General features: G+C 50.9%; 8 protein-coding genes across 10 annotated transcripts in view; 4 read left to right on the top strand and 4 right to left on the bottom strand.

Moving 5' to 3' along the window:
• Positions 1-7,093, bottom strand: part of JDP2 (Jun dimerization protein 2) — a 15,146-nt gene extending 8,053 nt beyond the window's left edge. The window contains exon 1 of the mRNA XM_082762461.1: positions 6,882-7,093. The gene's annotated coding sequence lies outside the window, so the exon portion shown is untranslated. The remainder of the gene's footprint in view (positions 1-6,881) is intronic.
• Positions 7,094-40,792: 33,699 nt separating this feature from the next.
• On the bottom strand, positions 40,793-43,514 carry FOS (Fos proto-oncogene, AP-1 transcription factor subunit). The gene is made up of 4 exons (XM_082762561.1): positions 43,231-43,514; positions 42,556-42,807; positions 42,311-42,418; positions 40,793-42,175 (listed from the first exon to the last, which is right to left on the bottom strand). Exons 1-4 carry the CDS (start codon positions 43,369-43,371, stop codon positions 41,567-41,569), a joined length of 1,110 nt encoding a protein of 369 aa, XP_082618687.1. The 5' UTR covers positions 43,372-43,514; the 3' UTR covers positions 40,793-41,566.
• A 15,646-nt stretch (positions 43,515-59,160) lies between these two features.
• TMED10 (transmembrane p24 trafficking protein 10) lies at positions 59,161-73,799 on the top strand. The gene is made up of 5 exons (XM_082760912.1): positions 59,161-59,463; positions 62,534-62,654; positions 67,150-67,223; positions 70,999-71,125; positions 71,570-73,799. Exons 1-5 carry the CDS (start codon positions 59,206-59,208, stop codon positions 71,689-71,691), a joined length of 702 nt encoding a protein of 233 aa, XP_082617038.1. The 5' UTR covers positions 59,161-59,205; the 3' UTR covers positions 71,692-73,799.
• Positions 73,800-78,055: 4,256 nt separating this feature from the next.
• Positions 78,056-102,274, top strand: NEK9 (NIMA related kinase 9). Of its 2 annotated transcripts, XM_082761923.1 has the most exons (23): positions 78,056-78,308; positions 78,472-78,501; positions 79,067-79,244; positions 82,115-82,170; positions 83,030-83,100; positions 84,891-84,996; positions 87,660-87,791; positions 88,743-88,853; positions 89,432-89,496; positions 90,427-90,477; positions 91,585-91,777; positions 92,992-93,136; positions 93,716-93,916; positions 94,253-94,299; positions 95,157-95,312; positions 95,693-95,801; positions 96,399-96,560; positions 96,951-97,121; positions 97,355-97,414; positions 97,968-98,158; positions 98,383-98,547; positions 99,191-99,403; positions 99,789-102,274. In XM_082761923.1, exons 1-23 carry the CDS (start codon positions 78,120-78,122, stop codon positions 99,909-99,911), a joined length of 2,925 nt encoding a protein of 974 aa, XP_082618049.1. In that variant the 5' UTR covers positions 78,056-78,119; the 3' UTR covers positions 99,912-102,274. The 2 variants fall into 2 exon arrangements, with proteins under 2 accessions (XP_082618049.1, XP_082618050.1); XM_082761924.1 differs by lacking the exon at positions 78,472-78,501.
• Positions 102,275-103,532: 1,258 nt separating this feature from the next.
• Positions 103,533-107,808, bottom strand: ZC2HC1C (zinc finger C2HC-type containing 1C). Its single transcript, XM_082761925.1, has 2 exons — positions 106,641-107,808; positions 103,533-106,121 (listed from the first exon to the last, which is right to left on the bottom strand). The coding sequence occupies exons 1-2, from the start codon at positions 107,685-107,687 to the stop codon at positions 105,855-105,857; spliced, it is 1,314 nt and encodes a 437-aa protein (XP_082618051.1). The 5' UTR covers positions 107,688-107,808; the 3' UTR covers positions 103,533-105,854.
• Positions 107,780-108,793, top strand: ACYP1 (acylphosphatase 1). Its single transcript, XM_082761927.1, has 2 exons — positions 107,780-107,977; positions 108,132-108,793. The coding sequence occupies exons 1-2, from the start codon at positions 107,894-107,896 to the stop codon at positions 108,345-108,347; spliced, it is 300 nt and encodes a 99-aa protein (XP_082618053.1). The 5' UTR covers positions 107,780-107,893; the 3' UTR covers positions 108,348-108,793.
• Positions 108,794-109,013: 220 nt separating this feature from the next.
• MLH3 (mutL homolog 3) lies at positions 109,014-128,416 on the top strand. 2 transcript variants are annotated; one of them, XM_082761921.1, is made up of 13 exons: positions 109,014-109,080; positions 109,504-112,847; positions 116,006-116,104; positions 116,776-116,846; positions 117,769-117,873; positions 119,843-119,915; positions 120,565-120,636; positions 121,693-121,801; positions 124,827-124,986; positions 126,282-126,305; positions 126,491-126,569; positions 127,513-127,664; positions 128,281-128,416. In XM_082761921.1, exons 2-13 carry the CDS (start codon positions 109,553-109,555, stop codon positions 128,365-128,367), a joined length of 4,326 nt encoding a protein of 1,441 aa, XP_082618047.1. In that variant the 5' UTR covers positions 109,014-109,080; positions 109,504-109,552; the 3' UTR covers positions 128,368-128,416. The 2 variants fall into 2 exon arrangements, with proteins under 2 accessions (XP_082618047.1, XP_082618048.1); XM_082761922.1 differs by lacking the exons at positions 109,014-109,080; positions 116,006-116,104 and having other exon boundaries at positions 109,144-112,847.
• Positions 128,417-129,767: 1,351 nt separating this feature from the next.
• Positions 129,768-134,255, bottom strand: EIF2B2 (eukaryotic translation initiation factor 2B subunit beta; the record flags this gene model as incomplete). The annotated part of the gene is made up of 8 exons (XM_082761926.1): positions 134,078-134,255; positions 133,833-133,953; positions 133,252-133,400; positions 132,422-132,585; positions 132,152-132,247; positions 131,330-131,467; positions 130,679-130,745; positions 129,768-129,925 (listed from the first exon to the last, which is right to left on the bottom strand). The coding sequence occupies exons 1-8, from the start codon at positions 134,241-134,243 to the stop codon at positions 129,768-129,770; spliced, it is 1,059 nt and encodes a 352-aa protein (XP_082618052.1). The 5' UTR covers positions 134,244-134,255.
• Positions 134,256-137,596: the final 3,341 nt, after the last annotated feature.

Here is a 137,596-nt window from a genome sequence, read left to right as displayed (position 1 = left end):
ATCTTTGGTCTAGTGGCTTTATGTGCCTTGAAGGAGCCTGAGTGAAGGAGCTGGCCCAGTACCTGTTTTGCTGCCTGAGCAACTTATCCTGAACCCAGTTACTGCATTGGCAAAGCCCACAACACACGTGCATCAGCTTAAATTAATTCTAAAGCTGTTCAAACCAAAGCACAAGGAGGCACCCGGCAGAACATGAGCCTGCACATTAGGATGAGCTGAGAACTAGGCGAGAAGGAAGGCTCCTCCAAATGAGGTCCAGCACAGGGGTCAGGAAGCTGAGGAGCACACCAAGAACTGCCAAGAGTCAAGCTGTGTTAGACCTTGGAGAGGAATGTAAACCATTTCCAGCAGAGCTGTAACCGCAAAAACGAGGGAATGAGGAGAGATGCCACCCCCCTCAGAGCAGGGTGCAGTGAGCATTAATCCGGCCCAGGCCCTGAAGCACCACAGCCGCAGGCACCATCGCTGCTGATCGCAGGGACTCTCACGTCCAACTACTTCTGTTCCCAGGTACCCAAGTCCCAAATACTTTCACCTACTTCCCTGCATAACACTACAGGTAAGAAGTTGTACTTCGATCACGTTAAAAATGCCAAAAGATGTAATTTTATTGAATATTTGGCCTTATTCCTGAGGCTGTTACTCTGGAAGACACCAACATGCCTGCCTAGAGCTCCAGCATATTTCTATCACATTTGCATGTTAGGACAGAAATAACTTTGAGGTGCAAGATCTGAATTTGACCTTTAAGTTGCAGCTTTTCAATAGCCAGATCTTGCTGGAAGTGGTGAATACAGCTGGTGCATTGCCAGTTCGTAATTCCTTCCTGGATTTTCCCTTGCAGTGTTTGTTATTTCTAGGGAACGTGAACCAGCTCACCTCTGATTCCTTCACTTTCTAACACTGTGCTTTAGCTGGGACTCTTATTAGATTTGTTCTTTTCATAACTGGTTGTTAACACAAACTTTTTTTTTCTCCTCAGTGCCAGGCGGTCTTTCAATGGCTCCTTACATGAGCTGAAAGAAGTTGCATCCTCAGTAAAACCTAGCTTTCTGGTGTCCTACTGCACAACCACACAATTCCTGCATTGTATCAGCTATGCTTCTTCACATAACGCAGCCAACAGCAAAGCAAAGCAGCGAGGGGAAAGATAATGTGTAGTCTTCCATCTGACACTGGTATCTGCATGACGCCAGCTGCTCCAGTTTACATTCCCTGTAGCTGTGCGTTCTGCACTGATGCTATTCATCATTTTGTGCCACAACATCTCAAGATGCTCCACAGTGAATTATGAGACAGAGGAGGCTTTCTTAAAACTTCAGCTCAGCGATGCACAGCTTGTGTCATTCAATGTTCTCCGTAGCAACTAACCTTACAGCAAAAATCTGGTCAACACGTGATTTCATGGGTCAAAACTCAGTTTGTACTTCTTCAGCTTTGCTCCTACCCTCCCCTTGTTCTGGGTAAGTGCTGGAACACACGACTTGACCTTTTGCCAAAATGTCTGTAAACCCTCCTAATTATTGCAGTCCCTTTTGCATCCTCGCTCTGGAACTGCAGGTCTCAGACCTGCAGTCTGCTGGCAAGCTCAGTTATTTTATCTGCAGCCTCATCTCCAAAAAGCTGACAACAATACAGCTTCCTTTTCTCACCTTTTTGCTGCATTTTTCACAGCAGTGACGAGTGGTTCTGTCCTTTGTCCCCCAACCACGTCTTTATGGTCAACGGTCTGTGACACTGGCTCACTTAATGTTTTATTAAAGGCAGTACGGAGCACTCCTTGTTTTTCTCCTGTTTCTGGGGTCTGTTCTTTTCAGGAGCCAGCTGCCCAGTGGGAAGAAGCTTTACCGAGCTGTTACTGACCCACACATTTGCTCAGCTTCACTGTCCCTGCATATGCTTCTGTTCTTTTTCTTACACTTTAAGTCTTTATTTCCTTGTGGTTTTGTTGTTGTTTTGTTTTCCATACTGACTTCTGTTGCTTTTTCTGGGGACTCTGAGTTTGTTGTTTGTTGTTTTTTTTTTTTTTCCTTTTTCTGAGGTAGCTGATGTTTGCGCAGCAGTTACTGCATAAATCTAACGTGCGTAGGCATAATCCACGTAGCCCAGGGTCCCTGGGGGCTTGTATTCTGGTTGCTAGCCTACATTCATGCCCCTCCTGCCACCTCTTCAGTGCTATTCTTACCCACAGCCTAAAACCAGCAGAGGAATGCCTACCTGTGCTGAAGTCACACATTCATTTCCCTGTGCAGAAGCTGACTTTGTCTGTATCTGCTACTCCCCCGGGAGCATCCTGTGCATCCTCACCTAGCCAAGCGCATGGTTTGCTTCTTTATAAGCCAGATGCAGTTGCTGCTTTGTCAACAGCACCATCCTACAGCGAAGACCAAAGCAGCTTTCTGACAGACACCCGTCACTTCACCTTAAATTGCCATTGCTGCCTTATCTGTGCTGTCAGCTTCCTTGGTGAGAGTGGGAGCTGTTTACAACCTTATTTTCAGTTTCTGGTTATAGTGCTGGCTATAAATCACGGTCTCTTCCAGCACAAGCTCTACCACACGCTCTGACATCTGCAGTGGTTGACCCCAGCACCCTGCCCATGCTCAGAGAGCCAGGCTGGCACCTACTGCCAGCCGGGGGGGATTGCCACTGTAAATATCAGCCTCTTCCTCTTTTTTCCAGGCTAACAAGCAGTGCCATAAGGCAGTCTGTCCCAGCAGCCCTTCTCCACGCTGCCAGCAGAACCAAGGCCCTGCCTGCCTGTTGTTCTGCCACGCCAGGCCCGACCTGGGTGCCTGCCATTACTTGCCAGCTGCCATGCGTCGGAGCGCTGCCAAAGCCTGCAACCTCCCGTACCAGCTATCTTTGATCTCTTCATCAGTACGTTAGCACTTAGCATACTGCTGCCATTTGTTCGTGCAGTCCTGGAGCCCTGGGCTCTAAGTCAGCCCTTCATCTGTTCACGGCCAACAAGCGAGAATTCTGCTCTGGAGATCAGAAGTAACGCTGCCATCCATGAGAAGCAAATTGCGGTCCCTTGGAATTTACTATGGCTTTACCATCCTTTTTTTTTTTTTTTTACTTTTGCTTTTAGCTCCTGGCTATCAAGTTTGCTCAGTCTGTATGCTCTACACCGCATCTTTCCAGTTCCTTCTCATTGGCAGAAGGATGATTTATATGAAAGCCCTTTCCTGACATGCCCGACTTCTCATGCCTCAAGAATGTAACTTTCTAAACAAAGACAGGGCAATTGGCTATCACTTGTTTTCTGAAGCACGGAGCCACTTGCTTTTTCCCCATCTGGACTTTCTGGCTGGGGGGCTGCAGGGGCTTGAGGGCCAGTGGAGCCCACAAACACTTTTCCATATCAAGGTTCAGTTCAGCACCCCGTGAGCGCCGCATTAACGCTACCACGCTGACGGCACAAAGCCACACCTCATATGCCCAGTGCCAAAAGTACCTGAACATGCAATTACCTTTTTTTTTTTCCCTGTTTTCTAGAATGTGATATGCTCCCACTCCCAGGCAGCAGCCACCAGCTCTGAACACCAGATGCACCTCGTTGGAAGGAGCTCCTTACAGCAGGTCACCCTGTAACCTAACTTCTTCTGCTCTGCATTTTTAAAAGCAGTTACTTCCAGTGCCAAAGGCCACACCGATCCATATCAAAGTTATTTGCCAACCATCAAAACACAGCAACAGCCAAGCCCTTTGGTTCTAACCTGTCCTTCAGACACCCGTGCAGCAGCGCTGGCAAACATGGACTTTAACAGGCGCTGTGCGTTTATTCATTCATCTGCTGAGCCCGTGGGTGCACAGCCCAGCACCCGCGGTGCACTGAGGCGCTGCAGTGACACCCACTGGGATTAAACTCTGCAAGGCCCCCCTTCAGCAAGGAGGTAGGACTGCTTAGTGAGTGCTACAAGGCATTTGGGGAGGTTGCTCCCTGTCTAAAGACCAGTTTAAGGTCTCACAGCGTGGCTTACCAGGTGTGCCGAGCTGCAGCGTGCCACCTCTGTATGGCAGACACCACGGGGCCTCACTACTGCCACTGCACTTCCATCCCAAGAGGTTTGCAGCCAGCTCCTGCAACCCAGGGCAAAGAAGAACCCTTCCCACAGACACCCCCAGCTGCTCCTTCTCTCCTCCTGTTCCTTCTCTCCCACGGGCAACGTGGTGGACAAAGAGCTGCAGGGTCTGCGAGCACCCTTCCGTGTAGTGTCCCAGCCCGGATCCCTGAGCTCCACCAAGCGGGCCATCATGCTGAAGAGAGGAAGGAGCTCTGGAGGAGGAGATCCTCAGGAGATGGAAATCTAGACTGTTTTCTTGAGTGGGAGCAGCCTGGCTCAGCCCTGGATGTCTGGTTTCACACAGATGGCAGAAGAACGCCTGAATTGCTCACAGGGAGAAGGCTGCGAGGAGCATTCTGAGAGCAGGAACACGGAGAGCCCTGCTGCCTCCCTCCTCTCCTCCACCAGGGAGGCACCCAGCTCCTGACACTGCACCCAAGGGGCAGCCCAGAGCTGGCAGCCTCACCAGGGCACGCGTGAAGCCCCCACATACCTGCCTGTCTGCTGCTTTGGCTTCTTATTCCCATTACGAGAAGGCAAGAAACCAGTCCTCAACTTTAGCAATAACCCCCTCTTTGCCATCAGCAAAGCAGTCAGCTCAATCCTCCTCCTTCCTCCAGCATTTTCCTCCGTACCTTGGCAGGGCAGCAGAAAGCTCCAGTTGAGCACCACGCTACCCCTAGCACTGCAATGCAGCACCTTCAAGCAACCTGTACCAGCAGGGGTTCGCACAGCACCCAGCACAGCCAAGGCTCCTCGCAGCTACTGCATTAGGAGGTTGCCATTAATTATGGCTTTGGCATGGAGCGTGGCAGACATTTAATAACGCGGCACCGCTCCACGGACAGCAGCACACAACAGGGAGGTAGAAGAGACCTTGTTCCTACCCACAGCAGTTCAGATGGACGTGGGGAGGAGGGAGTGTGCCGATCTGAGCTAGGCTGCAGCTCAGGCACTGAGGTTAACGACTGACTTCTTGAAATCCCCCAGGACCTTCCACAGCCGCATGTGGTCAGGGCTGGAATCTTCTTCAAGAAGACAGCCCTCCCCTGGCACAGAGCTCCAACCTCAGGGGCAAGGGTGGCCTCAGAGATGAGAGGCCCCCCTACAAACTCCTCAGAATTGTGCCCTGAATGCCAGGGTCATCCACAGAGACCTCTAAGCCATATAAAGACCAGCTCTGGCTGGCTTGCAGCAGCCCCGCTCGGCTGAGAGGCCCATACAGGCCTTTGGCTCCCAGGCTGCATGCTAAATAGCCTGCAGGGTTTGGACTGATGCTCTGGGCAGTCCATGCAATGGAGAAACCCACGCAAGCAGCCAAAGGCAGATGGCAGCAGGCTTGCTGTGCCTGCTCCTTGCCACATGGGCACCGCAGGACACGTACAGGCTGCCACACACCACGGCTTGGTCCTGGGGGAGCTGGGGCCAGGTCAATGAGGCACAGCCCACTGCAGCACAAAGAGCTTCTGGGCAGCTTCAGGCTCTCAAGATGCTGCGTGCTGCCCGCTACCTGGCCCAGGTGGAGCAGACAAAGTTGGCAACACCAGCATGGGGAAGGAGAGCACCCGGTGGATGCTTGGCGCTGCCTGCTCTCCAACAGCCCAGCTGGGCACGCTGCTGAGGTGGAGGGGATATCTCCTCCTCCTCAGCCAGGGTCACAGCCGAGACCTTGGCACCCTGTAAGGAGGGACGTGCTCAGCTGTAAGCAGGAGGGAGCAGCAGCCGCAGCGGGCAGAGGGAGCAGCAACCTGCCATGAGCTCCTGGCCGCCCCGGGAAATCGCAGAGACCCGAGGAGCACGGCAGCCAGTCGCTGCCTGACACAAGGACAGCTTGGATGGCAGCTCCAGCACCCACCCACTCGTCCCCCAGATGGGCAGTTTTTTTTCTTCCCTTTTTGAATCACCAGGAGTCATACCGAGGATGTGAACTCCAACCATTGGCATTCCCAGATGTCCCCGTGAAAGCAGTAACCACCAGATTCCCCGCGCGGACTCTGGCAACGGCCTCCAGATCGAGTTTTTCCTGCGAGTTCTCCTGAAACCAGCTAAAAAATCCTGCTCCGAGCTGCTGAAGCATTTGTTTCTGCCGAGCTCTCGGAGTCCAAACACACGCGCACACACACACAGTTTGGCAGTGGTTGTGTTCCAGGGCTGGTAATACAAGCCATGAAGGAGGCTGCCAAGACAAGCAACAGAACGAGCCAGGCCCCGTTTCATTGGCCACCATACGCTGCATATGGCCCTGGAAGCAGCCAGCGCAGTGTTCTCACCCTCCTTGAAGGCATAGGAGACCCTGTGTTTTCAAATACACCTCCACAGGGCCTTCATTAAAGGAAAATGGAAACATAATGTGGCTCTTGCTCTCCTGCTAGTTCTCCCTTTCCCCCAATTTGCTCCCAACCCTATTTCCCTACCACGGAAAAAAAAGCAAAGCAAAGTGCCTCCCGGAGCAACCCGTGCAGAAGAACACAACTTCCACTCAGCCCCACGCCCGGCTGCCCCAGCGGGCTCGGGACGGGGCGGCGGGGATCCCGGGGGGTCCCGGGGGGTCCCCTCTCTTTCCGAGCACCCCAGGACCCCGCACCGCGAGCGGGGCTCCCCGCAGCCCCCCAGCCGCACACCCCACGGGCAGGTGGAGCTCGGCTCCTCCCCGCACCCCCAAAAAGGAGCGGGGGGCTCCGATCCGCGCCCGGGGGCCCCATCCCCGCGCCCCGAGCGCCCCGAGCGCCCCGCGGCCACCCCGGCATCCGCTCCCCGGTCTCCCCCCGGCCACCCCCGCTTCCCTCCCGGCTCCGCCGTGCCCGCACCCACCGTGCACGGGGAGCGGGCCGCCGGGATGCCCGCGGGGCCCGGCAGCGGGCTGCGGGTTCAGCCCCGCCGCCGCCGCCCGGCTCGGCTCGGCTCGGCTCGGCTCCGCCGCCCCCGGTCGCTGTCGCTGTCGGTGCCGGTGCCGGTGCCGGTCCCCGCCGGGCCGCCCCGGCCGCCCCCCGCCGCCCCGGTGCGCGCCTCCCGCGGGCTGTGGCGGGCGGCGGGGTGGGTTGCATCAGCCCCGGTTATATAGCGGCCCCTGGGCTGCGGGGAGGGGTCGGGAATGCGGAACCGGCCGGGCTGCCAGCGCCACACGTCAGGGAGGGAGGGCGGGCGAGCGAACGGGGCCGCGGGGCGGGGAGCGCCGAGATGGGGTGGCACCGGCACCGGCACCGGCACCGGCACCGGGAGCGGTACCGGCACCCGCACCCCCCCGGCACCACGCAGCGCCCGGCCCGGGAGGTGAAGGACGGCACGGGCGGCTCTGGCAGCCCCCCACCGGCCTCTCCCCGCTCCCAGAGGTGAAGCCGGGGGGTGGCGGCCCTCCGGTCACCGGCCCCTCACCGGGGGGAGAGGAAGCAGAAGGGTTTGGGGAGCCCCTGCCCAGCTGCTTCGGGCTCCCTCCCGGCTTGGCACTGGGATACCCCCAGGGGACGTTGCCCCCCGAGGCACCTCCCCGGCCTCGTGCCCTAGCACTGAGGTGGCAGGTGATGAGTGCGGGCTTCCTGCGAACTGATTTGCATGGATTTGAATCGTTTCCTTCCTCTTTAACACCGGCCCTTTCTCCCACCTGCCGAAGTGCTGTGGGAGGGCAGCTCCGCAGGGCCGCGCAGGACCTGCCGCAGGTACTGGATGTGCTGCTGCTGCCAAAGCAGCTCCGCTCCGGGACAAAACCCCTTCCCTCTGGGAAGGAGAAACAGGGCAGCAGCTGGGGAAGCTGCCCCGCTGAGCCACACGAGTCCGTGCACAAGTCCCTGTCCTTCCCACCACCCACCCCAGCCCGTTTTCCTCCCCCCGTTGCTTCTTTTCAGCATCCACAAAGTTGATTTCTTTTCACCCCCAGCGGTGCATGCTGCTCATCACCCACCAACCGTGCAGCCCCGCTCTTCCCACCGCTGTCTGAGCAGGAGCAGGGCACCGGAGCCACCCCCTTCCACACGGGATGCTCCTTGCCCAAGCTGTCCTACAGGACACAGCCTGGATCTGCAGGACACTGCACGCCTGTCTTCCTTCCCGCTCTCCTCATGCTCGTAGCCTTTTATCTTTCTGTTTCCAGAGAGGCCGAACACTTTCTGCACACCTTTGCATCCAACCCCAACGTTTCATTAATCTTGGCACCTCATCCCAGGGGGAAGGGCGACGTGCACGCAGGAATGTATTTTTCCCATACGCATTCCTTCCCCTTCCTATATCAGATAGGACAGATTTTTGCAGTGCCTTGAGCTGGAAGGAGCCCGCTGTGGTTGACAAACAATATCTCGCCAGCAATTCACACGCAGCTGCCTTCAGGGCAGACCACAGCAGCTCCCCTGCAACTGCTGCATCCCGAGGGGAAGGAGAGGGAAAAGCACGGGGATTTCAGAGGAGGCTGATGGCCTGGCTGGGCCACCCAGGGCAGCACAGTTCCTCCTGCTCCTGGGGATGGTGAGAAAGTGCCATCTTCCCTCCTCAGTTTGGGGCTGGGAGACAGCTCTGCCCATTCTTTCTTCCACACGTTTTCCCACCCTGATTTTTTCATTTTCCTAGCGGGCAGAGCTGAGACATCTCCCTGCAGCACAGATATGTACGACCCCAGCCTCGTGTGCTGACCTCCTCATTGCTCCTCTTTCCCCAAAGCCAGCCCCAATTCCCTGACTCCCCTCTGCAGGTCCCGGTGACAGCTGAGCCTCCGTCACGATGACAGTCTGAGTTATTCCTGTGATTTCTTACTCTTAACTATTTAAGGGCTAGTTCCAGGGAAGCATCCTTGTCCAGGACAGTGCTTACACACACACTTCGAGGGACAGACTTGCATCATTCTTTCTCGAGTTGGGAACTCTCGTCTCACAGGGGAATTTTCCTCGTTCTTGCAGCCACTTGTGCTTGAACTGTTCTTTTCCCAAAGTGGGTTTTGCCTCATGTAAACACAAAACATGTTTACTTTTCAGATACGGTTTCACTTGGGCTAGAAAAGGCATAGGAATTCATTGAGAATTTGTGGCTTCAGTGGGTAAAAGTGAACAGCAAAGTCTCCAGCAAACAGACTGCTTGCCGAAGGATGCCGAGCGCTCGGGTAAACACGGCCGTCCTACCCGGGCTGGTCAGTCTTGCCACTGCTGTGGAAACATGTGCTGACAAAGACAAATTAACCAAGCGGGAATGGCAGCATCTGCAACAGAGACAGGAGAGGCTTTGGGGAAAAAAAAAAAAAAAAAAAAAAAAAAAGCACAAGTTCCACTGCACGAAGTATAAAAAGCTGTCAAGCACATCGCCGCTTGGAAGGCGGCTCTCTCCTCACACCGAAGGGGCGATGTGCGCGTTTCTGTTCAAAATAAAGTGTGCAGAAGGTGAAGGCTCATGGATGTGGAAACACAGCCCAGCAGCACAACACGGGGGCCAAAAAGTTATCAGGAACAGAGCGAACTCTAGAGCACAGCAGAGCTGCACCAGCACAGGGGGGGGTTGCAGAGGAGTCGCAAAGCACAGTTTTACATGCTTGGTGTTAATTTTTACACACTAACCTCCCGCGTGTAAAATTCCCTTGTCATGGTCTCTCCTCGGACAGGCTCCTTGCTCCCGCACTGGCCCTCTGACATGTGCTACATGAAGCGGTGCTTTTCATCCATCACCCATCTCCTAAATCACCCAGATCCTCGTAAACTTGCTTCCCGTGCTCCCAGCTCCTTGCTTTGCCTTCAGCGTTAGGCTCATCTGCTAGCCTGATGGACAGCACCACAAACCATCTGCTGAACGATGGTCCTGGGACGTCCTACAGCCTTTTCTGGCTGCCCTTCAGCCACCTCTGGCTGCGCATTGCAGCCACAATTCATTTGAAGCTCTTCCCTTCACCCAACCCTATTAATGTCTAATCTGATTATTATTTTTTTTTAATTTTATTTTTTAAAGTTACTCCCAGTCACTTTGCAGAATGGGGCCGGGGATCAGAAGGACGACTCACACAAGCAGTAGGAGCGAGAGGACGGCGTGCTGTCCCCAGGTCACCACTGGGAACTTTTTGGGGAAAGTGGCCGAGTCTGGGCTGGAGACGGTCAGTGCTGAGCCCACGGGGGTCAGACAGTGCCCTGAGGGACACGGACTAACAGGCTGATTGATCCCCAAGCTGCTTGTTTATAAAAACAGGGCTGATTAGATACCAGGGCTGGCAAATGTTGTCTAAGAGCCTGCCTCTGGCAGGGCTGGATCCTTCAGTTAAATAATCTTTGTTGGACAGTTGTGGAATAACCTCTCCAGAGAGGAATTTCCTTCTTATCTTTGTCAGCTAGGCATTGGCTTAGACTTTGAAGTATATAGCCTCTCCTAAAAAAGTTATAGTCCCATCCAACTCATATCCTATTACCATTTATCTTCTTTGTAAACTCAAACGCTGTGTTTCTTGCAACCTCTGCTCACATGGAAGCGTTTCCATCCTCCTAATGGCTTTCGTTATCTGCCTGCATCTCCCCCATTTTTCCCAGCATGGGTGATGAGAAGCATACAGAGAATTATCCCAATGAAGGTGCATCCCAGGCTCCCCGAGTGGCTCTGCAGTCACATCTGGATTGGTTTCCATCCGACTATAAAACCGTCCCTGCATGGTTCCCAGGCATGAGCTGCTCCAAGCCTTCGGGGCCTCGGGCTTCTCCTCCTTTGAAGTATTCCAGCAGTGCCCGCACAGATCACCTCGTGGCCACTTAGCCTTGTCAAGAAGCTCCTTTGAAGGACCCTGCTCACACCCCATTTTAAAATCCGTGCTCTGCTGCACTTCCTACAGCAGGAAACGCTGCATAACTTCTGGCAACACCGGGAGCACCACTCTCCTTCGCGGAGGGAAGCGAGCTGCAGATTTCCCTTGCTGTGCAGCAGGGCAGGTGGGTGTGCCGAGGGGACACGCAGACCCTAAATGACCGATGTACCTGGCACTGAAACACGTCCTGTGTCTGCAATTCCTTGGCTCACCCTGCCCTCCCCTATTTCTGTGCACAGCTGCTGGTCCCCATCAGTCACTCTGTTCCTGAGGCGCTGGTGCCCGATCCCGGGGACTGCTGATTTCCAACACACCAGCAGTTCCTTTTATAATTTCTACTGCCCGAGGGTGCCTCATCTGCACCCTGAACTGCACTATTACGGGGGTTGTGTTTTTTTCTTGTGGGTATAGGAATGATTTAGCGTTCCTGCAGTGTCCTTACTTCCCTTAGCTGCTCTACTTTCCTCCCTGTTCCCAGACAGTCTGTCAGACCTCTCCCAGGCTTCTCACTTCCAACAGACTTACATAAGATCCTATATATTTTTTTTTTTTTCTGGGTCTTTATGCTTCACGGTCTCTCCATACCCACCAAACTCCCATCCTGCATCTTCCCTGCTGCAGTCTGTGCTCCCGCTGGCTGCTCTGGGCTCGGATGTTCGTTTTCTGAAGGATGTCTCTTTGCCTTGAATAACCTCTCCTGCCTCGCATCCTAGGCAGATGGGGGGTTCCTTGCCTTCCTCGGGAGATTGCTGTCTGCTGCAGTAGCGTTATTAATAAAAGGACCAATGGAAAACCTCTCCCGGGTATTTCCCCCAAACTCCTTCTTTGCACAAGGCCCTCTGTCCTCCTTCCCCACTGCATTCCTTCCCCATGCCTTCCTCACCCCGCTCCCCTGCACGCTTTGCCTTCTGGCTTTCCTGGCTTCCTCCGTCCCTCCCCCCCGAGCTCCCTCCTTCTCTCTCTGCCTCCCTTCTTCCCTCCCTTCCTTGGCTCGGGCTCGAGGTCCCTGCCCATAGCGACTGAGGGAAAAACAACAACACAACACTGGGGAGGCCGGGGCACGGGATTCCTTCCCAGAAAGCTCCGAAACCAGGGAAAAGAGGGAAAGCAAACAGTGAGACCGGGAAGAGGGCTGAAGGGTATTTGGAGGGGGAGGGATGAGCTGGTATCTCAGGGAAACGTGGTGGGGTCTGAGAAAAACACAACGCAGCGGGGGCAGCCCTGCTGTCTGGGCAGGGAGCGGTGTCGGGGAGCCCAGCTCCCGCAGAAAGAGCCCCAGCACACAGCTGGCCAAAGGACAGAGATAGATGGGGAGGGAAGGAAAAGCGGGGACCTGCTCTAGGCAGCGGAGGAGCCAATGCCCTGGGCCGCCAACAGAGGAGGTCTCTGCGGCAGCAGGAGGGCCAGTTTCCCCAGGAAAACCAGGTGGGGGATTTGCCGTGTGAAGGAAGCATTTGGAGGGTTAATACCCCACAGGAGGGCCCTGGGGAATCCACTGTAAATAGGTGTGGTTTGCGCTGCAGCTCCAAGAGGCATTTTCTCTCTGTACCAGTCTGGACAGGTGAGAAATCGGAAGAAGTTGGAGCCTGTGCTTCCCGCTAGCACAAAGCAGGGCTGTTAGCACAGGTCTCGCTGTTTGTTTGCACACTCGCAGCCCGGCTGCTTAACGCCCTGGCACCCGGTGCCAGGAACCTCTGGCAGTCAGCATGGTGGTCCCCCAGGTACAAGCACCTGCCTGTTAATGGAAAGCCACAGATTAATGGAGCAGCACAAGGAGCCTTAGTCAGCTGCCCGCTGCAGACAGGATAAATTCAGCGATAAGCAGAAGAGGCAGATGCAGCGCGCACAGGAAAGGCAGCCCGCTCCCTTCCCCTCCTGCCAGCTGTATCTCATGGACCTGCACACCCCGACACCCCCTTCCCAGCACTGCTCTCAGCCCTCCTTCCTCGCCCCATCACTCACAGCCGCCCTCCCCAGGGCCCTGCCTTGCCCTCGCCATGCCACATCTCCTCCCCAAACCACAGGACCTCTGTTCCTTTCCACAGGTCAGCCTCCTCGCTTGCCCTGGCTCTGCAGCTCGCCTGCTTCTAGGCAAGGATAACCAAGAAGCAAAGTTTTCAGTAGTCTCAGCTCAGTTTTCCATTTCTAATTCAGAACATTTGAACCTTGAGGGCAATTTCCTCATCTCCAAATGAATTTTAAACCTAAGTGGCCCCCAGAAAGGTAAGACTGGGAAAGATGTGAGATCACTGAACCCAGCCACAAGGTCTAACGCCATCACTTACTTAATCCTCGTCATAAACTAACCAGGCTCAGTCTTGAAACCAATTTGGGTTTTGCTCTCGCTGTTCCCACTAGAGAGCTTCTCAGGGATCGTACTGCTATGAAAGGAAGAAACATTCTGCTAATCTCCAGCCTAAATTTACTCATTCCCACTTGCTCTGGCAATGAAAGACAGCACCCGGGCAGCAAAGTGCTGGGTAGGACATAAGCCTCAGAGCAGAATTCAAACAAATCAGGCTGAATCACAAAGAGTAAAGGCAAAGAATGGAAACAGAACTGTTTGCAAAGCAATTAATCTCAGCCTTGGATGCATTCATTTCCCCAGCCATTTCAGATCCCCTGGGCTCCTCAGCCCTACAGAGTCCCCACAACTCTGCTTCCCCAAGTGCTTATTAGATCCATGACCCCACTGTGCTCCAGTACCAACACTTCTCCTGAAAACTGCTTCCAGGAAGACACATTTGCATGAAGGCATATCCCCCACCCGGCTCCCCGAGTCCTACCTCGCATAGCCAGCACCAAACTGCAGCTGAGCTTCAGCCCAGGAGGGCTGCAGGTGAGGAAACGCAGTGTCTGCAGGGAGTACACGGGTACGTTGTCTGAAGTGCAACATATGAAATAACAAAATGAGCTTGCAGAGAGTTGAAAGCTGAAGAAGAGATACTACAAAGTCCTGAGAAACAGAAACTGCAGGTGCCAAACTTTCTTTCTGTGCTTCACTCATGGACACCACTGAAGTCAGCAAGAAAAGTTGTTTATTTTAGGGTTTTAATTGAGTTCCGCTTACAAGAAGCCAAAATGATGATGCTAGACCCAAAGGCATGTCACATCCCAGCAGAAGCACGGCTCCCCAGTTTACATTGGTAGCTATAGCTGGGCCACGGACACTTGTGCTGAATCACATATTCCTGTCATCCAACTGCAGACGAGGACAGTGGGAAATAAGACAGAGGAGATGGGGGAAACCATCTGCTCCTCCTGCGGGATTGCGCTGCAAATCTGTAGGCTCTGTTTGGGATAAAACAGCACTTATTTCCAAGGCAACAAATTGCAGTGTCATAAACAGCAGAGGTCCAGGAGATGCCTGCAGGTTGGGAGCTAAGAGAAGGAACATCGCTCACGGAGGCACAGGCGGAGAGACCGAAGACGAGGCAGGCCCCTGTGCTGCTGAGCAGAGCACTCAATTTGCCAGTGCCACCGTTCAAGACCTTTTCCCTGCTTCTCCCACTTACAAGGCATCTACAGGGACACAAAGCACATATTCTGTTGTGCCTGTACATGGTAAATGCTCAAAGCCAAGCAGAGGCCCACAGAGCTGGCCCTGAGAGCCTGACGTGAAGAAAACGGAGCTGGAAAGGTAAGACTAAGGCCCAGAGAGGCATGAGGTAAGTCAAATGTGTTGCGTTGTCGTGACTCGCTGTAGGACTGCCCAGTGTGGCAAGTCCCAGACTGCCAGAGGACAAGAAGACAAAGTGCAGCTGGACCTTGAAGGTGGGTAACAGCTGGAGGCAAAAAACTGCAGCACAAAGGGAAGCCTTCGTTAGGGAAGGAATGAGGCTGAGCAGGAGGAACAGGAGTGCTAGGCATAAGTGACACTGATTTAGGTAACCCGCTGAGTGCTCGAGAGAGAATGAACGCCCTGCAGAGGAGCACAAACGATTCAGGAGAAAGAGATAAAGGGCTATTTGCTGGGGAGGGAGGATGTCTTCTCCTTGCGGAACTGGAGAAGCACACAAAATTCACTTCGTGGCACTAACGTGTGGGTACAATAAAGACAGGGGAAGTCAGCGGGTGAGGAGAGGGAAGCCAAAGCAGGAAGGGGAAGTAGGAGTGAGGCTCCAATAACAGACAGTAGAAGCTGTAATCACAGGAAACATGAGCTGCATGGATTTTGACAGCTTAGGTGTCTGTTTAAAATGTAGACTTGGGATCCAAAAAATTTAGTAAATTGGTTTCTACCTCCACCTGTAAAACAGGGATCCCCTAAATGCCAGGGGGCTTGAAGACCAGTGTTCACCTCTCACACAGCACCAGTGCCGCAGCTCCTGGGATGCTCACCCCATGCCTTCCAGCACTCCTGGGACTCTCAACACAGGCATGCCCAGAGGGGCTGTGAGTTGTGCTCCTACAGGGCAGAGAGCAGACTGTCGGAATGGGCATGGGAGGAGTTCCCAGATGTGCCAGAGTGTGACGGAGAAAGGCAAGGGGCAAAGGCTCCAGAGCTGACCTGCCAAGACTGTAAAAACAAAGAATAAGCTGAAGAAATGGGAAAATGAGAGAGGAAAGTGCAGGGCTTGCTGCTGGCCATGGAGGAGGGAAGAGAGCTGGCCAGGGAGAAGGTGGAACTTTACTGCAGGCTTCTCTGAGAGAGGCACTGGTAGCAGAGTGAGAACAGCTAATGAGTTACAGGAGAGACCCTGAGGCAGAATTGGGATGGGGCGAACAAAAGATCCCAGTGTGAGCATTGACTGGGGCAACCTACGGCTCCCCGATGAGCCTGACAGTGGAACAAGGGGCAGAGAGAAGCAGAGTGGCATCCCTCGAGACCCTTCAGTGATCCGCGTGCTCCGGAGCCAAGGGGCTGCCAGTAGGGCCTGCATGAGCCAGCGCTGCTGTACGAGCTGGACTGGATGTTCCAGGAACTGAAGGAAACCACAAAACGCCTTTGTGACATGGACGAAGCGTGCACGGAGCAGCCTAGTGCACACAAATGTCCCGGCTTGTTCCAGCCGACTGGCATCAACCAGTTCCCCCAAAGCCTGTGCCACGTAAAGCTGGGTTCTCCAGTGCCACAAATACACGAGGGATCACGAAGCCAGGCTGAGCCCATCATCTTTCAGCCCAAAGGATGAAGCAGCCCCTTGCAGGCTTGTCCCCTGAGAGACGTGGTACCTCCATTTTACAGCGGGACAGGTTTCTGCCCTTCCTCTCACTGCTCAGCTCTGCGCAAGCACCTTCCTCTTCCATGAACTCCGTGACTCCATCGGGGCTTCCTAGTACCAGGCACTGTAAAAAAGGAAGTCTTCCTTTTGTGCACAGTCAGCCTCATGTCACTGCTGCTTGGATTTGTATTCCAGCAGCCCTGAGGAAATCCAGCCTGGGATGGGGCTGGCTGCTGTACAGCGGGGTAACACAGCCCCGAGAGCACAAAGCTTGCCCTCAGGTGTGTGAGGGGTTAAGTCCACCAAGAGAACGCTTCTGCTGCTTAAGCCAAAATGACTCTTTTTCTTCTCTCTTTTTTATATATATATATATTTTTTTTTTGTCGAGGAGTTCATGAAAAGGGAAAAAAAAAAAAAGCTATTTGTTTTGCCCCTGCTGGAGCCATGAAGGGAGCTCTGCAGCGCGGACAGTGCAGGCACTGTGGCATCGCAGCAGTGAGGGAGCTGAACCGGGAGCCGCGAGGTGAAGGTCCCTGTTTAACAGCTTTCCGTTTGTTTACCGAAAAAATATTGTTCCATCATAAAAATTCCCAAAATAGTTCGCGTCTTGACAGACTGACTGGCAGCTGCCCAGCTCTGCAGGATCCTGCTAAATGAAAGGAAATAAAAAAGGAGCTAATCTGGTACCCATGGCCCAGTGCTTGCAGCTCGGGAACCTGCAGGGAGTCGGGGCTCAGCTGCCCCAAGAGGTGCAGGGTAGGGAGGAGAGCCCCGAGGCCGAGGGGCCAGCTCTACGGATGGCAAAAGCTTTTCCGTGGGTGCTGCGCAGGCTGATGAGGAAGCCAGTGCTTGCCTCGCCATAAATGGCCAGCTTCTGCTTTATTTTTAAACCAGATTTTTTTTTTTCCCCTCCACCCAGCTCTGTAAGGCTTTACCTTGACAAGGCAGGCTGCCCCACGCTGGTGGCTCCTCGGTCTGTAATTCCTGAGAGCTGTCAATGGCTCCTTTAGGAGAGCTGTGCATACAGGCCTCATCCTGCACCACTGCAAGCCCTGCCTGGCTAATAATGTATGGCTTGTTGCTCAGAAGGTCTTAGGATGACAATCTATGGGTGCTGCGGATTGTGGTGATCTTACCAGGCAGAACTGGGAAAGTGTCAAAGAGTTCATGGCACCCAACTCAAGGAGAGCTGTCCCCTAGGAAGAGCAAAAAGCCACCTCGAAGCCCTGCGGCCCACCGCAGCGACCCAAGGACCGTGCACGCCGTGAGTCACTGCGCAGAGGCTCGGCGAGCCCAGATGAGGTCATGCAGAAACAGCAGCCTCTGTGGAAAGAACCTCTCCCCGCCAGATCACAGATGTCTCCCCAGCTGCAGGGCTAACTTCTCCACGGCCCTCATGGTGCTCAGGGCAGGTCTGCATTAGGGAGGGGCGAGGGGAAGCTTGCACTCTGGATCGATCCCAGCCTCAGCCCCATGGGACTCTCCCTTCATCCTTTGGATGTTTTGGGACTGGGTCCCCAAAGCAGGGGGATGCTGGAGGGACGCCCCTTCCCCTGTGCCTGCCCCGGGCAGAGACCCACACAGCCAGGCTGGTTGGTGCTATAGGATCAGGGTGGACGTGTGGGGATGTGGTGGTTCCTCTTCCGGAGGCAAGGTCGGTTTGGTGTCCCATTAAGGGACATTCCTGAGCAGTGTCACACCAGCTCAGCAGCTGGCCGTGGGAGATGTCTTGGTGTGGGTGCGCCCAGGACTACCCACACTTGCTTATTTTAGGGGGTCTATCACAAAAGGGAGGTGTGCTGCAGCACCGCTGGGGCTCGCTGGGTTGGGACGGCTGCTCAGCTCTCAGCCAGCTCATCCACAAGCAACAAGCAAAGAAGTGACAGGGGACACTGCCAATGGTTTTCAGCTGGCTGTGGCTCCTTTCACAATGTATCTGGAGTGAGTGCTGCTGGCTGGGGCTCTTCCACCCATCTGTAACACCTGGGAGGAAAGCTGACCGCTAATTTTCCAGTGGATGTACACTGCCACTGCAGGCTGGCCCTGTCCCATGTCAACCCACCCTTCTTTGCACTTGTTACTGTGGTCTGTGACCCATTTCCTTGTACCGAGCTGTCTAACGGAGCCATGTGGGTCCCTCACCCAAGGAAAACCAACCCAAGCGCACTTGGCACTACTTCTGTCTTTCCAGCCTTAAGGACACGGGGAGCTGAACCCTCCTGGCCACCCCATCCAGCCCAGCACCAGCTCTTTGCTCTTTCTCCCCCGTGCTCAGCTCTCCCAGGCTATGCATAGCAGTTTGACCGGTGCATGCCAGGAGCATGCTGGGGGTCTGGTTGCTGTGTGAGGGCAGGGTGACCAGCGGAAAAAAAATCCCTTATTCGGGATCCCTGTAGACGATGATCTTCCTCATCTGGCTGTTGAAGTGTGTACTCAGACAAACCTGCCCCAGGACAAACAGTGACTTCAGCCACCAGCCCCTTTCCTTGCCTGCCTTCCTCATACCTCACTTCTACGTGGTCAAGTGCCCTTTGGTTTGACATTTCCACGAGGTGGGTTCCTGTAGGGCAGGGCTGGGAACTCCTCTCCCCCAGCCCTCCCGGAGCTGGCTGGGGGCAGAGGCTGCAGCCTGTAGGGCAGCTGCCCCTCCGTCCTGCCCCGCTGCCCTCCCAGGCCCTGACTCACCCGTTTCCTCTAACACTGGCGGGGCAGGTGATGTGCAGGGCTGCCTCAGCTCTCCCAGCACCCTCACTGTCACATTTTCCCCCTTATCTTATGACTACCAGTTCGGAGATAATCATCAACAGACCAAGTGGTCAAGGGCACAAGCGGAGGGTGTTCCCCTTTCACATTTTAACCCTCCAGGACTGGCACTGCAGCCCACGCTAAACGAAACCAAGGTTTCAGGTTTGCAAAGAAGACAAAATGCTGCCACCTTGCTCCAGCGTTACCAAATTAAACCAAGACTTCATCACTGACCAAGCCAAAGCCCCGAAATACTGAAGAGCCCTGGCCTTAACCCCATCTTTCTGAATGGTGTATAAATAGGACGTTGTTACTAGTCTCTTTCCAAGAAGCTAGCCACAGGGGAGCCCTCATTCTTGGCCCTGTAATTTGGTGTCTGGGGATCACTTGGGACCACAGATCCAGCTGCTCATCTCACTGACAGCTCTGCCTGCTTTGCAATCAGGGCTCCCTTTGGCCAGGGCATTTAGGGTCTTGGCCACACCTCAGAGGAAGCGCTTCTCACATACTCCTGGATCTGACTGTCCACTCGAGTCCCAACTCCAGCCCCTGGCTCATGTCACAGAGCAACTCCTCCAAAACATAAATTTGCTTTTCTGCTTTCTCTGCTGGGAAATCTTTTCCCTCCAAACAGCATGAGAGTGACATAAAGCTGTGCAGGGGTCCCTGGGATCCCACTGCCACCAAATAAAGCACAAACTGATTGTTTCTGTACCACACTCCTCCTCCTCTTAATTAATTAATTAATTAAAATTATTATTTAAAAAAATCAGAGAAGGGGCCTGGGAATTGCATTTACCCCTGATCCAAAGTATTGAGTGAAGAAAAGCCTAAATACAAGCTTTATGGCTCAAGGCAGTCATCAGAACTGCGAGGCACGCGCTGCCAGCATCAGACCCTGCATTTGGTTATTACCAGGTTGAATCTAGCTCTTTATCAAGACTCATTCTGCATTATTTGTTATCATTACATGGCAAGGAATTAGATTTGTCATTACTTATGGCCATTCCCATCCTGCCAGCGATGGGACCCCCACCCCCTCCCTGGGGAGACGCAGCTCACTTCTAGGAAGCACTTTCCTGTCTAAATTTTCTCCTTTGTTAATGCAATCTCCATCTCCTCACAGATGTTTGGAGTCAACAATCCTTCCCCCACCTTAGTCATCTTTTGGCTAAACTGGCTAGCATTATGCTCCATCTATCTTCCCAGTCTGTCAACAGCTCCAACTACCTCAAATTCAGCTCACAATGTTTGGGGAGCTGTTTGGAGGAAGGCTCGCTCTCTCCTCCTTGGAGAGGAAAATTGCACAGGTCTATCCTGCAGCCATCACACGACAAAGACTCCCTCCCTAGCTTGCTCCCCGCTGCCGTCCTCTGGGCTGCACTCCAGAAAGCAGCAGAAGGTGCAGGGAAATCAGTTCTACCTCTTAGCTTTCTGGTTCCTTAGGAGCAGCACTTTGCTTGCTACCAAAGCAAGCTTAAACGAGTCATCACAGCCCTGTTCAGCCAGTCTGCCAACAAGTGTCCCTGCTGGAGTAGGTGAGTCCGGGACACTAGGTTTTATGAAAGCCTCAGGGAAGGGTTGTTATCTGCCTTACCCTTTGCTTAAATTGCACGTGAAGCAGGCTCTTCATGAGCAGGACGGCAGGAGCCCCACACTGATCCCATCCACCACAGGTGGAAGGGGAAGAGCAGCCCATGCTACTGAGAAGCCCATGTTACCATGCTGGAGAGGAGGGAAAGCAAGAAGAATGTGCACTGGCCATGGGCAAGTGGCTAAAAGAGAAAGCTCTGCCTGCCAAAGCAGCTTACCAGGCCCTGCTTTCACTTCTCTCAGCGTGACACAACAGCCCCGTTAGCCTGCAGGTCTTGCTACACGAAACGATAGAGGGAAATATCTCACAGACGTTCTCCTCATTTTGGTTTGAGAGCAGCCACAGAGATAATTGCTCGTTGAGGCAGTCTCTGCTTGACATCATTCTTCATGCTCCTTGGGCTATGCAGGACATCGCTCGCTTGATTCACATGAACTGGCTCCAGCCACAAGCTCCTCCTTCCCACCCTCCCAGTGATCCTGTGAGCGGGTGGGTCACGCTAAAAAAGCAGATTTGAGAGCAGCAAAGCATTCCCTGCGTGGTTTCACTCCCCACCTCCAGAAAGAGAGGCTTTCTGAAGCGGGAGGGCTGTGCTGTGCAGACAAAACGTTCAGAGGAAGCCTCGCAGTCAAGCAGGGCTTGGTGCAGGACTTGTACCTGGCTCAGACAGCGGCCAGGGGCTATGCAGGACCACAGGGGACATGGTGAGCTGCAGAGAGGTAGCACGGGAGGGCTCCTGCAGAATTCACCTCTCGGTGATGTTCCTGCAGAACTTCACCTCTGTGGCAGCGAGGAAAGCTCCACTGCTTGTTTACCTCTTCTGGGAGTAGATTAAGCAGAACTGCAGGACGCTATGCGGAGTTCAGCATGCAGGGAGACAGTACAGAAGAGGCGTTGCTCTCACACCCTCCGTCCTCAGCACTCCCTGCCACATGTGGCAGAGAGATGGCAGCAGCAAGGAGAAAAGAGAAAGAGCCGTGTCTCTTTTGATGCCTGGTCATGAATGAAGGCCATTTCCAAGCAGTGTGGTATGTATGGGAAGAAGGAGCGTTAATTCCTCTCCTTACAGATTTGGAAAGGACTTGTGAATGTTTCCTTTCCTGCACTCTGCCGCTAACAGTTCTGCAGGGTGATATCATCGGGGCCTTTTCCAAACTCAGACCGTCTCAGACATTACAACACCAGGTTTTGGCTGCCTGTGCATATCACCAGCTACACCCACTCCAGCCCCCTCCCTGCAACACCCCCGAGGGACCAGCGAACCTCCCCCTGCCAGACTCTGAGCTCTGCTCAGCATCTCGGCAGCCACGGGCTGCTCAGACACCATCCCCACACACTGTACCTACACCTCCTCAACTGCTCGGCTAAAAAATAGGCCCTGGCTCCTCCAAAGAGCCTAACGCTCTGAGCACCATTGTTTTTAAGGCTGAAAGAGCATGTGGCTCATGGTGCTAGGTACTGGGATGCCAACGAGAGGATCTGGAATAGAAGAGAGGAAAAAAAAAGAAGAGTGGTGCCTCTGAAGAGCTTCTCCAAGCAAAGGTGTATTTCCATGGTGCTGTAGATGATGCACTGGGGAAATCAGCAGCACCAAGATGAGAACTTGCTCTTGAAGAAGCCACTCTCATGCCAGAGGAAGGCCAGCTGCTCTCCAGTCCCCAGAAGTCTTGCGCTCGTGTTCTGCATTCCTGCAAGTTCACCTCTGCTGCGAGCTGCAGCGGGGGAGAGGTGAAGCTCTGCTCTCTGTATGGTGGGGCTCACGTCCAAACCAGCTCCGTGCCAGTGGACAGAGGAAGTATCTCTGCTGATGGTAATGAAATTACTCCGGAGTGTCACGTTAGGCCGAGTGAGAGCAGAAGCAGCGTACTTCAATACGTTGGAGATTTCCAGCTACAGGATGGCCTATCAGCAAAACAGACAAAAAACAGTGCTGCAGGGAAGAAATTTTTGTTTCAATTTGTCCAAGAATCACAATGAAGCAGTTGTTTAAGAAATGCCTGAGCTCGGTTCCTGCAAACAGTGGGAGTTTCGTTTAGTGCTTACCCCGAGCGGTGTGTTAGCAACGCACTCGGGCCTTCTTCTGCGAAGAGCAAAAGCGCCAAAGGCCTAAGGAAAATAAACAAACCAAATGCCTGGGCTGCTCCACTGGCCAGCCCAGATGTCAGATTCGCTGTTAATGCCGCCGATGGTTTGAGCTGCCTCCCCGCCTGCGGTCCTGTCCAGGAAGGTGTGAGGAGCCCCCGGAGAGGCAGACGGCATGTGCTCCGAGCGGAGATGTCCCCCCATGGCTTCTCGCAGCAGGCTGGCAGCTCTCCGCCACAGATGTGCTCTGTCAGGATAAAACCTCCCAGGGCTCTCAGCCTGCTCCCATCAGCCTCATCCACTCCCCCTTGTGCTTAAAGATCACGGAGCTGCAAGGCTTTCCGCTGTTTACTGTAAGGAGATGTTGCCTGGATCCTTTTTGGATGGAAACTCTCAGCGACTTTGCTCTCTAGCAACCTTGGTCGAGGTTCCCCAGAGCTTTTTCCAGCCCACCGGACGGTTTAGTTGCTCCAAAACAGAACGGGCTTGGTTTAAATCCAGCATTTGATCCAACTACATTCCTTTTAGGCTGCTGCCCTCAGTGTCGCCACTTGGCCTGTGTAGCGAGCGGCCGGCTGGTGAGAAGGACGAGCACATACCGGTGGTTACTGGGCTCACCAAAGCAAACTAACCACCAAGGTCCAGAGCTGGCAGCCTTTGTTCATGAAGAGATCTGCTCCTCTGCTGTGCCTTCGTGCTAGTAGCTCTCCGCTGCTGTTGTTTCCCCTCTTTGAGATTTATTTTGGTACTGGCAGGGCCACAGCAAGGGCCCCTCTTCTCTTTCTCCCTGCTAGAGAGTTTTTTCGTTCTCTTCCACTCTGTGTAGATGACAGAGCCCATTTCCCTGTAGTGATTAACCCCTTTTGGCCCTCAACGTGCACCTTGCATCATATAGAGTGGCTCCGAGCACTTCCCTTCGGGAACGTGGGTTAAAATCCAGCCTTACAGCGGGCACTCAGAGGAGGACCTGGTGGGTAGGGGCAATGGCAGATACTTGTTGCTGACATACAGCTATGGTAAAAGCGTTACTTCCCTGCTCTAAAAGGGTTGCTGAGCACTGGGGAAAGGAGTGGGGAGAGAGACCCCAGAGGCTGCCAGCTGCTCCATCTGCCCCGTAGGAAGTTCAACCTGCTTGGCCTCTCAGGCAGAAGAAAGTGCCTTTATGCCCCTGCAGTCCCACGGAGCAAACACGAGGCACTCAGAAAGCCTTTCATCTCCTGAAGAAAGGAAGAATGGTGACCACAGCCGGATGCCATAACTGGGCAATTCCTGATTAGAAATAAAATGCTGTTTTGTGGAGCGTGGCTGCGCAGCCGGTGGAAGTGGTAGATTCCCTGTCGCCAGTCAGTTCTGCACCAGGGCTGTTTGACTTCCCAAAAGCACTGCTGGCAAGCACATCTTATTGGGTGTGGGACAGGGGTAACTACACGAAATGAAGGGGCCAGTCTTATGCAAGAGGTGAGGCTGGATGGTTGCCTGTCAGACCCAGGGAGCCTGTGAATTACCAGAGCTCTCGTTTCGCCTGTGGCATTTCTGTAAACCTGCCGCAGTTTCTTGGTGCTGGTTCAGCGCTGGCACGTGGCCTGGAAGCACACCTTCTCCAAGCTGCTCCTTGTTCCAGGTTTGCTGGAGACTGCATTCGCTCCCCTGCCTCTGGCAAGAAAGTTTCATCTTTCCTCGCATAACCTCGCAGGAGCAGGGGGCACAGCAACTGGGAGGGAGCTGGTCACACACACCAGGCCGTGCACTCCCGATTCAGGAAAAAAGCACGGGATTTCTGCTCAAGGTGACCCCAGAGTCACGGGACACAGGCAACCCATCAGATCAGCCCAGGTGGGAAGCACTGCAGAGAGGCTGGGATGAAGGAGGACGCCCCAGGGCGTGCAGTTAATCATGAGCATCTCCTGGCAGCGGCTGTGCTGCGGGAGATCACCTTGCAAAACAGAGCTGCAGCCCTTCCAAAGTAATGTGGTAAGATGTACCATAAGGCAAAAAACACGGCTCCTGCTTGGGTCCGAGGCCATTTGTGCCAAGAAATTACACTGTGGTGCTGTGAACTTTCTGCACAGGCAGAACCCAGGGAAAATTTCACTGCAGCTTCACTTGCCATGGAACATCCCCCCAGCCATTGTTATCCCATATACGTGAGGGGTGACAGCATATTTAGGCCAGGCACTGAGAAGTTTCCAAGCAAAGAAGCGATGCCACCCTGAAAACCTGCCAGGAGCTGCTGGGCTGTGCCTAAATCCCCCAAAGCTCCTCAGGATGGAGGCACTGTTTTCAAGCTTCTAGCCCTTTAACAAAATTGCTCAGGATGCAGCCAGCCACGTGAGTCTCACACCTCGAACAGGGAGCTACTGAGGTGTTTCTAAGCCTCTGCTGGTGAGCACAGACCATACAGATTTCTTTACAGAATTTAGCAACCTGGCATGGCTAAGGATCCTGGAACAGATAAAAATAGCCAGTGAGCCTGTTCTGCATTTGTCTGCTGTGCCCCTGTATGCCTCTCCTGCACCGCACTAATCCCAGTTTTCCCTTCCCCAGTTTTCCTTTCCCTCCCTGCTCTGGCCAGTCCTGGTGTATGCGTGTGCTGGCTGTCGCACCAACACGTGCACCCTGCACACACAGGGCACAGCCACCAGATGAGCTCTGTATCGGCTGCACCCTCCCTGCCTCTGCCGTGGCGAGGCACTGACCTGGGCCCCATTCTCCTTCCACCCGCAGAGCATCACAAAATTGATAGATCCGTAACAATCTTGGAAATTCCTAATCTTTTCTCCAATCTGCTTGAAGCTGTCCTATACGCTCAGAAGTTGCCAGGAGGGCCCCAAGGTAAACAGCACAACTACGTAGGCTCTGTCACCTTAGGAAACCAGCCAGGAGCAGCCAAGGGGCCCATAAACTCCATCCCCAGCCCTACTGGTATCTGGCTGCCGAAGACCATGGTGAGGAGGCATCCCACGTGCACGGAGCAAAGGCAGCAGCTCGCCAGCAGCACTTTGCTGCCTCTCCGGCTCGCCTGCACCTTGTCACTTTGATGAGAAATAAACCGCTTAATTAAGCAGCCAGCCCCGAGTTCGCCTGGTTTTGTTGACGGTGGCTGTTGGTCCTCGCTGCGGTGATTCATGACTTGACACTCCTCTCTGCACTCCCCTCCTGTCTCCAGCTGGAGCGCCCGATGCCCTTGGCTCTCGGCCAGGGTGCAGGGCGAGCGTCTCTCGCTTGTTTATAGCAGGGCTGGGGGATGTTTAAACGAGGCTGCTGATGGGAATCTTGGGAATTTCGCAGCCGACGTAACTGCAGCTACAGTCATCCTCGCAGCAAACGAGCTGCTCACAGGGCAGGGTATGAAAAATTCTTTATCTAAGGAGAAAGCCAATGACCGGCTGCTTCTGGAAATGAAGGTGCTCGAGGATCACACTAGCTGCAAAGCAAAGTTAAAAAAAAATACATAATTGTTTATGGGCTGATCTCTAAAAGGCAGGAGTCCAAAGCAACAGGAAAAGCCGTGCATGCAGCTGCACGCTTCGTTGACACAGAGCTGCCGCGACTGCCTGCATGAAGAAACACTTTGATAGAAGTGAGAGAGCCTGGCCCAGCCGCCGTGGCAAAAGCCCTTCGAAGAGCAGGTCCGTGCCATAGCTGTGCAGCTTCGGCGCTGCTGGTGTCAGAGTACAGTCACAGCTCAAACAAAAAATTCCCCAGTCATTCATTTACTAAGGAAGCACTACAGATTATTACTAAAGCTGAAAGAATTTGTTTAGATCCATGCTGGGTTTCATTGCGAATGTTTATTTTCTTTCAGCACTTCATTCAGCTTGGACAATGACACCAGGCTAATTAGTTTCACATTTGCCCATGCTTTTAAGCCCATCTCCTCTGCCACATTCCGTGGCTGTAATACCAAGGCTGTAAGCACAATGGGCAAAGGCACATTTGCTTTTTTTCCTCGAGAAAGTCTTCACTTGATCTTTATTTTTGATCATCGAGTGATTCCAATAGGTTTGCTATTACGTAAAGCCTAAACTGGAGGGATAATGCTGACCTGATCATGTTTCCTTTCAAAAAAATAGAATTATTACAACTGACACCTAGCTTAGGAGACTGAAAAGTTTGCAAGCAAAGCAGCCCTTTTTTTTTCCACGACGAATCAACTCTGATCTGTTAAAGAGCTATTTATTTAATGCTCACTCCTCGAAGGAAAACGATGTACTTGATTGGAGGAGCACCAAATGCCAGGACCCAGCAACTCCATTCCTATCTACAGCTCCAGCTCAAGATAACAAACACTTTCAGGATCTGTGACGGACTGGCTGTTAACAATCCTTTTCTAGTAAAAGTGTTTGGACTCCTTATGGGACATTCTCAAACACAGGAGTTTGGAGAAAGTCTGCACAAACAATTTCCATGTGTGCTGCAGTGCCTGAAGCTCCTTTTCGCATGGGCAGCTTTGCCTGAAAGTGCAGCTTAGCACTGGCTTTATGGAGCATACAAAATTTGGCCCTGACGAGAAGGGGGTGAGTAGCACCAGCTCAAAGCAGACAGATGTCCCACATAATTACACCTGAGCACCATTCCAGGGGGCAAGGGTGGCCAACGTTTCCACATCAAAGGGAACACGGATAATAAAAGGGACAGTAACAACCAGCATAGCACCGAGTTGGATTTCTGCTTTCAGCCCCACCTACCCTCCAGCCAAAATAGCCACGGCCCTCTAAAACATTTTCCAACTGTCTGCTAATTGTCAGGATTCGTAGCTAACACCTCTCTGAAAGCTGGGGCCAACCAGGAAGCAAAAAAATAAATAAAATAAAATTAGCTTTTCCTGCTCTTAAACCTCTCACGTGTTTGTCCACACGCAAACATTTGGAGGAGGCTGGGCTGCATATGTTCTGGAGATGCAGCACCAGTTACAGCAGGCCTAAAGCCAGGTGCCTTGCACAGTACCAGTTAAAAATCTGAAAGCCAGGAGGGGCCAGGTGGCAGCTTGTGCCTCTGCTGTGTGTGCTCCTGCACCAGCATCACCACTGTAGTCCCAAAGCTGGGAAAAAAAACAAGTAACAAGTAAAAAACAAGTACTGAGCCTTGGGTCACTTTCCTGGGGCCAGGGTTCCCCTTGCCACAGACCTACCTCTGCTGGGGAGCCCCTGGGGCAGAGCTGCCACACAACACCTCAGTGCCAGAGTGGGTCAGGCTTTGCCCATGTAATTCCACCGAACAGCAGTGTTCCCAGTGACCTGCCCTTCACCAGACCCACAAAGCGAGCGTACTGCCCATAAAAGCCAATGTCACACCTCCCCTGCTCCCCTACGATTACAAGATTTCATTTTCTCTTCTCTCTGCTTTCTTCCCACGTTCTGCCCCAGCTTCCTTGTCTAGTTTTCATTAATTTCTATTGATGGACAGACCAAGCTTTTGATGAATAAAAGCCAAAGGCAGCTGTATCACAAGCAAGGAGAGCACCTACACTGCACACACGCAAAACCCAGGGACCCAACAATTGCTGCTCTCATTGCACACACCACAAGAGCCACTCCATGCTCTACCAACGCACCTGCCTGCACGTCCCACACATCATCAGCCTGGGGGCTGCTGCTGCTTCACCACGCTGCCTAGTGCCTCAGCTCCAAGTCCCTCGGCTACAGGTGACTCATGACAGTGGTAGGGGTGGTGGGCTGCATGGGGAGGCCACTCTGGGTAAATTTGTAACAGCTGAGACTGGGGGAAATTGGAAACACAGCCTAACCTGAGTGCCACTGTGGTGAGAATCTGCTGAAGCTCTAGAAAAAACTCCTGCTGACTGGCCTGAAAACCCCTTTCCTCATCTTCCTCCTCTGCTGAAGGCTAAAATAAAGAACAAGAAAGTGGGTTCCCTATAACAGGCAGCGAGAGACAAAAATCCCCCCAGAAAAAGAGCAGCATTTTCCACACCGGTGGCTGCCTCATCATGGAAAGACATCTGAGCCACTTCATTAGTCACTGCCTGCAGCTTGCCTCTTCAATCATGTCCCCAGAAGTGGTAGAGACCAAAAATACAATGAGAAAAGAGGAATCACTGCATCTCCTTGCAAATGTGGAAATAACTGAAGTGGAAGTTTAGATGCCAGGCAAAGAAATTCCTTGGCATATTTTACGGGCCAAACTCTGGCCTCTTCTCCAGTGCTACTTTCACCTGTAGGTAACTCCTCCAGGACAGGGGCCAGGTCCAGAACTGTGCTACTAAAAGAAAAAAGCCCAGGAGTCAATTTGTCAAACACGTATATTTGCAAGCAAATCAAAATCCTGCAAATCACTTAAGGCTGCCAGCGCCCACCAGAGCTTCTCTCCCAAGTCTGGAGATGCCCTGGTAAAGGAGCCCACGTGCTAAAAGCTGGGCTGGATGTGAACAAGGGCTCCCGACTGTCCCTCTGGAAGGGGTGGAAAGCCTTCACTAGCAGGGTCAGCAGAGACCACTGGGAGGAGCCAGAAGAATGGAGAAAGCAGAAGGGATGGAGGAAGGTACTGCAGCGCCTGAAACGTGTCTTTGCAGCTCTAAAATGTTAAGAACCAGCAAGGAATGGCACAGATCTCCCTTTCAGATCTGCCCCGAGCCTGCACGCAGAGCACCAATCTGTACAGGAGTGCACGTGACACACAAAAGGAGAAAGGCCGAGTACAGAAAATGGCTCAGCATCCTTCTGAACCGGGGTAAAATCACGGTGCTCCCCGGCATCCTGTTGTCCCCTCTCACGCCCTCACCACTTCTAAGTCCAGCAATGAAACGGGACGTGTCCTCCCAGCTCTGGCGAGGGCGCTGCCAGGGATAGCAGGGATAGCAGGGATAGCAGATACCTGTGGGACCTGCTAAAGCACAAGGCCTTAAAGGGCGAAGCTCCGGCCATCAGACCAAGCGTGTTCATTTTGGTACAACAGCCCTCCTGAACACAAAACCCGAGCCTCTGCGCAGGTACCTGCAGGCTCAAAACACGATCCAAGGAGCTTACAGAGAGGAAACACAGCCACAAATATTCCTAGAGGGCACGGGAAATGGTTGTGAATCTTTTTTCCCGGTGAGCTAGCAGCCGTCGCTCCATCAGCTCCAACTTTGTGGGGTTGGCAGGGTGCAGGAGAGGCGCACAGCACCCCACACAGTGGGCAAGCCATGCTCACTGCAGGACAACGTGCTGGGAAACACACCTTATTGGCCTCACCACAAAAAAGACTTCCCTTTTTCCTCACCCTTTCTTCCACAGGGAAGCTCTTAACTCCCAGATCCAGCTATCTGGAAGTGCCTGGTTGTGGTTTCAGGCTATGGTGCATGGCACGCACTGTAATCCCTCCCTTACTCTCGCCACTAACACTCCTCCTCCCTTCAGTTACCAGAAAACGCAGCAACGCTCCCTTCTGCCCGCCCCTCTCTCCTCCCTCCGGGCTACTCCTTTGGAGAATTGGCTCCACAGCTGGATTGTAAAATAATCCAGCTGTTCCTATGACAACGTGCTGGCAGTGGGCAGAGATGACGCCAGCACACGGTGTTGGCCCATTCACTACCAACACCCAGCTCTGTTTGTTTTGGTTTGGGATGCATTTGTTTTTCTATGCGGGCAGCTCTGCCGAGTACATTTCTGAAGGCCGGAGGGGCAGGAGGAGCCACAATCCCAGAGACGCCAAGAAAGTTGCTGGCTCTGTGATTTACCCTTTTTTTTTTTTTTTTTTTCTTTTGCCCCAGCTCCATCTGATGTGAGGATAAAACTCCCTCCAGGAGTCTTGCAGCTGTGCCCAATCTTTGCAAGACTTGATCCAGAGCCTGAGCTGAAAGGCACAGAGCAAGACTTTGCGTGCAAGGCTTCCGAGGGGAAAAAAAAAAAAAAAAAAGTCTCGGGTAGAATCAGTAAGAGCTATGCAGCCTTTATTTTAATGCCTTGCCTGTCAGCAGCAGGATTGCTATGTAGAAAGAAGCAAAGGGAAAACTTTCTCCTCATGAAGCATTAGCCAAATACTAATGCACATGAATGGCCCATTAATCCAAGTGAGTGCCACAAAACGAATGCACCTCAAAGTGCACGGGCTTGGTTCTCTGGTGTGGCACGGTGAGTAGCGGGACACACCAGGCTGTCAGGTACAAAGGGAGTCAAGAGATCGGGTTAGCTGAAGCCTATAGATGCATCTTTGGTGACAGCAAAGAAACCAATGTAACCAGAACCATGCCTGTTTCCGAAAACGCCTGAGCAGTTACAGACCTGGCAAAGCACCAGCACGTATTGCACTGTGGTCAGTTGGGTTTGGTCAGACCTTTGCACGTTTAGGAAGTTACTGGTCTAAAACTACACCTGGCATGACTGTAAGTCTGCTGCTTCTGGACATCTCACCTCCTCAGCTCCCCACAGCCATTTCCAAGCCACTCAGCATCTGTCCCCAGCCCACTCTCCACCCTACCCACTCTCTTACCCATGTCTTACTCCTAACTCCCCTCCTCGCCACACAAGGATTTCTGTTCTGGCTTCAAAAGATTAGAGACAGATGTCATGAGCCATTTGTGGGCTTATGTCTCTTGCCATTCATTTTGCAGGAGGACGTAAGTAACTTAGTGCAGAAAGTGTTGAGGTTCCTTCCTGCAGGGCTGTATTTCCCTGCCCGTTTACTTACTTTGGAAGTCACCCCAAGCACCACACAGCACTTGAATCCAAGAAGCTCTGCATCCTCCCGTGCATCCAAAGAGCCCTTCAATACTCAGTGCCACCTGAACCCCTGCTGCCAGCGTGCTAATTACAGCAAGACGTTCCTTCCAGGATCTGGCTTCTGTCAGCCAGTCTGCGTGAGGCTCCCTGGCCCAAAACAGGCTCAGCCCAGGATCTCCCCAAGTCCTTCCTGCAGAACACGGTTCAGAGAGTCAAAAAAACAGACTTAGAAAAATAAACAGAGGCCAAATTCTTCCCCTAGCGTAGCCTGTGGGAGTCCAGGCTCTTTGTGTGCTGCGCTTCAGCACTGCTCCCACGTGCCAGATCCTAACCCACAACCTCTGCCAGATCCCAACCCCACAATCTCTCTCTCTTTTTACCATTTCCTAGGGCAAAATCTGATAGGAGGTTGCTGGGCCCCCAAATCTGCATGGTATTTACAGGAACGGATCACTCCATCCAAGGCTTCATTAGGGAAACTGCACCCGAGATCAGCACACACACATATTTGAGAGGATTAAGGACAGGAGATTTCATCAGAAATTATTTCGATTCTCAGGCTGCACAGCAGATGCACGGCAAGGCAGAGAAGTGCGGGGCAAGCCTGGCCATGTATCAACAACCTGTCCTTCCTACGAGAAGTCTACCTGCCTACCTGGCCCTGCCCCTAGGAAGCGTGCCCCCATTGACCGGGTGCGTGGATAATAAATAAGGAGGGAGGGAAACTGGCTGGAGCACCAAGCTCCAAGCTGATCAGCAGTGAAGTTGAAGTGACGACCGACAAAGTGGCATCTCTCAGGGGTCAATAGTGGGGCCAGTACGCTGTGATGCCTTTATTAACGCCCTGAACAGAGTGGCTGAGCACAAACCCAGTAAATTCATGCCCCATACGCAATGGGGGCAGTGCCTGCAATACCATACAGCAGGGTTACAAGCTGGAGGGACCCCAGCGGGCTGAATCCACGGGGGTCGCATCGCACCGCCGCACCGCTGCCCGGCCTGCCAGGCACCAGCAGGGAGCAGTGGAAGGCAGCAGCAGGGCAGGGAGGCTGCCGGCCGACAGAGGGCACTGCGACATGTCACCAGCCGACAGAAGGCACGGCGACATGTCGCCGGCCGACAGAGGGCAGCCGGAGCCGCAGGGACCGCCGATTCGGGCTGGGTGCGCAGCGCTGCCCCTTGCTTCCAGCGCCTGGGGCTGCAGGGTTCGTGTTGCTCAAGCGGAGCAAAACTGAAATGCAGGTCCTTACCCAACCGCCCGGCCCCAGGCGCTTTAAGAAATCCGCAGAGCGTTACGGGAGAAGTGAGGAAATCTCGAGGAGCACCAAGACTTCGCTGGGACAGGAGCTGGAGGGGACTGCGGAAACCCAAGGGACACGGGCAGCCTTGTGCCGCTGTACGGGACAGCTCTGCAGGAGGTTAGGGTCCTGCTGCACATCCAGCATGAAGCTCAACTAAAGCCTCAAAGACGTTTTCTCACTTTGGTCAGTTCCAGTAAAAACTAGAGCCCATTTCCTAAAGGTACGCATCTGACAAGTAGGAAAATTCAGACTTGGGAGGAAGAGCCCCCAGCTGATGGGGGATGTTTCTCAGGACCCCAAAGACGTGGGTTTAGAGCCTAAAAGCGCTGCCTCAGGGTCTGACTTAGGTGTTGATGCAACCAGCTGGGTGGTTTCAGGCATTCCCATGGCAGCCTCTCCACCCTGTTCTCCTGGCCAGGATTAACACACGTGTTGCAGGAGGTGTGGGAACTTCAGCCTCCGCCACTTGGCATCTGGGAACTCTGCACAAGCCCTTCCCCACAGTTGCTAACAGGGTTAGGGACTGGGGAGGGTGCAGCACAGACTTTTCTGTCACCGAAGAGAGCTATAAAGCCACTGCAGAGCACAAAGATGGCATTTTAAACTGCTACAGTTAGATCTGGCTGAGTACGTCACGCAGATTGCGGAGGTACTCAGAGATGTTTCGTGCCTCTGGAATAGTTCCTCAGTTCCTGCTCAAAGGGCTTCGTCGAGCTTGGCTGGAGGCTCCACAACCTCTGTGGGCAACCTACTGCAGTGCTGGAGCACCTTCATGGTAAAACATCACGTTTTTGGCAGATGCTCTCAGGAGTCAGTATTCCCAAACTGAATTTAGGGAAATCACTTCTGTCCTCAGTATGCTGCTCCACGCACGCTGATAGCACTGTCAGCTGCAGGATCTCTCTCTTCCATCGCTCCGCTACTAGCATTTGACTGATTCTGCAGTACCTTTGGTTAGGGACCGAGTTCAGCTGGAATTTAACCCTTCCACATAAAAACATTTTTTGGTGCCAGCATAACTTCCGAACCATTTCACTGAGAGGTAAAGCAAGGGACTGTGCAGAAGCCAGGAAGGGCACAGAACCACATGGATCAGAGTAGCGGACACAACAGGACCAGATTCATTTAAACTATCCTGAAACTGCAGTTTCAATGCCTCAGTTTACCCGGCTGTTAACATGAATCACACTCTTCACCTACTTCATGTGGTGCTGGAGGGCAGCTGAGTCAGTTAAACTTGGTTCTTACCTTCAAGGCACTTGGTGGCCTGGCACCAGCCATGAAAAACAAGTCACCTGGGACACCGAGATAGACTGCAACCAACAGCTACCTGTGGTGCAAGAGCACTCTGCGATAATGTGATGCTTGCCTGTACGGTAGACCCCATTTTGGGGGGACCTGTCCAAATTAGGAGAATGAACTCCCCAGGGACATTCAGGGCCTGCCCCTGCAGATCACAAGGCAGGCTTCTTCCACCTGTGCCGTGATCACACTGCAACCCAAAATCCACCGGGGAGAGGAGAGGGGACCAAACCACACATTTGCGTATTAGTCACATTTGAGGTTAATGGGAAAGTACTCGGATGCTGCACTGAAAAAGTAAGATGCAGAATAGAACAGAATGCTTTAATCATTAGCGCCCGTGAGGAGCTAAGAGATCCTCGGGTGGAAATCATTATATAATAATAAATACTTTGTCTTCGTAAACACAGATGATTATTCCAGTGCATGATGTATCTCAAAAGGAAATACAAACCTTTGGTTAAGAGTCAGAGCTGGTCTTTACCACATTCTGTGTCTGATCACCTGCAGGGCACAATCTGTCATTCAATATCCAGTAATTAAGTCGTATTTATGACAAGATTGGAAGCTGTGAGGTCATTCCCCGTGCAGCTACACGTGCCTTAAATTAGCTATGGTAATCGTTCTCACATGCATGAAACAGTTGAGGCCTTTCAGCCACTGTCTGATGTTACAATAGCAAGTGAGAATACGGCATGGAGAGGAAAAGTAATGCAGACTCTTGGTCCTAACGTTAAAGTGGTTTGGAAGAGGAAGATTTCGCTGGGTTTTGACTACGTGGCCTTATATGCATTTCCACATATCCAGCAAATGGAACTGGTTGGCACTTCGATCACAAAGGCACAGACACTGCCAGTTCCAGAACTGTCTTATTCATACCTACCCTCCAGAAGGAATCAGCAAATAATCTACGTGTATTTTTGGCATGAGAATAGTTGTGAAGCATTTCTTCTATTATAGGTTAGAAAAAAATATGAGGAAAAATTAAAGCATTTCTAGTCTGAAGTGCTAAAACCTTCTTAGCAAAGAAGTTTTATTTATACATTATAATGACAGGTTTATCAGGAAGCCACGTTAAGCCTGTCCAGGTGTAAGGAGCAGAAGTCCCATGCTCCTGTCATGCCTTCACACAAGGACTAGAGCTACAAAAAATGGTGTTTCATGAGGAAAACAGTTACAAGTTCAGGTCTTGACTAAATGTGCTGGGATTAGGAGCCAGAAGCCATGCCCAGTGAAGCATTTGCCCTCAGAAGGTCCTTAGGCAAGTAGGGGTATACAGCCTATAAATAAAACTTTTCTCAAATGAATGTTCCTAATGAGGAACATGCCTTCTGGGGGATGTAGCCTGTTTGAGTATCATCCTAAAGTTCTAACAGCTGTGGAAACCACTCCATCAGCATGCCAGGCCCCTCAGCTCAGCTTGCAGGCTGAAACAAAGATCTGGAAGATAAGCAGTCAGGTAGAGTATCATGTTTTCTTGTGTGGTATTTCACCACATTCATCTCCAAGTACAGCTACCTACCTACCTTTTAGGGAAATAAATTATTTCAGATTTCCCTTAAGTCCTACCCAATATGTAGGACGATTTGGAGGTAGTTTGCCAAGCTCTTTTAGACACCGGGGTTATTTTTGGAGCATTAAACACCTTACACAGCCATGAGGTAAGTAAAGGACTTGTCATATGCCAAAGTGCAATGAAGTTGGAAACACAGTATGAAACCTGCCAGGGTATTGCTGGCTGACCAGGGAGAGCGGCGGGAGCCCAGCTTCATTGGAACAGCCCGAAAGTATTTCAGGGACTAGGATTATTACTGTGCAACAGAGCAGGATGGAAAATCAGCAGTCCCAAGCTCCCTGCTACGTACCCCCAGGCATAGCTCAGGAGCCCAGGCTTGTGGCACCTGACCACCTGGAACTTGCTGACAAACCTGGGGGGGAGGATCTGCAACTCCTATGAAGAGTTAAAGCTGTGAAGAGATGAATTCTTTGAAAGTCTCAGAGCAAAATCCTTATCTGTGCCGAAACCCCATTCTTGGCTTTGCGCTCAGCTCTTATGTAATGACAGCAAATGACTTCAGTTTATCTTCCTTTGTGTCCTCGAGGTTAGTGACACATCACGATTAGGTTACGCTACTGTTTTAATTGAATTGCCACAGCACATGCTGAAATGCTGTAACAGTGCTTGTCCTCTCTGCTGTGTGCTACTGGCATCTGCCATTTCTCCTACTGTTACAGTTCAAATGCTTCATAGCAGGAACCACATCACTCTGATGCTGAAACACCCACTATACATCAGAGCAGTGTCAAAATGATGTTTTACTTAAACCCTCAATGGTAATATCTGAACCTACACAATTTAGGCCATATGCTTTAGGTCTGACACTGCTATGGACCTTGTAACACTGTTACTTACTCAAAACAAACACTTAGTTTTGCAAACAACAATAGAGAAATACTGTATGATGAGCGTGTTTCATTTCCCTTATTCCCTAGCACAAGAAAATTCAAGATGGGCTATTTAAAAGGAGCTGAATTCTTACCAGATGGAGGCTGTGGTGCAATCGGAATTCAAATGGCTGCTTTAAAGTTGCACCTGGTTGGCTTTAGCCAACAGGATCAAGCTACAAAATATTTGTGTAAAAACAAAGCTCCAATATAATCAGTGAAGAGGAGCTAAAAATTTGTTGGTCTGAAGACAAAAAAAAAAAAAAAAAAAAAAAAAGGCAGAACAAGAGCTCCATAATTGGAAACAATAAAGATATTTTGTCCACATGTTAGTTTTGACCTTCTTTTGTTTTCCCATGGTATCCTGTTGATATAACATCCAGGTCCCTTGTGGATATCCGCTGTTTCCATATCAGAAGAATGAGTGTTTGTTGGTTTCACTTCAGCGTCTCACCAGGTCACCGGTGTACCCACTATGACTGGAAAGCTCGCCGGAAGCCACAAGAACAACCTTATCAGCAAAAGATCTGAACGGATGAGAAGCACAGACACATGAGATCACATTTTGTAATCATTTAAACAAATTTCAAGTCCTGCCTCAATAAGGAAGCACAGAGTAAGAGCGAAAGTTTAGCTAAGTATTTACAAAACAATAGAGGAGTAGTCATAGCCGATCAGACCAAGTTTCTCTTCCTCTGCTTCTCCCCCTCTGTGCTATCATCCAGTCTTCTGACGCTGGCTGACAGCAACCCCCTAAAGAAGGCTGTAAGCACAATGTAAGGGCGTAATGCTGCATCCTCAGAATATTGCCCAACGCCCCTGAAATTTAGAAAAATCAGAACTTCCTCAGCCACGGGGGGTATTTTCGTATTTAACAGCACTCATTGGCTTGCTCTTCTGTTTGTTTTCTGGACTCCTCTCGAGCTTAAGCAAACTTCTGTTATCCACAAATTCACGCGGCCAGGTTTTCCACAAGTAACCACGATATGGAAAAAGCAACCCCTGTAAGTTTGTTTTCAACTCACATTTTCCCTAACTTTCATTTGATGTCATCATTCTTATCTTGACAGGTGTCTCTTTAAGGCTGAAGAGCCCTCCTTAATTTAACTGCTCCTCAGCCGGGAGCTGTTCCACACCTCCCAACACCTCTTTACTTCCCTGCACCTCTCACAGCATCGCATCCTTCTGAAGATAAGATCAGAACTGTACACAGCACTCAAAGCACAGGCACACCGCGGATTAGCGCTGTGCTTTGAAAGCTGCTCTCTGCTTTGTTCTCTAGCTCTTTCTTGACTCTTTACATTTGATTTGTTTATTTACCAAGCCTTGAGCTGAGATTTTCAGGGAACTCATATGACGCCAAGATGTTGTTTCTGAGTGATAAATCAGCTTATAGGCTGGTTTTGAATATGTAAAGGAAGGATTGTCTTTCCCCTATTTGGAACACTTCGGATTTACCTACACAGAATTGCATCACTCGCTCCTGTTAAGTCTTACGTGACTTCCTCTCAGTCACCTCACTATTTACCACCTGTTCCAGACCCCAGGCTCCACTTCAGATCCTTGTGCAACTTCACATGAAGGCTCCTTCCACCCAGGAAAACATTTTTTGATTCTTAGTGTCCCATCTTTTATACCAGCTTCATCTACTCACATGAAAATTTATTTTCTTATCACATAGCACCTTAGTTTCTTCAGAAGCTTTGGCTGATAGACATTATGGAATGTTTTCTCAAAACCCCAGCAAATGACATCAGGGGAATCTCTTTTCCCTATGCTTGCTGACTCCTGCCAGGACTTCAAACAATGTGTGAGGAATGCTTTAGAAAAGCTGCCAACTCACCTGGTACTTTTTTTTTTTGTTGTTGTTGTTGTTGTTGTTGTTTTTTTCCCTTGTGCTCAATAGTTTGCCTTTTTAAACAGTTTTCACTACCTCGCCTGGTACAGATGGCTGGCTCGTTGGTCAGCAGCTTGCCAGAATTTTCTGGGCACTTTCTGTGGCACATTAACCACCTTCCCATCCCCAGGTATCGAAGCACTGCTAAATGAGATGCTGCACTTAGCCACCAGTAGGCAGCCCAGCTTCTTAAATCTTAACTTCTCTTAGAAACCTTGCAGGAATACCACCCAGCTGTGCCTGTTCGGTGTTTATTATTTGTTTCATAACCTTTGTGTGGACGCTTTGGCGTTAAACACACCCTCTGGTAAATCCCTCAGCACACCGTGCACAGGAACCTCCTCAAATTCCTCCACAGTGAGCACAGAATTTTTTTTCTTTATTTCTTTCCCCTAAACCCTTATCTCCCCTGAACAATCCCTTTATTCTCAGCTGCCCATTGGCTCCGCTGGCTGTTTTTGGCAGCCTTCCTGCTGTGTTTTGAGTGAAAGTGGAAGAGTCAGGTTTATTGGCAGGACAACCACAGCACAGCCGGCACCAGGGTTCAAGGACGCCGGTGCCTGGCCACCAGCGGCAGGTTTCATGGGCGAGCGGGGCAAATACGTGTGTGTATATATCTATAATTTGATTTCATCTAGGACCATGTGGGGATTAAAAGTGCCACAATTCATCATTAGGGTGCTAAGCGGGGCCAGCCCAGCTCTGACCCAGCAGCACAGGTGGAGCCAGGGCAGCCCGCAGGGCCGCCAGCCCCTCGGGGAGGCGTAATGGCGGCCTGACAGGACTAATGGCGGCCGCCATGGGGGCGGCGGCGCCGCCCTCGCGCCCTTCTGGAACCTTCCCGCCGCAGCGCCTCACGCGCGGCCCCGGCGGCCCGCGCCCGCCGGGCAGGGGGGCGGGAAGCCGCTGCCGCCGCTTTGCCATATATGGGCAGGGCCGGAAGCTCTTGCGTCATGGCGCTGGCTCGCGGCGGCTCCGCGGGGAGCCGGGACGTCACGTCCCTGACGCGCCCCGCCGCGCGCCGCCCTGGCAACCAAACAGTAAACACGGCGGCGGGCGCGCATGCGCGGGGCGGGCCGGGCCGGGCCGCCCTGAGGGAGGGGGAAGGGGAGAGGGGGGGCAAAATGGCGGCCGCGGCCCTCAGCGGGGACGGGCACGGGGCTGGGGGGAGCAGCAGGGCCCTGGGTGGGGTGGGACGGGATGGGATGGGACGGGACGGGATGGCGCAGGGGGGCTGCCACAGCTCTGCCCCAAATCCTGCCCGGTGACTGGGGTGGTGGGGAAGGGAAGGGAGCGCCCCCCCCCCCTTCAGGGCCTGGTGTTGGTGTAGGGGCCGCTCCTCTGTGCCTCACCCCCTCTAAAACCCCTCTCAAACCTCTCAAACCTCTTCCCCCGCAGCCGCAGACCCGGCGGGGTTTCAGCAGGAGGCACGCTGTGCTGCCAGGCCTTCGCCAGGTTGCCCATCACGTAAGTCTCATGTCACTACACCCACAGGGGCAGGGCTGTCGTGCCTGGCTGCTGCCCCGGTAATCTGCAGCTGTGATGCGAAAGGAGCCGCTTCTAAGTGGGCGGCATCTCGGGAGCACCGGGGTCATCCCTTGCCAGCTGCCGGCGCTGAGAGGAGGAAGCTCTGTGAGCAGTGTTGGCTTTTGCACGGGGCGGGCGGTGTTGAGCAAGCCCCGAGCGGAGCAATGCGCACTGAGAGACATCCTGTGCGTGGCCTGGCTGGGGAAGGGGTGAGGAAAGCAGAGCTTGCAGCAGCCACCGGGAAACCTGCAGTTGCACAAAATCCCAGCACCAGTCCTACAGCCTGCAGAGATTTCCTGAGAGCACGGTGTCAAGGCAGTCACCAGTGCAGGTGGCACCTTTGCCATCACCTTGAGAAAGGCAATCCTGAGAGCAAGCAGGCTCACACAAGCAGGAGAGGGAGTGTAAGTGCACTCTGCACACAAGGGTGATCTGCCCCAGCCCTGTGAGGCACGCTGTCCTGACAGAAGAGCAAGTTTTGCTGTGCAGGCAGCAGGAATGACAGATCTGCAGCCCCCTTAAGCTAACTGGTAGAAAAAGCCACACTGCATGGATCCCAGCAGGGAGAGCATTACCAGAGCATGCAGGCTGTTTACCATAACTCGCATTCATTCAAGGACTGAGCTAACTAAAGCAAAGTGAAGGGCAGGGGAAGTGTCAGCGTTATGCCATACGCTGCTCTGCTACAAGAAAAAGTGGAAGTATCTCCCCCTGTCTCTCTGTCTGGAGGAAGACACTCAGTAGCTGCTCCTAGAAGAGCCAGACCAAGTCCAGGGCCACCTGGAGCCAGGGAGTGTTCCCAGCCCTGCCCATGCAGGAGGAAGCTGGGCTGTTAGCCACATACTAATGACAGGGTGGACCCCAGCCTGGAGCCAGCCTCAGTGATTCAGAGGCTGGAACTCCCCTGCCCTTTATCCCCTGCAAGAAAAGCCTCTTTTTGCAGAAAGGCCACGGCAGGCAGAGGAGCAGGAGGGTGCCAGTCCCAAGGCAGGCAGCCCCATGCAGAGGGGACAAGGGGGGGGCCAGAGGATGGGTGACCCCACAGGTAGGTGGGAAAGGCGTAGCCACAGCCAGTCCTAATTAATACAGGCAGTGACAGATTTGCACTTAATGGTTTTCCCGCCCCAGCGCGCCCTGTGCCTCAGGCAGCTTGCAGCAGGCTGCAGTTCGCAGAGCCCAGCCCAAATTGGAGTTCAGGGAGCCCCTTCAGGGTCACGGGAGCGATGCAAAAGGTAAGGCAAGGACAGTGCCAGCGCTCAACTTAAATGCTTTTATTGACAATGTCTCTGAACAATAATAAGCAAACAATGCTTAAGTTTCATCCAAATTCACTTTCCACATGTCAAAAAAGACCTCAAGGTAGAAAAAAATAAAATAAAAATATAAATATCTGAGAATCCATCTTAATAAATAAATTAAAAACACAATAAAAACGTTTTCATGGAAAACTTATGTCGGAACATTCAGACCACCTCAACAATGCATGATCAGTAAAGTTACAATGAACATCGATGTAGAACTACAGTACATGGATATAGCTAGTTATCTACCTACTAGAAAATAAAATAGAGTCTCTTTCCCCCCACGTAAGATGGGTCATTGCTAAGTCATCAGAACACGATATTGCCAGGAACACAGTAGTTATTGTTAATCAGCTGCACTAGATACGAGTTGGAGATACCCAGCACCAGGTTAATTCCAATCATTTAAAACCAAGGGATTAATTAGTTAATGCTAGTGATACTAAGGAGGGGAGGGAGTCACCAACCCAGCCATGTGGGACATGCTACAGACTACCAGCTCTCATGGGCGGGCCGTTGGGGACAAGACAAACTCCATGCGGTTTGCTACATCTCTGGAGGAGGTACGCGGCCTCGGCACGGGGCGCCCAGCCAGACACGGGGGGGGCAGCGGCGGCGGGGCCCTCCCCAGGCCCGGGGAGCCCCAGGGGGCGCGGCGGCGAGTCCGTGGGGGTGCAGGGGCAGGGGAGGGGGCCCGGCAGGTCAGTCAGTGCGGGGCGGCCGAGCCCCTCACAAGGCCAGCAGGGTGGGGGAGCTGAGGGAGTCGGACGAGGGCTCGTTGCTGCTGCTGCCCTTCCGGTGCGCGGCGGCGCAGCTGGGGAAGGCGTCCGCCTCGGGGTAGGTGAAGACGAAGGTGGAGGTGTAGGTGCTGGGGCACGGGGTGCAGGTGACCACCGGGGTGCAGAGGGGCTCCAGCTCCACGCCGCTCCCGGCGCCCAGCGGCTCCCAGTCCGACGCGTAGAAGGAGGAAGCCCCGGGCAGGTCCATGTCAGGCACCGAGCGGGAGGCCTCCCGCGGCCCCGTGGAGAAAAGCAGCTCATCGAAGGGCTCGGCCTTGAGCTCCAGCCCACCGCCGCTGGGCTCCTTGGGTGGCACGGCCGGCGGCACCTCGGACATCAGCGGCAGGGTGAAGGCAGCCTCCTCGGCCGCCGTGGGGCTGGGGGTGCCCAGGTCCAGCGCGGTGGCAGCCGCCAGCTCCTCGGAGAAGCGCAGCTCCTCGGGCATCTTGCAGGCTGGCCGGTGCGCCGCCAGGATGAACTCCAGCTTCTCCTTCTCCTTCAGCAGGTTAGCAATCTCCGCCTGCAGAGCGGACTTCTCCTCCTCCAGCTGGTCTGTCTCCTGCAGAGGCAGCGAGCGAGCAGGCTGTCAGCCAGGGCCAGCCTCACCCCAGGTGGGTGCGTTTTGGGGGAAGCCCCCCCCCCCACGCACACAATTTCCTCATGCCCACCCCGGGACCTCCCGGGCAGCACTCACCGCCTGCAGCGTGTCGGTCAGCTCCCGCCGCCGGTTGCGGCACTTGGCCGCTGCCATCTTGTTCCTCTCCCGGCGGATCCTCCTCTTCTCCTCCTCCTCCGGGGACAGCTGAGGGCAGAGCAGCGAGGGACCCGTCAGTGCCGCCACCAGACCCCCAGCCCGAGCAGCACCCCCGGTCCTAAACCCTAAACCCCAAACCCCCCACCCCAAATCCTCTCCCCCCGGGTACCCCGCTCCCCTCTCACCTGCTCGACTTTGCCCCTGCGTCCGATGCTCTGCCCGCGACCTCCTCCGGGTGCCTTGAGCACGGCGGGGCGGCTGTAGGCAGCGGGGGCCGGCGGTGCCGAGACCCCGTAGGGATGCCCGCGGGTCTGCGAGGGGGCCACGGAGGAGATGAGGGTGGGCTGCACCAGCCACTGCAGGTCGGGGCTGGTGGAGATGGCCGTCACGGTGGGCACGAAGCTGGCGCTGGACACGGCCAGCTCGGAGCAGAAATCCTGCGGGATTATAATAAGGGTACGGTGAATAGTGAACGGGGGGGAAGGTGGCAGCGCTACCGGGCCGCTCCCCGCCGCCCCCGGGGCCGCGCTGCCAGCGGCGGCTCCACACGAGAGCGGGGCCGCTATAAATAGCTCTGACGTCCGCGCTGACGCAGGCGCCGCTCCGGAGTCTCCTCAATGAACTCGCGTTTTTATCAATGGAGCCGCTTTACGCACCCGCCGCCCCGCGCCGCCCGGCCACGGCTCCCCCCGTACCCCCCGCACCCCGCGTCCCACCGGCACCGGGACACCCCCGGCGGGGCTGCAGCCGGCCGGGAGCCGCCGGCACCGAGCCGCGGGGCTGCCCGGGGCCGTGCTGGGATCCCGCTGCCCCCCTCCACCCCCATGCATCGCCCCCCCGGTTCGTAGCCAGCCCCTCACCTGCGGGTTGACGGGGGAGCCCATGCTGGAGAAGGAGTCCGCCGGGGACGGGTAGTAGGTGAGGCTGTCCCCGGCCGGGGAAGCGCTGCTGCAGCGGGAGGAGGGCGCCTCGTACTCGCCGGTGAAGCCTTGGTACATCATGGCTGGGCGGGCTGCGGGCCCGGGCTGCGCCTCGGATGGGAGCTGGGAGAGGAGAGGCGAGGAGAGGAGAGGAGCGGGACGGGGGCCGCCTGCGTCCGCTGCGCGTCTGCCGCTCCTCCGCCGGGGCTGCCTCTGGTGCCGGGGACCCGCGCCGCGCTCCCTTTTATACCCTCCCGCCGCGTGAGCGCCGCATACGTCACGCGGCGCGCGCCACTCCCGCCCGCGGGGGAGGCCGCCCGCTCCGCCCCCCCCCCACGCAGCCCGCCCCGCTCTGCCCCCCCCTCGCCGCGCCCCGATGGCTGCGGGAGGGGAACCACCGAAATGGGAGGGGGGGGGAGAGGGGCGCGGGGTGCCCCGAATGGAGAGAAAGCGGGGGGAGCGGCGAGGGATCCCCCCCCGCGACGAGAATGGTAGGGGCGGGCTCGGGAACCCACTGACGCAGATATCCTTATATGGGATACATCCTGTGCGGGGGGGCGGGACTGACGGGAAGCGCTCCAGGGCTGCAGCCAAGTGCGGCGGGGACGGGACGGGACGGGACGGGACGGGGCGGGCGGGGAGGGCACCGCGCGGGGGGGGGCGGGGCCGGACCCTCCCCCCACGGCCGCCGCGACCCCGCGGGGACACCCCCCGCCCCGCCCCCCCCACGGGGGTGCCCCCGGGGCTCACGGGGGGGCTCGGGGGCACGGGCACGGCCCCCCCCGGGCGGCTCGGGGCTGGGCTCGGGGCCGGGCTCGCCCTCGGCTTTGTTTTGGTGGCGGCCGCGGCGGAGCCCCCGGGGCCACCCACCCACGTCGGGGCTGTCGGGCAGCCCCGGCTGGGCTCGGGGCAGGCGGAGCCGGCAGGCAGCCCGCAGCCTGGGCTCGCACGGGAGCCAAGAGATCGCGGCTATAGATAGTAACGGGGGGGGGTGTGTGGGGGGGGGAGCTGCAGCGCCCGGCCGTGTTTACAGCAACAAACAGAGCCCGCAGCGCAGTCTCCAGGCGGGGAGCGGCACCCAGCCGGGCTGCGAGCCTGCTGGCAGCCACCGCCGCTCCTTGAGCTCATGGGCTAAATGCAGCGCCTGATGCTGCTGCTGCTGTGCGAGCGGCTGCTGTTCTTCGAGATCTGGGCCACGGGGGCGGGAGAACTGGGCCAGCCGCTATTTTTGAGCCGCACGGCGCAGCGGAGGGGACAGCCAAGGACTGCTGCAGCCACGCTGGCCCAAGGGAAGGGCCCGTGATTTCTCGCCCACTCAGCGCCCACCTGGGGGCTGCCCACCCTCTGGGACACCGTCAGACCCCCCAAACCCTCGGGGCTCCTCGCCCCGGCCAGTGCTCGCCCCAGGCTGGCTACCAAAGCAGCAGGCTGTGGCTCCCTATAGTCCCCAGGGGCCAGCTGAGGTTGGCAAACTCCTGCCCAGCATGGACGAGTGCCCCCAGCACGCCGAAATCCCTCACGTTTTCCAGGCACGCTGCTAAAAGTCCACAAAGCTCTCCGGCGCTCTCCTCCAGCCCCAAGGGAACCTTCTGGAAAGCAAGGGGGGGACACCCGCTTCGCAGCCGGCCCCAAATATTTTGGCGGTGTCCATGCAAACTGCCGTTGCCATCCCCGCCGAGGGTGCTGTGTTTGCACCAAACGGAAAGCGCAGGGGCGCCGCACGGCCCCAGCACGTGCCACCGGCGGAGGCAAGGAAACAGAGAAACCGAAAACACATGACGTGGGCTTGTTGTTTGCTCCGAGCGCGGGGCACACACGGCGAGTGGGAGAGGAGGAGGAAGCGAGCGGCCCCGCAGGGACCAAACACTGCCCGGGGGGACGGGGATGTCCTCGCTGCCACGCCACGGCACGGCCACTGCGCTGCCCAGGCACCACAGCAGGGCAGGGACAGCATGGACCCAAAGGGGATCTTGCCCTGGGGAGCCCCCCAGCTGCCCGGCCCCACATTCATCCCCTGGAAAGCTGCTCTCAGGCTGACAGCGAGTGCCCCCCTCCCACTGTCAGAGCCAATAAACTGAGCCTGGGCTTGGAAAGCCACAGCAGAGAAGCACCCCGGGCGTGTGGGCCGGTGCAAACCTCACAGCCCAAACCAGCTTCTGGGGCAGGAGCCGGCTGTGCCTAAATTTGGCTGCTCACCAGGGGAAAGTTCATGCCAGCTGCGCGGCGTGACGGCTCTGGCCCACCCGCCGCGATTCGCTTGCCGTGCACACACTGGGCGTGTGTGCCTCCTGCCAATATGGGGCTGCCAGGGTGGGGTGGGGACCCGGCAATGGGGCTGGCACTGGGGGACACTGGTGCTGGGGGCTCCAATGCATGCCCACGGATGCACACACACACTGCTGCCCGTGCCTCGCATGCTCCCAGCTCAGCATGGGGCATCCTCGCCATCCACCTGGCCCCTGCAGAGCTGGGCAGAGCAATCAGGACGGAAAAGCGGGCTGATAAAGCAGTTTTGGGCCCCTTATCGCGTTATGGGGCTGGGGGCTGAGCCCTCCTCCTTGCACGCCGTGGCTTGCCACCGGCCTGGGAGCTCCCAGCAGGGCAGGGCTCCCACCTTTTCGGGTCTGCGAAGCGCAGCGCATCCCCACAGCGAGGCATAAACAGTAATTAACAATCCCAGCAGCCGGGCGTGCGGCGGGGCCGTCCTCCAGCACCCACACCGCCAGCAGAGACACCCCGGCTCCTCGTGGTCGCGCCGCCAGCCGGGAATTTCGCCCTCGCACCCGCTCCCCTGGCTCTCCCCGCTGGGTAACGCCACCGCAGCCAGCCCCACACGTGCTGGCTCAGCGACGGCGGCTCCGCGGCGCCCGTCGCCGGGCTCCTCGACCTTGGCCCCACCGGGAAGGGTGTTCACAGCCGGGCAGGGTGTTCACAGCCGGGCACCAGGCCCTGCTGCCGCCTCTTATCTCCGCGCCGTCTCGGCGTTATCACCCCACTGATAACATCCCAGGGCACTGAGGGAGGAACACACGGAGCCGAAGGCCCTGGCCACGCAGGGTGCTGCGCGGTGTTTGATGAACACCCCGACACGAGGCGGGTACAGGCGGGCAGAGCGGTTGTGCTGTACCCAACAGGCGGAACCCAAGCGAGGCAGGCACAGCCCCGCTGTCCCCTATGAACCCTAATGGGGCCGTGCAGTGTGTGTGTGCTTGTGCACTCAGCCGGGGGGCGGCGGGGCACCCTGAGGGGCTGAGGGGGACACCCGGGGGGGAGCCGAGCCCCGGGGGGGAGCCGAGCCCCGGCCCCAGCCCCGGCCCCGGCCCCCGGGGCTCCCCCTCAGCCCCAGCCCCGGCCCCAGCCCGCTCCCAGCCAGTGGGCGTGGCCTCCCGCCGCCCAAGCCCCGCCCCCTCCAGCCCCTCCCAGCCAATCCCCGCGCTGTTGCTGGGGCCGCGCCGAGCGCCTGCCGTTGCCTAGGAGACGGCGGGCCGTTGAAAACACACAACGGCGGGTGACGTCGCGGCGTGGTTTCCATAGCAACGGGGCGGCGACGTCATCCCCCCCCCCCCCCCCCCCCTTCTACCACCGCCGGAGCTCTGGCGCGCGACGCAGGCGGCGGCGTCAGCCGCGGCGCGAGGGGCGGAGCGCGGTCGCCATGGCAACGGCGGGAGGGGGCGGGGCGCCGTCGCCATGGCAACGGGGCGGGTTGTTTGGGAGCAGGCCTCAGGGCCGGGGCCTCAGGGCCAAGGCTTCAGGCCCGGGGGCTCCCCCTCAGCCCGGGGCCGCTCCGCTGGCGCCAGCGGTTGCACAAGCACCGGGGCAGGGGAAGGGAGGAGCCGTGGGTGAGGGCTGAGCCCCGAAAGTGGTGTCGGGCCCCCCCGGGGTGAGGGCTCGCAGCGCCTGCCCCGCGTCTGCTGAGGCGAGCAGCCGGCAGCGGGCCCAGCCCTCGCCGTGGGCCAGGCCGCTGTCCCCGCTGCTTGTTTGTTTTGGCAGGCGGAGGGCATCGGGTTCGGTGCCGGCTGTTTTACGAGGGCTGGTTCCCGGCCCACGCCCCACGGCCGACGCCTTGAGGATCCCCTCGCCTCCTCGCCGCCCGGGGCAGGAAAGGGTGAGGCTGGAATTAGTGTTTGCTTCTCAAGGGCAGGCCCGTGTGGGGCTCGCCTTCAGGAAGGTGAGCGCTGCGGGGGAGAACACCGGTGCCTGGGGACAGCCGGATGTGTGGGAAACACAGGGGGGACACAAAGGCAGGGTCTGTGCCGGGGTCTGCACAAACACCATGCAGAGCGTGCCCACAGGCACCTGCTGGGGCTGCACAGCCACTCCACTGCTCCGTGCTGGTTGCTTGCAGCTAATCCTGCAAGGATTGGGACCTACGATCCCATGGCAGCACAGACACATTGCTGCTGGCGCGGATGCTCAGCCTGGAGGTGAGGCTGGGCAGCCCGGCGTCCCCTGCTCACTGCCTCTCTCCTGTGTCACACCCCGTCGGCCGCCAGGCCTCACCCGGGGAAGGAGCAGTGGGGCAAAGGCCGGAGTTCACCTTGTGGCACCACTTCCAGCCCAGCCCTGCCCCGTCGCTGGTTCCCAAACCCGCCCTGCCCCGCGGCTGGGCCGTGACGTGGGGCAGGAGGCTCGGGAGGGGCGCCCCACGGCAGCTCAGCCACCGCGGCTGTCTCTGATTCACCCTGCTGCCCGAGCTGTACATTTCTGCTCCTTCTCATGCACTGGTCTGAGAAATCTGAGGCTTTTTTTTTTTTTTGCTAGGTTACACACCAGCTAGGGCGGCTGCTGCTCATGGGCTGCCACGGCTCCCTCCCCGCCAACAAACCCCATGCCCTCCTTGCCATGCCCCAGCGCAGAGCTGCTCTCTCACGCTGCCTCAGCAGAAAGCCCTTTGCTGCTGTCAGTCAGTGCCCTGGCAGTTCAGCAAGGTGAGACAGCTGACAGCAAAGTCAAGAAGCAGGCTGGGTGCTGTGCCAAGAGGGTTGGGAAGAGCGAGTCTGCAGCAGCCGGGCTCGGGCTGCCACAGAGCTGCAGGCTGGGAGGGCCGGTACGTGGAGGTGGTCAGTGGCTGTGGCAGGAGAGTGGCCCTGCACGAGCAGAAAGCGATGATTTTTCTGCCAGATCAGCTCCCGGATCCGGCTCACCCAGTGGCTGCATTGAGCCGGCACAACGGGGAGGGTGTGGGGGGACGCTGAGGGGCTGGGATCGCTCAGACCGCTTCAAACAGCCCTGGCACCGAAAAAATGTAACCATGGCCACAGAGAGACCCCGCGTTAATAGGACTGCAGTTATCTGCAGAGCCTTTGTGAGGCCGAGCCTGATTGAATCCCGTCCTGAATCGCCTCGCTATGGCCGAATTAATGAGTGCTGGATGTGAGCGAGCAGGGGGCACGGCGGCGCTTCCTCCTGCCCTCCCGCGTAAATCCCGCACTCATTTGCAACTTCAGGCAGAGCTGACGGGGAGGGTGACTGGCTGCTTATCCCAGATGCGTAACGTTTCCACTCCCAGGAGCATTTCAGTTTCTCCTTAGTGCCTCCCTTGGCTGCTCACTGTGCGTCCTGGCAGTTTGGTGGCCCCACCACTCTGCCCGGTGTGCCCGGAGAGCTGTGAGCCACCCGCTGCTATCGTGGCTGTTGCGAAACGCTTCGACTTGCTAGCGGCGCGGCAGCCCCTGCCTGCCAGCCTGCGCCGGGTGCTCACGCCTCCAGCGCTCACAGCCCTTCTTCCTCCTCACTGACGTGCGCACATGCACGCTCCTGCATGCACGCCCCTGCCCTCCCCTATCGCGCCTGGTGGTTTCCCAGCGGCCAGACCCTGCCCCGCAGGAGCATGTGGCCTGGGGGAAGGCTGTCAGCACGGACAGGGGATGCACGGGGTGGATGCAGGTCCTGCTGTCACAGAGGCAGCTCTGCCACCTCTGTGTGGGGCTCTACAGGCCCCTTGTCCTGTGGTCAACCTGTCCCGGCTGTGGCAGGCACGGTGCCGAACGCAGGGCGGTGACCTCCAGCCAGGAGGCCGCTGGTGGCAGGGGCACAGAGGCTGAGCCAGGGCAGGAGGAGGGTGCAGGTGACCCGGCGGGGCAGGGCAGGGCACGGCAGGTGCTGTGCCAGCCGCGGAGGCCCGGCCGCCTTCCTGGGAGGTGGCTCTTTAGGAAGTGGGTGCGTCCCCTGGCGTGGGAGCTGCCAGGGAGTGAGGAGAGCCACGGGACGGGCAGGGCCACGCTGTGTCCCCCCCAGGTCACTGGGGAGGAGGGAAGTGGCAGCAGGGCTCGGAGGAACACGGGAGCTTGGCAGGGGGAGCAGGGCTCGGCTGTTTTCAGGGCTGGGAGGGCAGGGCTGGAGCTGGGGAAGGGCAGGAATCACCGCTGCCGGGCTGTTTGCGGTTGCATCATGACACGGGGCTTACTTGAGCTTCCAAATCCACATTGTGCTGTTCAATTCGCTGATTGCGCAAGAAACAAAAGCGAGAGGCATTCCCTAAAACTCCCTCCTCCAGCGCGTAACCCAGATGTTGGCAGACCTGCCTGTGCCAGAGGGAGGGGGAGGAGGGAGTCCCGGTCACGCCGCCTCCTTCCAAAAATCCCACGGGCGAGCCTGCGGCCCCCTGCCCTGCCTCCCAGCCACAAACCGTGCACGGCGCCTCGCTCGGAGCCGCAGGAGGAGCCAGGCTGAGCTCTGAGCCCACGGGGAGCAGCCTTTTTGTGGGGCCAGGCATGCGGTCAGGGCTGGGATCACCCCACGGCGTGTGTGACGTGCAGGAGCTGGGCAGCGGGAGAAGCCCTCGGGGCCGCACGCCGGAGGTGTTGGTGCTGCTGCCACCTAACGGGGCCGCTCCCACGGCCCGAGCACACGTCCCGAGTGGCAAAGCCACCGGGACGGAGCTCCCTGTCCCCCCCTGTAGCCGTCCACCCGTGGGGCTCGCTGCCACGCGCGTGGGTGCCGAGGGAGCCCGGGGCGAGCACCCGAGCTGGCGACAGGGAGAGCGAAGCGGCTGCCGAGCAATGCGGGTCATGGCAGGATGCTTTATATAACCCAGAGCCATGGAGAACACCAAAATAGCTGCCTCCCCGCTGCTCGGTTAGTCTCTTCCATCAAACGCGGATAAAATTAGAGCAGGCGGTGACGCGCGCCTGCGTCTGCACAGGGACTCCAGGGAGACGCAGGGAGACGGCTCGGGGCTCTGCCATCAGCGGCGCGGGCTCGGAGCTTTCAAGTAACGTCCGTGGGCCCGGCCGGCGCGTGGCCGCAGGGGACAGACGTGTGGACAGACGAGGAGGCGGTGGCGGGGGCCCGGCTACCGCAGGCTCCCCGGGGACTGCTCCGCGCCTCGCCTCGGCCTTTCAGGGAGGCAGCCGACCCCAAGCAGGGGGTGCCGGAGCTGGGGTGTTGCTCGGAGAGCTCCCGAGCTCCTCCGTGGGCTGGCAGCCAGAGCTGCTGGCTGTCCCCTGCGGGGGACCCGCGCTGGCCAGCCCCGTGCCGCCTCTGCCGGCTTTGCGGCTCGGAGGAGCCCCGGGCTCTGTAGTAGGGGCGGGCGGTGAAAAGCTGACTCAGAAAGCGCTGCCCCGAGGCTCAGACCCCTTGGAGGAAAAAAAAAAAATGAGCAGGAAAAAAGGGCCAGGACAAAAGCCTAGGCGAGGAGCTGGAAAAGGGTTGCCTGCATCTGTGTTTAGACTCGCAGATAAGGTCTGAGTCCGCCACTGATAACAGGAGAAGCTGCAACTGCTAAAAGCCTCTGCATGCCAGAGACTTTTATTGCTTGGTTTACTGCTCTGGACACAGGGGAGGGAGCCAGGAACGCGGTTGTCTACCCCATGGAGACACTGCCCTGATCTGTGACCTTGGGCACATCTTCTCCTGACGTTTGTATGAAGATGTGGCTGCCTCAGAGTCCCACCCTGTCCTCCGGACCTAATGCTCTCCGTCCTCATCCCGCTGACAAGGTAAGGGCTGGGGAAGGCGAGCGAGCAACGTCTGGTGAACACTCTGAAGATGGCAACAGCCCTGGAGGAAACCTCGACGTTAATTATTATTTATAGGAAAGCAACCTAAAAAAAAAAATAAATCAAAAGGTTAAAAATTGCTTTCCTGGTCTGGAGTTGAATATCTCAGCGAGGACAAGGAGAGGAAGAGCTGGGTGAGAGGAGAGTCCCTGCTCCGTGCTGCGGGGCCCCTCCTGGTCCTGCCCTGTCCTCAGCCTGCTGGGGTCTCCTGGAAGTCCTCGCCTTCTCCTGGGGACGTGCTTTGCTCAGCCGCCATCTGCACCTGCTATCTTATCTCGCTGATAGCCGGGCTTTCTGAGGAATTACCTGGGAACCCGGAGGTCAAACAAGGCGCCGCACAGCACTCGGCACCTTCCTGCGCTCTCCTGTCTTTCCCTCCTGTGGTCGGTGTGAGACCGAGGGCGTGCGCAGGGGCACCCAGGGGTGCAGGAATTGGCGCGTGCTGGTTTGGTGTGCCGTGGAGCAGTTCCAAAGGGGTGTGTGTCGAAGGGACTTCAGGTGACTGTGTACCCAAGCCCACCTTCTGTGGGTCGGTGAAGCCCGTGTGACATCCACAGCCCCTTGAGCTGGAGCCACCTCACTGGAAGAAGTGGCACGACGGCTGAATGTCAGGGGTATTTGTTAGAGACGAGCAGGGGAGCACGGCGATACGGGCTGGGATTCCCCTGGGGTTGCTCAGGAGACTGGTATTTACTGGTGGGCCCTCCGCTGGGATCAGCTGAATGGGAGCAGGATTAAGTTGCAATCCCTTTTACGTCAGCGACGGAAGACTTAATGACTGGGATTTCCCTCCAGTTATCCTGGGGGAATTGGAGTTTATTTTACGAGCTCTCGCCCAGCGTCAGGCAAGGAGCCTTTCTCAGGCTGTTTGAGTCTCCTCAGGAGGCTTTAGGAATAAAAACCCTGTCCCGTGAGCAGTGGCAAGGAGTAGCCTAGCCCAAAAGTGGCCTGAAAAGGATACTTACAACAAGAGCATCGTTTTCCTCAACCCCTCAGCACGTTGCTCTTTCATAACTGTTCTGTAGCCCAAAATAACCTGTCCTGGCAGCTGGTGCTACTTGCACAAAGAGGAAGCTGAGGCCCCCAATGAGGTCAAAGGGAAGAGCACCCTGTCTAGACTGACATCCCTGGGGATTTCAGCCTCGGGCTCCTGGAAACCCCCCTGGTCCCAAATTGCTCCGGTGACTCACAGGCACTTGCACAAAGCCTGCACCAAGACAAATTGCAGGGCTGTCCCGCCTCCTCACACCTCTCCCGTGCCCTGCCCTCGTGAGAAGGCCTCTGGGGGTCTTCGCATCTACACCGCAGGGCGAGGGAAATTGCTGCTGCTCCTTCCACTTCACGCTGATCAGCTCTTCCTGGCCATGCTGCAGGATGGATGAGAACCATCCTGCACTTCCTACCCATCTCCATCACGTATTTTCCCCCTCCCTCCAGCTGGAAGGCCTTTTTGTGCTGCTAGCACCCTTTCTTCCCCATCAGGTGTCGCGTGATGCTCACCACGCCTGGGGCACCAGCAGGGCCCACCTGTCTTCGGCGTGATGCTCAGGAGGCACTTTTTGCCTGGGGCCAGCAATGAGAAAACAAGCAGTATCCCCGAGGCACCTCTTCCTTGTTTTTGGGGTGCCTCCTGCACCCGCATGCAGCCCGGTGGCCCAGCATGGCCCTGCAGAAGGAACCCTGCAATGCAGAAGTTGCCCATCTGCACGCGGTGGCTATGGAGGCTGTGGTTTCGGTGAGCCATCCTGCCCCGCAGAAGTGTTGCCTTGGAGGAGTTATTAATACTGCTGTTGCCCACGTGCCATGCTGACTAGCTTCCAAGGATAAGCGCTCCTCTCATGTGCCTGTGGAGAGAGGGGACTTCCCGGCCCTAATTCAACGCTTCCCATCCCTTCTTTCTGACACACCAATCTCTGCCGAGGCTATGAATATGTCCTGCTGATTCAGTGCTCATCCAGCCAACTTCCCCTTTTCACAAGGGGAATTATTTATAATCTAGCACTCAAGCCACTACACAGTGCAGCTGGTGGAAGACATCCAACAAACATCCCATCGCACTGCCGTCCCCGCTGCCAAGCCTCCCTCCCGAGTCCTGGCGACTCGAGTAGCGTTCAACCTCCCTGTTGTTGATATATACGAGTTGATTTATTTTTTTAACCCTATTGTTTTTAAACCTTCAAATAACCAGAAAGGCTGTTCTGAGAAATAAAAATAATATTTAAAAAAAATATGTCAGTCTGGAAGAATTCATTAAGGGTTGTCTTCGGTGGAGAACTGGAATTGGCACTGTCTTGTTTGTCCCTAGCATGAAGTTATCTTTGAAATATGTAGCGGCCCTGTGCACAGATCTTCTCTGTTTATCATTGCCAGGTAATATGAGGATAATATCATTCAGAAATAGTGGCTCCATAGCTACAGCTGAGGTTAATTTTGTGTTTAAAATAGGGATTCGTGTTCTCTCCTATCTTGGTGTTTCCTCCCCAGCGTTCTTCCACTCACTTGCTGTGTTTAGGGAGGATATTTCTGAGAACAGACAGCTACAAACGCTACGTAGCTGAGAAGAGTCATTAAAATCAGCACTTGAAGAACTACAGCTTCTAGTAACAAACCTTTTTGGCATTTAATCATCACCATAGTAGAATAATATAAAGACTTCAAGCTTCCTACGCTCCTACACGGTACAGGCTTACTGCCATCGTGTGCAAAACCTACACAAGATTTTTTTTTTTTTAATTCCTAGCTATTTTCACGTTACTTCAGAACTGTTCTTTTAAAAACGCTACTCAAGTCACAACTGGTCTTAATTGGGGATCATCTGGGAAGAGCTACTTTTAAACACACTCCTACATGAGCCCTTCCTCATACCTACTCAGGAATTACTCAGGCATTTCTCTCGGTTGCTGTCTCCCCACACCTTGGGCAGACATCTTCCTTGAGAGCACTTTTGGCGACGTTCCCTTCAGGAGCAAATTGAGGGGTAGGTTTTGTGACAGATAAGCGTTCAGGTATGAAAAGCTCAAGCTGATTTAAGGAAATACCTCCACAGACTTTGGAGAACTAGACCATAAGGCATTTAAGTCAGGAATTCAACGATATTAAAAAGCCTAGCATGGCCAACCACCTCATATTTAAGGTGCTATTCATTATATGTTTGCTTTATCTCTTTATTTCCCTCATTTGTTTCATGGGTGAGGCGATTGTTAGGACTTGTGCAGAGCAGCAGTATGCAATATAACTGCTGATTAAACCGTGTTTTCAGCATAAATTCAGTTTCAAGAAAGCTGGGTGGGATTTAGCCCATAAGTTTTAGATGCCTAGTTCAGGGTGAGACAATCTCTGTAGACCAACCTCTTTCTTTCCATCTCTTGGACAGGGGCTGCAGCCCTGGGCCCCGTCAGACGCAGAGGTGTGCATTTGATGAGATGAAGCTCAGCTCCAGCCTTTTCAGAAAAAAAGTAACTGGAAAGTCATGCCCCAAAACTTTAAATGTTTTCTTTTATCTTGCCCTGAGACTGCACCGAGTTCCATAACTGGAACAAAAATAAAGGCATGACATAACGTTGGAGAGTTTGCCTGTTAAAACACGACGGTACCCCGAGCCTCTGTTTTTTTTTGGGTTGTGGCTTAGGTAACAAACTTGCGTGCAATGTTTTGCAGAGATTCTTGAAACTTCAAACCCTCCCTGAGCAGTAGCGTGCTCCTCGCAGAGGTCAGAGGAGGGCAGTGCCAAGCTGGGAGGGAGTGGAAGTTTCCAGGTGGACTTTCCATCGGAGTTCATAGGACAAGTGAATCCCAACACAGCCGCCAGCCAGCAGAAATGGCCACCAGGCCCCGCCAGCTGGCAAGCTCCCTTGTTACACGCCACTGGGGTAATTGGAGGAACTGGGCTCTGGAAGTGGAAAGAGGAACAGGCTCGCCTTGAACTTCAGCAGGGCAGTAGGTGAAAGTTCCCGGGAAGTGAAGGGGAAGGTTTCCTCCAAAAGCTGGGAAGGAGCCTCGCTGGCCACGCTGTGGCTGCTGCTGAGGGCTGGGGCCAGTTGGGAGAAGTGTTCTGAGTCCTCACTTCCTCAGGGCGGTTTGTGTGTGATTGAATCTGTGCTATCTTTGATGAAGGATGTTTCATTTCCCTAAATGAACTCGTGTTTTAGATTAAGTCCCAAATATTTGATTTCAGGCAAAACTCGGTGAAGTGGAAACAGATGTGTGTAAATATATTGTAACAACAGCTCCTCTCCTCAAACAAAACGCGGCCAGAATTACCATATATGCTGCCTCTCTCGATGTCTAAAGGTTATTTTGTCCCATTACCCTTATCAAAATGTGATTTATTTAGCTGTATGACCAGGACACCATATCTGGGGTCTCCAGGACAGATTACACAGGAGGCAGAGCAGAGCAATGCTAATTTATGGCTGTTCAGCTACCGCTTTATTTTTAGTTGATTGAATTATGTCCCAGCCTGGCTTGTGACCGTGATGGTAATGGTGATGGCTATATCTTGGCAGTGAGTTCAAATACAGACCCTTAAGAGAAGAGGCCTTGTGCTTTCCAGAAGTGGCTGAATAATTCTGCATGGTCAGTAAAACCAGCAGATTGGATCCTAAAGCTTACACAGTTTTTACAGAAGTTTCTCAGTAGCTTGCAGTAGGTTGCCAGGTGCAAGGCAGAATGCAAACGGATTAGAGCATAAAAGTAATTCTGGAATAGTTTTTAAGAACAACAAATTGCTTTAACTTTTTATTGTTAAAAACAAGGAAATGCTGAAATGCCAAAGCAGCTGACGCAGAAAGAGGGGAAAAAAAAGTCTAATTGCCACATTCTCACACATTCATATACATTGTTTCGTGGAGACAGACAATTAGTGTTGTTTTCTGCAATTCACCGTGGAGATAAAAGAAATATTTTGGTACAGCAAAAATTGATTATTGCCAACAGTCTGTGAACTTCTTCTTCAGTCGAGAAAACAATTGCGAATTTTGTGGGAAATGGCGTATTTTTTTTTTCAGTGACCATTGCTGCCTCAAACTACAGAAATACCAAAAGTTTTCCAAAGCTTCTTTGTGACTGAAGGGTTGAAAGCTAAACAATTCATTGCTTTCTTCATTATTTTCCAGACAGCAACGAAACTGTATTAGGGATATTTGAAAATACAAAAAGCACATGAGAACAAAGTGGTTTAAAGTTTGACAACGTACAGGCAGATGAAAAGGCAATATTTACTTTGGGGACACACCCATGTGTCTGCAGATTAATGGTAGGGAGAAAGGATACCTGCTTTTAGCTAATTGCCAAGCTCCCACAATGTGTAAGCCAGCAAATTACACTAAAATAGGTCATCGTTTCATCTTGAAAGTTGCGTAACAAGTTATCAATCTCTTCTTCTCATCTGTTAAGTGTTTCAGAATTGCAGGAAGTATTTCATTTTGCCAGCCTCGAATATGTGGAAAGGTAAAGGCATGTCTCTGCAAGACTGTTATTTCTAAACCTGCAGCTGAAAGGATCTTAAACTGCTTTCCATCTGCTATGAGTTAATTTGCACATGAAATGAAAATTGCCCCATTGCATTTTAAGCACTTTAAAGAGTGAAGAGGTGGGGATTGTAAAGACACTTTCAGTGGTTCGGTGCTACTTTCTTTCACAACATGCTAAAGCACTAAAGCATGTATGATAAAATTTTATAATTAGAACTGAGCGTGTGTGTGCTGTGGTTTAAAGCATAATGCATTCATTACACGACAAATTTAAAAAGAAACTCAATGACCAATTTGTTGGTCATAAATGCAACTCTTATCTAAAAATGTACCATGACAAAATGGACACAATAGTAAGGGATCATATTTAGTTATATATTTGCTCGTCAGTAGTTGACCTCACACTTTGATTTTAGAAAATGAGGCTGCCTTTGCATGAATGGGCCATTTTCTCCAATATTTGCCCCAGAAAATAAAGCATTATTGAACGTTTAAAACTTGCTGGAAGACTGGGCACATATCATTGGTATGAGGAATGTTCTGTATGGAGGAATTTGTTGTGTTGTGCATGTTTCATCAGGAATTTTGTGGCAGAACATTACAACATTTCATATCTTCAGATTCTAGTAATCTATGTTTCTTAAAGCTTGTGAAATAGTATCTATTTCTGCTTTAAGTGCTGCAACGGAAAGAATGTTTTCATTGTGCAAATATACTTTGACATACTGCAGAAACAGCTAAACATTTATTCTATTAAGGTTGAGCTTCAAATTAATTGCCCAAGTAGGGAAAGGTTTGTGAACAGATTAGAAAATATATATATATATAAAGATGTATTGAAATGTGCAGCAAGTAACCAGAAATCCCATTTCAAACAATACATTGGAGTTAAAAATAAAGGAATTGACTGACTTTCATTTAAAAGATAAGCGCTATGCTAAGGAAAATTGTGTTTCCCTAAAATATTGTTTAAATAAAGGACAAGGGTCTAGTGGTGGGAGGTTTTTATTCCTGAGGGTTCTGTTTGTTTCCCTCAAAGAAGAGATTTCTCTGTCACCGTAAAGCTGGGGTAGGTTTCTGTTCCTTCATATGGAGGGCTTCATCATATTGCTTCAGTAAATATGAGCACGTGGAATAGCAGAGCTCTTCTTTAAAACACTGTGGTCAAGGCTTGGCCTATCTCGATCTGCATATGAACATCGAGGCATGAAGTCTGCTGGTTTTCAGGCTCTTGAGACTGAAGTTTGTGGTGGTTCCCAGTTACTGCTTGTCACTAAATACATGGTTTGCCTAGAGAGAGGAACAATGACGTTTAGGAAATTGAAGCCAAACAATGGTTTATTTTTATTTTTTAAACTCTAGTTAATAGAAATCAAAGAGCTTTTTATTATTATAATTTTCTAGCAATGTTACTATTCATTTCTTTCTTCCCACATTTCCTTGTATCTCAACACACCCAAACACTTGTGGACAATCCCAGGAGCTGTGTTAATCACAACCACGCGTTTGGGAAATTTTCCTCCCTCTTTTCCCCCTGCGTCAAGCCAACTAATACTGGAGAGCGCAGCCGAGGCCAAAGGCACACAGAGAGGACGTGACTAAAGGATCGCAGCCAAAAACTCGCCGTTCCTCTGGCGTGCCCTTAGCTGCCTGTTCCTGCCACAACTTGCACGTCTTCCCCCAGGCCTGGCCCTGCGGGAGGCGAGGTGCCAGCGGGCAGGGGCCAAGGGGGAAAATGGAGCTGAGGGGTTGCGGGGAGAGACCACCAAAGGCTGGTATGGCTGCGGTGTGGTTATTCGGTGCTGCGTTCCTAAAAAGGCAAATACTTGAAGTATGCATGACCAAAATATATTAAAAAAACGTAGGTCTGAGCACACGGTGGAGAGGGAGGGGGAAAAAAGCCCTTTTGAAGCTGTCAGAATTTTGTTTGCTGTCAAAAGCACTCGTGTGCTTCTGCCACTGTCATACAGTATTTGCATGGTGCTGGTCCAAAGGAGCGAGCTGCCTGATAGAGCAGCTTTGTTGGCTGATGATGACAGGGGGAATTACTCGGGAATTTAAAAAAAAATATATAAAAATATACTATGTGACGTTAGGAAACAAGCACATCTTCCAGGGGAGGGCTTGGGAGGCGTTCAGATATGGGTAAATGTGTGATATGGGTAAATGTGTGTGAATTTAGACTGTGCGCACCTTGCTGTGTGCCTGCGTGTTTTATTTTATTTTATTACAACACCTCGGGCAAAGCCGTACCGAGGACCCCCTCATGGAGGTGCCGGCCATACCCCCCCACCCCCCCAACGGCCGCCCGTGAGGCGAGGCCCCGCCCCGCGGCGCGGGCCCGATTCGAGCGCCAACGGCTCCCGCGGCGTGACGCAGGCGGCGGCAGTCACGTGGGGCGGAGCGGGGCGGAGGCCGGCCCCGTCGCTGCCCGAGCCGCCGCCATGCCGCTGCCGCTGCCGCCGCCCGGCCGCCCCCGACACAGCGCCGGGCCCCGGCCCCGGCCGGCCCCGCTCCCGTTCCCGCTGCTGCCGCTGCTGCTGCTGCTGCTGGCCGGCCCGGCGCGGCCCATCTCCTTCCAGCTGCCCGGCAAGGCGCGCAAGTGCCTGCGGGAGGAGATCCACCGCGACACGCTGGTCACCGGCGAGTACGAGATCGGCGCCCCGCCGGGCTCCTCCAGCGGGCCCTCCGCCAACCTCAAGGTGACGGCACCGGGACCGGGACCGACACCGCCACCGGCACCGGGACCGGGACCGGCGCTGCCGCTGCTCGGCTCGGCTCGGCCCGGACGTGGCGCGGGGCGGGGCCGGGGCGGGGCTGGGGGGCGGCGGGGCCCGGCCCGGTGTGGGGGCAGGGGGACGGGGCCGGGACGGGGCTGGACCGGGGGGCGGGGGGGGCTGCTCGGGAACGGGGTCACGGCGCAGCCGGGCACGTGGAGGCCCTGCGGCAGCTGGCCCCGGTTGTGGGCTGCCTCTGGAGCCCTGCTTTTGGTTTATTTTTATTTTTTTTTTATTTTATTTTATTTTTAATCTGTTGCATCATCTATAAAAGGAAATGTGTCTGTATATGGGCAGCTTATGTGCTTGAAAACCTTCCCCTGGTGAGGCGCGTGTATTTCAGGTTGAGCACATCCCCCTGTTTTTCTCTTACCGAGCCTCCTGCTTCTCGGGTTGCCCACCCTGACCCCTCAGTCTCTTAGAAACCTCCCCTTGTTACAGAGGCCTTGCCTAGGGAGGTGGTGAACGCTTCAGTCTCACTCTGGCTTTGCTCCTGAAGCAGGTACCCAAACAGGAGTGCTTGTGGAAGCTCCATTTGACCAGAGCTATGAAGTTCCATTTTGCTGAAACTATAAAATCAATTTGATGTAAAAATCAGTAAGCGAAGGTCCCACGCTACTCTCAAAAGCCACAAGGGACACATAACCACCTATGCCATTCCTGCTTTCCATCTTACTGTTCAGGTGCAGCCACCTGATGCTCTGGGCCTGCTGTGAGTGTGGCAGCGCCTGTGCTAGGTGCATGCTTCTTGCTCCTTGTGTCCCAGTTGCTGTGAGAAAACACAGCTCAGGACATCCACCCGCGGTGGTCTCGCTCCTTCCTTGCTGCCTGGCCTGCTCCGGTCCCTGGGATGGGGCCACCCGAAGGTGGGAGGCTGGTGGTTAATTGTGGCCGTGCTCGGTGCAGCTCCCATCCGTGAGCTGAGCGGGGTGTTTGTGGTGCTCCCACACCAACAGTGACAGCCTCTGTTGCGAGGAATCCTCGCGCCCTGCCAGCTGGCTGCAGCAGGGAGCCTTGGGGCGGATGACGTCCCGCCGGCATCACATCACGTGCGGCTGTGCCGTTGTAGGGCCTGGCGGGACGGGGAATCGCTGGGCTCTTTGTCAGGGGCGAACAATGCCCTGCCTGTGGAGGGCCGTGTTACTGTAAATAACGTTTGAACATCATGAAAAATCCCTTTCAGGTCAGCCTCTCCCCCGCAAGTGTTCTGGCTGGGCTTTTAGCAGCTTCTCCCACCCCCGCACGCCCAGCTGAGCTGATGCACGGGGCTGATTCGGGGAGCAGAGCACAGCTCTTGCCATCTCAGATCCCGATTGTGGGCAGGCCGTTGGAGCTGGAAAGGACAAAACCAGCTCAAGCAGCGCAATATCCTCTTGCTAAAGATTAGCTCTGCTCCCAGAAAGCCCTGAGGGAATAATGCTGGAAACAACAGAGGCATTTGAGGGCTTTCTTTGCGGTGTTCTTGTCGCACAGCTTGGTGAGAGCCCAGTGCCAGCCCAGATGTGCAGCCAGGCAGGTGCCCTGGTTTTCCTGCAGCACGCAGTGACCGGGACGTGTGCCCGTGTGCCGTGCTGGCACGGCCAGGTGCCGGCAGCCTGTGCCCGGCTGCGTGGCGTGCGCTCATTTGTGCACAGCTCAGACGCAGGTGGAGCTCTGAAAGGGAGCAGCCACGGAGGCTCCGAGGTGTTCTCAGGTAGACAATGCCATATGGCACAGGGGCAGCAGCTGCACGTCCTGCAACACATGGTTATGGAGCAATCTGTGTGCAGGGGGAGCTTGTTCCTTATGCCCTGAGGCTGCAGGATTTATACCCTTTATTATTTTTCCTGCCTAGTGTAGCAACTCATTATATCCACGTAAAAGTCTGTACCTGTTCCGAATATGAGCAAGCGGTCAGTCTCAGTGCTGTCCTGTGGCAGGGAGTTAGTTAGGTGTTGAAATAAGAAAAGAAGCGTTTCCCTAAAATCATTTTGGGTACGTAGCCTTTCCATGTGGCTCTTTTACAGGGAAACAAGGTTGTAGATTGCAAGGTTGTAGACTTCAGTTGTAAGGTGGAGTAAAGGAGAATGTCTGATGTATCTGCTCTGTACCACAAAATATGTTCTGCACCTCTGCCTTCTGCATCCTTGAGATGATTCTCGGACTCTTCAGACATACCTGCTGAGGGAAACCGGGAAACAATGCAGAGGAGAGTGCTGTTGATTTTCTTGCAGCATGGTAATGCCTGCATTTTTTTTACCCAACTCAGTGTATTTCGAGTGGCTTGACCTTTTAATTGAGCACAGCAATTGTCTCAGTCTGTGCCACGGAATGTGTGTCCTTTTTTACTCTTGGGTGAAGCATTTTTGTAGACCGTGTACAGTTTTTACCTATTCTTAGTAATTTCAGAGACGTAGTGCAAAGCAGTCATTACTCCGTCTGTGTAGTCTGAGTGAGTTCTCTGAAGTGGCCACTTCTATGGACCTTGGCACCCTGACCTTGTGTAACTTGGGGCCACGCTGATTATTCATTTCTGGAGTAATAGATACACCCTTCTTTGTGTCATCTTCTGGGGAATGAGCCTTTTTTGTCCCATAAGGCTTCTCTGCGTCTGCTACCATGGGAATTTCTGAATTTTGCTTGCAAAAAGAAGGCAGCGAATGACAGTTTGGCACAGCTCGAGTTCCTAAATGCAGCCTGTATTCAGGGGTTATAGGAGGAAGAGAAATCGGTGTGGTTTTCGGTTTTGGGTCGGTTTTCATTTTTTTTTTGGTTTTGTTTCTTTTTCTCTATTTGTTTTGTTTATTTGTTTGAGTTGGTAGTTACAGAGAGGCACTCCGGCTTTGTCAGCTCGGTGGGGATCCGTAGGGGAGGAGTTGATACAGGTGCAAAGAAGAGGGGAAACCTCCAAAATCAGAATGTGGCAGATCCAGGAGAACCTGTACAGGTTTTATGCTGAGTGATCCCGTGGCAGTGCAGTGCTGTTCCTTACCCTCGCCGTCTCTCTCTCACACAGATAACTGACTCGGCGGGACACATCCTGTACGCCAAGGAGGATGCCACGAAGGGCAAGTTTGCCTTCACCACTGAAGACTATGACATGTTTGAGGCCTGCTTCGAGAGCAAGCTTCCCGTGGGTAAGTGTCCTTTAGCTTCTGGTGAATTCGGGTGGATGTGTGCATGAGAGGTACGTGGATTGTGGTTCTGAGCAGAGTCTGCAGAACGTTTTGCCTTTTAAAGCTGTTTCTCAGGAGTTTGTGGACAATCTTACTGGTGCAGAGCATTTGCTGTCTGTGTTGCATTTGGAAGTTAAGTATTCCCCTGTGGCTGCTGTACAGAGCGCTCAGGTTTCCTCTGAAAGAGGCCTAAGAAAGGGGAATTGTGTTCCTCCTACACAGGTCAGCACAGTCGCAGTGAATGGCAGCATCAGGGTGCAAGCCTCACCTCTCCTGCTCTTTTCATGCTTCTCATCCTGCAGTCAAGCCAGAACGGAGCATGATGCCATCGTTTCCAGGACCTGGCCTTTCTCCCCCGCTGCCCATCTCTCCCCATTAGCTAGAATGTGACCTGCAGAGCGTGTGCTTGGCTGCAATCCTGTTAGGTTAGCAGCACGTGGCCATGGTTTGCACCCACAACTGCGAAGCAGTCGATAAAGGGAAGGGGAAATGAGCCGGACGTCAGCTTTGCATTTGTGCTGCAGGGATAGTTGCCTAACGAGCACCGAGGCTCGTTTCCTGTGAGGTGACGCATGTGCTGCTCTGGGTGCCCGGGCTCATCCTCGGGACAGATGTGCTGAAAGCAGCCAGCACGTGGCTTCCAGTCCCCTGTGGTGTGGGTGAGCCTGTGCAAGCTTGTGAGTGCTCGCGTCTCCTCACCGTCACTGTCTGAGTTCTGCTCCCTGGAGCTGATTCTCCCGTGTCTTACCGTATAGACCCCGAAGAGCAGTCACTAGCAGCGTTCCCCGGATCTGCTGAAAGGCAGCATCTGCTTTGCTGCTCTGCTTCGTGCAGAAGATGCAAGTAATTTGCAAGCTGCAGAGAACTTTCCAGAAACAGAAGGCCATCTTTATCGGTTTGGGGAGGGATCTGGCTTGTAAAGCCTCTTCCATCATATTTTGCAGATGAGACAGTGACCCCAAATGCTCAGGGTTCTGCCTTTTCATGGTGAAGGTAGGGCTTCCCAGTGCTCCTTAACGCATCGAGACATGCAGGCCCCGGTGACTCATCCGGGAGAGCTGCTGCTGCTATTTACTGTCCCACACCTGGGTGTTTGGGAGGCCTCCAGACAGTGCCACAAACCCTTTCAGAGATCACGCACTGAAGTGGGAGAGGCTTCTTTCTTTAGTTGTGTCTAGACTCTTACTTCAGTGCTTGTGACCAGAGGTTTCTTGCCTAGCCAGAGCCTCTTGTGGCTCTTTTTGTTGCGTCAAGTGTTTGCTCCTTGGCTTCCCTGCCTTGTTGCAAGCTTGTATTGGAGCTTTTGGTACCAACGAGGATAACATTTGTAAGCACAGCTTCTGCTCAGTGGCTAGTGGGGACTGAAGTGCCAAAATCTAGAGCTGTTCAGTTGGGCAGTTGGATCTTCTTCTATAGGCCTTCTCTTTAGGGTCCTTCAAGCTGCCAGTTTCTTCTTTGACCCAGGGGCCCCACAAACCTTGCTGACAATTTTTACTGCGTGATGGGTGTCTGCAGATTTCCCCTGCTTGTGCTGGATTTTAAGGAAACGTTGAAGCAAGGGAGGTGGCACCGTGAGGCCTGATCAGTGCAGGACACAGGTGAGGTGCTGTGAAAGAAGTAACTGTGTCACAAGGCAGTGCCTCCTTTCCCCTTTAATGCAAGCAAGGGGATGGGGCAACTGACCAGGCTCTCTTTTCTCCCCATGTTTCTCCTTTCCTTTTCATAGTTACCTCTAGTAGGTGGTCAGGACTTGCAGTGCTGCAGCAAGGAGGGCGTTGGAGCTCTGGAAGAGGAGAACTGTTGGTAGAGGAAGCCCAGAGCCGTTGGGCCCTGAGAGATCTGAGCGACTGGGATTTCTCAATCCTTCACCGCAGAAATGAGGAAGAGGAAGTGAGAAGGAGATCCTGTGCAGAAGGCCCACACTAGGAGAGGGAAGGAGTTCTTAGAGTGCTCCTTGAAGCTGTGCGTGTTCGTACGATGGGCTTTTTGCCCCGCTTCCAGGGTGGAAGGATCCTGTCTTACTGACCACTGATGTGTTCCCAAGGGCACTTACTCTAGCATCGTGAGCCAGTTCCTGACAAGCACAGCACCAGACCAGGTTGCCCAAAGCCTTGAGCACCTCCAGGGATGGGGCATCCACAGCTGCTCTGGGCAACCTGTGCCAGTGCCTCACCACCCTCTGGGTAAAGAATTTCTTCCTCATGTCTAATCGAAATCTGCCCTCTTTTGATTTAAAGCCATTGCCCTTTGTCCTATTGCTACACTCCCTGATTAAAAGTCCCTCTCCCATCTCCATCTTTACCTCTTTGCTCCTTCCATAATCCTACTTTTCCCAACTTGGGGTTTAATACCTTATTTTTTCTGGCATTCTTTTGTGAAAAAAAAAATGACCTCCAGTTCAACCACCTTGTTTTTGCATTGACTACAAATGAGGAGCTCCTTTAGTCTCCTAGGAAACAGCTCCGTACTTGCATGAGATAACCTCTTGAAGACCCTGGGGGTTGTAGGTATCAGCTGGATGGCTTAGCTGGGACTTGCTGCTTTTTTCGGTTTGTTTTACTGTGCTGATCTGATCTCTGCTCTGGTGAGCCCCAGCTGCAGGAGGTGTAAGGAGGCGCAGAGGATCTGATGAGCTTAAGGGAAGCTTCTGCTTGTGCCTTGGGCTCAGTAATCTTCTGGAAGAGCAGCTTGAGGTTTTCCAGGGCAGTCTCTGACAACGTTAACCTCTTGCAGAATGTCTGCTTTCCATCCCCTTGCTCCCAGCAGCTCTCATTTTTCTGCTTTCTTGGCAGCTCTCCCCTCCAGCCTTACAGATGAATCCTTCCAGTTCTGTTCTCTTCACTGTCCTCTTCATCTTTCTCATCTCCTCCTGGAAGCTCAAGTTGTCCAACCAAGTTGCTGTAATTTAAACAACATAAAAAAAACCCTCTCTGAACTGCATGCTTCGCATTTTCTTCTGCAGCTACTGTCAATCCCCCTGCCTGCCAGTCTGCAGGCATGCTGATAGGCATCAAAAGTGGTCAAAACTTGTGGCTGGAGGAAGGAGCACTGCATGGTTGTGTACAACACGTCTGTTAAAGAATGTGCTAGGTTTTAAGTTCGTTTTTACAGTAACTGGTCTTTTATACAAAAACATCCTAATTCTGATTTATCTATGAGGCTTTTAGGTGTCTGAGTGAGAATTTTGAGCTGCATTATCCCTCAGGAATTAAGAAACAGTTTGCAGATGATAAGGGTGATGTTGCTAGTGGATCATTCTGTGCACTGACAGCAGTAGAAGGTGGAGGTGATTCCAGTCTGCTGTTGGAAGAGCTGTTCAGTGGATAGAGACAAAAACTGGGGATGTTGCATTGAAGACCTGCAATATGTTGCTGCCTCTGGCTGCAGTGACCCTGTGTTACCTGTATGTTGAGTTTGCTTGTGGGCTGAGGGAACGTCCACCTGGCAGCTACCTAGGGCTCGGTGTGAGAATTGGACGTGCTCCTGGAGAAAAGCTCTGAAGTTTGCAGTGTGAGGGAATTCAGACCTTGTGCTGTGCTGGCAGCTCGCTGGGGACAACTGCATGCCCCCAAGTGCTGGGCTTTGGGAATGTGTTGTGTACAGACATTTCCTTGGTGGGTGGTAGGGTGCAGTATGATGCTCGGGTCAGCTGATGTGCTGCATTCCTTTAGAGTGTCTTAAATGCATAAGACGTTTTCCCCCCCCCCTCTTGTGAATATTCTCAGATATGAGAATTTGTAGCAGTTAAAAAACAAACAAGGAATTAGCAGTAGGCTTCTCCAGCAAGGGGCCACAGCCTTAAAAGATACTTGTGCTGTTGACTGCAGCCTTATCCTCCTCACTGTTTTTGTGGCTGCAGACATCTTGGGGTTTGCATTTGCAACGTGGGTCTGAGAACAGTGTGTCTGGTCAGTTCTTTCCCTGTAAAGATCCTGCAGTAAAGATGCTGCCTTCGTTTCTGCAGATAGTGCAGCATGTGAGGATCACTAGTCCCCATATGCTGCCTTCCTCAATTAAAGCAGCTTTCCTTCTTCTTTTCTAAATATAAAATCACTTCCCACCTCAGTAACCTTGGTGGCTGTTGGTGTACTTCCTGCGAGGAGGAACACGGGCTTCCCAGCTTGAAGAGTTGTCCCCCTGGTGACTTGAGCCAGGCTGCCTCGTGGCAGCTGGTATTCATTTCTAATCCTCTGCAGTTTTTACAGTGATTTGCATCCTACACACACTTAGCACTTTTGGTTACAGCTTGTTCCCATTATCTTTGGGAGGCTCTCCCTCAGCCAGGATTTATTCTGAAGTCTGTATTTTTAGGCTGGACTGTGCTGCCTCCGCAGTTAGCTGCAGACACGGAGGGGAGGGATGTTGTGAGGCCTTCCTCAGCGCTGGGGAGAGCGAGCTGGTGATTTCCTGGCAGGCTGAACGTTTCGCACAATGAATCCTTTCATTATGCTTCCAGGAACAGGGAGGATGCCGGACCAGCTCGTGATTCTGGATATGAAGCATGGAGTCGAAGCAAAGAACTACGAGGAGGTATGTCCCCTGGCTGCCTGCCCCTCGGACTCCCCTTTCCCAGCACTCACGTGATGCTATTTGTAGATCTGGGGCTCATGATGGGAAGCCGTTTTCCCAGCGGTGATGAAAGCCTGTCTGCAACTTACAGTCCCAGGGAAGCTTTGTCTGCTAGGGGAAAAAAAAAAAAAGATAAATATCAACTGACATTCGTTCTGGGCTCTGGGAACTGGAGCCTAATGTGTGAACTTTTATTTATATCTTTGCCAGGGCAGTGTGACCCAGCTTCTGGGCATAGGTATTACAAGCAACAAGATACTGAGATGTGCAGTTTCCCCTGCCCTAACAGTGGAGGGTATTTTAGGTGAACGTCAGAGCCTCCTAAAGGTCAAGCTGCATCGTTACTGCCTTCCTCACTGGGAGATGTGTTGGCTTGACAGCCCTGAAACACGGTGCTCGTGAGTTGCTAAGAACTGGCCGTATATCAGTGTAAAGGTATTTGGCAGTTGGTGTGAAATGTGTATTTGGTTTGCAGGCGTCACACTGGGAACAGGCATCAAACCCTGAACGTTCCCATCCTGGGGGGACACAGCTTGCTTAGCCCCGGAGCAGCTGTGAGGAATAGCAGTTGCTTTGTGGCTGGGCCAGTCTGGTGGTTTTGGGTGCTGAATTTTGATGGCTTCTGTGCTTCTGGCTTGCTGGAATCTGGGGTCGAGCAGCCCCCAGCAGAGCCTGAGAGTTGTTAGAGGAGAAAGGTTCCTGCCTTAGGGAGGAGAGGGCAACAGAGGAGACTGCGTACGGTGGCAGTTAGGGAACTGATGAGTTTCTCAGATGGGCATGCTGGGTTCTGCTATCCTTCTGAACTCTGGGCTAGCCGTTCCTCCGTGGCTTACGTCAGTACAGTCACTGTACGTGAAGAGTAGAAAAACTGCTTGGGGCTGGGGAAGAGCAAAGCAGTCAGTGGGCAGTCTGTCCGGCTAAACCAGCTGTTGGAGGATTACGAGATGGTGAAATCCTACGTGGTGACCCCTGAGAGTGTAACCGGGAGGACTCTGGTGACTGTGTTTACAGAATGTCTTTAAAACAGCCCTGCAGATTACTCTTGAGTTACGTTATCAAACCCAGTACGTGTTACTCTTGTCCCCAGTGTAGCTCTACCAATGGAGAAGGGACAAATGTAGGAAAAGAAGAATTCAGACTTGCAGTCCCACCTGAATGGAGATCTCGACACTGCCAACAAGCGTCCTTGCCTCATGGGGACCTCTGAGGGACAGGCTGTGTCGAGCCTTGTTGAGTGGTGTGTCTGCGAAGGACTCAGTCTCACCTAGTGCTTGTAAAGCTACTACTGATCTTTAGGCACTGTTTCGTAGTGTTTTTTCTTTTTTTTCACCCTCTGCCCCAGGTTGCTAGAGTATTTGTGTTTTAGGACTTGACAGGTTGTTGTAAGGCCTCAGGGGGAAGGCTGCTGCCAGATTTCTCTCCTGGAATCGCTGCCTTTTTGAACCTTTTCTTAGTGTCCTTGGAGCCAGCAGTGCCTTTGTCCTCCCCCCACTGGTTCTTGCTGAACTCCTACAAGAGTTGATGCAGGGGTTGGATTAGGGGCAGTGATGCTGTCCTGCTTGTGCGTGGGCATGGGCAGTGAGAGCAGGGATGATGTCCGTGCCTGGCTTCATGAACTTGCATAGGTGCAGATGTGTTTGGAGCAGAGGAGCTGGGAGAGTGATCCAGGTTAGAAAATCTTACTGCCCCGCTGCATGGCAGTGACGGGCCTTAGTTCTCTGGGATGGGAGAAACACCTTTCTTCAGTCAGTAAGTAGGAGTGAAAGGACTTTTCAGAGGACACCGAGAAGACTTGGAGATTTAAACTTCTTAAAATTCCTTTCCGGATGAGCAACTCCTTGCCAGTTCCTGGCTACAGTCTCTCTCTGTGCTAGGCAGGCTTTGATGCACCTTTAAGTGGCCCCCGAGAAGCTCAGTGGAGTTGTCTCAGCTGTTTGTTTGGTACGGATGTTCTTGTGCCTTCCAAGACCGCGGTGTTCCACCACCACGGAGGCTCAGTGGGCTTTTTACAGACTGTCTTGGAGCAGCAGTGCTCTTTGGTTTCACTTGGGCTGAGAGAAATCCAGGTTGTGTGTGTGAGAGTACATGCAGGACTGAAATAGGCTGTCGTGTTTTTGTAGCTACACCTTTTAAAAGCAGCTGAAGGGATGCAGGATGGAGCAGAAAAAACAGAGTTTTTCCCAGGGGAGTCGTTCAAGCCTGTGGGTATGGAAAAGTGCCCTCCAGGAGGATAACGGAGGCAGTCAGCTCAGGGTTGTTTTGTCAGCAGAGGTCCCTGACCCCTTGTCCCTGGTACAGACCTGCTGCTAGAGCTGTGTCAGCAGAGTCCAGGCCGTAGGCACGCTTGTGCTGCTGCTAGTTTTTTTTTAGCAAAGATCTGCTGGCAGATGTGCATCCTGGCCAGAGTTTTGTCAGTGCAGCCTCTTGACTAGAAAGCCGGGAGGGTTTTAACCTCTCATTTCCTACGCCCTCTTCGCACGTGTGCTCCAAGCTGACACTGCTGCGCTGGCAGATTTAACGTACAGCTCACCTCAGCATAAAACGGCTCAGATGACTGCTCGAGAGCCTGCTGCTTACCCAGATGTGTGTCATGCGAAGACCCTTCAGTGTCCTGGCAGTGTCTCAGCAGCGCTGCAGCTTGCCCGCTCCCCCAGCGCCACCTACTGCCTGCCGGGTGGGCTGGGGGTGCCTCCTGGGCCTCCTCTGCGTCACCGTGGGGACACCCGTGTGTTTTTGGTGCTGAGCCTTCCCCATGTGGCGTCACCCGGGCGTTGGCCTGTCTGTCAGTCGTGGTAGTGGCAAGTCCTGTGTGAGAACCAGAGTTTTCCAAAGCAGCCGTGGCAGGAAATGCAGTTAGGAATGTCCTTGTCACAGATTTTGCATAATGTTTTGTCGGGTTATGGTCAGGATCAGGGCAAGGACACGTGCTCATACACTCAACTTCAAGTATTTCTGTTACGGAGTGAGCTTTCTAATTGAATTCCCTGTAGATTTTTCATTTATATACAAGTCTTTAGCTTGCAGGTTGCGTGGTGTGCACAAAAAGTGATGTCGTATCAAACCAGCTTTTACGAGGGAAGCGTATTTTTATCTTTCCGACTGGCTCAAGCGTAGCCCATCCCATAGGTATTCCCACAGCGGCATCTGGTGGCAGCTGCAGTGCTCTGGAGCTGCGCAGCCCTGCCAAGAGCGTGTCCTGGCCTTGAGCTTCTCAGCTCACAACCCCCGGGCTCCTGTGGGTGTAAGCGAACCGCTGCTGTCAGGATCAGGCTGCTCCGACTTTCTGGGGCAATGTTTAGCCAAGCGAGTCTCGGCGCTAATACCCAGTGTGCACAGCCAGCAATATTACACACGCCTGTAAGTTAAAATCAACTTACCTTGAGCTGTGACTGCTGTTCACTGGAGGTGTAGCCACGTGGCAAGCTCCTCTGCCCACTCGTCAGAAGCCAACTGTGAGTAAGGTAACGCTCAGCCGAATAAGGAAGGATGTGTTGTGTGCATGCTGAGCTCCTCTGGTGAGTAGGAGGGGCAGACCCGAGTGTGTTTCAGCAAACAGGTGGGAGAGGTGATAGCAGTTTATGCAGTGGGAGTTCCTGGCTCGTAGAGGTGCTTCCCGAGGGGGAAGGATGCCCCAGATCTGGAGTGTGTGAGGAGGAGTGGTGCAAAATGGTAGTAAAAGCCCGTGTAGGAGCTTTTGGCTTTGGTTCAGTGACTGCCTGACTCTCCTGTTTTGTAGATCGCTAAAGTGGAGAAGTTGAAGCCTCTGGAGGTAGAACTGAGGCGGCTGGAAGATCTCTCAGAGTCTATTGTGAATGACTTTGCCTATATGAAGAAACGAGAAGAAGAGATGAGGGACACGAATGGTAAGAGACTGTGCTCCTTTGGAGGGCTGGAGCTCTAAGACCCTTACTTCTGCTGAACGTGTTGTTAGGGAGAACAAGCAATTACAGCAGTCTCTGCCTGTTCCGTTCCTACTAAGAGAAAGCCCTCTCTCTTCCCTTGAGCAGTCGTACTGTCTTGTTTCCCATTTCTAGAAACCATTTCTTCCTGTCTCCATTCCTAATGAGCATTAATCTCACCATTTCACGTTACCCATTAACCGAAGTTTCACCTTGTTCCCTCTCATTGTTCCCCCTGCGTTTATTCTCAGGTACTGCTGGTGCTTGGGCGCCCTCGCCCTCACGGTGTTTGATATCTTGCCTTTGACGTTTCGCAGGGGTGGGGAGAGAGGAGGGTGAGGTTCCCAGGGTTTTAAGGAGCATCCCGTGATGTCAGACTGCCGTGCAATGGTTTCTTGTCTCTTTCAGAATCGACAAACACCCGGGTTCTGTACTTCAGCATTTTCTCCATGTGCTGTCTCATCGGACTGGCCACCTGGCAGGTTTTCTACCTGCGTCGCTTCTTCAAGGCCAAGAAACTGATTGAGTAAAGGAACAAGTCCTCCTCCCCCTCCTCCCAGACCCAGCTGGACACCGCTGGGACCGGCCGTGCCCCCCGGAGCCATCTCACAGATGATACCCCCTGACTGGAGCTTTTCTGCAGGAACTAGGACCCCAAAGGGGGAGGGAACCATAAAGCTGGAGGCAACTGGGGACTGGAGAAATCCTTTTAGATGTTGAGGGTGGGGCAGCTTGTGATGGGTTTGGGGTTTCCTGGGGCAGCGATTAAATAAAAAATGATGTTTCCGTGACAGCTGCAGCGAGCTTTTTGCGCTGTCTGTTCCCCTTTTGTAATCTTGATGATGTCTCCCATCTGTCTGTGACTGTAGTGTTACCCTGAGCCACTTGGTCCTGCTGAGCTCTGTAGGTGCCATGCAGCCAGCACCGGGACGGAGTGAGGGATTCCCTGTTCCGACCAGCTGGGATCCAGGCCTCATGCAAACGAAGGTGAGGGCAAAGAAATAGGATTTACCATTCCAGCAGAGCTTGAGGATAATAGAGGGGGGTCCAAGGTTTGGTCCCTGTTGTGGACCTTGGTGTTTCTCCCTGTGGGAGCTGGTGGGTCAAGGCACCTGAGCATACGATGGTTCAGCCTGGAGTAAGGGGAGCCTTGGAAGGACGGCTTTGTAATGTGCTTGAGCTTGGAAAGCAGAGCCCTGCTTTGCTCAGAGAGGCTGTCCAGCCTTGGGCCTGCCCTTACTCCATGTGCTTGTCTTGGATTTGCCTCTCTTGTCCTGAAATGATGCAGCAATTTTCCTGAAAGCTGTAATCAGCAGCGACCTTTTGTGCAGAGAGAAGGCCTCAGATACAGTCACAGAGCAAATAGGAGCAGGTTATGCTAGGGAACTTGATCTTAAATTGAGCAGGAGACTTTTTTCAGCTAATAGCGTACCGTTTATTCAGCAGGCAGCTGGCTGAATCTCATTTCCTGAGACCTCAAAGCAAGGTGAGCTGCCGTTAATGTGGAGCATGAAGGCCTGTGCCCTGCTTTGAGGTCTGAGGATGCAAGGGGTGCTTTGAAGGATGGCAGAGGAGTTGTTGGAAGAATGAGGATGATCTTGAAAAGCAGTACAGGGTAGGAACAAGCTAATGCTACATCCGAAGGGGGTCTGAACTGTGCCCTCAACAGAATTGTTCTTCTGTATGGTACCACAGAGAGCAAGCAGCCTCTCATGGTTCCTCAGCCGTCCAGATGGAATTACAATGAATAAGCAGGCTGGGGAAAAACAGGCAGGTTAACTTCCTGGACTTACACACTGCAGTTTGTAGGCAGAGATTAAAATTCTTTCACCTTCTCTGCATTCCTTCAGAGCAAACGGTTCAGCAGCACAGCGTTCTGGTCTCACGTGCCTCGACCCTTCTGGCTAGGGAGCAGGTTATCATGGCCCTGGGTCCAGCCTACCATTTGGGAAAAAAGCATTTGTTAATAATTGACAACCTGAACCTGATCTATTGCCGGTGGGAACGGTTGTCCAGGGTGAGGCTATGGGAAAGGGTGAAAAGATGACTTACTGTCATCGAACAGCGTTAGTGTGTTGTTGCTCCTTTGCCATCACCAAGATCCTGGGGTTGTTAGTTCCACTGGCAAGTGCTTATATTGATTTTTCTTTTTTTTTTTTTTTTTATAAAGCCATATTAAGAATCCAAGTCCACTCCTCTCCCTTTATCCTTGTATGTTTTTAAAGCTGTTACACTGCAGAACAGCAGTGATGCCACAGGACTTAATTACAGAAGTCATTGGAAGGTAGCTTTAGGTCCTACAGTTTGAAGCCTGTAGATCTGTTAAGGTTTTTGCTTTTGTTTTTATATGAATTGAAAAGACAGTACAAGCAAGGGGCCTTCCCCGTCTTGTCCGTTGTGATTCGCTTCTCCCCGTCCTTCTCAGAGTATGAAGACACCGTTCTCTCAAAAATGTGGTGAGGCCTTACGTCCTCCAGGTGACTGTTACAGTGTCATCGCTCTGGTGCTGCGCCTTGGTCCTCGCCGCGCTGGGGTGGGTACTGGGGGGCAGATGTGGGGGACTAACGGATTTCTCTGTAATGACTGCTTGGGGGATTTTGTCAATTTTCTCAAATAAAATTGCTTTGGGGAAAAACAACCCACTTTAGTTGTCTGAGTCTTGTTCTTTGTTCTCTTTGTGGGGTTGACACAGTTGGTGATGGTCATTCCAAAAAACTACTCTACTAGAAGTTAACATTTGTTTTTTTCCCCTTCCACTCTTCCTAATCATGTCCCTCTTTACATGGAGGGGTCTTGAGGCTACCAGCTTGTCTTGTGCTTGGCTGTGAAATAGTGCTGGTGCTCTAGAGCACAAGGTTGGATTATTTTCACTGCCAGCTCCCAGGGAGAATTTACTTCATTAAGTCAAATCAAATTACTTTCAGTTTCATGCTTTAGAGGAAGATTTAAATTGTCACAAAGATGAGTTTGCCCTTTGCGACTCAGCTGCTCAGTGAAGGGAGTGATCTGGTATTTACCTCCTGCTGCTGCCAAATCTCTGCCGAGCCTGTGATCCCTGTGCCAAGCAGGGACCGAGTGCGATGGCACATGGCAGAGCTGAGGCCATGCAAGAGCTTCAGAACCAGTTAGTGTTATCGGGGAGAGTTTGGAGAGTGGGAATTCCCAGATCTTTGGATAAGCATCAGTGTCTGCAAGTTCTTGCATGGATGAATACTTGAGCATGTGAAATCGTACAGCTGTTTTCACGCGGTAGGTTGGAGGTGGGTCTGAGCCACGCTGCGGATGCGGAGCTGCCCTGTTCGCTCCCTTTTACTTCTGGGAACTGGGCAGAATTGGAGCTGTTACAGATCCTTGGGTCTGAGCCCATCTTTGCGTGTGACAGATGCATCGCTGGTGAATCTGTAATTGCCTGTAGCAAACGGCATCAGACGTACCCAGCCTCTTCCACCCACTTGTCAATGTGACTAACAATTTAATTATCGCAGCGCTCACGCTGCGTGTGCGTGCCTTGAGAGACGAGCAGCTCGCACTCGGTTGCTCATTTCTCCCAAGTCGGTCAGATATTTGAGAAACAACCCGAGTGCACAACACCTGCGCTGCCTCCGAACTGGCAGATCCGTGCATTTAACGGTGGAGCAGCTGCTGAGGGACTTTTGGCTCCAAGTAGTTTGCCAGCGTTGGCAGGATCATTAGGGGATTCCTGCCTCTGCGTTTCATAAGGTCCTCCAGCAAAGATCCTGGGAAAGTAGCCTGGGCTCTCCTACCCGCTGCAAATTCATTTAATGGATTTGTCTCATCTCTTTAGCTGTGCCCTCTGCTGTGCTCGTCGTGCTGTGGCTGGAGACAGCTTTGCCAGAAGTGAGCAAAATCTTTGGGAAATGAGCTTCCCAGAAGTCACTTTAAGGTTGTTTGGTGGGAAAGAAAGAGCACAAAGCTGGACTGGATGCATCTTTCAGAGGAGAAAAAAGCTGGGTCAGAGAAATGTGTGGCAGCTTGGTTGTGCTGTCTGCTGCCCTTCCTCCACCCCAAAAAATTTTATCAGGCCTATCTGCTCGTTCTGTTCTTCCTATCCCAAATAACCGCTCACTGGTGGTGTGGTGACTGTGGGGAAAAACTGCCTGTTGGCATTCCTTGGATCTTTCTGTAAGCTTGAAATCGATGAGCCCGAGCTTTCGCTGCAACACAAACATACTTTGTTCTGTGTTGCCTTTAGAAGCCTGTTCTGCTTCGTGCTGGAGGTCTGTTTGCACTGAAAGGAGCCAGGGGTTGCTCTGTTTCAGCTGAAGTGACAGACTTTCAGCAAAATGGCAGGAGTTGATGCCTGCCTATCCCTTGTGTTGCAGGTGGTGGTTTATCACCTCAAGCTAAATGCATTACCTCAGCCTCGAGTGTTCCCAGCGTGCTGAAATAGCCTGTCAGAGGGCCCGTGATCTCCAGGTATCTGTACCGGTGATCTCAGCTGTGGGGATCGTTTGATTAGTTTGTATTTGGAGCAAGCTGCCGTACCCAGGAGGGCTATCTGACTTGTTTTAGTTCAGTGTTTTACACTAAAATGTTGAATAACTTCTTAAAAAAAAAAAAAAAAAGGCAGGGATAGAACCACTCTTGGATAGTTCAGTCTCATTTCTATGCTTTCCTCTGTCACTCGATTTCCTTTCATAGTTGATATTCCAGAGGAACTTTTCCCCAGAGCTTTTAAACCAATTACACGATGTGATCTTTGCATAAGCTGCACCAGGCGGTTTGGGTAGTTTTAATGAGATGAACTGTTCTCCTGGTTCTTTAGGGCACGCTGTTCCTACATCTGCTGAGCAGATCATGTTTGTGTTCTTCAGCTACACTGCACTGCAACTCCAGTCTGGTTTGCTGCAGAGCTGTACCCTCTAGGTTATTTTTTTTTCTCCCATACCAGCTGCTCATTCCTTTCTTTTTTTTTTTTTTTTTTTTTTCTCTCTGAATATAATTTCAATAATCTTCCCTCAGGTGTATATTTGCTATACGTATTTAACTGGAATCTCATTGTGTTGTCATCTTAATTACAACTAACCACACAGCTGACTTTTCATTTCTTCCTTCTCAGTGTGGGCTGTACTTTCCTTATGTTAGTAATGTAATTAATGCGCTGCCTTGGCTGCTGAAAACCCTTAATAACAGCTTTGGATTCAACTGATATTCACTGTGGTGTAAATGAGAGTATTCCTCTGAAAGTCCAAATTCCTCCTTCAGCAAGATTTTGCAAGAGACAGACTGGCATATTGCCTCCAGACCCCATGGCTGCTCTCAATATTGAGTGAAAAATTCAGTGTGAATTTGGGTGCATGCTCTCCATCCACATTCCAATGATCCTGAGCGGGCAGCGTCTGTTGCTTGCTTTGTGCGTCTTGCTGTGAGACCTACTGCATGACTCTGTAAGTGCAGTAATGTGAAAAGTGTGTGTGGGGGGCTGAACATGTTGTAGGCACTGCTGTGAGCATCGGTGTGGGGAAGGCTGGGGGTGATATTGCAGATAATGGACACGATAACTCTACTTTTCAAACGGGGAAAAAAATGAACATTGACTTTTTCAATTAGTCTTCTGGTTTTCTACAGCTGTTGCAGACTCCTTAATCCTATTTCCATGAGATTTTGGCATTGACTTTTTTTTTTTTTTGTCAATATCACAGTTTGCCTTTATGCTGGAGGGATCGAATCACAGAATCACAGAATTGTCTAGGTTGGAAGAGACCTCAAGATCATGGAGTCCAACCTCTGACCTAACACTAACAAGTCCTCCACTAAACCATATCACTAAGTTCAACATCTAAATGTCTTTTAAAGACCTCCATGGATGGTGACTCCACCACTTCCCTGGGCAGCCCATTTCAAATGCACTTCGCAGAACATACCTGAATTAGCAGAATGCTACTTAGCAGAACATACCTGAGCTTTTTTATGGGTTCCTGTACGTTTTTTGTTGTTGTTGTTGTTTTGTTTTGTTTTCCTGAAAACTAAACTAAACTAAAGTATCATTTTTGCTGCTTGGAAGAATAACATCTTTGTATGGAAACAGTTATGGTGCACAGCCAATAAACCTTACTGGACAAATTGTTCACTTTTAAACCAGGTGCTTATAATGGAAATACCCAACAGCTCTATAACATGCACTGCGTTGCGAGGAACCTCCCTCGTTTCTGACGGAGCACCACAGGCTCTTCTCGAGGTGGAGATAAAAGCTGGCCAGCTTTGTCGTGCTTGGTTTTAGGGATTTGTGCCTCAGCTCCTGAAGTCCCCAGTACCTGCAGGGTCAGGTAACCCAAGGGGACGTTCCCTGCCCTTAGACTGCTTTCTGCTCCGTGGCTGTGCCTGCTGAGCTTCAAAAACAAAATACTGACGTGATTATGAGGTACATTACCTATAAAAAATAAATAATTTTCTGAAATTAAGGTTGTTGATGGTTCCTCCTGACAGCAGTTAGCGGGGTCTAAAAGGTTATTTACGAAGTTTCCACTTTTTCCTCAAAATGCCACCAGTAACGAGCAAGGAGCACTTTGTCTGTTTGAGTTGGGTGCAGAGGGGCTGGGGAGGGGGCTGTGCGCGGGGCAGCGCTCCCGGCTTGTGACAGCGCCCAGAGATCGCCTCAGCGCCCGCTGCGAGGGGTTCGGCGGGACGGGACAACGCCACAACGGCTCCCTCGGGCCGCTCCGGCCGCCCGTCGCCGTGACACCGGGCAGCTCCCGGGGCCCGTGGGTGCCCCTCGGTGCCGGTGGGTGCCCGGTGGGTGCCTCTTGGTGCCGGTGTGTGCGGGCTCGCTGCCGGCGGGGGCGGCGGCGGGGAGGTCAGGGCTGCGGGCGGAGCGGTTCCGGGTCGGCGGCGGGAGCCAAGATGGAGCCCGCGGGGCCGCGCTGAGGGAGGGAGGGAGGGAGCGAGCGGCGGGGCCGCGCTGAGGGGAGCCTGAGGCGAGCCGAGCCGAGCCGGCGCCATGTCGCTGGGCGAGTACGAGCGGCACTGCGACTCCATCAGCTCCGACTTCGGCAGCGAGTCCTCGGGCCGGGCCGGCTCCCGCGGCGGCGGCGGCGTGCCGGGCGAGCAGGAGGAGCTGCACTACATCCCCATCCGCATCCTGGGCCGCGGCGCCTTCGGCGAGGCCACCCTGTACCGCCGCACCGAGGTAGGCCGGCGGCGGGCCCCCTCCTTCCTCCTCCTCCTCCTCCTCCTCCCCTGCCCCCGAGGAAGGCCCCGCGGGTGCGGCGCGGGGCTCCGGGCGCTCAGCCCGCAGGGTGCCGGCTGCCCAGACGCTAACGGCTTGCTCGTCTCTCTGCGTTTTCTTCCAGTCGCAGAGGACGTGGGGGCACCTCATCCAGGTAACTCTGCCGCGGGAGCACGGTTCCAGGGGGAGCAGGCGGAGCTGGCCTCAAAGCCGGGCCTGCCGTGGCTTGGCCGGGCTCCTGGGGTCTCCCTGGGGGAAGGCAGCCCCAGGGGGCCCCTAGGAATTGGCTCCAGGTGCACCTGGGTGGGCCCGGCAGGGGCAAGCCAAGCTTGGTCTCCTGCCCTGGGTACTTGTGTGGCTGGGGACCTCGTATAACATGCTGTAAATAGAGGGTCGGAAGGGTAGTATCTCCCTTTTATTGAACCAGAGTATGTCTGGTCTTCACTGAAACCAAACAAACCCTGTGGCCCTTCCCTGGAAGCATCGTTCCCTTTTTCAAAAGGAGTGCCAGCCAGCTAGAAAAACAGCTTCAAGCCACTACTCATAACACTAAGTAGGAAAACTCAGAGCTTATTGTTGTGAAGAATCTCTGTCCGAAACCTTTAAGAGGCAGGAAAGCCTGTTTGCCTTTCCTGAAATTTTAATTTCCTGCCGTAAAGGCACACGTTGTTCTCTTCGCAGTAGTGTGTTTTTAATTAAAAGATGTTTTTGTGTTTCAGGATGACTCACTTGTAGTGTGGAAGGAGGTGGACCTGACCCGTCTGTCAGAAAAGGAGCGTCGTGATGCTTTGAATGAAATCGTTATCCTTGCTCTGTTGCAGCACGAGAACATCATTGCGTACTACAATCACTTCATGGATAACACCACGTTGCTGATTGAGCTGGAGTACTGTAATGGTGAGATCCCCGCTCCCACTTACACACAGGAGGCTGCTACGTTGCTGAGTTACCCTCCTACAGAGCCTGCAGGGAGTATTGCTAGGGTATCCCTGGGGGAGTGGAGGAATGGAGGTGAATTCTGCTGCGTAGCTCCGGAAGAGATTGAGAATCCTTCTGGTTGATTTGTGTCTCAGGTGCACAAGAAAAGCCCAGTAGTTAGCGCGGGCAGTTCAGGCAGTAAATGTTTCCTTGTATGTTCTGCGTAGCTGGTGCAGTGAGGGCAGTGGGTTACTGCTGGCGTACGCTTCTAACGTGCTTTCCTTCCCTCTTGTAGGAGGGTGGTGGGAAAAGTCTGTGAGGGTATTTGGGCCCCTCTACAAGTACAGGGGCTGGTTTTCAGCAGTGTCGCTTAAACAGACCCCTTCATTTGGCAATTATAAATCAAAGCTTGAAAATCTGTTGGCACACCATGATCAGGACTTTTTCCTGTCTTGTGCTATCAGCTTCTGTGCTTACTATTAAAAAATGAAAATCCAGTCCTTGTGGTGTGTGGTGGAGAAAACCTCCAGGTTTCATCCAAAAGCAGATCAGATGGTGTCATTTGGAGTTCTCAGGGTAAGCTGAGGAGGTGGAAGGACTTGATCCAAGGGTCTGAGATGCCCTTAGACAGCTGGAAGGAGAGGTAATGCTCAGCCGATACCCCAGAACAGGGAACCTACCCAGACCTGCAGCCTGCTTCCTACAGGGGTGCGTGGGGCAGCACACCTGGCCAGCTGTCCTGTGCGTGCTCGGGGGCTATGCTAACCCTCGGGCTGTCAGCAGAAGCTTTTTCTGATGGAAAAGAACACTGATGTGGTGGCATCGCCTTACACAGACAGCTTTCACTGGGGCTGGGGAGGGCGGCAGGCTTGTCAAACGCCCTGGTTGACACATTGCCCAGAGCTGGTTTTGCCTCTTGAGCTCGCTATGTTTTGCTATGCAAGGTGGACTCAAATGCAAGAGGAAGGACGCTTTAGCTCTTTGATTTAGGAGTACTCTGTGGGTTATTTCCCTGCCCCAAAATGACTGCACGCTTGGGACCATTATAAATTTGCCACAGGACATGGAGAGAGGCTGTGTGGTATACATTTCTATTTGTTACAATGTTCAAGCCCAAGATAATTTGTAATTTGTAAACTAAGGCTGGACTAGTTGCACTTCTCAGAATTCAAAAATACAGCAAGGACAAAAAGAGTAACTAAATATCCAGAGTTTTTACTGTTAGATTGGCACTTTTTTTTTTTCTTTTTTTTTTTTTTTTTTTTTTTTCTGGAGATCCGGGAAAGCCTTTCAGATCTGGGTAGATATTAGCCCCATTTTACAGGTGAGGAAGCTGAGTTATTGACCTCTGCACAGTTCTATCCATATATAGTGGTACCGTAAGACTCGGATTGATCATGGAAATAACATAATTGAATACATCTGAACTAGATTTGGGAAGAAGTATTCCATAAAACATCTGTTGAAGAGAGAACAGGCTCAAAATTTCGATGTGATTAGATGAAACTAAAAAAGAAAGTAATTTGGTTTTCTTTCAGTATGTGTGCATAGAGGCATTGATTATCTGAGTCAAGAGCTAATTCGTCTCCTTGTATAGGTTTTTGGTGATGTAGTACTTGGTGTGCCGCACTTTGGCTCAGAAAAGCAGAAAAAATATGGAATGAAATTAAGATGAGGAACAGAAGTTGCTAAAAAACTGTGTAGTCTGAATCACAAGGAAAGGTTCATGAGAAGAGGCAGAAGCGAATACTTTGGTTAAATTGTGAATGTGAAGAGTCATTCATAGATCATTTACAAGCGTGAACATAAGGCTGGAAAAAAAAAGCATGTTGGAAGATTATAGCAAGGCAGAACGAGAAGGAATTATGCAAAGTGAATCTTAACCGGAATATCAGAAAAATCTGCTTTATGTGGAAGTGCTGAAAGTCCCTCAAGGAGGCAGAGGAGCCATTGCCACCCTTTCTGGACGTCTACAACTTGACAGACCCGTGGAAGATACAGAGCAGGAAGCTGCTTTGTATTGTACCCGTGGGAACGGGCAAGGGCCTGGTGTTCTGTTACGGTTAGGATGTAATGTACAGTAATGGGGAAATGGAATAGCAACAGGATATGACCAGAGATTTGGGATTTACTGGTAAGATGCTAATCTGGCAGAGAGTCTCACTGCCTACAGCACTCTGCATCATTTCTTGTAGCTCGCCTTGATTTTTCAGTCTTTTGTCTTGAAGCTGTGAGGTGCCTGAGGAAGCTGTTTGCTGCCTTCAGGTTTCTGTGGCTTGCGCTGCTGTTGTCAACATTTTGTGACTTCTTCGTCGATGTATTTGGCAGGGCAGATGGAGAGGCAGGTCAGAGCTGGGCAGTATGTGGGGAAAGGCAATAATTTGTGTTTTCAGAGTCTTGTGTGACTTTTAATTGTGTTGTTTTGATGCTTTGTTTTTAATACACTATCTTCTTTTTTTTCCTGCTGAGCAGGACAAAGTCTCACATGATTCTAGGTACAGGTTCTAGATGTCTGCATATCCCAAGAAGCGCTGACAAGTTGGAAAAAAAAAAAAACATAGGGAATGCTAGCCTACCTTACCAATTCACTTTTCAGAGTATTGAATGGTGGTGTTAGAGAAAGAATCATCTCTGCTTAAGCTTAGGTATGCTGGTGAAGTTCTTAGGCAGAAGAAGAACTTAGTTTTGTGAGTGCCTGAGCAGTGTAAGTGCAGGGTAAGGAGGGAGAGCTGTAGTGATTCATCGGATCTCCTATGGGATTTGAGCATTTCCAGCAGTAGCTAGCGGAGTAACTGCTGCCAATAACCAAGATGATCTTTTCTGTCTTCCTTACTCACTCATGATTACAGGAGGGAACCTCTACGATAAGATCCTGCGGCAGAAGGACAAATTGTTTGAAGAAGAGGTAATTTGGACTGGTTTGAGGGAGCGGTGGGGATGTTCTGGGCATCTGGCTGGTTATATGAGTATGCTACTTCTTTTTCCTTTCTATATCACTCTTAGAAATTTTCTGTATAAATCTGGGGACTGACATCCTTCCTCTCTATTAAGTATTGCAAACGTTTATGGACTATCAGATATTTTTTTTTTAATTTTCATCTTTGGCTGCCTCTAGGCAGTATAAATTTCCAAGGGAGGAAAAATGAAATGGAGAGCTCAACTTTGGTCACCTTGGCTAAAATTTCACTTCAAAATCTTTATTCATGGTTGGCAATGTTTCTCTCCTAACCATTTTCTATTTTTCAGAGTTGTTACTTTGAACTTGTCTCACTTCGTTTTTGTTTTATTTTGTTTTGTTCTGTTTGTTTCTTTTTTTCTAAACATATTTTCTGCTGTCTGCTTCCACCTCATGATGGATGTGGTTGATGATTACACTTATCTTATGTAAAGCATTTTAAGGCCTTCTGGCTCACAGTGAATACTGAATGGTCACAGTTCAAATTCCAGAGACTCCAACTGTAGATCTTTCCCATGTGATCATTAGCTGTCATTTCTAATTTTTTTTTTTTTTTCGTTGAACTCAATGATGTTTATCAGGACAGGCACTATGAAAGGCATTAGACCAAGCTACACTTCGGAATATCTTTTCAGAGATTTCCATAATAGGAAATTCTCAAGGGAATGACACATTTTCATATTCCTAAAAGAGAATCTAAGTGGTATGGTCAGGTCTTCTTGCTGTGCCTCTCTGTGTCAGAGATGTCAGAGGGTTTTTGTTTTGGTTTGTTTGGTTTTGAGCCTCCCTGTTATTCCTACCTTTGCAGATGGTGCTTTGGTATCTCTTTCAAATTGCCTCAGCTGTGAGCTGCATTCACCGAGCAGGAATTCTTCATAGGTAAGTGCGGTGTGGTGTAAGGCTGAGGTAATGGCCTCGTCCTGCCACTCCTGGACATAAGTTACTCTGTTGAGTAACCTTTGCTTCTGTGTTTAAAGCAAACAGTTTCCCTTTTCAGAGCATAGCTGGACTGTTTAGATGCTAAATATCACTTCTGTAAAGACTTTTTTATTGGGGTAGAAGCAGTATTGTAATAAACATGGAAGAAGTCTTTTATTTGAAAATGGAATGCTTGTCTCTGCACTTTTGAGAATGAGGAGTTAATCCATATGGGAAAGGAATCGACTGGCCCTTTATTGCCACAGCACATGAATGATGTTTGCTGAAGTGGGTAGGAAGAACAGTTACTGCTGGCCAAGGGCACTTCCCACCTGCTCCACCAGGAATAGCTTCAGACTGCTGCGTACATCCTTCTGTAGTTCCTGGAGGCTGAGGAGGGTGAAGACTGCATTGATGCTTTGCTATAAGATACCCGGGTGAAGGTTTTCAATACAGCTTGTTAGCAGGTAGTGGTAATTCAGACACGGACTCTGAGGTTTTAGTGAGGAACTAGTTAGCTTTTTCTGTTTGGCAGGGGTAAATTTCATTGCTTGTGTGTGCTCCAGGAGTGCCCGGCTTGTGGGCAGAGTGAGGAGGCTGCGGGGGTGTGGGAGTACCGCACGCAGACAGCCCTTTTCAGCAAGGTTGGGTCGCGTGCTGCACAACTTCCTTCTGTGACCATGTGAGGACATGTCTTTGAGACAGCATCCTTGCTGCTGCCATTCTGAATCTCGTAATTAGCAAGTCTCGATAACAAGGAGTTGGTACCTTACACTCCACGAAGCAGTGCCTATGCTTTTGGCCTTCAGCAGATGTCGTGTCTGTCCTGCTTTGCTGTAATTTCCTGCTTATCACCTCTGGTGCCCATCTTCACAGCAGGGTTCGTGGTCTAGGAACATGCGTGGCCCCAGATCCTTCCATAACAATGAATTGAACGGATATTTAAATGTTTGCAGTGATTTCCTTCTGCTGCAGACATTGTCAGAGTGACCCAGGACTTTGCGATGCCCCAAGTGGATGAATGCAAAGTGCTGCTTTACTTGGTGGTGTCCTGCTCTGCACTGGGAAGTTGTTGATGGTACGTTAGGCAAAGGGGGTGTTAAGAAGCATCAGCCATGGGAAGCAAATCATGCTGTGGGGGCTTCCTCCCTGTGTTGATCTGTGAATCTACGTATAAGCTGTTCTGTCTGGGACAATGTTTTCAATGAGTTTTGGTGTTCCACATTTTTGTGGCCATCAGACTTGATCTTTGGGGCGTAGTACATCATGCTATAATTACAGAGTTGTTCCTCAGGTGTAAGGTAGAGGGATGTTATGCTTAAGATCTAGAGTGGCATCTGTTTCACACCTCGCGTGTGTATGTTTATATTTACATGCATACATATTTTTGAGTGAGCTCAGAGACACCTGGCTTGGGTCGTTTTATTAAAGCAGGGAAAATAAGAGTTGTTCAATGGCCTTCAACTGAGAAGAGGCTGAGAGGAGGAAAAGAACCATGTTTATGGCTTTTATATAGGTGTCTGGAAGCCTGAACTTTTTAGACTGTGTTTTGTTTTTGTGGGCATATGATAATATAGCTACATTTACTGCCCCAGTACCTGGGGTCAGATTGCCTTTGGTGAGCTGTTGGAGCTGTCTGCTGTTAGAGCAGAAGTTACCTCATGGGGAGGGAGGGGGAGTGTGGGAGTATGTGGAAAGTTGAGAAATCTGGAAGTGTGTTTGAACATCTGCATTTTTCTGTCTCCTTTCAGAGATATAAAGACATTAAATATCTTTCTAACCAAGGCAAACCTGATTAAACTGGGAGACTATGGGTTGGCGAAGAAGCTGAACTCTGAGTACTCCATGGCCGAGACTGTGAGTATCTGATGTCTTTTGTGCAGAACCCAGTGGGTTTTGTTTTTTTCCCTTTCATCTCTGCATGCCTAGCAGAAGACCAGGAATGCTGAACTTTCTTGCTGCTTGTATGCTGTTTTTCCTTCCCCTCTCTACGTAACTTATCTCACTGACATGGGCAGATTTGCTGATGTGTTGCAGCCTGCAGTTATCCTTGCTCCCAGGTTATCTTTTGGAGGTCTCTCTCTCTGCAAAGGAACAGCAGGCTAAAGATAAGTGACACCGTGGGCATGGAGCTGTACCAGAGCCAGCACAGCTAGGTTAGAGAGCGCTGTTCTTTCCCTGGTACCTAGTACGGGAGTTCCAAAGGTGAATCTATGTAAGATGAAGGTGTTGGTATCGGAGGGCACACAGACAGCAGCATAGTCACATCAATAAACTCCCTCAGTGCTCATTAAGCCCATTGTAGCAAGTTAAGTCAACCTGGTCATTCTGCTGTGCTAACGGGTATTTTTGCCTCAGTTAGGTCTGAGATTGCTCGGCTGTGTTTGTCTGAGATTGCACCGTGCCTCCTATCTCTTTGATATGTAGACTCTGAACTGAATTACGGAGAAGCAAGAGAGGCACGTGTGCTTCTTATGGTAAGAAGATAGTTAGTATAGGTTATTAGTAATGCTCTTGTTGGGGAGGAGGAGGGGGACAAAGCTTGCACAGGAGATTAATTCTAGCAGAAGGCTGTCAAGTTTGGCTTATTTCCAGACCCTTCCAGAAAGCAGTTTCACAGCCAGAGTTATGAAACAGGATAAGCTGTATTGCAGGCACCTGAAAGGCTCTGCTTAGATTTCTCAGCTCCATTAATTTCTGTGGTTGAGCACTGGGCTTGGAAAGGAAGGCATTGTCTGGAATTTCTATCTGCTAAAGGCTTTTATTACAGTTTAGGATGCAAGCCAGCTTGCATTTCCCTTTACCAGGCCTTATAATTGGACTTAACGCAAGTTATTGGTGTTCTGTTAGGATGTGCAGTTAAACACTTGCCAACTTCCTTCCAGAATATGAACGTTATTGTGCAGTTGGACAGTAAATGGAACTTGGGGCTACTGCATAAAGCACTTCCTAAGCTGGGCTATAGCAAAACCATTTGTGTTTCATCACATTTTTCACGGCTTTCTGGCTCTCAGAGGAACCGCCAGCTGTGTTATAAATTACCTGTTGTTTTTTTTTGCCTATGTTATATATGTTTATGTACACCTATGAGCTTTTTTCCCCCCTCCTTCTTCACTACTGAAAGATTTTGAAGTAAATACTTTCAACCCCCTTTCTTCCTGTATCTGTTGTTGGTGCTGTAGGCTAGCTCTGCACTTTGTGGTGTAATAGCCAATGGCAGTCAGGAAATTGTGTGTTGCAAAATGAGTGCAAACCAGTTGTTATTACTGTTTTTCATGATGAAGTTTGTAATTGTAACATTCAAATCATGATTTTGTAAAATATTTACACCTTTATGTTTTTGTGAAACACATACATGTTGCTTACTGACTGCTCATTTCTTTATCCCCCGTTTCTCCCAGTTACCAGGGAAGATACAGAAAAATGTCTTGCACATTTTTTTAAGCACAGGGCAGTGTAGGTGCAGTGTCCTAGTTCTCCCTAGGATATTCCAGCTAGCTGAGGTTCTAACCCTTCCTGTGGTTAGGACTCGTGCAGCTCTGTAGCTGTCATGCTGCATCAAAGGAAATGGAAGGTAGGCGACAGATTCAGAATGTGCCTGTTAGGTTTCAGGTGTACTATTAGAGGCTAATGAAAGACACAGCCTTTGTAATCCTTGGAGCTTTGCTCAGAGAGTTGAAGAGGGCAGCTATAAATATTTCCTCCTCTCTTAAATTCTGTCTTTTTCACTTTATTTCACTGTCTGCTTGCTTGCTAGGAAATGAGCTCTGTTCACGGCAGCTTCATTTTTACACCTTTTGTCGTGCTCTTTCTGTGTCTCCTCATTGTGACTTTGAGCTCTGCCACTATTTCTGTTGTAGCTGGAAGGGCTTCTCTATTTAAGTGCTGGGGTTTTGGATTTGGGGCATTTTTGGATTTACTTAAAGCAATTGTTCAGGAAAGCCCACTTCTGAAACAAAAATCTTTCAGGTAGGACCCAAGCCAGCTTTCTACATACTGACCCCAAAGTAACTTTGGTCAAAGACAGTCGTCTTTGTCCCAGCAGTGCTTTGTGATCAGACTGGCTCCATAGGCATGGGCTGGCATCTTTGCTAGATCCCTTTTCCATCAACCTCTCATCAGGGTTTCTGCGTGTCTGGTCAGTACAGGAATCTCTGCCTGCCTCTAAATACCTCGAATTGCCTCCATATGTAAGAGAGGGACAAGTCCTTGCTGTGTTGTCATGACTGCTGCTCTTCTGAGAAGTATGTGCCACATCAGAATCTGAGCAGTAGTGTCTAGGAGCTTCTAAGAAACGCAGGCCCAGGGTTGTGGGTGAGAAGGGAAGAAACGTGGTTGTTGTTCCCATCCCTCCAGCACATGGTGGGGTGAGTCACCTGTGTCACTAGTGCTGCGTGTCGGGGCTGTGCTGAGCCCTGATGCTTGTGGGCCTGTGTGAAGAGGATGGATGCAGAGCTTCAGAACTGAAAAATGCTGGATTGTTTATGATTTTCAGATTTTTTTTTTTTTTTTTTTTCTAGCTGGTGGGAACTCCTTACTACATGTCCCCAGAACTCTGCCAGGGTGTGAAATACAACTTCAAATCAGATATCTGGGCTGTGGGCTGTGTCATCTTTGAGCTTCTTACTTTGAAGAGGACCTTTGATGCTACTGTAAGTCTGCAAACCAGGATGGACTGAATAACCTTGTTTTTATCACCCTGTGTTATACACTTGTTTTCTTTCGTTGTTCCAATCTGCTGATTAAGAAAACAGTGGTTTGGGATTGCCAACAACAGCCAGAGATTGTCTGCAAGATTTCCCCTACCCTAGACTCCAGGTGCCTCTGTGGCATCTGCCAAACCCCTCCTTGTCTGCAGCTCTGGGTTTACCAGATGCAGATTGTAAACTGTGCTCATTTGCCTCCTGGTTGCGAGTGAAACATCCTTTTCTCCACAAGGGGGAAGTTTGTGATTGTGTAGGGCTGGTTGTTTGTTCGTTTTTTTTTTGTTTGTTTGTTTGTTTTTCTTTTTTTTCCCCAAGCATTACTAGCTATGAATTTTCTGTGCAACATTCTGTAGGGAAAACTTGCTGCCTTCGAGTTTCATAGGAATTTGTCCTGTTTCCCTTTCCCAAAGTTTGGGTGCAAGAGAAGAGTGGTCAGGCTGGCAGGGAAGCAGTAAAAGGGAGCATTGCTGGCTGGAATATGTGATTTGCCTGCTTGTGGCATCAGGTGGGAAAAGCTGCAGGCTGACACAGTGTAGGATTCTGTAACTCTTAGTCATGTGAAAATACATCATTTCCTGACTTCCTCTCATCACAGCTACTGAGCGCACAGTGACTGTGCTGCTGTGTGGTGTTTTAATGGCAACATGCTCTGTAGGAGCTTGCATGCAGGGGGGAATCTGTCCTCCCTCCACTGGCAGGGGATTTGGTGAAAAAGTGCATGTTGCCACCAAGTTCTGGTTATCAGGGGTACCGTTCCTGCAGGAACTATTAGGATTCTGGAGAACCTCATAGGCAGGGAAGAAGAGGGATATGTTCTGATCAGAGAACTGATGGTTTCTATTTTTTTGTTGTTGTTTGTTTTTTTTTGTTTGTTTGTTTTTGTTGTTGTTTGCCTAGAATCCCCTGAACCTTTGCGTGAAGATTGTACAGGGGAATCGCGCCATGGAGGTTGATTCCACTGTCTACTCTCGGGAGCTAATCCAGATGGTGCATTCCTGCCTTGACCAGGTTGGTGAAATACTTCTTAATTTTCAGACCCCCCTGCCCAGCTTCCTGAGTTCAGGGTCGAAGGGGAATGATGTGCCTGTTTCAGCACGAGGGCTGTTGGTACAGGATAATTTCTTTGAGGCCTGAGGCTTCACTAAGGCTGGGCTTCCTCCGGCTGTCTAAGAGCATCATCTCAAGCTGCCTTTCAGCCCTGCAGGCTCTGGAGGGATGCTGGGTTTGCTCTGGTTACAATTACTGTACAGGCTGGCAGAAGCAATTATTTTCTCACGCAGTGTTGTGGAGATGAGAGCATCATCCCAGTACTGCCACTTAAGGTTCTGGCTTTCTGACCGTAACTCTGGGTTTCTGTAGAAAATTAATTTTTTGGAAGCAAACCTAGTATGGATACCTTCAGAGTGGGGAAGTCTGTACTGTACATCCCTGGCATTTATCCCTATTCATTCCGAATATCTGATTAATTCCTTTCCCTTCTGAGGGGAGTGAGGGTAGAAGGTCCCTGCAACCTCGGACCAAGGTTCAGTCATCACTGTAGGTGATGAGCATTCCCTAGAGAATGACTTGTTGCTCACCTCTTTCAGGATCCAGAGAAAAGACCTACTGCAGATGAACTGCTGGAACAGCCCATCCTCAGCAAACGGAGGAGGTAATGGGATGGATGGTGTTGCCTGAAACCTGGACAGGCCCGGTGGCAAAAAAGTAGCATTTACAATTTTGAAGCAAAGTCCACGAGTTAATTTGGCCTGATGCAAGGCAGTTGTTGAAGTACATTTCACCTTCTTTAGGAGAGAAGGGCAATTCTGTTGTCTTGTTTCCTGATCAATCCTTGTCTTGTTGGTACATGAGAGATCTCTGCACCTCTTGTCTCAGAAGCTGTTGTACTGGGAACCTTGAGCCATCCCATTCTGACAGTCCTTTCAGGAATGCTGGTTCTTGTTCTTCGAGTCTCTGAATGGAGCTTTAGACTTAGATCCTCACCTGGTCATTGAAAAAGGCCTTTCATAATATGTCTCATACAGTGTAGACACTTCCACTTTTTTCCTGTGCCTCCTTTTTCCTGAGGGAATTGCATTGAAAGTGGTCCACTGTAGCTTCGTTTGACAACCAGCCTGCCTGCACTGTCTTTTTATGAAAGGTGGAACAGAATTTTGGACTGTTTGAATCCCACTTTGGTTGCCTGGAGGGCAGTAGGCTTAATCCTTTATGCTGAAATTGCTACTTGGTGGTCACCAAAGCTTGAGTTTTGTCTTGCTGGAAGCACTATATAAACATAAATCCCAAATCCTGGTAATATGTAGCCTTTTAAGATAATTCTATTGCAATACAAGTATTGGTTGGCCAAGTCCTGGTAATTATCTAGTTTGTCCTCTGCACTCCTGGAAGTTTGTTAGCTTTATGGCACATTACTTCTGCCCTACTTTGTGTATTGCTAGGAGCTGGTAATAAGCTGCCACGTTTCCTCCAAGAGGGAGCAGCATTTTATAGGAAAGGAAAGCAGTCTGTGCATGCTGCTCATCAGTAAATTGCTTTGGGAGATGTGTTGCTGTTTCCTAAAATGTTTTTTGTCCTTTGGCAGGGAGATGGAAGAGAAAGTCACACTGCTTAATGGGCCAAATAAGCGACCGAGGTAATTATTTGGGCATATGTTTGAAAGGAAGTTGGGATAGAACAGCTCCCCGGAGAGGAACTTTGCTGAGTGTTAGTCTGTGACAACCTTAATGGGATGGTGTTGTTTACAAGATCCCTAAACGCTAGGAATTTGACAAATTTGTTACGTGGTTGTTGTCCCACATTTTACTTTGCCTTTTATGTCTTGCATCTGTGTATGGCTGGCCCCTTACCTCAGCAGGTCCTCACAGCTGTAATCTGTCTTGCTGCGGATGTAGACGTCACAGCGCACATATCTGAGGCTGTAACGTAAATCCCTGCTTTCAGGCAGATTTCCTTGAGCAGGAGAAATCGAGCTACCTATTTGTTGACTATGAAATAAACATGGATATCTTTTATAGAACTGGATGTGTGCAGAGGTTCTGTCCAGCCCCCAACAAGACTGTAAGCGGGGTTGCTCCATGAAGCAGATAGTTTCTGTGACATGTAAAGCTGCATACATGTGACCTACCTCTCTTGAATTATCAGATAGTGCTTCCAAATTTATCAGGAAAAAAAGGTCAAATTCTATCTGAGCACTTTAGGTGAGGTTGTTCCAGTTGGCGAGTTGCTCACAAGCTGTTTACTTTGATTACAACTTCCATTTTGCAATCTGTTTGTGAATTGATTCCTGTCTGCATTGAAGAGTTACATTTTTCCCTCAGATGGAATGCCTGTAATTTAAAGAGGAGATAGAGGGAAATTATCAGCTTTTGGATGTTGCTGGTTTTTGAGCAAAATTTCGTGACTATTTTTTTCAGAATTGAGAACAAGTCCATGGCCACTCACTGAAAGCCCGGGTGTTTGCTTCTTTTTATGCCCTCAGTTGGATTGTAGGCTTCCTTTAATGCTCACCGGAGCCTATTTTCTCTTCTGCTCTGAGCCATATCTGATCCTGAGCCTGTCTATAACAGTTGAGGCCTCAAAGCCGTAACAGAGCGTTTTGTGGAAGTACAAACCATGAACAGTTGCTAAGGGCTGCAGCTTGGGCTTTTGGAAATTGGGAGAGAGCAGTAGGAAACTGTGTAATGACAGTGATCTCAAAATTACTAAAAGCGTGTGTTTTGTGGGGGGGGTCCTTGTGCAGGTCGAGCACCATGAACGAGGCTCCCATCGCAGTGGTGACTTCGCGCACTAGTGAGGTGTATGTTTGGGGGGGCGGGAAGTCCACCCCCCAGAAGCTGGATGCCATCAAAAGTGGCTGCAGCGCACGCCAGGTGTGTGCTGGTAACACTCATTTTGCTGTGGTGACGGTGGAGAAGGAGCTCTACACCTGGGTGGTAAGTGAGAGAAACTGCAGGAAGGGGGCAGTGGGTGGGGGGAGGGTCCTGATCCACTGCTCATCCGTCGTGAGCTTGTTAGGATCAGATGGATGAGCAGCACAGAAAGAGAGAAATGTGATTGCAGCGGGCACTGCTGGAGGCCATCTGGTCTCCCAAGACAAATGTGGTTTGGGGTGAAATTTTCCAACATGCCAGGAGGTGTGTTGGAGGTTGTTTGTGCACTTGGGGATTGTTGGTGGTGGGCCTGTACGCCCAAACAGAGTCAGACATCTCTTCTTCACCTTCCTGACTACTAGAAATGCAGTGGAGGATTTGTGATACTCTGTTGACTCATATATTTTTGAGGAATGTTTTGGAAGACCAGGAGGGTTGGGATGGGTGCTTTCACTGTAGTACAGATGTCACCTGCGAAGCAGCTTGTGGATGAAACCAGAGCTGTCTCGTAGTAAACATCTCTGCTTCTTATTATGAGTGGAAATTCTGCAGTAGCTTTAAGTGAACAAAGACGTGGTGGCATCTAATGCCTTTAAAACAACCAAATTCTTGGACTGAGATGGTCAGTGACATGGAGGTATTCTGCATCTCCAGGTTTACGCAGGCTTTTGCACTGATGATACAGAATATGTTAAGACAGACCAGAAAATTCTAGTACATGGATAGGAGAAGGAAGAGATCCAAACAGGAAGAGAACAATTTAATGTCACTTGCTGGATATTCCTACAAGAATGACCACTGAAAACTTTGAGCTGGTTATTAATATTTTAGTTTCAGCTTTAACACTACTCAAAGTTTTTTGATTTTTTTTTTCCTCTGCAGATTGGTAGATCTGGCCACTTTCAAGGCATTTGTTTAATGTTATAGGCTTCTCTGCAGCCATTAGAATTTAGATTAAAAAGCTGAAGGATGAATTGCAGTCCTGCAGCAGGGAGGTGGACTCTGTAGCCTGGCAGATGAGAATAGGATTCCTCACCTCTGCTTAAAGCTGCTGTCCTGACACCGCATCAGTCATTAGCGCACAACTGCCTAAAAACCTGTGCTGCTGTTTAAAATGTTGCCTGCTGTTGTTCCACATAGCTAGCAGTCTCTTCCATGGGGTAGTTAACACTTTATCTTGTTCTTTGCTGTCTTCTGTTGTTCCTTGGAGGCGTTGTAAGTATTAGCACCTTCTCTGGAGCTGTGGATGCTTACCTGTGGATGGTTTTGTCTTGCAGAATATGCAGGGGGGCACCAAGCTGCACGGGCAGCTGGGCCATGGAGACAGAGCATCCTACCGGCAGCCAAAGCACGTGGAGAAGCTTCAAGGAAAAGCCATCCGCCAGGTGTCCTGCGGAGATGATTTCACAGTGTGCATCACAGGTGAGAGCTGGGAGGGGGCCGCCATCCCCTCGCTTCGCTCTGCTGGGCCTTGTTGGCTTTCACAGTAAGATGAGGAGAAAAGGAGAAAGTTCCACGTGTCACCCTTCAGTTTTATAGAGCACAGATGCAATAGTGGAGATGGATGAATGTTCAGGGGAAAATGTTGACTCCCAGGAAGTCTGGGTGTGTTTTTTTTCCCCTATTTGGTGATGAAGATGGGTGTTGAGCACAGCTCCTCGTGGCCGTGCGGAGTCCTTGCTCTTAACGCTGTGTATGTTGGCTCCACACGTACACTGTATTAAAGGCAGACGAGCCCCAATCCAAGATAGTACACATGTTTGTGTGGGTGAGAAAGCCCCATAAAAGAAGAAAGAAGAGTTGTATCCAAGATACAACTAGCGCATGATCATCCATCTTACTGTCATCAAGAAAGGACTCCGTACCTTCCTGCTGACATTATTCTGCACGAAAAAGGAGGGTGATAACAGAAAATAGGTTGCTCTGACCATGTCCTAAGAGGTTAACGCACAGCCTAATACAAGCTCTGTGTGCTGACTGAGCTTCTGTTACCTCCTGCAGATGAGGGCCAGGTGTATGCCTTTGGCTCAGACTATTACGGTTGCATTGGCGTTGACAAGGCTCACGGCTCTGAAGTACTTGAGCCCCTGCAGCTGGACTTCTTCCTTACCAACCCCGTGGAGCAGGTCTCGTGTGGAGATAACCACGTGGCGGTGCTGACCAGGAACAGAGAGGTTTACACGTGGGGCTGCGGGGAGTACGGTAAGTTGTTTCCCTGGGGCCTAAAGGCGCTGCTCCAGGCAGCTTGGTGCAGGTGTGCCGTGCTGGGCCTGGTGAGGGCTGACTGATGTGCTGGGGGACAAAGAATGTTGTTTCTGTGGGACTTTCATTCCCAAATTAATGGGAATTCCTTGTGGGTCGGGCAGTCATTCTGTGAGCAGGGTTAGATTGCCGTCATGATTGGCAGACAGTGGTGTGTACAGGGGGCAGGTTCCTTGTTCTGTTGGGAGATTTAGAACCAGGGAGAGACCGTACCATTTCGTAGGGCTGGGTTACCTTCTGAGGCCGTTTCTAACTGGTCTGTTTTCACTGATGCAGGGCGCTTGGGCTTGGATTCAGAAGAAGATCACTACACGCCTCAGAAGGTAGAACTCCTAAGACTGCTCCTTCCCAAAATCTGCATGGACATAACTTCAGATTAGTTGCTGTTTGGAAATATTAGCTGCCTGAGGCTCAGGCGTTTTTGTTTTGTTTTGTTTGTTTGTTTTTGAGGTATCACAGAGTTTGCAAGGGTTTTATTTTCACTTCATTTATCCCCAGAGATAATGGCAAAGGGATGTGCTACTTCCAAACTAGCCAGTATGATGACTTAGGGCTCATCTCCAAGCTGAAACTGGAAATGCTGAACTTAGTATTTTAGAAATCATAGTAGGAAATACTAAATTGTGTGCTGCAGGTCTGTACAGGAAACTCACAGCACTGCAGACAACTGTGAGTCTTTGAATTTCACACAATATGAGTTCAATAAGATGAGTTCAAAGTAAAAACCCTCTTGAAACACAGTGCAAGAGATAATCGAGGTAAGCTAACCCTCTGAGGGTCAGAAAGCAGGAAAGGTGTGCCTGGTAGCCAAATATCTGCAGCCATGCAGTGTCGTACCCACACAGCACAGCCCCAGCCCTCCTTGCCTCCTGGGTCTGGTGCTCATAGGCCCCTGCTGGCTGGGATGCCTGTCCAGCACACTGCTGGTTCCTCTGCTGGCTCGGAGGTGTCTTGCACACAAGGTCAAGAATGCCTTGAATTTCTGCACTGCTACCAGCACTTCAGTATCCTAGATACTTTAAGATGCTTTTAGGCTTCCTCAAACCAACAGAATTAGGAGCTGTTAGTGCTCAGGCCAGCGGAACTGCAGCTTTCCAACCCAGTATGCTTTTTGTATGCTGGCTTCTGTGTGGTAGGTATTGGCATTTTGTTTTTCTCAGGATGTGTTTCTTCCGCACAGGTGGATGTTCCAAAGACTTTGACCATTGTGTCCGTTCACTGTGGCTGCGATGGGACCTTCCTGCTCACCCAGACAGGCAAAGTGTTGGCGTGCGGACTCAACGAGTTCAACAAGCTGGGCCTGAATCAGTGCACGTCGGGGATAATTAACCATGATGTAAGTGCATTTGGGACCCCGACTTCAGCTTCCAGCAGTCAGTAGCGTACAGGGAAATGAAGGTCTTGTGACAGTTCATTAGATTAGTGCCAATTTGTTAGTTCCAGTAAAAGACAATGAGTGCTGGTACTGGGGGGAGAGGCAAATCGTTCCTCAGCTTCCTGGCTGCCCTGTGGGCTTGTGTCAGATCCGAGGTAGTGAAACAGGTAGTGAGCTGCTCCAGGGGAACTTCGGACAGATTCCACGTCACTCATGAGGTTTTCCAAACCTGTGTTGGGACTTAATGTGGTTAATGTGGTCTGCCAAGACCTGCTTGAGTAGGTCTTAGCAGATGAATGCGTGGTCCTTCACCCTGTGCTCCCCCTTCTGTCCGTTCTCAGACGTACTGTGAGGTGCCCTATGCTACTTCGCTTACCCTGGCCAAGCAGCTCTCCTTCTACAAGATCCGAACCATTTCTCCAGGCAAGACGCACACAGCATCCATTGATGGTGAGCCACATGCACTAAGGAATGAATACTGGTTGCCTGATTCCTTTACATCACCTTTCCCCTTGCAGCCTGGCTTCTCTTGGTGAAGCAGCGCTATCAATGCTGTGATTTTCAGCCCCTTGACACTGAAGGTTATGCTCTTGGTAGCTGGGCTCATGCCTGCTCTAGGAACTGAGAATATCTGTTCCTCAGCTGAAGCAGAAGCATCAGCTGCTGGATTAACCTTCCATTTATTTTGTTTTGTTTTGTTTTTCTTTTAAGAAAAAAAAATATGGGGAGAGTTATGGGATATCCATTATCCTCTGGGATAGTGGAGGAATCGTTTGATTGGTGTCACTTGGGCAAAGCCTACCTCAGTCAGAGGTTTGCGAGGAGTCCCAGTCCTCAGCATCAGAACAGGGGAGCAAAGGGAGAAGGAACTGGGGCGGTGTTCCCAGGCTGAAGCCGTCCCTCTCGGCTGGCACTGTTCCCTCCCGGCCTGGCTGGCTTCTCAGCAGAGACCTTCGTGGTCGTGGGCTGTTGCTGCTAGTTCTCTGCGTGCATGGCTGCTTCCACGTCGGGCCCTCGCTGTGACTGTCTCCTCGTTCCTCCTCTCAGAGCGAGGCCGCCTGCTGACCTTCGGCTCCAACAAGTGCGGACAGCTTGGTGTTGGGGACTATAAGAAGCACCTGGGAATTAACCTGCTGGCGGGCCCCCTGGGGGGCAAGCAGGTGATCAGGGTTTCATGCGGCGATGAATTCACCATAGCTGCTACCGACGGTGAGTGGGTCTTTACCAGGTTGCGGTGGGGTCTTTGGGACTGGATCTGCAGGGTGGTTAACGGGCTCCCACTGTGCATTTTCTGGACTACCTCCACAGCACTGCTCTGAAATAAAAAAAAAGAAATCTTCCTAGACTGGGACTGTCTGTGCCCCGGCTCTGCGTTGTCCTGGTGCAGCAGCAAGCATTTCCTATCCCTTGGGCTGCAGAGTGCTGGCTTGGAGGCTGCCTCTTAGATTTGTTACCGGTTTGTCCTCCCATCGGCAAAACGGAGCTGGTAGATCAAGTGCTTCGGGGCAGCAGTTACAGCAGAGGGGCAGCGATCCCTGTAACGATTACAGGCTGACAGGGAGCAAGCGAATCGAGTCTCCTGAATTTCTCTCTCCTCAGACAACCATATCTTCGCCTGGGGTAACGGCGGGAATGGGCGTCTGGCGATGACACCGACGGAGAGAGCGCATGGCTCGGATATCTGCACCTCGTGGCCTCGGCCAATATTTGGATCTTTGCATCACGTTCCAGACCTGTCGTGCCGCGGCTGGCATACCATCATCGTGGTTGGTAAGTGCAGGTTTGGGATGAAATTTGGCATGTCTTGGTTACGATGACGTGTTGCTTGCCCGGGGCTAGACTCTAAAACCTGCCTGGGGACAGGCCAGGTGGCTTAGGGGAAATGTGCCAAGCTGCTCGGAGCTCTAGGTCTTATGACACCGCCTTTGTTGTGTGCTGTCTGCAGCAGTTCCTTTGCTTTCTTTATGGCTCTCTAACTGAAATGCTGTTTGTTCTCCCTGCAGAAAAGGTGCTGAACTCTAAAACCATCCGCTCCAACAGCAGCGGCCTGTCCATCGGTACTGGTGAGTAACCTGCCCTGGGGAGCTGCGTTTTAAGGTAGTTTGGTGGTGAGCTTGGTTCTGCTGCTCTGCCTTTGAAAGGCCTCACAGAAGAGCTCAGAGAAATGTAATTGCTGCTCTGCGTTGGAGGGGAAGGCCCAAGGCTGGGGGGAAGGAGAGAAGTGAAGCAGAGGAGGAAGTACATGGATGCAGCAAGGCCTTTGGAGCTGAGAATCTTTGATTTAACAAGGAAAAGCTGAGAGCAAATTGCTGAGGGGAGCTGATAAGAGAAGGGGGTTCTGTGCCAGCTGCTGCGGAGATGCAGTCCTGTGTCTTGGACCTGTGGGAGGGCTGGGGCCAAGATGCTGCTGCAAAAGACTGCTGTGCACAAGCCTTCCTGGGGCGGCCTGCAGGGAGTGTTAGGAGATAAGCAGCTGCTGAGGGAGATGCCACCAGCACGTGCTCCCACTATGGCTTTACAGCCCTCATTTCTGCATCTTCTCTGCTCCAGATTGGGTTTGGCACCGGAGGAATAGCAGGGGTGGGCAAGTGTAAAGTTGTCACTGTTGTTTGCTAGTGACTCAGAGCTGCACAACTGGAGGAGGAGAGGAAGAGGAAAACGAACGTGAAGCTGAGACCCCTGATCCCAGCGGAGGCTTTCGGGGAACCATGGAAGCAGACCGGGGCATGGGGGGCTGGATCAGCACCACAGAAGCCAAGGGAGGCAACAGTGGTGACAGCAGCTCCTGCCCTGGCTGGCTGCGGAAGGTAATGTGGTATCTCAGGAATGCCCTGAAGTGGGGTTTGAGGCTGGAGAAGAGCAAGTGCCGTGCCTGTAGGACATGCGCAGAAACATTCTCAGGCCTGTGCTGTGTGGGGAGCTTTTTAGGCCTAGCTCCTTTTTTTACCACAAGAGGGTACTGGTGCACTGCTTGATTAGGCCAGTAACGAGAAGGGGAACGTACCTAACAGTCCTGCTTTGGTGTGTCCAGGAGCTGGAGAATGCGGAGTTCATCCCGATGCCTGACAGCCCTTTTCCTATGAGCATGGCATCTTCAGAGCCTGAGAAGGAGACTCTCCCTTACCAGGAACTTCAAGGACTCAAAGTGGCCCCTGAGGAACCTGCTGGGTTCAACAAGCCAAAAACAGAGCACTGGGTAATGTTGTTCAGGTCTTTCGCAGTGAATGCTTAGCCATAAGCGGCTGGGACCATAAATGGGGATGTTTGAATTATGGGGAGAGCCGGGAAGGGTTCTTGGCTTGGCCCAATTCATCTGGGTGAGGAAAAGAAGGTTGTTGATAAACACAGACAATGCTGCAAAGATTCATTCATGGGAATCTAGGACATGAAGCTGGGGCTTGGTTAAATTGCAAATAACGGGATCAGTCTTCTGGAAAAATGCAGTTCATGTGATTGAAGAAAGAGAAGAGCAGAAATTGCTGTGAGATAGAAGAGGGACTGACACAGGAAATTGCAGTGAGACCTGTGAGAATACCTTATTGCAGGGGTTTTCTGTCCCAAGAGGAGGTGCAGATGCCAGGGTTAGGGAGAGAGGGGTGGACCTGATGGATTTTGGTGAGGACAGGACCAGCTTTCCCAGACAGATGAAGAAGGATGTCACTTTGTACTGCAGACATAGTGACTGGTAGCTTGCTGACCTGGCTGCTAGAAGTTTGGGAAGTCATAAACTGAGTTGGGGTAACACTTCCTCTGCATGGTTTCTTCTCGTGGCTTACAGAAGTGGCCTAAAGGTTCCCTCCCTCCCAAACCCAGCCTGACTTCCCTTCTTGTCTCTGCAGCCTCCTTGCCTGAGCCCCGCCGTGCCGTGCAGTGAAGGAAAGGCTGTGCCCCCCGCCGCGGGCTGCATGTGCAGCGCTCTGCAAGCAGAGGTGGCGCATCTCCGGGGCCTGGTCTTACAGTGCCTGGATGACCAGAAGAAGCTGCAGCAGGAAACCCTTCGTCTGAGTGCCCAGCTCCAGAGGTTCTGCAGGGGGACGGAGGGAATGCAGCAGGTGAGGACCCACCTGGGTGCACATCCAGGCTCAGCACTTGATACCCCGATCCTGGGTCCTGTGTAGACTGTGGAGAAGGAAGCAGCTCTGAACAGATCCCGCTCTTAAGAGTAGAGAGAAGTGTGCCTGATTCTTGGCTGAGCTGCTGATTCAGCTCTGGTAGTAACGACAGGAACGAAGCCAAGAGGCTGGTTTCTGGTGAGGACATCCCAGTCCTTGAGGAACTTGGGATTCCCCTTTAGTTCTGCTGGTGAGGAGGGACAGGGAGTCAAATGTTGTGGAGAGTCACAAACGGCTGTGGAGAGCAGCAGTCGTGCCTTGTGCAGCTCCTAGCTTCTTTGCAGCCAGTCCCAGAGCTGCAGAGAGTTGCTGTGTGTTTTGGCAGGTGGAGGTTCATTCCAAAGGAACCCAGACAGCCAAAGAGGAGCCGGAAGTGGATCCGAAACCTGACCTGGATTCAGATTCCTGGTGTCTCCTGGGAACGGACTCGTGCCGCTCCAGCCTCTAGTCTCCTGAGCCCACTGGGATCCATCTAACTTCACAGCACACTAACCGAATGCAGAGAGCGGCTTTCCTGGCTTCAGGTCACTCGCAGACAAGGAGCGAGGCCGGAGGCTCCAGAGCAGCACCCACGGACGTTTGATATGAACTAGGAGTGAGTTTGAGAGGGGAAGGGCCCCTGAGCTCTAGGCCAGCTCGGTGATTGAAGCGGCAGCAGCTCCTCTTGTACCTTACCTGTTAACTCTGCACGTGAGGCAGAACGGCCCCGTTACGGCTCCGGTAGCAGCTTGTGGCCCTTTTCATTGTTTCACCGCTTCCTGGGAGCTGCCTTTGGGACCCCAGTGCTCATCACTGCACCTCTAGGTGAGAGGAGGAGGCGCGTTTCGGACTGACGCTGGCTGAACCCTAACGCTCGCCACCTTTAGGGCGCGAGGGGCTAGGATCCTCTCCCTGCCAGGCAGTAGGGCGAGGCGGCTCCCCTCTGCTCCGGCACAGAGGGAGCAGAGAACATCTCCTTGTGGAGGCGGTGGGGATCTTGCTGCGAGGGAGATAACGGCAGACAGCGTGTCCCGGGCGTCGAGGCGCAGCTTCTGGCCACGCGGCTGCGTCCGGCGGCCTGCACAGACGGAGTTTAAGGGCCTTATTCTGGGTGCCTAGAGCTTTCCAACTTCCAGGCAGCGATGAGCGAGTTGGGTGCAATTTCCCAGAGCTGCAGCAGGGACTGAGGAGACGGGATCGCTGGTGCTCGGCTCCAGACCACCTGCTTCCCGACCAGATGACGAGCGTCTGGTCCTCAGACTAAGCGACACGTTTCTTGCTCCAGCTGTCAGCTTGGTTTGGGTGCCAGAGCTGCTGGGTTCTTGGCGTAAGCCTGTAGCTGCTCCCTGCTTGGCTTCTGTTCCGCTCAGCCCCCGATGTGGGTGTGGGAAGAATCGGTATTTTTCCGCTCGATGTTTTGATGAAGCTGGAATGCGTTTTCCTACCCAGAATAGGTCATTAATGCCGTGGTCACAGGATGCAGCCTTCCTCCATGACCATGAATGATCATGTCCCTGTCTGGAATTCACCTTCTTTCTAGAAGCGAGAGGCTTTCCCAAGGCAATTGGCGATGGGAAGAGGCACGGTCTGATGCTCAGGATTTCCTCATTTCCCATTAGAGAATGAAGTACATTTTTATTTCCCGTAAATTTTTTAGCAAGCTGATTTTGAGCTAAGCTCTTGGGATCGGTAGGTTTCCTGGGAGCAGCTAGCCTCCCCCTGCCTTATGCGAAGCCTCTAAGGAATCCTGAGTCCCTCTCACCTTTGCAGTGAGAGCGGGGTTATGATTTCGTTAGACTTACACCGTCCCCATCGATGGCACGTCGCTAGAATTGCCTTAGGTCAGTTGGAGTTGGTTATCCCGTCACCTCTCCTAGACGGCCTCCTTCGAGAGACTGTCCTCTGGGAGCCAGCGTGCCCCCTCTCTCTCTAGAGGTGGATGCCGAAGCGTTCTGCTTGTAACCTACGCTCCTTAAATACCTCCCCGGTGCCTCTTGCTAGAATCTCGGAGCTCAACCAAGTGCGGTCTCTACAGTGCAGTGTCCGGGGCACGGGCAGTAGTGGTGTGCCCCTGCAGCGGGGTGGCAGCGGCAGGAAAGCCCTGCTGGGAGGTGGCGAGGTGCCTGCCGTGGCCGCGGTGCTCGGTTGCCCTCGGGACCCTGCCCTCTTCCCTCCTCGCGTGCGCCGGAGCCGGTTCTCAGGTGAGGGGCCCAGCTTGAGGGCGGCTGTCGCGTGTGGAAGCGCCGGGGTTGGGCACGCTGCGGCCGTGCCTTGGAGGGAGCCGAGAGCCGAGGCTGAGCCGTGTCCAGCAAACAGATGGGAGTCGCTCTCCTGCCGTGCACTGCTATCCTCATTTCTCAATGCTCTGCAGGTGGGAAGCTAGGTGCACAGACTGGATTCCCCTTGGATCTGGTGGAGGAGCAGGGCACCCGACAGAGGCTGCCCTGGCCTCCGCAATCTCATATGTGCCTTAGAGGGTTCACGCTATCCAGGTCGTGCCTGTTACAGACCACAGATTTCACACCAGCCAGCTACGCAACCAAAAAAAAAAGCAGTTTAAAGCCAGCACCTTTGTCTTGGGCTGAAAACGGAAGGGCAAGTGGGCAGAAGTGCCTTTGAGCAGTTTCCAACCCCTTTGACTTCTCCCCTTCTTGCAGTGCTAGCTCCGTACGTGTCGGTCTCCTGCTAGTATTGCTGCCGAGTTGTTATAGTGGAACACAACTTATGCCTGCTCTGACACTCTGGCTGAAAACTAGTTTGTCGTTGTCTTTTTTTGAAAGGTTAAAGGGTGGAGTGGTTTGGAGTTTCTGTTTAAATAAATGTTTAAACTCATTCTTCCATCTTCTGACTTTTTTTTCAGAGGGGGAAGGGGAAATGTTCCTATATGATCAGATGGATTCAAGGCATTGTCTGTTTTTTGTTTTTGTTTTTCTTAGAGTGCTAAGGGGCTTGCAGGTTCTTTGCTATGGGAAAAAATGTCGGGTTCTGTGTCCCTTCGAAACAAAACAACAACAAAACCGGCTCTTTTCTTTGACTGCTGCATCTCCTCCTAGTGACGTCAGGGGGCCTTTGTGTGTGGTTTCTCAGCAGTCTCCGTGCCAAGTGGGAAATGAGTAACAGGAAGAGAGGCTGACAGGGAAGAAGCACCTGTTTCTCTTGAACAGCTTCTCCTGAGCATTACAGTCTGTGAAGGTGAGAGCCTGCCTGGCACCTGCTCAGCGAACTGCACGCTGTGATTAATGGCTGGCTCTAACTTTTTAGCAGGGTTTTTAGTAAATTGCGAAATGCCATGAGAGGGTTTTTAGTAAATTGAGAGGCAGAGCTGCTTTGGAAACTTGGGCACTGGAGAGGATCAGAAAGTGAAAATGCAGCACGTCTCGGAGAGGGATTGTACAGCAGCAGAAGAGGAAACTGAGCCAGCTTGAATGAAATATCCTGAGTGGTATCTGATTTAATCTACAGTTTCAACCCCAGCATTAGCTGTCACTTAAGGGAAGCCTGCAACAGCTGGATTTATTTTAACAGTATCCGAAGCCATGTTTGTACCTACCTCAATGACCATTTGCATTCTGTCGACTTTAAAATCCACTGAACAGTCAAAAAACAGTGCAAGGGAAATGGAGTCGGTAGTACAGGACAGGTAGTGGTACTGAATTTCTTAACTACTCCTTAATTCAGTTACATTTTTCATTAATTCATGGATGTAGGCATAAATCTTTCAGTTTTTCCCTTTCCTGCCTCTTTCCTTGCCACCTCTTGCTATCCTGTCTTACCCTGCGTCAATGAGGTTTGCAATTAAGGCATTGGTCTTGCTTTTCTGATCAGTTTGGATACAGTGACTTCTTCTCCCTTGTTTTCTGTCCCTCCTCTCAGGGTTTGTACGTTCTGATCCATACCTGGCTGACAGTGCAGCACTGACCCTTTCTGGGACCTTCGTGTTTTTCTAGGGTGTGCCACGGGATTGGGATCTCTGCCCACATATCTATAGGGCAGAAGCACTCCAACTTCTTTCAGGAATCTGGTCCACCCACGGCAGGCTGGAGTGTTTCCTCGTGTTCAGCTTTTCACTAATCCAGTTCAGTCTGGTTGCTTTTTAGCTTTTTTTTTTTTTTTTTTTTTTGACTCCTGTGAGCTGGCACTGCATTACTGAGGGACTTGCAAAAGGAGCTGCTGGATTTTTTTTTTTTCTTCTTTGTTTGCTTCCTGTTGCAACTTTCTCATACAAAGTAGGCATTCTTACTTTGAGAACAAAAAGCACTCTGTGACCATTTAAAACAACTTTTTACACAACAGAACTAGTCTAATATTAGAACTAGTCCAAAAATCAGAAGCTGGAAAAATAACTGACTTAGAAATGGGCAGCAACCATTGCCAGCTTAGAGCAGATGCTTCTCTACGGGGGTCTATAGGACATCTATCTCCCCCCAAAAGACCCTTTAATAGTGTGTGACAAACTAAGACCTTCAGCATAAACCCAAACCCATCAGGAACTATCCTGCACCTCAAGAAGAAAGCAAGAGAAGGGGCAAATTTTTGTCCAAATTCCCTACTATTGCAACAACCATGGCAAAAATGAGCAGATGACTTGAGGAAAGGAGAAAGCCCTGCATGCTGGAGGTCCCTGCTGCCTCGGCCTGCAGGACATCTCCATCTTTTTGGTATTTAATTGTTGGCTTAGCCCTGAACGTTAGTGCACCAGCTAACAAGTGTTCTGATGTGAAAGTCTTTGGTGTACTGCGTGGTTGTTTTATTTTACTGTATTTTTAGCTGTAGCTGCTGTTAAACGTTTTGGATGGAAGACAATCAGAAGCCGTGGTAGGAATGGCGTGGAGGTGGCTGTGAAAAGGAAATTCCTTCTCAGCTTCTGAAAGTGATGCACTGAGGCGTGGAGCTGTGGCTGATCTGCTAGTTGTACTTCTTGCCACAAGCCCAGGGAGGCACAAATGCTCCCTATCACAGTTCTTCTTTTCTGGCTCGTGCAGCGTGGTCCCTTCCACGATCTTCCCGAAGTCCCGTGAAACAATGCAGGTTCCTCACCCTTGCTCCAATCTAGTTGGAAGGATTTTCCATGACCTCACTCCTCTCCTGGTTGGAAACCCAACTTCTAGCCTAAGCTTATTCATCATCTATTTTTGATCTCGTGTGGCGCTATTCTTTGTTTCTTCTGCCCTTTCTGAGCCCGTTATTGTACGGGGTAAGCAAGCACTTAGGGATGATTGTTCTGCGGCCTGAAGGGCCTGGCCAGCTCTGAGCACCGCTGCTGCCCTGTGCACGTGAATCAGCACCCAGGCTCGGGCAGTAAGCGCCTGCTCCTGCTGGCTTTTCTACCCCCATGACCCTCTGAGCCTGAGGTTCAGGTGCTGAGGAAGCATTTAATGGTGCCCCTTCCCCCAGCGGTCCGGGTTCAAATAATGTCATCGATCTGCCTATAGGGGTGGTGTGCTAAGAAATAGTCCCAGGATTGGCACTAATGTTTCAGAAATAAAAGTCTGAATAAAATAAAAATCTATATGAAATTCTTGGGCTTGAGCAGAACAAGAATGCAGTAAGCCCAGCTCCACAGCTTTCATTGTGCAACAGCCCAGGGCTGCAACAACTCGGACAGAGCACGAGAAATGGCCAACAAGCAGCTCTGGCTCCTGTTGTCTAACACAAAGAGGGTAAAATGCAGCAGCCTAGGGGCTGCTTTCAAAGTTCACTGCTCACACAGCCCCCTCTCCTCCCTCAGCAGGACTCCTCCAAAGGCCCTGTCTAAATAGCGGCTAGTATTGAATGTAGGGTGTGTTCCGTGGCCAAAAATAAGCAACTCCTCACACCCCTGTCTCTGGTAGGTAATTGCAATAGAAACAGCGTGGCAGCCAGAACCCCTGTCACTGTTGGCACGCTCGGGGCGATTAGCTGCACCTACGGAGCGCTGAAATGAAAGGCAGATGCGCTCTTTGGCCCGGCTGTTTGTCTCATCCACTGCACTCCTTGCTGTTGTGGAAGGAAAATAACACAGTGTGCAGACACTGCTGAGCTAAAGGAGAGCAGCTATTTCCATGTCAGTCACCCCTATTTTCAAATAAGAAAAAAAAAAACAAACCTCTGTAGCCTACATAAAAAGAAAATGTGAAGAACAGACCCTCTCTGATGGCTGGTTTGCTCTTCGTTGCTGTCCTGGGCTAGCTGGTAGCAGCACCCTGTCTCTGCAGTGACATCCTTGCACCTACACTGGCTTCTTGCTGAGATCGCTGGATGGGGGGCGCAGGCCCTCAGTGGGCACCACAAGTGGCACAACCCAGCACAGGTCAAAGCACAGAAAATTTAATATTCTGCTTATATGTCCTGAGCCGTTTGCTCGCTGTAAATAACAGCTCACTGCTGGGAACAAGGGAAATGCAGGGAGCTGCAGGCACAGCCGGCTGCTGCCTCAGCAGCGTCTCCTCTGCGGCGGGGACGGGGGCCTGCTCTTGATGCTTTTGCATTTGGGAACGTGTCTCTCGGCCACCTGGGGCGCAAAGCGGCGTCTGCAGTAGGGGCAGGCGACGTAGTCTGGATTTTCAATGGGGGGCAGCGGCGGCAGGTCGGACACCTTCCCGCCCTTGGAGAGCACCTGCTGCACCTGCCGGGCCTGGCGCAGGGTCTGGATGAAGATCTCGTGCTTCTGCCGCCAGTTGTTCCTCCTGGGGGGCTTATTCTGCAGAAGGGAAACGCAGTCAGAGCTGCCGGGGCTGTCAGCCTCCGCTCTCAGCCTCCCTCTCAGAACCAGAGAACTCAGCAGCAGGGCCAAAGGAATGCAGAGAGATGCCGTAGCTGCTCTGCAGGAATCGAGCTGCGCGTTTCCACTGCCCTCATTTCATCAGCCCATTTCATTGCCCATTTTTTCAGTCTGCTCCCTGCAGCCCCCCCAGCATCACAGACCCACTCTGCCCTGACACGAGCATCCTGACTACAGCAAGGAGCGAGTCTCCTGGAGCGCACCCAAGACACATTACAGAGACAAGCCAGCTGGGACTGATCCCCAAAAAAAACATCTCTTTGATTTTAAATCGATCACCTACCCAGCTGGCAAGTGCCTTTCGGGGGCAATAGCTGCGCTGTGTGCCCCAGCCCTGTGTACACGTGGAGATGCCCCCGTCCCTGTCACTAGTTCTCAGGGCAGGAGGAACGTGAGCAGAACGTGTGGGCTGAGGGAGGCAAAGGGACCGCACGTTACCTGAGGCCTCTCTGAGCTCTTCCACTGCTGATACTCCTCCAGCTCCGTGCCCCTAGCTCTGGCCTTGCTGGAGTCAAACACCTTCCTCTTGGAGCCTTGGCTCTTGCTGCAGATACTCGTGTGCTTTTTGAGCCTGCTGCAGAGGAACTTGCGTCCGCAGAAGCTGCATTGCCCAAGCTCCCCTGGCTCCGCAGCGCTGGCAGCCTGCACGTACAGCACCTCTGCAGGCAGGTGCTCACTGTAATCGTGGTCTAGGAGGGCGGAGGGAGAAGGGCTGTGCTTTGAGGCCGGCTCTGAAAAGGAGGCTAAACCCTCCACGGGTACGCGGTCTCGAATTTTGTTGTTGCTGGCCACCAATCGTTCCTTCTTCAGCTTCCCCATCGCCAGCTCTTGGGGATGGAGCACGGTGCTGGGCCTGGGGACAGTGACCTCTGCAGAGTGCACCCTAACACAGTCCCCATCCCCCGTCCTGCCTGTGACTTGCACGGTTTTCTCTTCGGGGTGCCTCAGAGCCTTCCACACGTGTGTCCTCTCCACGTCTCTGGCTCTTCTCTCCTCCGCCTCCACGAGCTCCTTCTCCCTTTGGATCCTCCTGAGCTCCTCTTTCGTCCTCCGCAGCTTCTCCCTGAGGAGGGCCTCCTTCTTTCGGATCTCCTCCTCCAGGCTCTGTCCGTCCGCCTCCAGCCTCAGGATGAAGGCCAGCTCCCTCCTGCACAGCCGGGAGCCCGCCAGCTTAGGCTCTGCGGCCCAAGCAGGCAGCCCAGCAGCCGGCAGAGCCCTCCCGGCCGGCTCCTTCCCTTCACCCTCCGAGCCAGCCCTCCCGCCTGGCAGCTGCCCCGCGTCCCCTGAGGCAGCGCCGTGGGAGCGGAGGGGCTGCAGCGGGTAGGAGCGGTCCACGCCTTCCCTCCGCCGGGCCGCGGGCTTGGAGGGCAGGGCCCGGGCCTGGGTCTGGGTCTGGGCCTGGCCGCCCGCCCGCCCTCCCTGCAGCCCCGCCGAGGAGGAGCAGCCCCGCTGCCGGCCGCCCGGTGCCAGCTGCAGCTCGGCCATGCGGCGCCCCGGGGCCGGGGGCTCCCGTCCCGAGCCCCCCTGAGGAGGAGGCGGCGGCGGCGGCGGGGCCGTGACGGGAGCGGGCCCAGGCCCGGCCCCGCCGCCCGCTGTTGGCGGCCGTTGCCTGGAGACGGCGCGCGCGGGGCCGCTCTGCCCGCTGGAGGACCGCGTCTCTATGGTCTCGGGGCGGGGAGGCGGCCGCAGCCATGTCGGGCGGCGAGGGGCTGCTGTCGGTGGACTACGAGGTGTCCGGCAGGGTGCAGGGCGTCTTCTTCAGAAAGTACACGCAGGTGCGGGGCGGGGGGGCCGAGGGAGCGGCCCTCGGGGGCGTTAGGGGCGGGATGGGCGCTGTGGGGGCGGCGGGGAGCGGTATGGAGGCGGTGTGGGGCTGCAGAGCCCTCCAGGATCAGCACCAGCTCATCTCGCTCTGCGTTGTCTCCCCAGGGCGAGGCCAAGCGGCTGGGGCTGGTGGGCTGGGTGCAGAACACCAGCCATGGCACCGTGCAGGGGCAGGTGCAGGGCCCGGCCGAGCGCGTGCGGGAGCTGCAGGAGTGGCTGCGGAAGACGGGGAGCCCCCAGTCCCGCATCAGCCACGCCGAGTTCAGCAACGAGAAGCCGATCGCCGCCCTGGAGCACGCCGACTTCAAGATCGTGAAGTGACTTCGCCCGGAAAGCGGCGGCGCCTGCGGCACGAGCCGTCCACGCAGAGCGCGCCCTCCTCCCTGTTGGTTCAGGCAGCTGGTGTTCAACTCTAGAGAAATTTATTTTGTTACTTGCCTAATTTATTGGTGTGTTGTACCGTTAGCGTGACTAAACCACTCACATGTTGGCAGGCAAGGAGCTGTTGTGTCTCTGTTGAAGGGGCTGTGTAGCAGCACGGCCTGTTATCCTGAATGCGTGTGCAGCGTGAGGTTTGAGCTGTTTTATGTGTGTGAAACGCAGAATTTGTTAACGCTGTGCTCACGTGAAGGAAGTCACAGAGCCAGTGCCAGTTTGATTGCTAAAAGCGCTGCTTGTGTGACTGAAATGCCTCGGAAACAACTTATTTTGTGCGTTATCTGCCAAGAAGTTTATTTTCTATTTAGAATAAAAGTGTTTGCAGCTCCCTTGTGTCCAGCGTGCCGTGGCAGCCCGGGCCTCGTCACCTTGCAGTCGCTGTGCCCCATCGGGGCTCCCCCCTCAGACCTGCGCAGGGACGGCCCCAAACTACATCTCCCAGCATGCCCTGCGGGCGGCGCGAGGCCTGCCGGGAGCTGTAGTCCCGGCGCGGCGAGCCCCTGCGAGCCTTCACGGTGCTGTCGCGCATGCGCCGCCGGCTCCCTGCCGGGGTCCCTCAGCGCCGCCGTCGCGCGGGGCGCCCCGCGGCCGTTGGGCTCGCGCCGCGGCCGTTGGGGTGGGGGCGGCTGAGGGGGCCGGGACCGGGAGCTCGTCAGGGAGCGGGAGCAGCGGGGAGGGGCTGCGAGGGGCTCCCGGCCCCGGGGGTGGAGGGAGCAGCGAGGGGAGGGCGGCCCCGGGCGGCCCCCGCCGCGTGTGTGGTGCTGAGGGGAGCGCAGCGCCCGTGGGTGCGGCCTCCCCGCGCCGGGTTTCCCTCTGGGGGCGCTGGGTGTGAGGAGCGAGTGCGTTGTTGGGGGGGGCTCAGGCTCAGGTTCTGGCTGCCTGCCTTGAAGGCACTGCCTGACTGTAGTCCGAGCCTGAGCGGGGTGGTAATCACAGAAAAAAACTCTAAATAGGAGAAAAACAGGCACGTTATATCCATAAGGGTGAGTGCAACAGGTATCAGGCCTTTAATTACAGCTCCTTCCTCCCCCACCCGCAGGTAGCTGGAAGGGCATGGCGCTGTGATCTCCCACCTGCCCGGCTTTGACATGATCAAGCACCTGGGCGAAGATGTGCGCGCCCGGCTGCGCTCCGGGGTCACCATCACCTCGCTGGGGCAGTGCGTCGAGGAGCTCGTCCTCAACAGCATCGATGCCAAAGCAACGTGTGTAGCCGTCAGGGTGGATCTGGAGGCTTTTAAGATCCAGGTGGTGGACAATGGGTCCGGGATGGGGAGAGATGATTTGCATAAAATGGGAAAGCGGTATTTCACCAGTAAGTGCAGCTCAGTGGGAGACCTGGAGAACCTGACGTACTACGGCTTTAGAGGCGAGGCTCTGGCAAGCATAGCTAACATGGCCAGCGTCGTGGAAGTTTCATCAAAGACCAGCAGGACAGCAAAAACCTTTGTGAAACTGTTTCACAACGGGCACGCGCTGGAAGTCTGTGAAGCTGAGCTGAGCAGACCAAGTGGCGGAACGACAGTGACCGTGTGCAATCTGTTCCATCAGCTACCAGTCAGGAGGAGGTGCATGGATCCTGTGCTGGAATTTGAGAGAGTGAGACAGAAAGTAGAGGCAATTTCGCTGATGCATCCCTCTGTTTCCCTTTCTTTAAGGAACGATGTTTCTTGTGCCATGGTGCTTCAGCTCCCTAAGACAAGAGACGTTTACTCTCGTTTTTGTCAAATCTATGGGCTGGGCAGATCACAGAAGTTAAGAGAAGTGAGTCATAAGTCTGGAGGATTTGAGATAAGTGGTTATATCAGTTCTGAAGGACATTACAACAAGAACATGCAGTTCTTGTATGTGAATAGGAGGCTTGTTTTAAAGACGAGACTACACAAACTAATTGATTTTTTATTAAGAAAACAAAGTGTCATTTGCAAAGCAAAAAGTGGCCCTGCAAACAGACAGGCTTGCTCAAGTCCTGGTCGCCATCGTAGTGGCCCAGAGCTGTACGGGATCTTTATTCTCAATGTGTCCTGTGCGTACAGCGACTACGATGTGTGTCTGGAACCTGCAAAAACTCTGATCGAGTTCCAGAACTGGGATGCACTTCTAGCTTGCGTAGAGGAAGGAGTGAAAATGTTTTTGAAGCGAGAACATTTATTTATTGAACCATGTAGCGAGGACATCAGAGAATTTAACGAAGATAATGACTTTTGTTTGTATAATGCTCCAGTTCCGAAGCCCTCGCTCTCTGAGGAGAAGAGCATCCAAGAAAACTTTAAGAAAGCATGTGATGAAATTTTGGATTCCTATGAAATACGTAAGTTGCAATCAAAAGATGTCAAAAGAAAATCCACAATGGGAAAAAAATCTTCAAATCCTACAGAGTCGGATAAAAATCTACAGGAGGTTGAAGTTTCCTCGAATCAAAAGGTTGCCGAACCAACTGATCCATGTAGAAACAGTAAAGCAGAGATTCCACTGCCCAGCAGAGATGACACGACTTCTAATTTCACTGTATCAGATACCTCAGAACAGGAGCCAAAAGACGCTAATTGTCCCCAAACAGTGCCTGATGCTCACCTCAGATCTTCAGAAAATCTCCATTCCTCTTTCACTGAAGGGGCCAGATCAGCAATAATAAAAATAGACGGTTGTCGTGACCTGCTGCATCGTGCAGACAACTGCATAAAAGATGTGGGAAACCTGCAAGACAAAGTAGTGCAGAAAAGCACCACGGTCAGTAACTTGAATGCTGATATGACTCGGTGGCTGTCTGAGAGACAAGACCCTACTGAAACAGCAACAGAATCTGAAACTGTCTCTGGAAGTTCACTGATAAGACTGTCTAATGCAGGAAAAGGAGACAGGGGGACAACTGAAGTGGTGGATGATGCCGGGAGGGGAGTTGCTAGTTCAGTACCCAAAAAAACATGTTCTGTAGGCCTCAAAACACATGTGCAAAGTGATCCCCCACGTGGGCGTGAACAAACAGAAACAAGTCTTGCATTAAACATGCACAGTAGACCTGGCCCTGTCAGTGCCAAGCACATGTTTAGGCACAAAGTGAGTTTTCCCACTCAGGCTTTAAATGCTAAGGATGTTTCCAGTAATACAAATAAAGAACACACAGCTCCCTGCAGCAGAGAAGGACACACGGCTGACAGAGGTGAGCAGTCAGAGAACAAAAGTTTGTCAAATCAGGTGAGTGAAGGGATAGCCATGCCCACTGCTGCCAGTAAAAGACATTATGAAACATCTGATGTTACAGAATTGCCGTTGGCAACATCTTTAGGCAATCCTCACACTAAAGCTACAAAAAGTCCTAGAAGACAAAGAGCTGAGCCAAGATCCCAGCCCTGTAAGAAGCTGAGCCTATCCACACAGCTGGGCTCCCTAGAAAAGTTCAGGAGATATTACGGGAGAGTCAAGTGTGTGCTGCCAACGCCGTTAGCAGAGCAGAACAAATCCGGTGTCCCTGTTTGTAACTCACAAGCTAACCGTGACTTTTCAAAGAAGCAGAATGCCGGTCACGGTGGCTGGAGTATTTGTGAGACTCCGACTTTGGAACACACAGATTCCAATAATAACAGCCAGCTTGTGAGACCTTTAGATGAGACTTTAGTCTGCAGTGGAGAAGTTTCACCAGACAAACGAGCCATTTGTCAGAGCCCTTTGACGTTGTCTGATTACTCAGAGGTTAGTAAAACAAGCATAAGTAGTAGAAGATCTCCAGGATCATTGTCATCCAAACTGTCCAGAATGAAAAGCGACCGCAAAGAAGTAAAACAACTTGGTGAGCAATTCCAAACAGATTCCAGTGGAAAAGATAACACCTCTTTTGATCTTGAATCTTCAAATAATGATGGTTTGTGCAATGCACGTCAAATGTGTAAATCGACAGCGGAAAACATGAGGGAAAGTTGCAGCGTTTCTAAGGGGAATACTTGCCAGCCATCAGACGACACAAGAGCAGAACCCACGAAGCACACTGTCAGCTCATCACCACTCAGCAGCACTGAAGGGGAATATGCAGTCTCTGCAAGCGGTGTTTTACCATTACCGGCAAAAAAAGATTGCCCTAACGTCATCTGTGAAGATAAAAGCGCGTTAGCTGAATTCTCAAAACAAAACTTGAAAGATACGGAGGATCCCTGTGTAACCTTCCCAAGTAACATGGCGTTCTCTGCAGACAACACAAGTAGAGGCGACCCCAGAGATGATTGGCGTTCTTCTGACTGGCTGCAAGACTTTGATGCTTCCTCGGGTAAGACGATTTACATCAATACAGCAACTGGGCTGAGCACCTACAGCACTCCTCCTGCTGAAGGATTCCAGGCTGCCTGCGTTAAAGATATAACGACAATGGCTGTGAATGTTGTCTCGGAGAATGGTAAGAGGGTTTGTTCAGGTGAAAACAGAATGAGGAACACAGTTTGTGTTCAGCTAGGTGCATAAAATGCTTTGCTGTCAGCACCTGGCAACTTGTGTTGAAATGCTCACTGCGTTAGCTGTAATAGCTGTATGGAAAACAGAAAAGTGTTGGAGACTGTGGAGACAGAAAAGCATCAACATTCAAACTGTTAAAAAGGTAATTTTAAATAAAACAGAAAGAAATGGCAACACCTTGTCAATTAACAGGCAGCTGCTTAGTTTTCACTGGGCATTGTGGCATTTACTGTGATCCCAATTACATATAACTGCTATTGTTTATAAAGCAAGACCTATTTCAAAATAAGTATACCAGAAATGTATTGTGTTTTTTTTTAACACTTTGTCCTAAATGATCATGTTTCCAAGAACGTGTTGTTACTGTGAGCCCCATATTAAACCACAAAAACGACCCTTTTTTCAGCCTGCCTACAAAATTGAAAACAACCCTTGAAAAATGAACAAAAATCTGACATTTCATTGAGAATGCTTAGTCTGTTCCACGGATGTTGGAAGGCTGTTCCTTCCCGCTTTGTGTTGCAGGAGATGTTGTACAGCATTGTTGGCAGTTTAATGGTGGAGCTTTTCTTGAAGTTACAGGGCGCTGCGCTGTATTGTTTTGTCAGTGGTGGAACATTTACAAGTCCCCATTGATCTAGCTGTTGGTCTTGCCTTTCTGTGTCCTCTGTATTTGGCTTGGTAGCATAATGTCTGATAATTTTCCCTTCCATTAATAGATCTATTCAAAATTGTTCTTTATTCTGCCTATAGGCAGAAATACTTTGACCAAAGATGCAGCCATTCCACCTGTAGGCTGTGTTTTCTTCTGTGTAATTTGTTTTGAAAAAGTAGCTTGGCCTTGTTTCCAGTAGTTCTGTGAAATATTTGGCTAATCAATATTTGGCCTCTGTTTGGTTCCCTTTTTTGTCTCTTACTTCCTCATCACCAGTCATAGAAAACTTGGTGCAATAGATGTTTCAGGTGTTGTTTCCTTTTAAGTGTAATAATTGATGCCAATAGTTCTTAATATTTATTGTATTCCATTAAAGCAGATTTATTACAAGGGGAAGAACATCTGTGTTTTTACTAGGTAAAACTAATGGGAAGTGCAAATGTACGTTCCCTGACTAACACTTTCTTTTAATTTCTGTGGTTTACCAATTTCCGCTGCCCCCAGAGCTGTTTGGTAGCGAGCCAAAGCACGGAGTCGTGGAGCTCGATCTTCTATCCAAAATGTTTGTGTAGTGCATTCCTGATCATGTTCACTTGCTATGGTGCTTTCATTCTGCTCTTTAGAATAGTGTCAGTAATGCCACGGTGTTGACTGTGTTTCAAGGCCAGGTGACTTGTTAAGACAAATGCCTTGCACACAAGTTCAGGGAAATTACACTGGTTGGTGGCAGGTGGAAGGAGGTAAGAATAATTCGTGTCCTCTTACGGATATCCTCCATAGCCATCACACCAGTGGCTGGCTGCTATCTTGTTTCTCACATCCCATCTACTCCATGTGCTCGACAGAAATGCTGGATTTTGTAGGACAGACTCAGGTGTCTTTGTATGGATTAAGTTGGCCATTACAGGAAAATTTATCAAGCTGTGTTTCACTATTGAATGACTTTCTGAATAATCTGATGCTATGCATTTGTATTAGGTTAATATTCTTTGTACTAGATAGACACCCCAGTTCAGCTTGGTCTTTGTTGCCAGCTATGTCTGTATTTTTTGTTTCTTTTATTACATTATTGATCAATACGTCCTGGCACCAATACATTTTAATAAGCTAATTGAGGCAAGTGAAAATCAGTATTCTAGTGTGCTAATTGTATATGTCTGAAGTAGATAAGTTATCCTCAGCACCTTTTCTGATGTTACCCACCAGAAGAATCATATCAATAATAATCTTTGCCAGCTCTGAATTCTCACTGGCCGCTGGGCAAGACAATCCTTTGTGAGTCATGTACATCCTGATCAGGATTTTCCTGCAAAAGAGGCAGGGAAGTGAACTGTAGTTTGTTACATGTGTAAACACCGGGCTCCTGTTCACAGGAGCGATGGATGCTTCTGTGAACTCGAGGGGTAACATCTTTCCATGGCAATAGCTATAAAAGTTCTATCAAAGTCTAAATGAGATGGAAATCTTCATTTTGCCCCGGTTTGCCAAGAATCACATCAGGCCCTCTTGCCCTCTGTTCAGTAAGAGTCTGTGACTAGGTGTTGGGGCACTTGGACGCTGAGTTCCCTTCCTGTGCGGGACTGCCAGTTTGGATTCTTGAAAGGACTCTCAGTCCCCAGGGCAGAACCATCCCTGGGCTTTCCTGGGCTAAAGCCAACCGTCAGGAGTCTGTGAGCTGGCCGTAGGATCTCACAGAGCTTTTTCATACTGAGCTTATCAGCACACAGCTGGTTTTCTTTGGCTTTATCACTGCCACTTTTCCTGCATGCACACCCGTAATTTCTTAGTAGAAAGGAACTTTATTAATTCATTATTATTTCACAAAGAATAGAAGGCTGAATTGTACCAAAGGAAGGGTGAAATGTTTACCGCTGTGCTGGAAATCAGAGCCACTTTTCTTAATAATCTTGATAACAGTGCAGGTTTATAGTATCAATAAATCATTTCTGGGTGGGTAGGAACATGGTAGGCTAACTGATATCTCATGTGGTCTCACCAGCTTGTAGATTGTAGTCTTACAAGTTGCTGATAACTGCATGAAGTATTGATAGGACTGGTGATTGACATTTTGCCATTGAAAGTCAAGAGTGTTTTGATACCTGAAAGACTTAACCTATACCTTCCTTTTCCTTTGAGGATGACACTTCTGATTGCACTAATTCTGGAAGTAAATCTTATGCGATTAAAGTAGCAACTAATTTTTAAGGACAGTCTTGCAGAAGCCACAGTAATATTTTAAATACATTTCCACGTGCAAGTGTGTCTGATAATTCTCAGTATTTTACATATATGCTGCTGTTTCTCAATGTTGGATGGCAAAATCTGTGAAATGCTCTAATTTGCCCAGGGCTAAGCACACTTTTATTTATGAGAATATAATAAGTGTGTAGCTTTTTGTAATTTTGCATGTTGATGGATATGCAGCAGTAAATTTATGTTGTGTTTAGGGCTTCAGTGCAGGTGCCATCCCTTTAGAAGTGAGATTGTGCTACCCTTCCTTCCTAGACCTCGAAAAGAGAAGACTCTAGCAAGCCAGGATCCGAGAGGTAGGGCCAGCTTTCCAGGACACAGTGTTCTGTTGTAAAAACAAATCAAAGAATTCTCCCAGATGTCCCAACAGGAACCCAGAATTACTCAAGGTCTGTTAACAATGGGACTGTGTGAGTCATCTCAGATCTAGAACTGGAAAAAAATTCTTCTAGGGTTGAAGGCAGGTTAGGGGGTACTTATTTACAGGATGAAATACCCAGTTCTTTGTTGAATTATGTCAGAACTTTAAAGAATAATTACCTACTCCCTTCTTTGTACTCATTCCAACCTTGGAATGTGAAAAATAGCTTCAATCCTCACTATTTTTTTCTTTTTTTTTTTTGTGATGGAAAGGATGAAATCACCTTTTTGGTATGTGGCTTTGTCCAGGGGCAGTGGGTAGCTAAGCAGGTGCTTTTTTCTTTTTTTTTTAATTTTCCTTGCCACTTCCAGGGCCTGTTGAATTGTGCTGCAGCATGCTCAGGAGACAGCAAGCTGCACAGGGACCTTTCTAGTTAAAGCAGACAATAGAGAAGCCCATTCTCATGTTCCATTATTTATCTGTACATTCTCCCCCTTTTTTGAAGCAGAAAAAATGCAATAATACTTGGGTGAGGTAGAAGTACCCAATGTACCTTGTACTGATGGCTGGTGGCAGTCCCTGTATTGTCTGTACGTTCTTTCCCAGATGCTGAAGGCGAGTCTCTCCAGTCATTGCTTTCAGAATGGGACAATCCTGTTTTTGTTCGCTGCCCAGAGGTAAGCATTATCTTGCATCTCATGCTAAAACAGGAGTCATTTTATCCTTCTGTTACTTTCTGACATGGGGACCAAAATTACAAATATATTGTAACTGTTGTATATAATTTATTCAGTGATATATTAGACTGCAGACCTTGCAATTATATTTTTTTTTTTATAGATGGTTTATATCTAAGTCATTTTTGTGCATATATTCAGCCTTTGAATAAACATCAGGCTAATCTTTTGCTTTTCAAAAGCAAAACATTATTGTAGGCTGTCTTTCCCTCTACAGAAATGTTCATCTTAAAATAAAAAGTTTTCAAATGGCAAAATTGCATTTTACTGCAGTTGTTTTTGTAGCCTGGCAGGGCTCTAGCATGTGAGAGGAAAACAATGTTTGAGCTTTTATACAGACTTCTTCTGTTGTCACGATGTAGCATTATCTTTAAGCATCGTGTGTGTGTGTAAACATACGTATGTAATCACTTCCACCTGCAAACAATGGAGATGGAGTAGCAAACCACCTGCTGGTGAGTTTCTGCAGAGGAATGTTTGTTTGTTTGTTACAGTTTGTTACTCAGTACTCTGAGTCATCTCAGGGTAGTGCATCTCATCTACTGAGAGCCTGCGTAGGCTGATTGTGAGCTTCAGGTTTTCTGGTGGGTAATTCAAGTAACTGAATGCCTTGAAATTAGCAGGTAATATCCAGATGGGAAAGTATACAGGGATAGTAGCAGAGATATTGCCAGATGGTATCTTTAGCTAGTGCTGTTCTTGTGTAGAAAGCTTGGTTTGTCAAACTACAGAGAGAGCAATCTCCAGAATGTTCTTTCCTAAATCTGATGTGGTTTTTTGTTTGTTTGTTTGTTTGTTTGTTTTCTTATTCCCCACGGGCTGCTTGATACTGTAAACTCTCCATGTAATTCTCTTTCTACAGATTGCTGTGGATGTGACCAGTGGTCAGGCTGAGAATCTGGCTGTGAAAATTCACAATATCTTGTATCCTTATCGTTTCACCAAAGACATGGTCCATTCGATGCAGGTACAATATCATCTATCTCTAGTTTTCATGCCAAAATTCCCATTGAGCAAGTGGGGTTTTCTGAAGTTTCTGCCTTGTAGGAGAGAGGTCTCCAGGGAAACAGATCATATCCTTAATTTTCACAGGCACAAGCAGAAATCTGGGTTGGTGTGCAGTACCATCAGACTTGTATGTCATGTGAGATTTTAGCGGATTATCTATCAGAAGATACTAATCTGCAAAGCAACTAAAAGTTCTTGAATGTATGGTTAAATCAAACCAAGAGGCAGCCCTGTTGCCACTGTTTTGAAACACTGTTAACTAAATGATCATTCAACAGGCAGGTTTTTACATTTGTTAAAGATAATTGCTAGTTTGTATTCCCCTGAAGCCTGTGTCCTACATGTTCTGTATTGACCTTAGAAATTTAATTCTTCAGCATAGTGGTTTCAAAAGCAAATCCCAGATTTCCTGGAAAGACTTGAAATTTCTTTTTAAGATTTATAGCTGCTCTGAGAATTGATTCTTAAAAACGGCATCATGGCATGAAGCTTAACTATTTTAATGCTTTTTTATTGAATGTTTTGGTTGTTAACTTAAAAGCTGACGTAAATGTATGGCTGCAGCTTACATTGTTTGACAGTTTGCCTGGATAAAAATGTCAAAGTGAATTCTCTCCATGTGTTACTTATTAATAACTAAAGGCTTGTAAGCCAAATTAGCGTCATTCTCATGTGATCAGGTTGATGACTTTGAGATTGCAGGTTCTGACGGATGGGACATGGCAACGTTAAACTCCGGGGTGGAGAACGTAAATGATTCTCACTTATGTTGGTGTGCAAGAATAACAGGAGTAAATAAAGTTATTACAGGAAACGGGTTATGTTTCAGAAAGACCAGAGAAGAAAGCTGTAAAGCAGAAGGAAAAGAACTATGAATGTCTTGTATCCCTTCAAAGAAATAGGATCATCTAATCATTTTTAACTTCTTCACTGAAAGGGTTGTGAGGCACTGGAACAGGCTGCCCAGGGAAGTGGTGGAGTCACCATCCCTGGAAGTCTTCAAAAGACGTTTAGATGTAGAGCTTAGGGATATGGTTTAGTGGAGGGCTGTTAGCGTTAGGTTGGAGGTTGGACTCGATGACCTTGAGGTCTCTTCCAACCTAGGAAATTCTGTGATTCTGTGATTCTGTTCAGTGAGACAGTACTCCCAGGGAGCTCTGTCCATTTGACTGAGGGAGAAATTCTTCCCTAATCCTCTGTTAATTTAAATGTAAAAATGAGATACTCAAAGCATTGTGCATCACTGCACAGTATTCCATCTCTAGCTCAGGTTGATTTATGATGCTGGAAGAGAAGGTGGAAGCAACTCTCAAAGGCAAGTTAGGCAAAAGAAAAAGAGGCAAAACAAATGCTTCCTGGCTCCTACAGATGATCAGCACAAGCCCTTAGACACAGCTCAGATTATAAAAGGTTGTTTATATTTTTTTTGGTGATGTCAGCAGATCAGATACTTAGAGTTGCTGTGTACAGCTTCAATTCCTAGCTCAAGGAGGCATCTACACCACTGTTTAATCCATTCTGTAAATTTCCAGCCCCACCTTGCAGTTCTTGCCTTTACAACTGTCTTTGAAAAGACAGACCCAGAATTGTTTTCTTGGCTATTTTTAAACTTTCTTATAGTTCCAGACTAAACTGTTTCATGACCAATTTATGGTCATTTCACCAGCCAATGTTGTATTTTAGCCAAATAATTTCTGCCTTTTCCATATTTAGCCCCTCATTTTATTATAAAGAATATTTATATATCTTCATGGTTTCAGTTTTGCTAGCTCAAATTCCTTGAGCCTTTGAGATTAGAAAAGATGTGATTTCCACTCCCCTAATCATCTGTTCTGTGTGTTTGATCTATTTTGATTGTCATCTTCTGTTTACCTTCATTTTCAAAATCATTTTACCACTGGGTAGTGATTATTCTAACTATCTTACAGGTTCTTCAGCAAGTGGACAACAAATTTATTGCTTGTGTAGTCAACACCAGGAATGAAATGGATAAAAAGGAAGGTAAGAGGAGTTATTATTATTAAGCTGAGTTAGGTTTCAAATGTAGTTATATTGCAGAGGGAACACAGTCCTGCTTTTTCTCTTGTCTTGGGATGATATCGTGAGTAGAGCAAAATGTTAGCCTTCACATGAAACTGCCTGGATCTTCTTACTCTTTATTTTGGATGTTGTTGAACGTTCCTACTGCCTTCAGATTAGTGTTATAAAAATAGATTATACTCAAATTACTAACGTCTTTCAGACTGTGTTCACATTGTCTGGACATATTCATTGCCACAGCTAGCTGAAGCTGTACAAAAAAGGCATTCAAAATCAGTAGTTTTTGTAGTGTTTTTAAAGACTGTATTAAATAGAACAGTTTGTGGGTGACCTCAGCTCTCGTTCTGAAGTTAGATGAAGATGTCAATAGACAAGATTTTCTGGCTTAATCCAGCTACTCTTAATTTAAATGCTCCATTTGGATCACCAAATTTCAGTTCTGTAGCGACATTGTTTTGCCAAGGCAATCTCCTTCTCACTTCATTTTTGTAAAACTAGTTGGTATTTACCTTCTAAATGTAGGCTCTAGGGAGTGGTCATCCTTCTTTCCAGCCTGTGCAGTTGCTGGTACCAAGTTGCCTATTTTTAACCTATTGTGTTACATTTTTAGGTGGAAACCTCGTGGTTTTGGTGGACCAACATGCAGCGCATGAACGGATCCGCTTGGAGCAGCTTATTGCAGGTGAGGATTCAGGTGGTTTTAGGAAAGGTAGTGCACAGGAAAGTGCAAACAAGAGCTTTCTTAAAGGGAAAGCTTGCTAACTGATTTGTCATAAGGATAAATCTGGGATATGTCGAACCAATAGGATATTGATTTGTCATCTTGACCCTGATCCCTGTCAGAGTGCAGCCATTCATTATGGGTAGCATTCAGAGCATTGGCAGCTGAAAATTGTTACAGCGTTTCCAAAAACAGAAGATATGCACCCTACCCACAGAACTATCAAACTAAAATAGTCCTGACATAATGAAAGAGCAGGAAGACTGATAGGAAAAACAATGAACAGGAAATAGAACAACATCAATAAGAGCATGTGGTTATGCTGTGAAGAATAAGATGTGGGGTGCAGAGTAAGGAGCACAGTTAATTTGTTTCCTTTTTAGCTGAATACCATGCTTAAAGCCTAACATTTCTTCATTCTGAAACTGAGGGAAATAATGGTCTTTTCTGTAAGCTCATTAGCCATTGGTTTCAGTATTAGAAAGCACAATAGCTATCCATCAAGTACTTAAAAATCATTGACCTTCTCTTTCATTGAGAAATAGCATGCAGTTCCTGCAGAGAGGATTCCAGGAAATCTGCTCTCTCTGGTCAGGTACTGAAAAAAGTTAAAGACTGAAGGGAGAGATGCTTAATGAATAGTATTTTAATGCCTTTTATGAGAGATTTTTCTGTGGAAAAATTGCTCTCTGTGAGTTGAACTAAATATATCAGTAGGGTTGTTGGGTTTTTTGTTTTGTTTTGTTTTGATTTTTACTTGTTTTTTTTGTTTTTCGCTATTTAGGGTGACTCTTTTTTGGAAATGGTGGGAAAAAACAAAGTGGCATTAACCAACCCCTCCCCAGAGACTAGATGTCTGGTTTGTGACATTCCCAGTCCTCCACAAGTTTCAGGAGAAGGCATTCTGTGGTCATTTTTAAATCCAAACAGAGGATTACATGCCAAACCATAGGGTCATTAAGGGTAATGCCTGCGTAAATATTCAAAGAGGGATACTTCCAAATGTTTCATTCACAGATTCCTATGAGAAGGAAGCTGCAGCGTGTGGCAAGAAGAAATTACTGTCCTCCTCCATCTCTCCCCCTATGGAGATTGAAGTTACAGAAGAGCAAAGAAGAATTCTACGGTTAGTAATGGCCAGTCACTCTAAACTTTGGGGAAAGGCTCTACTGACCAGGAAGATCTCTCTGTATAACTTAGGTCACCACCACGGCTGTTTGTTCTTGCCTGAGCAGAGACCAGTTGGGTATATCTATTCTGTGGAAAATAAGTGGGCTTCTGGCGTGCCATCTCTGTGCCACTGCAATACCCTCTGATTTCCTGGGGAAGGTGAAACTTGGGGCATGAGCCAGGAGAGTACCAGAGCAGCCTGCAGCAGATCCTCCTGGCTAGGGAGCAGCACTTGGAAGTGCACGCTGGAGTGCAGTGCTCCCAGTGTAGATATAGGCACTGACTTAATAGGCACTGTTGGAGAGGAGGAGGATGTGCTATGGAAAGCTTGTGTTGCGAATCCTTCAAAAATGCATTCCTTAATCTTAGGTGCCTGCCAAGAGTAACTAATGAACACTGTTTCCCAAATGTTTCAGACTGGTAGACTGGTTGCTATTAGGATACTTAACTTCTGTACTGCAGGAGTTTAGGCTAAGATGCAAATGTATTGTTGGACTACTATAGACCTACTGGATACTAATTGATCATTTTTATTTTCCCCCAAATATCCCTGACTGTCTTCTGCCACGTGCATTTGTATTTTTTCTCATGTTCTTTGTGTTCAGTCAAAGTTCTCTGTTAACTTCCACAGGTCCACCTCATTGTTATTTTCAGACGTCCCCCCCATTTTTTTTTGGTGATGTCTGTGGCAAACTCGTCAGCATTTAAATCACTCCTTGTTAAGGTTGCTGCCTTTTATAGGGATGCACTTGTTTGGTGTAAAGCCCTTTCTGTGTGTATTCTGATCATAATGGTATCGCTGCTATGTCCGTTCGGTAACTCATGTGTGTTACGATGGCTAATACCAGAAATTCCAGAGGAAAGGGTAAAGCACTATTATTCACCACCTGCTGTATGGAAAAATGTGAGAATGTAACCGCTGCTGCTCATAGTTCAACAATATTTGGATGCCTTTGTTGTTCCTATCTTTTAATGATATTCTTGCCAACATCACCATATTTTTAATGCCTCTTGTTCAACTTGGAGTTATTTTTACGCTCATCTTTGAATGTCTTCCATGTTTGACATACCTACTTTTGAGACTGGATGGCCAAAACTGAATACAATATACCAAACGGCAGTGTCCCACTGATTTCAACAATAGCTTTACAATTGTTCCCATGACTTCTGTTTGTTATATATACATGGGTGTATATATACACCTAGTATTTTGTCTACTTTTTTTTTTTTTTTGGCTACTGCTGCTTAGATGAACTGCTTATTTATTGAACTGTCATGACAGTAAAACAGGTTTTTATATATATAATTTTTGCTGTTCAATGTAGAAACAAACAAAATATATGCATAGATCAAATTATTCCTACTACTTTGCATTAATTTGTCCTTATGAGCAGCAAATCAATTTTTTCCATTTTTCATTTAACTTTTTAATTCATCAGACTTGCATTTCTAGCCACTTTCAAAAGCTTTTTGAAAGCCCAAATACATTCTCTGAGGTACTGCTTTTCAACAAATATATCACAAGCATGCTAAAAAAAAATCAGTAAGATAAAGTAAATCAGAGAGGCATGGTTTTCTTTTATGGAAGCTGGTTAAATTATTCAGCGTACTGGAATGCCAGTTGTGATTTCCTATTGCCACATAAGATAATTGATTCAAGAAGCTTTCTGCTGATGGCATATACTGGTGTTGGCTTACTGGTGGTTTTTTGTATTGCTCTTTAGCTTATTAGTATTTACAACCAGTCTGTGAGACTAACTGTACTAAAAGTTATTAATTAAAAGCACTATGGAAAATCTAAATGCTGATGTTACTTGCAAAGGTCAATGTATTGAAATATATCAACTTTCCTGAAATATCTTTCTCTTCAGCTGTGCTTGCTGGTGGACCTCTGTTTCACCTGCAGTTTTGATTCTGTTATTTGGCTAGTAATTGTTGCAGCAATGCATTGTTCTGCTTACTCTCTTGAACTTCCTTTTTTATTAAAAAAAAAAAAAAAAAAAAGGAGGGGGGGGCTCAGTTGACTCCACCAGCTCCGTGGATTCTGTCATTTCACCACAATGGACTTTTTCAGTCTTTTTCCTCTCACTGTAGGCTTATACATGGTCTCCTTGTCCTTATTAGAATTATACAAGTCATCTCCGTGTGGAGCCTGGTAATTGCATTATTCTCGTGATTGATTTTAGTAAGTTTAGAATAGCTTCTTTTTTTGTTCAGAGAATCTCTTCTATAATTTACCTTCACCACCTTTATTTTAAGAGAATATTCCCTGAGTGAATAATATAATAATATATATATTCACAATAATGTATATAACTGGTTTTTTACTATTGTTGATAATAATTGCTGGCTGTTCCTTCTCTTTGATGACAAGTTCTCATCTGACTGTGAAGTCCAGTTTTTGTATGTATTTTTCTATCCACAGGGTGACAAATGTCAGATTAACTAAAAGTTGTTCTTTCCTTTGTTTTATTAACAGAACATAAGTTCTTTAAACCAGCATAAATTTCTTGCAATATTTTTTTCTGTTGTAAGCATTTGCCATTACATGTCAGTTGAAATCAGTTTTTTAGGTTAGACTTAAAGCAGCCTTTATGATGTGTAATTTTTATATTTGAAGAGGGTACGTGCATGTTCCTGTCTGTATGATGAGTTGGTAATTTTTGCTTGAACCATACACCTGCTGCATCTTTAGAAAATATTTATAAATTTAAATACAAAGTTCTCTGAGTAATACAGGAACTCTTAGATCTTTTAGCCATGGAGCATGTGATATGCACAGCTGATTGGAGTGAGAAGCGTAGGTGTATGTAGAGTGGAGAAAGGCAAAATTAATTGGAATCTTGTGAGGTGTGTTTTTCAGGATTGGAAACTGTTGCAGGAAAGAAGAAACATAGAAACTGCAGAAATATTTAGGCATGCTGTGGAGATGTAGGCGTTTGTGTCTTATTTCCGTTGTTTTGCTTTATTTTTCTCCTCAGATGCTGCTACAAAAATTTGAAGGATCTGGGCCTTGAATTATCATTTCCTGAGACCAACAGCTCCTTGATTCTAGTCAAGAAAGTGCCGCTGTGTTTTATAGAAAGAGAGGCCAATGAATTACGACGGAAAAGACAACCTGTCACTGAAAGCATTGTGGAGGTCAGTTATGGATGTGGATCAGAGCAATTTGTGATACTGGCTTTCTGGGTTAATCACTGTTATGAGAGAGTTATGGCCAGTGTGGTTGCCATCAATTTTAGTAGCTGAATAGTCCTATACTGAAGTCCCTGACAGCAGTGATAGGAGTCTGATTCAGACTAGGAATAGTGAAAAAAAACGAGAAAAATAGTAGGCAGTTCAGATATTTCATCAGTTTACTGCTCATCCTTCTTGAACACTTGAATGAACAGTGAAACGATTGTTATTGCTGGTATGGAATATTTGTTAGGATTTTCATGAAGTCTCTGCATATGCAGTTCAGCTTTCTAAAAGCTGCTGTTCCAGATGTTCTGTGGTTTGAAGAAGAAATTGCTGAACTGATTGCTTGCAGTTTCCATTGTAAACAGTTCTCCACAATTGTCAGTGGAACAAGGACTCTCCTTACAAATTGTTTCTGGAGTACCATATTCAGCCACTAGGCTGAGCCATTGTGAGTCAGTCCAGTCTTGCTTGCCACTTGTCTCTTTTGATACAAAGAGAAAAAAAGACAATTCATCTAATTTAATTTATTTTTCCAACCCTGCTAGAATCAGGTAGAAGTCAAAATGCACTCTCCTGGTGTGCCAAGAGCCCTGAAAATGGTGGCAGAGTGCTTTTTCTGTTTTATTTTTTTGAATGGTAGCTGCAGATCATGTCTGTCCCTCACCAGCACTCTTTCTTAGCTGAAATGTCAAGATCTCATGAGTGTTTTGGCAGACCTATTCTGCAGTCCTTTTTATTTTAATTAGGACTAGTAGCACCTATTCATGATTGAGTTCTCTATATCTTAGGTATCAGAAATTAAATCCATGTGGACTGTTATTCAAAGAAGAAATGGCAATTATTCAAAGAGAACACGTATATATTATATATATGATATATTATAATATATGTATATACATATATTATACTCTGTGGTATGAGAGTTCCATTATATCCATTTTGCAGGTATATTCATATATACTTTTGTATATAGAAGGTCTATTTATAATACGCTATATAATAGAGTATATTTCTACAGGAAACTGGTGCAGAGAGAAACCAAGTGATTAGTTTCAGGCCTGACAAGGTATTTGTGAGATGTCAGGACTTGTGCTGAGAACTTTCACAATATGGTCAATGTACAAGCAACTGCATCATTTTTCCTGGGGAATATTGGCATTTATGCATTAAATTATACACAAATGTGGACAAAGTCGGGTATGGGCAATCAAAAGGAGGAATAGCAACTGATCATTTTACCTTTTTCTTTCCAGGAGTTTATTCAAGAACAAGTTGAGGTGAGTAGCTGTCTGCTTCTAAAGTTGACTGGTATAATGCAAAGCTTATTGCATAAATCAGAGGGAATAAGAGCAATAAGCACCATAAGAGATGTGGATTTAGCTCATTCCTGTTATATTTCTCCCTTTCTTTTTTTTTTTCATATTACATGGAATGTAAGATAATGTTCCCTTACTACTTTTAGCTAGTGCAGACGACAGGACGAGCACGAGGAACACTGCCTCTGACGCTTCTGAAGGTGTTAGCTTCCCAAGCCTGTCATGGTAGGGGAACTGTACTTTTCTTTCATTCCTTCTTTTTATTTATTTTTTTAACCTTTCTGCTTCTACACAGTATTCTTCGTAGGGCAGTAGTTTCAGAATGTGTTTGCAGGAATTCCAGGATTACAGTTTCATAGGGATGAGGAGATAATGGTCTCTTCGTGGACAGTACCGTGAGGGACAAAAACCACTGTGCTGGTTTGTGTGGTCCTGAAGTAATTCCAGCCCACACATGAAACACTGATAAAACGCGGTGTTTTATTCACTGAGATGCTCTCATCCCTGGGAGCATTCAACCAAGTAACAGTTCTTCCTCACAGGTGCAGACTGCAGTAGGTCTAACCTCTTGGGGCAGTTTCTGTGTTATGTAAAATATTAACGAGAATTAATATTTCTGAATATTAATTCTGAAAGGGTAAACCTGAACCAAAAGCATCTATTTTCATGCTGTGTCGCTGTATTCTACAAATGGCAGACTGTATATTACAACTTTTTATATCTAAAGAAGTCCCACAGCTGAAGGGCAGGATTCATACAGTTTTGTCAATCTGTAAAGGCTAAAGTCTGCAGGCACCTCTGCTCTGCCCCCTTAATGTTCTGCTTTGATTTCCTCTGGATGCCATTAAGTGTCCCTTTATGAGAAAGGACTTAAGGGCAGGGTCAGTAGCAGGCATATAAAGCTGATAAAGCCTATGGAACTGGTAATAGCTGTCTTCTGGTTTTACTGCCTTTATGTGCATCTCCAGTCCTTAGGAAAAAAAAAAAGAAAAAGCTCCTTTTGCTTCTTGCAACATCACCTGAAAAGCCAAAATCTAATAATCCTACCATCTATCAGACTTGGATAAGGTGAAACAGTTTAGGCTTTGGATAGCTGATCCTCATGCAGCAGCAGGAGGTGGTTTGCATTCTCTCTGGCAGCACATTCAAGAATTTTCTCTTATTCCAGGAGCTATCAAGTTCAACGACAGTTTGACTTTGGAGGAGAGCTGTCAGCTCATTAAAGCTTTGTCCTCTTGCCAGCTGCCCTTCCAGTGTGCTCACGGCAGGCCTTCCATGATGCCCCTTGCAGACATCGACCATCTGCAGCAGGAAATTCAGGTACTGTGTGGGTCACTGAAATAAGGCAGCATGCCCTGGGTTATAAGGCTCATTGTGTACATGTGTGTTAGAACTGGAACAGACCACCACTGTATCTTACACAAACTTTTACAGAGCTGTTATCAGTAAAATAATAAATAAATAAATAAACCTCTGTCCTGCAAACACTTTAGAAAGGATTTTACCATGTTCCATTTGAATGGTCACACTGGCTTGAAGGAGGTTCACTAGTGGTTGAAGTCAAGCATAGATTTAAAGCAGTTGTGGTTTTTAAGTGTAAAATTTGGAAAACATGTAAGTTCTGATATTCTGCTAGTAGCAAGTGTGCTGAAGATTGAACAAACACCTATTTTCCCAAAGTTTAAGATGCCCTTAAAATAGGGAAAGAAGCAAAGAAATAGCAACATTTCTTTAAAATTGGAAAAAAAAAAAACCAACAACCTCCTCTCCTGTGAATACTACAGTATATTAGGTTATTAAATTAGATTCTGTTGAAAGTCATGTGGGACTTTGAATTAGATATGACAAAGAATGGGAACGTCTGTATTAGGGCAAAGAGCACGAAGATATTGAAGTTGATTTAGTTATGATTATTGCTTAATATTTTTCCCTCCAGCCTAAACCTAATTTGGCTAGACTGCGGAAGATGGTTCGAGCATGGCACCTGTTTGGGAGCAAAGACCCTAACCAAAAAAAGTACTGACCTAGGAAGCAGAGAGCAGCCAGGAGAACACGGCAGAAGCCCAGCCCTGAAGCCTGGAGAAGCATCTTCAACGTTAAGGAACTTTGTTGTAAACCTGGGTCACGTCACTGCTTGACTATCAAGGGCAAGTTGCAGCCACTCAGAGTTACTGCAAGCACAGCAGGATTCTGCATAATAGAGAAGAGACTTTTAATTAATGGATTTTATAGTGCTTTGAAATTGAAGAGGTATTTATTAATAAAATTAACACTAAACTATTTCTGTGGGCTCCTGGCAGTGGTTGGAATGAGGACTGACCGGCTTCATAGTAAATACAAGCCAACTTGGGATCAAAAAAAGGTGTCTCTGCTTTAGAAGGCAATGACACACCCAGCTGTTTTCTCCATCTCCCTGCAGTTCACATTCTTGAGTAATAGGTTTCTAAATCCTAGCATAGCCCCACTTTCACCGAAAGGACTAAATAGCTCGTGGCATTTCTAACAGTAGACAGGTTTTTTGGTTGTTTTTTTTTTGAACACGTTCCTGTTCTATTTTGCATCTCAGCCTAGGCTAAAAAAGAGTATTTCAGAACAGTAAGAGATGCCTTTTTATTTAAATCACAGACATCCTTGTTCTGTGTTAAAACCTAGGTTAAAAAATAAATGCTATTGACATCTGCTGCCCCTCACAAAAAGCAAGAGCTTTCGGAACAAGACAAGATGCCTGCCGGAGAAGAATAATCCCAGTCACCCAGTAGCAAATGGGAAGGAAGACCCACAGACTCCAAAAAGCAAAGCAAGAGCTTGAGCTCTGCCCTGTGACGCAGAGGCAAACAAGCTTGCTGACAGAAGCCTGCCTTTCATCAAGAAGGCAATTTCTATTCCAGCACGTTACAAAAAAATACTTGTATTTCAGCAACTCAGCAAAAACTGACATAAAATTCTACCAAAACACTCAGTTTTGAAGCACATTACTAGTGGATTTCTATTACAGTCGTAGGCAAAAACACACCTTAAGCTTCCTACTGCAGCACGGGTGCAGGCAGCTCATTGCACCGGTAAGACTCTTGCTAGTTATGGAAACAAACTAATTCTACATGGAAACATGAGTAACCCTGAGGTCACTGTGAACAGCCTTTATTACAGCACACCTTGAAATAACAGCTTAGCTGCCCCAGAGAGTGACTTGGATGCCTTGCTATTTCAAAATTGAAGTTGGTTAGCAGCTCCCTGTGACTTGTAACAACAGAGGGTCAAAACCTGTACGAGCGATCTGTCTTCTGGTCTTTCTGGTAGGGAGGACATTGCACCGAGCAGATTCCCCACAGCAACTCATCTTTGCAACACAGTCGTTAATTAGATGATGCATCTTTCTCTTTAGAAAGATGGGAGAAGTCTGGAGAGTGACAGACGTGCTTGGCATTAGAGTTCGTAGTCATCTGGGTGGTAGAGTTCACTCATGAGGCGGTAGATATAGGAAGGCGCGTTACCCCCGATGTTAGAAATGAAGAGAGTAATGAGCTCTGGCGGGACGTAGTCAAACACTGGGCAGTGAACATTGATCTTGGCCAGGATCTCCCCTGCAAAGTGAAGAGCAGTAGGATTAGACAGAAAGCACGCTCAGCCTTCTGTGCTTAGCCCTCTGCTTCTTCCTGAGCCCCTCAAGAAACTGGCTGTGCACATGCCACCCTGGAGTCGGTACCAGGACATCCAGAATCCTTTCCAACTTCTCCACCGATGTCTTTTAATCACAAATACGCAGCAATCCTGGATGAGTAGCAGCACTCTCTGCTCTTCTGGTAGTTTTTTTCCCCCCAGTAGTAGCCCTAAGTCCCCTCTGATGCCGATTTACAGAAAACCTGACAGTATTTAATCAGAATACAGGAATCCCAATCTGCCAAAGTTACTACTTAAACAAAAGCTCAGAAGGCCAAAATAAAAAGCCTGCACCAAACCTGATATATTTTTTCCCAAAAGTCTTTGTCCCATGGAAACGCGGCACTTAGAAAGACATTACTGTCTGGGAGGGAGCCTGCAAGCTGCCACCTTGCTAAAGGTGGTGCTCAGGTGGGAAGCCCATTGCAGAGACTGGATTTCAATGAGTGGATCATGTAACAAAATTTCAAGAAGTTACACAAGTCGTGGGAAGGAAAGCAGTCTGCCCCCAGTGTCAAGCATCTGCTGCGTCCCACAGGAAATTGCCACCTGTCTGATATCATTATCATAATCCTACAATAAAGTGCTGAACAGCTCAGAGCAGAAGCAAAACTACAAAGATGGACAGTGTTCAAAAAAAAGAAATCTTGACCAGCCTGTATAAAAAGAACCAGTACCTTCTGTGAATGGCAGCACTTCCTGTGGCGACACAAACTTGTGGAATGAGTCTTCTTCGTTAGGGAACTGAAGGAGAGAGAGTACGGAAAGGTCAGGGAAAAAAGAGCACCTTATTATCCCCAGTGAAAACATGCAGGGTGCAGAAGGAACTAAAGCAGAGGAAGAGGACTTGCCAGCAGATAAGGCACAGCAGTTGTGGCCAGAACTCCGGCAACACCTACAAGTGAAAGGTTTTCCCTAAACATTTTTAGAGCTATGGCCTGTATGCCCTTCTGCAAAACCTAGGGAATGGGAACAGAGACACTACTTCCTCATTCTGCAACTTGATCTGGCAACACTGAAAACGCTCAGTGTAGGAAACAGTAGAGAGCATCCCCATCTACCTCCTCCATAGGTACAGAGGGTCCTTCACCACTAAAGATATAAACAGCAGAAAAATGCCACTTGGCATAGCAGGGAGTGCTTCCAGGGAGATAGATCTGGGTGAGGATTTCTTATCTGAAATAACAGCACCAGATTGGGGAGATGCTCATTTATCAACCCCCCATTGGGACAGGTGGTGTTCTCCACCCTAAGCTTCCCCCAGCAGAAAAAACCCTCCCTTAAATCCACTGAAGGTCGGTGCAGTACCGAAGAGGCGCTGCGCTTACCTGTGGCGAGAGCTTGAACATGGGGGCGCAGACGATGAGCGGGGTGGAGTGGTGCTTCGCTGCCAGCGCCAGGGTGTGAGTGCCGCTCACGGCGATCAGCGCCCCGTTGGCCAGGATCGTCTTCGTACCAATGATGACCTGAAAGGGCCAATTAGCTTTTTATCACGCTCTGCAGCAGAGCTTCCTGGCTCAGACCCTCCCGGATGAGATGGAGGAGTCTGTCAGGACAAACAGGGAATGCCAGGCAGAACCTGGGCTGTGTTCCCTGTTCTGCTACAGGCATACAAAGGAAGCTTGTGCGAGTAACCTGACTGCTGACCGCAAGGACTGCCTTGCTGTAAAGTGGGAATGAGGTAAAGCAGCTTGAAATAAACAGATGAGAAGTGGTGGGACTGGATTTTATTGATTAGGATGACTTTTTTTCCTGTTTGGGGTGTCAAGTCTTTATCTTGCACCTCAACAACTCCCTTCAGCACCCATCTCGTGTTCCAGGCAAGAGGAATTTCTCCCCTGGAAACACTGCTTTCTGTTCCATTTTCTTTAATAACTGGGAAGTTAATCCTTCAAGGCTCTCCTGGCTTGTTTTTTTGCAACTGTTCTGCCCGTTACCCATGACAGCAGCAAAACCAATCATTATGCAGTTAGTCATCATTCTGATTTGGGGTTGCACACTGCATTTCCACCCCATCTGTAAGCAAGGGATTAGTACAACTGTGAACCTTCACAGAAGAAGCACGTCCATCACAAATGGGACCTGCAGCAGTTTGAGGCCTAAGCACCAAACCTGCCAAGAACTCCCTCGTGCAGCAGAGCCCTACTCACCTTGTTGACTCGAGACATGACAGCAAAGATAGCTGCGTCGCTCATGACAGTAGTCTCGATGTTCTCTTTGGACAGCCGGACTGCCATTTCGTGCCCCTGAAAAGAGGGAGAACCTAATTTTTTTCCTGGAACACCGCTCCCGAAGTGCAGTTATACAGATATTGGCACTCAATTCTTGTCCAAGCCACAAAGATATCAAGGATCAGAGCACACACACAGCTCCCCAGCTGAAGGGCACAGGGCAGGACAGTGGGCAGTCTTCAACCTCACCTGGCAGAACGGCGCGCACTCCGCCACGATGACCTGGAATTTCCTCTTGCGGGCAGCCTCCTTCAGGAAGGCCTCAACAGTGCGAGAGTAGCCAATGGTCATGATCACCTCGTTGGAGTGGATGTGCTCCAGTGCCTGCATTGCGATGTTATCGGTGGTGCCCTCTGTAACGGAAGGGAGCCGTGAGCGGAAAAGAAGCCAGGAAAAGCAACGCTTGTGAAGCTGTCCCACCACGAGCAATGCTGTGAAGACTGGGAGAAAAGGAGCAGCGTTTCTCCCCGTTACTTTTACCAGTGGGGAGGGAGCAAGAAGCTGGCCCTTGAATGCTCTGTGCTTCCAAGCTACTGGCCCTATCGAAAACTCCACCGCTAGTGGAGTGGGCTGGGTCAGCAGCAGCCAAGCACCATGCTCACACGACAAATTCCAGTTTTACAGCCCAGTAGCACTAGAGCCACGTGGAAAGGAGATGTGGGGCAGCCTGGAGGAGCAGCCGGTGCCTGATCTGTCACAAGGCTGCAGGAGAAGAAAAACGTATCTCAGTGCTACATGCAAGGGCAAAATTATGCTCATAGGGAGTAAGCCCAACCTCAGCAGATTGTTCATCCTCTGCTTCACAGGGCTCAGCTCAAGACTTCCCAGAAGACCAACAGAATAGTCAAACAGACGCTCCTATTTCCTTCATCTCTCTAAACCCAAAAGCAGAGGCTGCTCCCCTAACACACATTCCTTCAGACTGAGCCTCCCAGCTCCTTGTTGCCTTCTTTCCACCTCAGAGCAGAGAGAAGCATCAGCCCCATCCCATAAGGAGCCGCACTCACAGAGCCCCATACCTAGCTCTATCAGCAGCTCGTTGATAGCTTCAATAACGTTAGCTTTGAGGGTAGGGTAGGAGGTATTGAAATCCTCATTCAGTCCTCCAGAAGTCAGAAGCTTGTGCAGGGATTCCTGCTGGTCGCTTTCCTCGCTGCGCCCGCGAAGCCTGCGGAGAGAAGGAGCCCTTCAGCCTTGGGAGAGCACGCGGGGCACGGCCTGACATGAGGCAGCAGGAGAGCTCTTGAGCTTGTGTCCCCGCAGCACAGCACATGGATATGAATCGAGGGGAAGGAAAAACTGCACGCAGAGGTCGTGACACACCAAAGTTTCCTTAGATGTCTCTGTCAGAAAGACACCTGACACTCTGCCACTGAGAACTTTCCCAGGTCATGTCTAAAACCTGCAGCAGGCACATGGAGAGCAGCGCTCAAAGCCACCGCTGCAGTGCAGCAGACCCTCCTGGGAATGCAAGGGACAAGAAGCTAAGGGGAGAGCCCAGGCTGCTCTGCTGGGGACAGGGAAGCTCATGTGCCCACAATGCACGCACCGGGTGGAGTTTCACTAGAGGAAACACCTCAGCTCCCGAGGGGCGCCTCACCTGCCGTACTCCTCGCGGATGACCTTCAGCACTCTCCGCACCATGTTGCCCACGGTGGTCTCGGACGGCTGCGCCGCTGCCATCCTGCGGCCCTCCGCCCGGATCAGCTCCATCAGCTCCCCTGCAAGAGGCCACAGCCGCGTCACCGCCACCGGCACCGGCACCACAGCGCCGCGGCCCCCCCGCTGCCGCCACAGCCGTGACGGGGCAGCCGGGCCCGCGGGGGCCGGGCCGCAGCCGCTCACCGGCCGAGCCCCAGTGGCCGTGCGCGATGATTTTCCGCAGCAGCGCCAGCGTATGCCTCGCCGTGTCCTCGGAGCGCGGCCGCCCCCCGCCGCCGCCCCGCAGCCGCGCCACGAAGGCCTCCATCTGCTCCCGCAGCTCCGCGCCGCGCTCCGCCGCGCCCGGCATGGCGGCGCCCACCGCCCCGCCGCTCCGCCACCGCCGCTTCCGCTTCCGCCGCCGCCGCCGCGCCTTGCTATTGGTGGAGACCGAGGCGACGAGGAGAGGCAGCCAATGGGAAACGAGGGGAGGGGATGGAGGGCCCGCCCTCGTTACCTGGGAGACGGGCGCGGAGCCCCTCGCTGCCCCCCCACCCGGCCCGCGGCCCCGCCGCGGGGGGTTGTGGGAAGGTGGCGGGTGGGCGCCTTGTGGGGGGGGGAGTGAGGGGGCCATGGATGCTCCTCACATCTTGTGCCCATCACATCTTGTGCCCCTCACATCTCAATGTGCCCCTCACATCTTGTGCCCCTCACATCTCAGTGTACCCCTCACATGGCTGCCCCTCACATCTCCTTGTTCCCCTGTTATATATGGAGTGGTAATTTGTGTCGAGAAAATGGTTGATATTAATAAAGAAGGGGGAGATGTGTTCATTTATAACACCCCTCACGTCTCCTTGTGCCCCTCACATCTTGTGCCCCTCACACCTTGTGCCCCTCACATCCCGTTGTGCCCCTCACACCTCCTTGTGCCCCTCTCATGGCTGCCCCTCACATCTCCTTGTGCCCATCTGATGCCCTCAGTGCTTGCTCCATGGCCTCTGCCAGTCCCTACCATGCTGGCCAGGCACATCCCTCCTTCCCTGCTGCCCCCTCTGCCCCTTCCCCCTGGCATCATGTGTGTGCCGCCTGCCATTTTATGCCAACCAGAGGCTCCATGGAGCAGCGCCCGCCCGGCTGTGGCTGTGTCCCAGGCAGCGCCGTTCCCCTGTTTTTGCCCCTCCACACACGAGCGGTGCGAGGCAGGACAGGGCTGCCCGCTTCTGCTGCCGTGTGCCGGGCCGTGGCGTGCACGGACCGCTCCCACGCACGCACCCCGGGACCGTGGCACGCAGAGATTCGGCCAGAAAAAAATATTCTTGCTTTGGAGCTTTGCTTTGTTTGTTTACTTGTCTGGCTCGTAAACAGAGCGGCTCTTGGAGATTAGGCAGGAGGGAGCAAGAGGAAGGGAAACCGGACTCGGGGGTTATGACCTCCGTGTGGATGCCGGGCTGTTTACATTCCCTGCTCCGGCCCCAGTGACCATTGCGGGGCAGTTTGTGCTAAGCCTCCCGTCCTGCCAGCCTGCGGGGTTTGCAGCTCCCTGCTCGCGCTGCCCCGGCCCTGTTCCCTGCAGCACTTCCCGCTGGGCACTGCTGCCACAGCCAGCCCGAAACGGCTGCCAGCCCCTTGTCCCCGAGGGGCAGAGCCCTGTGTTCAGCCTGCTGCCTCGCGTTTCATGAATGAAAGCCTCTGAATGGGGATTGCGGGATCTGCTAGCCTGGTGGCCCCGTGGAGCTGAGCCGAGCCAGGACCTGTGTTCCCCTGGAGAGCTGAAAGGCGAACACCAGGCCCTGGCTGCTCAGAGGGACCGTGGCTAAGGGACATCTGGTTGTCGTGAGCCAGCAGCTGTGCCAGGAGCTGGTACATTGGGCAGGAGTGCCCAGCACAAGTGAAAAGGGAGGAGGGTGGCACAGTCCCAGCGAGGGCAGCCCGGGAAGCATGGGGCACACAGAGGAAGCAGCTGGGAAGACGCCTTTTGGTGTCCTGGTACACTTGGTACACTTGGCTTGGATCCTGCTGGCTTGCAGGCTGTGCTGGCTGCTGTGGCAGAGGCAACGAGGTGGGGGCCCACTTGTGGGTCCTGGCCAGCGTTACAGAACAGGAGCTAAACCCTCTGACCCCACTGTCTTGCTGCAGCCTGCTGCCTCCTGCACGTCACACCCCTCTTTCTTCCCTTCCTTTTCTGGGTGTACCCAAATCCCCCGGGAAGACTTGGCTGCTGTGGCTTCCCAGCTGGTGCATGAGCAAATGCTGTGGGCAAAGGAGCTGAGGAGGGGATGAGCTGGCCGGCAGAGCGAGGCTGCCGTGCACGTTTCCTTTGCCTGCGGAGGAGCTGCAGCATGGCTCATCTCACGCCCAGCACGGCGTGCTGCTCCTCGCTCAGGGATGGCAACTGGGGACACTGCTTTCCCTCTGCCCAATGAATTCTACATTTCAGTTAGCTTTCCCTGGGGGCTGAATGCAGTCCCCTGAGTGCTGGTCTGAGGGAGGAAAAGGCAGCAGCACAGAGGCTGGGTAGAGACTGGGAGTGCTGGAACATCGTGTGCTAGGAGGCTGTTTGGATTAGAAACCCTGCGGATCAAGTGGGCTGGATGAAATGCCAGGGAGGGGAATCAGAGTTTGCTGAACTCTAGTAATTGGACTCGTCTGTAACACCCGGATAGGAAAGTGAGCTGCTCACGCTCGGCACAGATGAAGGGAAGGAGCCAGCAGAGAACAGCCCAGTAGGAATAACAAGGCAGCCTGGATAGGCGACAAGGGGGAAAGGAGCTGAGGGCGATCGCTGGGTGCCAAAGGCACTTTCTGAGCACGACTGGTGAAGGAGCAGTTAAGAACTGGTGTGGTGCAAGGTCTGGGGGGAACATGAACCACAGCCTAAGGAGAGGGGTGCCCCAAAGCTGTCTCTGGTATAACGTGGTGCACTGTGGAAGGTCCGTGTTCAAAAACTTTGGATAAAAACGGAGGGGACAGCTCCAGCCAGGAGCTATGACAGCCTCAGTGACAGATGTGGCTGTGTGGCTGTGGAGGCAGAGCTGTGAGGAAGCAGGAACAAATCTGCTGACGGGCTGAAGGAGCCCAAAGCAGTGTTTTCTGCGTGTTACTGGGAAGAAAATATGTCACGTAGTAAGTGAGGGGACTGGAAATGAGAGGCTGAACCAAGCGCTGAACTCATGTTGAAAACTTGAGCTTTCAGGAAAAGAAGACAAAAACCCCAAACAAACAGCTGATGATCAAAAACAGGTATGTGAATAGCTGGAAAACTCAGCTCTGTGCATCTGGAGGAGCACGCAAATGTTGCCTGAGTCATCGGCAGTTTTAGCATGCTTGAAATTCACGTCTGACTCTGCAGGTACTGGGGAGATGTTCTGCTGGTCTTTGCAGTCCTGGTAACCATCCCCTAAACTGGCCCTCCTTAGGAAAGAGTGATTTCTCTATCTGGGTGGACAAGGAGGGACAGACGGGGCTTGCTGGGGGTGCTTTAGCCAGGCTCGTGCAGCCCTTCAGTGGGTGCCCGATGGGAGAAACAGGACCAGCTCGGTGCCTCGGCTTGGGTGCAGGTCCCTGCCCAGCAGCTTGCACCTACGTGTGCCGACCTCTGCCTGGCAAGCAGCTGACGGCTCACCCTTGCATCAGCGCAGCGCCCGCGGGCAGGCCCTGGCAGTGCTGACACACTCCGTGATCCCTAAAGGAAACAAGTAGGCGGTCCTGAATCCGGCCCCG

Source organism: Aythya marila (assembly GCF_965140915.1).
Source record: "Aythya marila genome assembly, chromosome: 5".
NCBI classification, from domain to species: domain Eukaryota; kingdom Metazoa; phylum Chordata; class Aves; order Anseriformes; family Anatidae; genus Aythya; species Aythya marila.
Note: the sequence above shows the minus strand (reverse complement) of the source record. Positions and strands in the feature narration are given on the sequence as shown.

Excerpts from the sequence above, each read along its gene's own strand:
- FOS (XM_082762561.1), bottom strand. The coding sequence starts at position 43,371 with ATGATGTACCAAGGCTTCACCGGCGAGTACGAGGCGCCCTCCTCCCGC. Across the intron at positions 42,419-42,555 it reads GCAGGGGCAAAGTCGAGCAG|CTGTCCCCGGAGGAGGAGGA; the intron begins GTGAGAGGGGAG and ends CTCTGCCCTCAG. Across the intron at positions 42,176-42,310 it reads TGACCGACACGCTGCAGGCG|GAGACAGACCAGCTGGAGGA; the intron begins GTGAGTGCTGCC and ends CTGCCTCTGCAG.
- TMED10 (XM_082760912.1), top strand. The coding sequence starts at position 59,206 with ATGCCGCTGCCGCTGCCGCCGCCCGGCCGCCCCCGACACAGCGCCGGG. Across the intron at positions 62,655-67,149 it reads CGAGAGCAAGCTTCCCGTGG|GAACAGGGAGGATGCCGGAC; the intron begins GTAAGTGTCCTT and ends TTATGCTTCCAG. Across the intron at positions 71,126-71,569 it reads AGAGATGAGGGACACGAATG|AATCGACAAACACCCGGGTT; the intron begins GTAAGAGACTGT and ends TGTCTCTTTCAG.
- NEK9 (XM_082761923.1), top strand. The coding sequence starts at position 78,120 with ATGTCGCTGGGCGAGTACGAGCGGCACTGCGACTCCATCAGCTCCGAC. Across the intron at positions 89,497-90,426 it reads ATCCTCAGCAAACGGAGGAG|GGAGATGGAAGAGAAAGTCA; the intron begins GTAATGGGATGG and ends GTCCTTTGGCAG. Across the intron at positions 93,917-94,252 it reads GTGGGGCTGCGGGGAGTACG|GGCGCTTGGGCTTGGATTCA; the intron begins GTAAGTTGTTTC and ends TCACTGATGCAG.
- ZC2HC1C (XM_082761925.1), bottom strand. The coding sequence starts at position 107,687 with ATGGCCGAGCTGCAGCTGGCACCGGGCGGCCGGCAGCGGGGCTGCTCC. Across the intron at positions 106,122-106,640 it reads AGAGCTCAGAGAGGCCTCAG|AATAAGCCCCCCAGGAGGAA; the intron begins GTAACGTGCGGT and ends TCCCTTCTGCAG.
- ACYP1 (XM_082761927.1), top strand. The coding sequence starts at position 107,894 with ATGTCGGGCGGCGAGGGGCTGCTGTCGGTGGACTACGAGGTGTCCGGC. Across the intron at positions 107,978-108,131 it reads TCTTCAGAAAGTACACGCAG|GGCGAGGCCAAGCGGCTGGG; the intron begins GTGCGGGGCGGG and ends TTGTCTCCCCAG.
- MLH3 (XM_082761921.1), top strand. The coding sequence starts at position 109,553 with ATGATCAAGCACCTGGGCGAAGATGTGCGCGCCCGGCTGCGCTCCGGG. Across the intron at positions 120,637-121,692 it reads CTTGGAGCAGCTTATTGCAG|ATTCCTATGAGAAGGAAGCT; the intron begins GTGAGGATTCAG and ends TTTCATTCACAG. Across the intron at positions 127,665-128,280 it reads ATCTGCAGCAGGAAATTCAG|CCTAAACCTAATTTGGCTAG; the intron begins GTACTGTGTGGG and ends TTTTCCCTCCAG.